At 47.6% G+C, this 143,704-nt stretch overlaps 2 protein-coding genes across 6 annotated transcripts; one reads left to right on the top strand and one right to left on the bottom strand.

Moving 5' to 3' along the window:
• Positions 1 to 34,880: 34,880 nt before the first annotated feature.
• Positions 34,881 to 95,577, top strand: FAM163B (family with sequence similarity 163 member B). 4 transcript variants are annotated; one of them, XM_029062070.2, is made up of 5 exons: positions 34,884 to 35,206; positions 61,395 to 61,513; positions 92,346 to 92,461; positions 92,905 to 93,256; positions 94,500 to 95,577. In XM_029062070.2, the coding sequence occupies exons 3-5, from the start codon at positions 92,369 to 92,371 to the stop codon at positions 94,667 to 94,669; spliced, it is 615 nt and encodes a 204-aa protein (XP_028917903.1). In that variant the 5' UTR covers positions 34,884 to 35,206; positions 61,395 to 61,513; positions 92,346 to 92,368; the 3' UTR covers positions 94,670 to 95,577. The 4 variants fall into 4 exon arrangements, with proteins under 4 accessions (XP_028917907.1, XP_028917905.1, XP_028917903.1 ...); XM_029062074.2 differs by having other exon boundaries at positions 34,881 to 35,206; positions 92,905 to 94,630; XM_029062072.2 differs by lacking the exon at positions 61,395 to 61,513 and having other exon boundaries at positions 34,883 to 35,206.
• Positions 95,578 to 99,581: 4,004 nt separating this feature from the next.
• On the bottom strand, positions 99,582 to 141,035 carry ADAMTSL2 (ADAMTS like 2). 2 transcript variants are annotated; one of them, XM_029064124.2, is made up of 18 exons: positions 140,834 to 141,035; positions 139,840 to 139,982; positions 138,945 to 139,020; positions 137,536 to 137,638; positions 135,591 to 135,736; positions 135,362 to 135,488; positions 132,963 to 133,043; positions 131,234 to 131,409; positions 127,930 to 128,278; positions 127,032 to 127,416; positions 119,705 to 119,802; positions 114,588 to 114,714; positions 108,544 to 108,757; positions 106,322 to 106,477; positions 105,343 to 105,513; positions 104,267 to 104,443; positions 101,021 to 101,165; positions 99,582 to 100,606 (listed from the first exon to the last, which is right to left on the bottom strand). In XM_029064124.2, the coding sequence occupies exons 1-18, from the start codon at positions 140,945 to 140,947 to the stop codon at positions 100,488 to 100,490; spliced, it is 2,907 nt and encodes a 968-aa protein (XP_028919957.1). In that variant the 5' UTR covers positions 140,948 to 141,035; the 3' UTR covers positions 99,582 to 100,487. The 2 variants fall into 2 exon arrangements, with proteins under 2 accessions (XP_028919957.1, XP_028919959.1); XM_029064126.2 differs by having other exon boundaries at positions 135,596 to 135,736; positions 140,834 to 140,944.
• Positions 141,036 to 143,704: the final 2,669 nt, after the last annotated feature.

Raw genomic sequence — 143,704 nt, 5'->3', positions numbered from 1 at the left:
AACGAAAATATATACAGTTGAGCGGACGAGTACAGTGCTGTGGGGATGGGAAGGGAGAGGTGGAGGAGCAGAGGGAAAAGGGGAAAATGAGGCTTTAGCTGCGGAGAGGTAAAGGGGGGATGGCAGAGGGAGTAGAGGGGGAAGAGGAGCTCAGTCTGGGAACGCCTCTTGGAGGAGGTGATTTTTAAGTAAGGTTTTGAAGAGGGAAAGAGAATCAGTTTGGCGGAGGTGAGGAGGGAGGGCGTTCCGGGACCGCGGGAGGACGTGACCCAGGGGTCGACGGCGGGATAGGCGAGACCGAGGCACGGTGAGGAGGTGGGCGGCAGAGGAGCGGAGCGTGCGGGGTGGGCGGTAGAAGAGTGCCAAGGCACTTTCTATCTGGCTACATTAGTTCCATCCCTGCTCATACGGTTGACTCTATCATTTTTTTATGGTATTTGTTAAACACTTACTATGTGCCAGGCATTGTTCTAAGCCCTAGGGTAAATACAAGGTAATCAGGTACCGCAGGGGCCTCTGAAGTGTGCGATTTGCACCCTTCAGCTCATCATTTCCTATGATAGCAGGTGAGCCAGACCTAAATGTTGACAAACCCGCAGTGGCCCCGAATTTGACTTTTAAGAGGAGAAGACAATGGAACTGTAATTAGTACATTAGGGCCTTTGTGAGGAAGAAGCTCGATGTAACAGTCAACAAGACGTAGTATAAAGGCTGTGGAGAAGAGTTTATCACTGCTGCTTGCTGTTATCCAAAAGGGCAACGGGAAGTAGCCCAGGCAGAGGGAACCTCCTGATGGGAATGTCCATGCTGGACTCAGCCCGTACTTAGCTGCCCTCTGTCCTCCGAAGGGAAGGCAAGGACAGTCCGGGCCTGAGGGACCTCTTGGCCAGGGGATGTCCCTTTAGGACCTGTTCATCCATCCTGCGTTAGGAATTTCTCATCGTCCCCGGGTTGAGGGTTTAACAGATGCAGGATCTGTTGTGTATGATGTTTTTCTATATATTAATAAATGTTTTCTTATTATGATACTGAATATCGTCATTTCTTCCTTCAGGAAAGCTGAGTTAGAAAATACCCCATCCCTATTTGACTCTGTTGGGACATAGGCTCTGGATCTTAATCCCCATTTTTACAGATGAGGTAAATGAGGCCCAGAGAAGTGAGGTGACTTGCCCAAGGTCATACAGCTGTCAAGGGGTGAAGGCAAATCCTTCTGACTCTGAGGTCCATGCTCTAGCCACTAGACCACACTGCTTCTCTAGGTTACAGTAGTGCTCCATTCTGTTCCCATGGAAGCATTTTATAGTTTCTCCTTTAAATATTTCAGTAGCAGGCACAAAAACGACCTGAAAGCCATGAACTGGAGAGTGCTTCCCCGAGTCAGATCAGCTCAGCCAGCACCTCTGCAGGACCCCCTAACACACTGAAACGCTTGCCCTGTCTTCCTCTCACGCTCTCTCATCAAAGCTGGAATGATGACTGCTGCATTTCCAGCCTGCACATGGCAGGACAAGAATGGATGAGGCTGGGTCTTAGAAGAACGTGAGCAGGAAAGTTTCTGCAGAGAGACACGCTTCAGGGATATGGGGCTGATTCCCTGGAGAGGAAAGGAATAACAATAATAATAATAGTAATAATGGTGTTTGTTAAGCACTTACTATGTTCCCAGGGCTGTTTGAAGTGCTGGGGTAGGTACAAGGTAATCAGGTTGTGCCACGTGGGGCTCACAGTCTTCATCCCCATTTTACAGCTGAGGTAACTGAAGCACAGAGAAGTGAAGTGACTTGTCCAGTGTCACAAGTGGTGGAGCCGGAATTAGAACCCACGTCCTAGACCATGCTGCTTCTCTAAGTGACTCAATTTCCAGGGAAACAGCAGCCAACGCTTCAGCAGTCCCCAGTCAAGGCCTAAACAGGCCACAAGATCCCCGGAGTGGAGGCTACTGGGTAAGGGTGATCCAAGTGGGCTTTGGTAGACGATTTCTTTACTTCTGCATTAGGCACTCGGTACTTTCGTAAGATGGTTCCCCCCGACCTAAGCCTTGACTCCAATTCCAAGATGTGCACGGCCCTGCGTCCCACAAGACCTTTTAGAATTTCTCAACGTGATGTGCCAGAAAGCTGAGCGGGCAGATCGAGGCAGTCTCTTCAGTTGCATCTGCTTTCTGAGATTTAGAGCCAAAAGTCCAAATTGAACCCACATCACAGAGAAGCAGCATTGTCTAGTGGACAGAGCATGGGTCTGGGAGTCAGAAGGACTAGGGTTCTCATCCTGGCTCTGCCATGTGTCTACTGTGTGACCTTGGGCAAGTCACTTCACTTCTCTGTGCCTCAGTTACCTCTTAATCCTTAAGAGGATTAAGCCTGTGAGCCCCGTGTGAGCAGGGACATGTCCAAAGTGAAATACGATTGAAAGAATGAGTGAATGAATTCGTATCTACCCCATTGCTTAAAACAGTGCCTGGCACAGAGTAAATGCTTACCAAATACCACAGTTATTATTACTGTCCAGGAAAGCCATGGCCCTGTGATCCTCCATCTTCTTATTTTCTCCTATCGAAGCCCAGTCCACAATTTACACTGCTCACTTCAGGTAATATTACTTCAAAGTCAAGGAATCCCCATCTTCTCTGGCTGCCTTAATATACATTGTTTCAGATGGTTCCCTCACTGGTCCCACGCCAAGATATATTTAGAGGTGACCTCATTCAGAATCCATTTTAATAAGATGATTCGGGGCTTTTCAGGCTTTTAGGTTTCTTTTCTTTCTCTCCTCTCCCCACCAGACCAGCTCAGCCTTTCTCGTGTACTGAACTTATTTTCCTGTCATTTAAATGCAAGATCCCTTTGGTGTCTACAGCGCTCATGAACTGGATCGCAGTCTCGACTGCTAGATAGGGCTCAGGGAGAACATGACATGGTACTCGCTGGGCAAAGAATGCTCGGTGGTTGTTGGAAGGGAATAACAGTATTACAGAAAGAGACACACACACCTGACAGTGGATGATGCCAGGGGAATTGTAAAGAACACGGCTGTCATTGCCTTTGCTGTCTCCCTGCCTCCCGGAGAGAGAGCAGGTTGGGGATTTTTTTTTTCATGCTTATTTGCAACACCGAGCTGCACTGATGCTATAAATCTCCTCTGTAATCCTCAGTCCAAGCCCATGTCTAATTACCAATTGAAGCCATCTAGCTTGTACTGTGACTGAGCAGACACCCATTCTAAGTCCAGAACTCAAATTTCTAATGGCCCCCATAGCTTTCCTTTCTGGGACCAGTAAAAGATGGATGGGTTTGAGAGGCAGTTGGAGGAAGGGAAAACAGAGAAGCTGGTGCTAAAGGGGCAGAGAGTCTTTGCAGAAAGGTAATTGGGGAATGGGGTAAGAATCACTGGGAAATCTATCCCTCCAGGGTTGTTCAGGTCAGGGAGCTAGGGAATCTTCGACAAGCCATGCAAGACTGAGATGCCATCAACGACTTAAATTTTGGATAGTTTGGTTCTTTTTAGACGCACTTATCCTGTCAGGTGGGGCTCTCTGTTGTATAAGTCGAGTGGAGAGGACCAAAATGTCATCATTTTCATTGTCATCATCATCATCATCATCAATGGGGAGTCAGAGGACCAGGATTCTAATCCTAGCTCCACCACTTGTCTGCTGTGTGACCTTGGGCTTATCTTATTATCTTTTGAATAATTATTGCTATATGTTATAGTTATGAATTAGCTTCTTATTATCACTTAGCTTATCTATGTCTCAGTTCCCTCAACTGCAGAATGGGGATTCAATATACTGTGAGCCCTTTGGGGGACCTGATTAACCTGTATCTACTCCAGCACTTAGCACAGTGCTTGGCAGAGAGTAAGCACTTAACAAATATTGCTATTATTATTATTGTTCTCATTATCATTATTATCACAATCCTCACATCAATCTTTCACAGTGCCTGTGACTCCGCAAGGTGAACCACTACTAGAATGGGCTGCAATCCAAGTTTACTAACCGGAAATTTGGGCTGGATCATCTTTACTGCAGGAGGAATCCAAAGTTATGAACTGGATATGATTGGAAACCAGGTCAGACAGTGCAGAGCTGCCAGTAAATCAAACAATCAGTCTGCCGTACCTACTGAGCGGCCACTGTGTTCAGAACACTCTGCTAAACACCTAGGGGAGTATATTAAGGTTAAAAGACTTGATCCCTGCCTGCCTCAAGGAGCCCCAGAGCTCATTTTTAAAAACTCCTGGGGAGGAAAGGGGTCCTGGACTGAAGCAGCCAAAAAGACGTTGAGATCGATGCTGGTTGCTGGGGAGAAAAAGGGAAAAAGAAACAAGTGAGGGCTCAACTAAGCACATTGTCTCCCCCTCTCTAGACTGTGACCCCATTCTGGGCATGAATTGTCTCTATCGCTGTATTGTACTTTCCACGAGCTTAGTACGGTGGTCTGCACACAGTAAGCATTCAATAAATATGATTAAATAAATGAAGGATTTCCAGACCACCAGGGTTTCTGCCCTAGAAAACTAAAACACAGATAATCAGTCAGCCTGAGAGCAACTTTGAGGGTTGCCTTCTGTGAATTGGAGCCTCATCAACTCTCCTTTCCAATACCTGCTCTGCTTCAACAAGTAACTGCCCTTCTCTGTCCCGTATTCCAATTTCCTTGGCCATACTCTGGGGGAGAAGAGTGACTCGCCTTCTTGACAAGGAGATTATGCAGTTTGAAAGATATTTATGGAAGATATTTTAAGGCACTCAAGACTGGTGCCGCTGGGGAGGACAATGCCTTCTTGCCAGGCACCCAGGCCTTACTAATAAAGACTGGAAAATAATAGCCCTGCTGAACAGCCTCATTAGCACTTGACAGAAGTGGAGAGAGGATGTGAGCCAAAGGAACAAGAAGTGGAACTTCTCCTAATAAAGGTGCTTTCTCGGGAAAACAAATGGTTCCATCCTCCACTTCTGAGATAAGGTTTTCCCTTTCCAGTGCTTCCAAACATCTACTCTTTAAGTGGATGAACAATCTTCTCCTCTAAGAAGCAAATAATTTAGCACTACAAACCCACGAGCTCGAATGTGGGTTTTTTTCTTCTTTTTTTCCTCTTTAAAACTTTTAAGATGTTCCAAACATTAGAGTCCATGTAGTAAGCACTTATTTCCTCCTTGGTCCCTCCTTCTTTCTTTCTTTTTAGGTGTTGGATAGAATACACAGGCATTGATTCAGACATGATCTTTATTTTTCTTTTTTTATGGTATTTCATTCATTCATTCAATCGTATTTATTGAGTGCTTACTGTGTGCAGAGCACTGTACTAAGCGCTTGGGAAGTACAATTCAGGAAAAAATAGAGGCAATCCCTTCCCACAGCGGGTATTTGATAAGCACTTACTATGTGCCAGGCACTGTTCTACGCACTGGGGTAGATAAAACACTAATCAGATTGGACACAGACAATGTCTCACTCAGGGCTCTCAGTCGTAGAAGTCCTTGGGCTACAGGGGACTCACAAATCTAAAATGAGAAAGCAAGAGAGGATAAATTAAGCAAATTAGAAATAACAGCAATAAAAGCAAATAATATCTCTTCACAGCTCTGGTCTGGGCCACCCTGTCCCAGTGGAAGCAACTAACCACCTTTTTTTTTTTAAATAGTATTTGTTAAGTGCTAACTATGTGCCAGGTACTGTATTAAGCACTGGGTTAGATAAAAGATAATCAGGTTGGACAAGGTCCGAGTCCCACATGGGCTCACTTTACAAATGAGGTCACTGAGGCACAGAGAAGTGAAGTGACTTAACCAAGATTGCATAGCAGGTAAGAGGTGGAGCTGGAAATAGAACCCAGGTCCTCTGACTCCCAGGCCCGTGCTCTTTCCACTAGGCTGCTCCTTCCCACATTTGAGTTATTCCATGGTTTTGGCCCACCCTCCACTCCTTAGCTGCAGTGGTAAAGATGTACTTCTCCACAGCCACCATCCCTTTTCAGATCTTGAGCTCTCTCTCCGTTCTTCTGTTTCTGTATACTGCAGCCATGAATAACCAAAGACCCTGGACCCCACTTCAGAAAAGTCTGGCTCACGATAAGTCCCTAATGAGAAATACACACATATAATTAATTGATCAATCATTCAATCATATTTATTGAACACTTACTGTGTGCAAAGCAACGTACTAAGCGATTGGGAGAGTAGAGCATAACAGAATTGGTAGAGACATTAATGTTCCCCCAAACGTGTATTTGACCTCAGTTTATCAGATATTTCATGTTAAGACGTTTTTGGCTTGGGATACCCAAGTAATCGAGGCCCATGTGCATTTTTAGGGTTCAGTTATTTGAATAACGGCACTTAGTACAGTGCCCGGCACATAGCAAGTGTTTACCAAATACCATAAAAAAAAAATAACCCATAGCTCTAGACCCATTTGTTAGCTTAAACACTATATTAAAAAGTGTTTGGGATGATGCCATGCCCTTGACAAAAACCCTGGATATTGGCAGAGACATAGAAAGGCAAGGATAGGAATCTTCGTCACTGAGTTCTGCAAGTTTGCAATGGAGCAGTCAGCTCAAAGGAGCGATGAATGTCTTCCTAATTAGAATTGAGGCTGTTGTTCAGGGTCTCTTTCTTGAGCTGTCATTGAATTACCTAGAACTTAGTTAAAGCTACTTAGTTTCTGCCTTTGTTTCCCCATCTGGATAATGGGGAAGCAGCCTGCTTTTTTAATCTCAGAGAGGAATGATAAGGTCCATAGAGGACACTGAGATTTTAAACCAAAATCAGAAGAGACCTGTGAGATTTACCAGTGTGTGAGACAGAGCACGAAAAAGAGACAGAAACAAAGAGTGAAAGACAAAGAGAGAAACAGACACGCAGAGGGAGCCTGGTATTTACTGTGGAAGCTCCCTAAATCACCGAATAATAATAATAATTATAATTTTAGAATTTGTTAAGTGCTTGCTATGTATTATTGGATAAAGCACAAGCCTGGGAGTTATTGGATAGAGCACAAGCCTGGGAGTCAGAAGGACCTGGCTTCCAACCTCAGCTCTGCTATGTCTTCTGTGAGTCCTTGGGCAAGTCATTTCACATTTCTGGAGTAGATACAATCAGGTCCCACATGAGGATCACATTCTATGTAGGAGTGAGAACAGGTATTGAATCTCCATTTTGCAGATGAGGGAACTGAGGAACAAAGAAGTTAAGTGACTTGCATAAGGTCCATCAGGTAAGTGGTGGAGCTGAGATTAGAACCTAAGTGTTCTGACTCCCAGGCTCGTCACTTTCCACTAGGCCATGCTGCTTAAATGGACCAGAATTCAGAAATTATGATCACAGTCCCTATGCATTGCCAAGATTCTTCCCCAACCGACGTGCAGTTCCAACTGAGAAGGCACAATTCAGTTGCAGTTTTAGAGTTGCTAAATATTTCATAGTCCCTGTCATATTTCAGACCTGTGGATTCACACCCCTTTTCCTCATCTCAAATTTTATGCACCCTGATTTCAGGAATTAACAGGAATGGTAATGGGTATCCCTGGGTACCGCCTGTGGGAAAATTACACTTCAACCTCCCAGAATCAACTGCCCTCCGTGATGGGTTTCAATCATTCTGCCTCTGGCCTGGAACTCCTTCCCCCTTCAAATCTGACGATCACTCCCCCCACTTTCAAAGCCTTATTGAAAGCACAGCTCCTCCAAGAGGCCTTTCCCGACTAAGCCTTCATTTTCTCCAATTTCTCTTCCTTCTGCATTACCCTTGCACTTAAATTTGCACCCTTTTGTCACCCCTCCCTCATCCCCACAGCACTTATGTTGTCGTACAAAATGTATTTATTTATATTAACGTCTGTCTCCCCTTCTAAACTGTAAGCTTGTTGGGGGTAAGGAATGTGTCTGCCAACTCTATTATATTGTACTCCTTCAAGTGCTTAGTACAGCGCTCTGCACAATGTATGCGCTCAATAAATACAATTGCTTGAAGGACCTCAGATACTAAGTGTTATTAGAAGCCTGGGAAGAGGACTGCTTTAGCCTATAATCTTGACATTTGTTTTCTATTTAAAGATGAGGAATTAATTTGTTTCTAATAGAAAATTTTCTTTCTTGGTCAGATTATTTTTCTGGTTGTTTATTGTTTTTAATGAGTTTCTCATCCCTACCCCTTTCAATTACACTGAATAGATTTTTGTTCCTCTGTGTAACATTAGCTAGGGAAGAGTTAATTACTCTGGAAAATGTCCATTTGGAAATGGCCCAACCTCTATTTTCTTTGGGCCCTAATTTAGAAGCCCATCCTTGAGGATGAGGGTCAAGAAGAGGACAAAAAACCCAGTGAAGTCTCTGTTGAAAGCTGGCACGGAACCGAAAAACTCTGTTAAGGACTGGGTGATTCATGTGGTGCGGTGAAGCTCTGGAAAAAGGTCCAAGAGAAATCCAGCCTCTTTCGGGTAGTTTCTCTGCCTGTATGACTAAACTGTGCCATGAAAACTGAACACTCCCTAACAAAATAGTGCCTATCAACCAAACATGGCAAGAACTATTCATGGTTCTTGGATCCAGGGATTTCTGCATCTTTCCTGTCTGTTCATCTTTCCATCTGCTCAGTCCCTCTTTGCCTGTATGCCTGCACGCCTTCACTGGGAGAGAAATGAATTGTCACCTGCAGTTGACATCCCTCTTGAGAAATGGTGCTCTCTCCCGATTTTATTCTCCCTCTTCCCCTTTCCCCCCACCACCTGCTTTGAATGAAATTGCACAAAGGTAACCCAATCTATCAATCAATCATTAATATTTATTGAGTGGTTACTGTTTGCAGAGCACTGTAGCATAGCTTAGTGGATAGAGCACAAGCCTGGAGTCAAAAGGACCCGGGTTCTAATCCCAGCTCTGCCATATGTCTGCTGTGGGTCCTTGGGCAAGTCACTACTCATTTCTGTGCCTCAGTTACCTCATCTGCAAAATAGGGATTAAGAGTGTGAGCTCCATATGAGACAGGGACTGTGTCCAGCCTGATTAACTTGTACCTACCCAGTGCTTAGAAAAGTGCTTGACACAGAGTAAGTGCTTAAGTGCTGTTATTATTATTCTTATTACTTTTGGGAGTGTACAATACAAAAGAGTTGGTAGGCACGTTCTTTGCCCACAGTGAGTTTACAGTCTTGAGGGACAGACCTACATTAATATAAATCAACTGTATCACCCTGACTTATTTCCTTTGTTGTTCCCCACCTCCCAAACCCACAGCCCTTATGTGCATATCTGCAGTTTGATTAATTTGTATTCATGTCTTTTCCCCCATCTCTAGACTATAAGCTCATTGTGGGAAGAGAATGTGTCTGTTTATTCTTGTATTGTACTCTCCCAAGCAATTAGTACAGTGCTCTGCACAAGGTAAGCACCCAATAAATGTGACTGAATAAATGAATGAAGTAAATTATGGATAAGTGCTGTAGGACTGAGGGAGGGGTGAATAAAAGGAGGGAATCCAAGTGATAGGGTGAAGTAAAATAATTACCTACAGATAAACACAGATCTGAGAGCCAGAGTAGCAGACTTCAGATAAATATCCTTAAGTACCCAACTCACCTGGACCCATCTAAGACTCAGCACTAAATCTTCTTTCAATTGGAGCCCCCAGATCCTCCAGTCAATCAATCAGTGAGTTTTTACTATGTGCAGAGCACTGTATTAAAGGCTCAGGAGGGCACGGTATGACAAAATTAGCAGGCATGTTCCCTGCCCATTATAAGCTTACAGTCTAGAGGAGTACTAGTGTTAGTAGGGAGTGGTAATTGATGAGCGGATTTCCTCTACTAATCAAAAGCAGCTCCATGTCTCAAGAACATCTCTGAGCTTTTTCCTCCACGATTTGAATTTGTCATTCCCCGATCCGATCCTGACAGGTCAACTGAAGAGCAGCTGCATTTTGCAGATGAAAGGTTTGGTTTTTGGTTTTTTAGGTTTGGGGTTTTTTTTGTAAGTGTGTGTGTGTTTTAATATAAGAAAAGTGCATAGATACAACAGGGCTCCTTCTTTTCCCTTCCACTTCATAAAATTTCATCTAAATCCAAGGAGGTAAGCATCAGCCCCTAATCATTTGGCAGATTTATCAAATGCCTGCAGTAATATGATTCTACAACCTCTCTCCTCTAATTCTGACACTGACACCTTTCTTCAGACTCGTATGTTTTAAATAGAACTCAAGAGACAGGGAAGGACTTGGGACTCACAAATTCAGCATGGCTCCCGCACCTGCTGTACCGTGGAAGGAATATCTGGGGCCAGGGGAGAAAATACGCAATAATCTGGAAAGCTGTAAATGAAAAAGATAAATGCAAAACTGCCACTTCCTATATTGCTCGGATCAGTGCTTTGAAATAGCTCTGCCCCTTGACATTTAAATCAGGGCCAGTGAAAGGAATGCTATTCTTACAAAAAGAAAACAGAGAGAGCTCTTATACACAGGCAGATGTGCACAAATCCTCATCATAATAAGGCAAGAAATATGATGAAATGAAGCGCTGAATGTGCTATTTAGAAGTTAGCTCTGGGTGAGTGTATTACTTTAATACTCGAATTGTGTTGGGGTATAGTGGTGTGTCCACACACCCCCTGCCCTCCTCCCTCCTCCCCCCGTCTGCCCCTCCCCCCCCCCGGCAAATGCGTACACATACATACACAAACACAGATTTATAAGGTTAACTATATTTCCACAGAAACGTTCTGGGCATGTCACTCTCCCCTTCAAAAATCTCCAGTGTTTACCTACAACCTCCAAATCAAGCAAAAACTCCTCACTCTTGTCTTCAAAGCTCTCCATCAACTTTCCCCTTCCTACCTCACCTCCCTTCTCTCCTTCTACATCCCAGCTCACACACTCTGCTCCTCTGGTGCTAACCTCATCACTGTGCCTCATTCTCTTCTATCCCGCCATCGACCCCTGACCCACGTCTTACCTCTGGTCTGAATGCCCTCCCTCCTCAAGTCCGCCAAATGATCACACTTCCCCCCTTCAAATCCCTCCTCCAAAAGGCCTTCCCAAACTAAGCCCCCCTCTTCCTCAGCTCCCTCTCCCCTCCCCATCGCTCCAACTCGCTCCCTTTGCTCTACCACCGCCCCAACCCCACAGCACTTGTGTATATATGTACATATCTATAATTCTATTTATTCATATTAATGTCTGTTTACTTGTTTTGAAGTGTATATATCTATAATTCTATTTATTTATATTGATGCTATTGATACCTGTTTACTTGTTTTGCTGTCTGTCTCCCCCCTTCTAAACTGTAAGTCCATTGTGGGCAGGGATTGTCCCCTCTTTATTGCTGAATTTTGCTTTCCAAGCTCTTAGTATGGTAGTCTGGACACAGTGAATGCTCAACAAATATGATTGAATGAATGAATAAATGAATGAATGAAAGACTTTAAGGGTGATCGGAAATATAATTGAGTCCAACTCAGTGTCAAGTAGGGGAAGATTTCATTTTATTCTTGTTCTCAATGAAAACCGTATTATGATTAGCTTTGGAAAAAATTGTGTAGGTAGGTTCTAGTGTAAGGGACTAGTCAGTGTGTGGGTACGCCTGCACGCCCACACCGACTGAGCTGTGAAGCACCTAAAAAATACAAATATATATATACATATATACACATATATACGTGCACACACATACACACACATGCTCACATACACACACACAGACTCATTTTGAGGTTTGGGTAGGAAGAAAGGGTTTGTAGCAGAGACAAGTTTGTAAAGATCAAGTATGGGGAAGGGATGAGGTTATCTTAAATGAGTATAAAGATGGCCAAATGACCTACTGCAGCATGATGCACAGTGGTAATGCTTTGGACAGGTAGTCTATACCTGAAAATAATCTGGATCATCAAGGCCCGCGCCCCCCGGATAGACCTTAACCTGACTGATCTATTTCAGCAGATAAGGGCGTTGGGTGGGTTGCGCGGGGGGTAGCCTGAAATAGCTAGAAAACTAAGGCTTTAATGACCCAAATAATTTGCATGTATGAACACCTATGCTCAAAATGGAAGAACGGTCCGAGTGGAGATGCCTCACTCTGATTTCCCTACATGCAAAACCATTCATGTTGCAGATGAAATTACAGGGTGTTTGGTAGCAGGGCTAAAATGTTACGCTGGTGATGACAAACTTACGCATGGACAGAATTAATCCGTTCTTTACTCTTGTGTTTAAGTTCCTCTTTAAGAAAGGAATTTCATTTGCAACACTTCTGCCAATAAAATAAAGTGCTGTTACCCCAAAGGTGCTACATAACTGTAGTACATTACTGCATTTCCAATCCTTTAGCATGAATTGCTTACTAGTAACTGCTTCGCCTCCTTCCGCTTCAAGTCTGTGTGTGTGTATATATAAGTGTGTGAGTGTGTGTGTATACGTGTGTGTGTGCGTGTGTGTATAAAACTCTGTGGTTAGACAAGGATCACCTCCCACCAGCTTGAGAGTCGGCATTATTTCTCAGGGTAATAGAGGAATATCTTTAGAAAGAGGCATAGACACATATGTTTATATAAATAATCTTCCAAACTATATCTTTTAGCTCAAGATACATATGCCACTAGTATTCTCAGAACGCATATAAGTCATGCACGGGAAGATACACATCACACAGATAAATATATAAACTTCTTCCTCTATCTTCAAATACGTAGGATTTTACAGCCTTATGTTTTATGACTGGATCTCAAGAAGCCTATTGATGCATGAAAATGGTATTTCAAATAGATATCCAGCTACTTTAGAATAACCTTTTTTAAAAAAGATTACATGAGCAGGGTGTGAAACACTTCAGTAAATTGAAATCCTAAGAGAAAAAGCAGAGTGTGAGGGGAGGGGAATGCAGTGGGAAGAGAGGAGAGAAATATGTTGCCTGCCGTATAGCCTTAGGCAAGTCACTTAACTTCTCTGTGCCTCAATTTCCTCATCTGGAAAATGGAGATTCAATGCCTGTACTCCTTCTTACTTAGATTGAGAACCCCAGGTGGGACACGAACTGTTTCCACTAATTCGTGTCTATCCCAGTGCTTAGACCAGTGCTTGACGTGGATTAAGTTCTTAGCAAGTATCATAATTATCATTAACATCATCATCATTATTTCCAGTATGAATGTCAAGTAAGTTCAATTTGTCTACCTAACGAAAAGCAGTACAGCCTAGTGGAAAAAGCACGGGCCTGGGAGTCAGAAGACCTGGGTTCTAATTTCGGCTCTGCCACTTGCCGATTGTGTGACCTTGGGCAAGACACTTAACTTCTCTGTTCCCTCATCTGCAAAATGGGGATTCAATGCCTGTTTTCCCTCCTACTTAGATTTTCAGCCCCATATGGGACCTGATTATCTTGTATCTATCCCAGTGTTTAGAATAGTGCTTGGAACATAGTGAGTGCTTAAAAATATTATCATCATCATTATTGTTGTGTAGGAGAGAAAAGGACTGAAATCCAAGGCTCCTGGGCCCTACAACCAACTCTATTCCTGTTGCCGAGGCCTTGTTTAACCATTACGGGGCACTTTGCTGGGCCCCGAACTTAAAAAATGGAAGGGATGCTTTTCTGCAAGGCAACATAGGGAAAACAAGATGCTATTGGCTCTGTAGTACCACCAGGGATCTGAGAAAACACAGTCAGCCTTCTATGGCCCAGCTTTCCTGCTCCCACCTTGAAATCAACCCTACCAGGAATCTGCCCCAAGGCCTCTGAATAACCAGAACCTTTGAGTTGGTCCGGCATCCGTGCCCACCAGAAGCAAAACTCATCAGCTGGAACAGAGAGTTTCTTACAGGTAAGTAGGTTTAAACACCACTGACGCCCTAAATTAGGTATTGGAGAAGGCAGCACTCCTCCCAGCTACAATCAAATGTATCACAAACGTAAAGGCAAATTTAATAAAACGGGAAGCTGACCATCTGCTTTCCAAAAGATGGGCCCTTGAAACAAGCAGGTCTCTGTGCCCCAGGGCCTCTGACATTCATAGCTGCCATTTGCTGCAAGATGGTGGACTGTGCTTGGACACTCTGATCCAATTAACCTTGCTGCTGATCCACTTATGTGGAGACTGAGTCAGATAACATATCAGGAAAAGGTGAATTAGGACTGCACAGAGAGATGATTGGGAGCACATTGAAGGAGGCTGGGGGTGGATAGGAGGGCAAATGTAAATGGATTGGGACCTCAAAGAGCAAAGGGGGCAACCTTTTGTGAACACATTAGACGTACATTCTGTGCCCTCGTATACACACACACTCACACACACATAGGCTGTGTACACTAGTGGGGTCATTATTGGAAAGTGACTCAAGGTGGACATTTTGTTTTATCCTAGCTATAAGGAAACAGTGACTCACTGCAGCAGCAGAAATCTGCTTCCAGGTCTCCCAGCACTTTATGATGGCTGAAATGTATGTGCTGTAACCATTCTTTCTCTTCGCCCATCTCTCTCGCAGTGTCTCTCCCTCTGTATCTCTTGTTTTTCTCTCTCTGGCTTTTTTTCTCCCCCATCTCTTCCCATCTCCACCTCTCAGCTGGACAATAAGGGGTCAGTGGGAATTCTGGGGTATAGGGTGGAGGGAGAGGTTTATTCCCTACATGGCAGGCCCTGTGGTTCAGTGTAAGAGGACTGGAAGACATTTTGATTTCAAAACTCCTGCCATGGCCTTATCATGCCATGGAACACTCTTTGGGAACAGGGGTACTTTTTAGGAACCTCACCGAAGAATCATTTGTCCTGAAGCACGACGATACTTTGACCTTGCAAGTTCTCTTTTTCTAAATCTGAAGGAAGATTATCTGATCACTGTCAGGTATAGTGGAGGTATGCTATCTTTCTACCCAACATATCCCACTTCCGCCATTTCTCTCCACTCAGTCTGTCACCCCCATGGTCCAAGCTAATGACTGGACTAGTGTATTAGTTTCCTCACTGATCACCCTTATTCCAGCTTCTCCCTGCTCCAATCTATACTGTCTGCTATTGCCTTGTGGAAATATCCCTCATCTCAAATCTCCCCTCTCCTCAAAGCCTATCCCTGCCTTCTTATTTTCCTCTGCACCAAGCAAAAGCTTCTCACGATCAGCTTAAAGCCGCTCCACCAACTCTCTCCATCTTAAGTATCAGCCCACTTCACTCACATTCCCCAGCTTACTTTTCTCTTTGTTCCCAAGCTAACCTTCTAACTGTACCTAGCTCTCACCTCTCCTATCCCTGCCCTCTCACTCACTGTTTCCCCAGTCTGAAACTCTCCCGACCATCTAATTATTATTATTAGTATTATTAATATTATTGCTATATGTGTTAGGTACTTATTGTGGATCAAACCCTGTTCTAAGATTTGGGATAGATACAAATTAATCAGATCAGTCTTAGTCCCTGTCCCATATGGGGCTTACAGTATAAGTAGGAGGGATATCAGGCTTTGAATCCCCATTCTACAGGTGAGGAAACTGAAGCTCCATAAAGTTAAGTGATTTGCCCAATGTCATACAATAGGCAACTGGAAGAGCTGAGATTAGAACCTAGGTCCGCTGACTTCCAGGCCTGATTTCTATCCACCAGACCATGCTCCTCCCCATGTGACAGACTACAGCTCTCACCAAATTCGAAGCCCTCCTAAAATCCCACTTCCTCTAACAAGCCTTCCTTGATTAACCCCTGTCACTTAAGTCACATCAACCCAACAGCCACCTCTAGAACTTTTATTTTTACTTATTCATATCTTGTGAATATATGTGTGAGAGAAGGTAGTCTGTTTAATCTGATTACCCTATTTTGATTCTTAATTTTACATCTGTCTCCTCCATTAAAACTTAAGGTCCTCGTAGGCAAGGAACATGTCCCAGATTTGTTTTGTATTTTCCCAAGTGCTTAGTACAGTGTATTGCCCCCAGTAGATGTTCAATAAGTTTCTTTACTACTACTTCATAGTAGACTGAACTGAGAATCCAGTGACTTAGACTTTTGGCAGGACTCTGTTACTGATGTGCTTCATAAGCCAGGGCAATTTCTTTGTCCAGTCTTAACCTCAGTTTTCAGTTTCCACATTTCTGAAATGGGAGTGGTAATAGATGGTCCCCACAGTACAGTAACAGAAGAGGGCTCCAGGTCCCAGAAAACCTGGGTCCCTTTCCAAATTCCACACCATTGGAGACTCCCTATCCCTGCCCATTTCCCCACCAAGAGCATTGTGTGGAGGCTCTAGACTGTAAACTTGTTTTGGGTAGGGAATGTTCTATTTGTTGTTATACTGAACTCTCCCCAAGGACTTAGTTCAGTGCTCTGCACACTGAAGTGTTCAGGAAATATGAATGAATGAATGAATGAATGAATGAATGGAAGGAGAGGGGAGGGAAAGCAAAAATGGAGAAAGAGCTGTTTCCAGTTACCCCAGGGGAATTCCAAGAATGGTGAAATCAGATTACCAAACCAAACCAGATTTTGCCTAATTTTGCTTGTCAATGGGAACTTTCTATCTGCTGTATCTTCAAGTCCACCTCAGTTCATATGCCGGATATTCAGATAATCAACCTCAAACTGGGTACCAAGCTGGCAGTGGTAAACACTTGGGCTGCTCTCCTGTTCCTTCTTCTTCTCCTCCTGAACAGAACGGGAGGTAAACTGCTTTCATCCGAGATCAGAGATTTTTTCTTGTCAGGAACTGTCACTATCACTGAGAAAGCTATTTATCAGGATAACCTGAAGAATTTTACAGGAAGATCCTTCCTGCAACAAAGTCCCTTTTATTTACTGAAGAGTACTTTGGTTCCCTGCAGGAGGCATCTGCTCACATTGTAAATTAATTCAAGAAGAAGTTCAGTTTCCATCCCTTTCACTTGCCCAAGCCTGCAGCCAATCAGCTGCAAGCATTCAGGAAGTCCCATCACATAAGAAGTCTAATGAGTAATGAGTCTTAACCATAGTCCCGGAAAATTAGGGGAAAACCACTAGACATGTTCAAAGAGGCCCATAACCAGGGCTGGGAAGGGGGGAAAAAAGTGCATTAAAACGTAGGGGCTGCTGATTTCTGAAGACCCTTGTTGCTCTGGCAGTCAAGATCGTTAAAAACTTTTGTCTCCAACGTATTTAGGGTGAGGATTCAGGATGCTGTAAGCTTATTGTGCCACCAACTTTGTTGTATTGTCCTGTCCCAAGGGCTTAGGGCAGTGTTCTGCAAATAGCAAGCGCTCAATAAATATAATTGATTGAGAGGGCTGGTCTTTCGTATTATTTTTTTTAGTTCGAGCACTGTTATAGGTCCTGGAATAGATACAAGTTTATCAGGTTGGACACATCCCTGTTCCACAAGGGGTCATTCATTTATTCATTCATTCAATCATATTTATTGAGCAATTACTGTGTGCAGAACACTGTACTAAAATCTTGAAAAATACAATACAGCAATAGCGGGAGTCAATCCTTGCCCTCAACGGACTCACAGTCTAAGTTGGATGGAAGAGAAAGTACTCTCCATTTTCCAGATGAAGTGATTGAGGCACAAAGAAGTTATGGGACTTGTCCAAGGTCATATATCAAGTAATTGGCAGAAGCTGGGATTAGAACCCATGTCCTCTGACTCCCAGGCCCATGCTCTTTCCACTAGGCCATGCTACTTCTATTATATTTCCCTGACTGAAGATTCCATGTGCATGGAAAGACCTAGAGGGGGCTGGGAAGGGATTCTTACTACAACCCAGACCTCACACTTGGCTCCTCTATCGCCAACCTACTCACTGTACTCGGATCTCATCTGTCTCACAGCCAACCACTCACCCAAGCCCTGCCTCTGGCCTGGAATGCCCTCCCTCTTCATATCCGACAGACTCTCACTCTCCCCATCTTCAAAGCTTTACTGGAGGCACATCTCCTCCAAGAGGCCATCCCTAAGTAGACCCTCATTTCCTCTTCTCCCGCTCCCTTCTGAATTGCCCTTGCATTTGGATTTGCACCCTTTAGTCACCCCCTCCCTCAGCCCCACAGCACTTATGTACATGTCTGCAATTTATTTATAGTGGTGTCTGTCTCCCCAACTATACTTTAAGTTCACTGTGGGCAGGGAACATGTCTCTCAACTCTGTTCTATTGTATTCTCCCAAGCACTTGTACAGTGCAGTGCTCTGCACACAGTAAGCACTCAGTAAATACCATTGATTGATTGATTAACCTTACTGGTCCCAGAGCAATCCTCTGAACCGAGGACTGAGCCAGGTCAGACTACTGGTTTACCACAGCTCTACTCGTCAGATCTCCTTTCTTCACAGAAAAATAGAAAATGTCTCTACCCAACTCCCGTACCACAGGGTAGCGCCTGGTCCTGGAAACGACCCAGGCCACCCTGAAGCTGCAGTGTCCTGTGGCATCAAATGAGCTGCAAGTGGGAGGACTGATTTTTTAAACTCCCTGTTTAAACTCTCTAGAGGCAGGATGTCATCCTCTCCTTGTTATGACTACAGACTCCACAGGTTAAAAAGCTCCTGCAACAAGCTTCCCATACCACAAGCTCTAGATCTAAATTTGACATTAATTCTGGTCTCTTAGGAACACTCTCTTTCACCTTAATCGCCCCATTATTTCTCTCGACTTCAGGTGTTTATGAAGATCTCTCCCGGTTACGTAACCAAGCCCTTTACCGTATGTTGCATCGAAGTCCTTTGCTTGCTCAAACATAGATCTGCAGAGAGTGGTAGGTTCCACTGGGAGGAGAAATAGGCTTTGGGGAGAATGTCTTCATGCTATACTGCCATGCAGAAAGGTTTGACTGAAAGATAATCTCTCTACAAGGCTAAATCCAAGACATCAATAGCACTTTGAACCAAACTGTGTCCAATTGATATCCATAGCTTCCTGCATGGATCTTGTCTCTGCTCTCATAAACAGCTTTATAGAGAAGCTGCCACAAAAATTAAAGAAGAAAATTTGGAGTCTGGGAAAATAGATAAAGGAAAAGAGCTGTCTTATGATACTGAGTTTATTTTTTTTTTAGTCTAGGCCTCAGATAAGCTACTAGCAGTTCACCATTCACTGAATCAAGGTCAGGGTAAAGGTGTTGTAATAATGCCCAGAGAGTCAAATTCCTCCTGATCATTATCAGGTTAAAACAGGGCTGGGCACAAATCCCTAGAATACTGTTTCTCAAGTTTCCTAAATGTCTAGACATTCTGGGGAGCAATTTTCCCCCATTATTTAGGGTCTGAACATATTGCTGGGATATATGAAAAGTTTTTGTCCCACACAACTCTGTAGTGTGGAATAAACAGGAGCTTCACAAGAATTTTATAGGATCCCTTTGAGCTCACTGAGACCCGAAGGTTTGATGACAGGTCATTTCTTCTAGATATTGTACATACACCCTAGCTGCCCTCACACCAATTTTCAGACATTAATCAATGGTATTTATTGAGCACAAACTATGTGCAGAGCACTGTACTTTGTACTTGGGAGAATACAACAGACATCTAGAGATTCCAGGGTCAAAGGACCTATAGGTCCCTGGATAACTCAAATAACTGAGGCCAGGGACCAGGTCTACCAATGCTATTTTGCTCCTCCCAAGTGCTTAGTACAGTGCAATATGAGAAGCAGTATGACCTAGTGGTAAGAGCACAGGCCTGGGAGTCAGAAGATCTGGGTTCTCATCTGGCTCTGTCACTCTTTGGCTGTGTGACCTCAAGTCGCTCACCTTCTCTGTGTCTCAGTTTTCTCATCCGTAAAAGGGGGCTCAAATACCTGTTCTCCCTCCCTCTTAGATTGTGAATCCCCTTGTGGGACATAGACTGTGCCCAACCTGATTATCTTATAACCACCTCTATGCTTAGTATAAGGCCTGACAGATAGTAAGCACTTAGTACTTTATTACTGCTCTGCACATAGTAAGCACTCATTGGTACAGTTGATCGATTGATTGATTCTCAACATGTTTTGGTCCATAGACCATTTTGGTTGGGCCAAAGACCCCATGGACAATCTCTGGGTGGTTGAGAAAGAGTTGAAGGGAGGGAGGGAAGAAAAGGATGTGTTCTTCTCCACACTCTGAGACTTTAAGCTACCTACCTCCTGGTCCAACTCCTCCACTCCACTGCAACCTATTCTTCCCCACCATCCCCTGCCCTTTTCACTCCATCGGCTTTTTCTCCCTACTCTTCATCTTTACCCTCTCCCATCCCTCTTTTCTCCTCCTCCTCTCGGGCCAGATATCTACTGATCCTCGCCTGGCTTGAACACCACATTGCGACAGTGGATGTTGCCACTGTCTCTTTAAGTACAGGCTGGCCTAGAGAAAGACACAGGCCTGGGAGTCAAAGGACCTGGGTTCTGATCCTGACTCTGCCACTTGTCCTCTGTGTGTGACATTGGGAAAGTCGCTTAACTTCTGTGCCTTGGTTACCTCATCTAGGAAATGGGGATCGAGACCGTGAGCCCCACGAGGGACAGAGACAATGTCCATCCTGATCTGCTTGTATCCACCCCTGCATTTAATACAGTGGCTGGCACCTAGTAAGCACTTAACCAATACCATAATTATTATTATCATTATCCTATTCCTCCTTGATTACCGTATCAGCCTCCTGGCTGATTTCCCTGTCTCCTGTCTCTCCTCAGGCCAGTCCATACTTCATTCTGTTGCCCGAATCATTTTTCTACAGAAATGTTCAGTCCATGTTTCCCCATTCCTCAAGAACCTCTAGTGGCTGCCCATCCACCTCTGCATCAAACAGAAACTCCTTACCTTTGGCTTTAAAGCACTCAGTCACCTTGCCCCCTCCTACCTCACCGCACTGTTCTCCTACTACAACCCAGACCTCACACTTCCCTCCTCTAATGTCAACCTTCTCACTGTACCTTGAGCTCATCTGTCTCACCGCCACCCTCTTACTCACGTGCTGTCTCTGGCCTGGAATGCTCTTTCTCTTCATATCCTACAGACAATTACTCTCCCCTGCTTCAAAGCCCTATCGAAGGCACATTTCTTCCATTAATTTATGGAATAATTTATTTATTTATATTAACGTCTGACTCCCCATCTAGACTGTAAGCTCACTGTGGGCAGGAAATGGGCCTGTTATATTTTTGCACTGAACTCTCCCAAGCACTTAGTACAAGAGCTCTGCTCACCGTAAGTGCTCAATAAATACGACTGATTGCTTGATTTGATTTTATTTCTAGTATATGTTCCCGAAGAGGTTAGTGCGCAGTAGGGGCCTAATAAATGTTAAGGATTTTGAAGATGATGATAATAGTCTTTTCCAGGCCAATACTCCCCCCATCACATATTTTAGTCAGCCCTGTGCTAAGGGAAGAGGCTCTTGTAAGACAGGCTTCATTTAGGATGTTGTTAACTTGCTAACTATTTATTTTTTAGGAAAGGCTGAGGGACTTGTTTGTGCACTGGGTGAACATTCTGTATTGTTAATTGTGAATGCACTGTGACTTTTTTTATTCAGATAAAAACGAATATGCAATTAGTATCACATTAGAATCTGAATAATAGGTGTGTCTGGCTCATCCTGTACTCATTATCTATTTATTTTCTTTTCCACTGCTTGATGAAAAAGCTGGAGTGTATTGTGGAAAGTCAAAAAAACCCTCAAAATTCCCATTTAGTGGGGGGGTAGGATGCTCTGTGTCAGAAGTGGATTTAGATATGCACATATTTGAGTAAATAGTGTGGGAGAACTAGAACCCCAACTTCCCACAAGATAGAAGTCCTAGTGGGCTTAATAACTTCTAAAAATCTATTTACTTAATACCAAATTCATTTTAAATTCTGGGTATTTTACCCTCAGATGATTGAAAGGTCATTATTAAATTGGAAGACAAAAAAGGAAATGTGTGAAACTATAACATAGTTGAAGATACAAAGGCAAAGCCGTAATAATGACATGAACTAAAATCGCCCTTCTCTCTAACTACGGAAGTTTTTGTGTGTTAATCCTGAGTCCTAACGAGCAACAGAACCACCATCATTAGTATTTATTGAGTGCTCACTGTGGTCAGGACACTGTACTAAGCACTTGGGAGAAATCAATGTAAGAAAGGTGGTAATCAAGTAATGCTTTGATTCTTTAGAGAACCTAGCTCTTTCTAAAAGTAGTAATATTATGTATTAAAGCGCTTACTGTGTGCGGAGTACTATACTAAGCCCTTGGACGAGTACACTAGAGTAAGCAGACATGATCCCAGTCCTTTCAAAGAATTTACAATCTAGTAAGGAGCTTCCAACTTGGCAAAAGCTAAGGTTTTCCTGCAGGTGAAAGAATTTTGACATCATCCCCATCAGCAGCAAATACTGAATGTTTACTGTGTGTAGGGACTGTACTAGGGACTTGGAAACAAGCAGTGAAGGGAAAAGACATGATTTCTGACTTCAAAGGGCTTATAATCTAATGAGGAAAACAGGCAGGTATGAATTCAGTGGCAAAAGCGTAAGATAGAATTGACAAAAACAAGAGGAACCAAGAAATGAGCCGATATTCATTAATGTGCTACAGTTCTGGGGAGAAAGGTTTGGTGGAGGAGGGAGTTCTAAGGAGGCTTGTTATTCCCTGAGATCTCCGGTTATCACGGGACCTTTATCCTCATTGCCGAGTGTAGACCTACATGGCAACTCGGCACTCAAGAGGGAGTGGCTCCCTTTGTAAAATCGTTCTGGGCAGGGAACATATCTGCTAATTTTGTTGTATAGTACTCTTTGAGTGCTTAATAACTATCATTGATTGACTGATTGATTTGAAGGGTTTTTTATGGTATTTAGTAAACACTATGTGCCAGGCACTATACTAAGCTCTGGGGTAGATAGAAGCTGATTAGGTTGGACTCAGTCTATGTCCCACATGGGGCTCACAGTCTAAATTCTCATTTTACTGATGAGAGCACTGAGTCATAAAGAAGTTAAGTGAGTGTCAAATGGACAAGTGCTAGTGCCAGAATTAGAACCCAGATCCGCTAACAGGCCTGTGCTCTTTCCATTAGGCCATGCTGCTTCAAAGGGTCTACCAACTTTGAGTGCCTACAGATTCTGTTGTACTGTACTCTCCTAATTACTTAGTACGTGGTCTGCGTGCAAAAATCACTCAATAAATAACATAGAGTGACTGATTTGAACAAAAGCTCCTTATTGAGAGACAATGAGGTAAAAGAGAAAACAGCACTGGGCTCTAGAAACATTACAACAACATAACCACGAACAACCTTTTTGTGTGCCCATTGTGGCCGAAAATGTCTATCCTACCTTAATCTTTTAAGCTATACAAACATGTCCTTGCAGATGAACTTCACTGTTACAGATGTCTTCTTCAAATACCAAGGTCAATTTATACATATAAACTGACATATATCTTGATGTGTCCTATACATATATATAGGGGATGTATGTATATACATATGTATATGTGTGTGTGTGTGTATTTTTGTGTGTGTGTGTATAGATATATACGTATATCCCTAATCAATCCCCAATCACTCTCTCTCTCTATGTGTGTATATATGCGTGTGTGTGTGTGTGTGTTTGTCTGTGCGTGCCTGTCCCCAGTCAATCACACAATCAATCGATCAATAGGATTAATCGAGTGCTTTCTGTGTGCAGAGCACTATACTAAGCACTTGGGAGAGTACAACAGGCACATTCTCTGCCCACAGTGAGTTCACATTCTAAATGGGGAGACAGACATTAAATAAATAAATAAATTATGGATATGGATATTAGTGCTGTGGGGCTTTGTTTGGGTTGAATATCTCAGTGAAAAGAGCTTGGGCTTGGGAGTCAGAGGTCATAGGTTTGAATCCCGGCTCTGCCACTTGTCAGCTGTGTGACTGTGGGCAAGTCACTTAACTTCTCTGTGCCTCGGTTACTTCATCTGTAGAATGGGGATTAACTGTGAACCTCATGGGGGAACAACCTGATTACCCTGTATCTGCCCCAGCACTTAGAACAGTGCGCTGCACAGAGTAAGCGCTTAATAAATGCATATGTATATATATATATATATATCAAGTGCTTAAGGGATACAGATTCAAGTGCATTGGTGATGCAGAGGGAAGAGAAAGTAGGAAAAAAATCACTTAATCCAGAAGGCGTCTTAGAGAATCCCCAATTTTTTAAGGTTGTGACAAGGAATCCATGATGGATAAGGCCTGCTTTCTAGATTTTTTAAAAACATGTCTTTTTGCCCCAAGACCTCAAGGTCCCCTAATGAAATGGCTAAAAAGAGCAGCACCCCAAGTTCTCAAATCTCCCATCACTTTCCCAAAGATGTCCTTATGGATCCTCACACCATCAAATCCCCAAAAGGTAAGAGTCGCGATTTAAGCAAGTGTGCGTAATAATTCATAGTTCCTCTAAGCATCCTGTTTCCCCTGTGAGAGGCAGAATCTGGGCTTGGATGGACCTCTGGTCTAATCCAAAAAATGAGCAAAGCCAATCTTAGAGGTAGCGATCTGTGGAAATGTTTGGACAATTAGAGGCACTTCCTAGGTGGGCAGACTCAAACCTCAGTGATATCAGCTGTGATATCAGCTGCCCCTGGTCCCACAAGGCTCAGAATCCAACAAAGCCTTATTTTCTCTCATTTCACATCACTTTGGATTCTAAAGAAGAAGCAGCATGGTGCAGTGGATAGAGCACAAGCCTGGGAGTCAGAAGGTCACGGGTGCTAATCTCAGCTCCGCCACTTGTCTGCTGTGTGACCTGGGGTAAGTCACTTCACTTCTCTGTGCCTCATTTACCTCATCTGTAAAAAGAGGATTGAAACTGTGAGCCCTACATGGGACAGGGACTGTGTCCGACTCGATTTGCTTGTATCCATCCCAGAATTTAGTACAGTGCCTGGCACATAGTAAGGGCTTAACAAATACCATTACGTAAATCGGTCTGCTTCCTAGCAAACCAGTTTCTTCACCATTTTCATGGTGTCCTTAACTTTGGGTTGTTTTTTCTCTCTCCTTTCTGTCCTTCTTCCCCTGATACTCCATGTAATATTAAGCAGACAATTAGCTTTGCTTCACTACCTAGCCTCTGGAGCACAACACATTCCAGCTGAAGTCAGATCTATTTGGAAAAAAACAACTGCATCAAAGAAAGATCTTCCCCCTTCCTCCCCTCCATTTCCAAACACCCTCCAGTGTAAAGAAAGCTTCCAGGGAGTAGTGTTTTCATTACCATTCCTAAAACCGAAAATGACAAAATGATCCAGGGTTTGGAGAGACTGAAACTCAAGGAATCAAAGTGTCATTCAATGAAGTGGAAGGGGATGTCTAAGAAGTTTCATAATTTTCAAGTAAGTTGCAAACATTTTTTTAACATCTCCATTTGATACATTGAGGATCAGTCGATCAATAAATGGTATTTATTGAGAGTTTACTTTGTGTTCTGCACTGTACTAAGCACTTGGAAGAGTAAAATACAATCAAGTTGGTAGACACAATCCCTGCCTTCAAGAAGCTTAGAGTCTTGTAGGAGAAACAGACATTGAAATAAATTATCGATAGGGGAAGAGACCGAATACGAGGATATGAGATGCTGCATGGCCTAGAGAATAGAACATGGGCCTGGGGGTCAGAAGCACCTGGATTCTAATCCCAGCTTCACCACTTGTCTGCTGAGTGACCTTGGATAAATATCTTTCCTTTTCTGTGCCTCAATACCCTCATCTGTAAAAAGGGGATTAAGACTGGGATCCTTATGTGGGACATGAACTGTGTCCAACCTGATTAGCTTGTATCTACCCCAGCATTTAATACAATGGCTGGCACCTAGTAAGAGTTTAATAAATACCATAAAAAAGACTGTGTACTTCAGTGTTGTAGAGTTGGGGGTGAGGTGAGTATCAAAATACCTCAGGGGTACTGACACAAGTGCCTAGGAGATGCAGAAGGGAAGATAAATAGCCTGGGGAATAATTCTCATGCTTTATTCTCTAATGCGAGTCACAGGAGCGACTCAAAGCAATCAATCAATGGCATTTATGGAGCACTTAATATGTGCAAAGACTTTTGCTAATCGCTTGGGAGAATACATCAAGTCCAGAGAGTCCACCAAACTGCTTTCTCTTCAACAGGAATAAAATATTTTCCTACCAAAATAAGCAATGAAATCTGCTTTCAAAATGGTTGTAGTGGGATGATTTTTAATCCCGGGGTATCTGGGGCTTTAAGATAAGGGAGATGAAGAATGTCACTAGCACTTCGACAAAGAAGGAACTGTAGCAATTGAATCATTTGTGGTTAAAGTCCACCCATGTTTCAAAGCACCATGTTCTCTGAGTTTCCTTTCCTCTTGAAGGAGCACACATTCCCTAAAAGACATAGCAATACGGTTAGAGCCCTAAAACATGGCACTAATTAATCCTGCAATCCTTGAGATTCCTCAGTTTGGCAATAATAAGAGGAATACCTGTTCCCTTTTTGTTTTCCTGAAAAGTTTCAGATCCTTAGAGTAGTTTTACTTTGATGTAATGAAGTTTTAAAGTGTTTAAGATGGAGTAAATTTTTTTTGTGAATGTATTATTAAAACAAACAATATTTAGCACTCTCAATAACTTGTTGGGCTCATACTAATATAAACAGACAGCCCTGCTACCATAGTAATTGTAGTTCTCGTTAATTCAGTAAGGCACCATTTTCATATTCAGTTTACAGATGGATAAATGGAGCCCCAGGAAGATCAAGTGCTCGGTCCAAGGTTACACAGATGTCAATATCAAAGCTGGGCAGTGGACCTTGTCTTAGGCAGGAAAGCACCACAGTGAAACCAAGGTGGGCGAGACCTCGCTTCTCTGTGAAAATTCAGAAAATATAAAAACTGTCTTGCACCTCTTCTCTCACTGAGAGCGTAAGCCCCTGAAAGAAAAGAAATAGCCTTTATATTTTCCCTGTTTTACTTATTTTGTTTTCCTTCTGGTAAATCCAAAAAGCAGAATTTTTCAAAATGAGCTGTAATTTATGTAAGAGTCCTTAGAGACCCTTGACTGATTCACCAGCCTATTATCCAATGTATTCTTCCACACATCTATCATCATCTATGATTTCTAAAGAATGAACATATCAAACTCCACTGTCACAACGTTTGAAAATGCTGAAGTAATTAAAAGCTCCCAGTGATTTCTAGACACATCAGCAAGACTGCCTATTCAACCTGAGGTTACCACACACTGGCAGATGCCATCAGCTATTTTGACACTTGGGTTTGGTCTCCGCCATTTCACTGGAAGGCCTCTATTAGACAGTGAAGTCTTTAGGAAGAAATACAGTTTACCAATGCCCTTCTGTCCAGAGCTCCAAGTTTTACTTTATGCTGAGGCCCAGGAAGCTAGATGAATTTCAAGATCCAAACCACATCATGGCACTTATGTATATTTTCTGTAAATCCCAGTCCTTAAGCACTAACTCGTGCAGTTCTTTCTGCTTTCCATCTGTAAATTGTTTCACTGTCGGTCTCTCTTGTGAGATGGTAAATTCCTTCAGGGCAGGAACAATGTCTACGAACTCTATTATGCCTTCCCAAGCAATCAGTACAGTGTTTTGCAAGGAGCATATGCTCAATAAATATCAGTGATAGACTGATTAATGGAAAGACACTCTTCTTTCAAGGTTTTTAGTTTAGATTTTTGGTTCATGAGATGCACCTGAGGAGATAACATCTTTACTCTCATTTGTGCTGGCTCCCAAATTTTTCCTTATAAAAGAAAAATTGAAGGTGCTCCCAAATGGCAGGTTATGATGCCATCTTGATCCCACACAAGGTCCTCTCTCTGAGTGTTTGCTTACATTTGATGTTAAAAACCTAGGAATCCTTTCACATAAACAGATTTCTTCAATTCTCCTCCTCCAAAATGGGTTTTATGTCATTTTATCTTTAAGAAAGAAAAATAAATGATCACACTCCTCAGATTGGAACAGTATCAAGCAACTTTTCAAAGTATCCTCAAGGGAGAAGATATTACCCATGAAATGAGCAAAAGTAATCTCAGTTTCTGAATGCCCCAATTGTTAAAGCCCATTGTCTTTCAACTCACACATTCAATCTCATCCCAAATCCATTCATTTATCCATCCTCAACCCTTGTGTCTATATGTGTTTATTCAAGTGTACATTTAATTACATAGTATTTTTTAAGCACTCACTGTGCATCAAGTACTGTAACAAACACTGGAGTAGGTACAAGATATTCAAATCAGAACTAGTCTCTTCCCACCTGGAGCTCACAGTCGAAGTAGAAGGTTCAAACAGGTAATTTTACAGATGAAGAAGCTGAGGTGCACTCTTTCTAAATATTTTTATACTATATTCCCCCCTGAACATGTAAGCTCTTTGTGGGCGGGTAATATGTCACTGTGTTTTTGTAGTTTCCCCTGTGCTTGGAAACTCAATAAATACTACTACAACTTCTGAAATTATTTGGTATTATTGCTACTATTGTTAATACTATTACTATTTCTAGTTGGCCTAGTGGGTAGAGCACGGGCCGGGGAGTCAGAAGGACCTGGGTTCTAATCCTGGCTCTGCCACTTGTCTGCTTTGTGACCTCAGGCCAGTCACTTAACTTCTCTGTGCCTCATTTCCTTATTCTGAAAACTGGGGATTCAGGCTATGAGGCCCATGTGGGACAGGAACCGTGTCCAACCTGATTAGCTCATACCTACCCAGCACTTAGTACAGTGCTTGAAACATAGTAAGCGCTTAAAATGTACCATTATTCTTATTACTACTATTATTACTATTATTACTGCTACTACAGCTGGGCACAATACAAATGCATCCCCCTAAAACAGATATGGCATGCTCACGTTTTAGGTTCCAGCAGTGGCTTGATCTTTCCACCGGGGAGTTTCCACCATGGATTTCCTACCCGAAGTGGGACAGACGGGTCTTGTTATGAATAGTCAGAGGGTCTCCCTCTTCCATTTTCAGAAAGAACACTAAGACCACCCAGAGAGGGACTTGAGAAAAAAGATCTTTTGTTGAATGAGTTGGGAATTCTCTTCTTCCATAAAGCGGAATCAGGGAAAAACATTGCCGATTTAAAAAATCCAGGACCACAGTGAAGCTGCTTCATTGCATTAAAAATAGAGCAAACAGAAGGGCTCATTCTGATGACCACGGCAAGATAGTTTCCCCTCTTCAAAGCCCTACTGAGAGATCTCCTCCTCCAGGAGGCCCTCTGTTCCTCCTCTCCTCCCCATTGCCCCTACTCCTTCCTTCTGCTCTTCCCCCTTCCCTTTCCCTCAGCACTGTGCTCATTTGTGTATATTATTTATTACCCTATTTATTTTGTTAATGAGGTGTACATCCCCTTGATTCTATTTATCTTGATGATGTTGTCTTGTTTTTGTTTTGTTCTGTTTTGCTCTGCTGTCTGTCTCCCCGGTTTAGACTCTGAGTCCGTCATTGGGCAGGGATCGTCTCTGTTGTCGAATTGTACATTCCAGACACTTAGTACAGTGATTTGCACATAGTAAGCAGTCAATAAATACTATTGAATGAATGAATATTGAAGCTATCACTCTACTATCAATCAGTCCATGTTATTTATTAGATACTGTGTATAGAGCCCTGTGCTAAGTGCTTGGGACAGTACGACAGAGTTGGTGGACACGTTCCCTGCCTATGACAAACTTACAGACAAGAGGGGGAGACAGACATTAATATAAATAAATAAATAAATAAAATAAATGTAAGTTCTGTAGATCATCTAGGCACCTGGATACCAAGTGACCAAAGGGTAGAAATCCAAGTGCATAGATGATGCAGAAGGGAGACGGAGCAAGGGAAAAGTGAGCTTAATTGGGGACGGCCTCTTGGAGAAGTGACCTTATTAAGGCTTCGAAGGTGGGGAATGGTGATTGGGTGTATATGGATGAGGAGGGAATTCCAGTCCAGAAGGAGGATGTGGGAAAGGGGTTGGCAGTGAGATCAACAGGAATGGAGCACAGTGAGCATGCTGGCTCTAGAGGAGCAAAGTGTGCAGACTGGGCTGTAGGAGATCAGCGAGGTAAGGTAGGAGTGGGAGAGCTGTTTGAGTGATTTAAAGCCAATGGTAAGGAGTTTCTGTTTGATGCAGAGGTGGATGGGCAACCCCTGGAGATTATTCAGGAAAGGGAAGAGGTGGACTGAACTTTTTTTTAAGAAAAATGATCTGGGCAGCAGAGTGAAGTTTGGACTCTAGACTGTAAGCTCGCTGTGGAGTACTTAGTACTTACTTGCTCTGCACACAGTAAGCTCTCAGTAAATGCAACTGAATGAACGAATGACTGAAGTGGGAAGATGCAGGAGGCCTGGAGGTCAGCGAGGAGACTGATGCAGTAGTCAAGGTGGGATAGGATAAGTGCTTGGACCAGTAGAATAGCAGTTTGGATGGAGCCACACTGTCATGCCCCTTTCATAAATAAGAGTGGGACACGACTCACCACCCATACACGGGATAAGATGATCCGTCAGTTCAGTTTAGACGATGTGATAGATACAAGACACCTAGATTCTATTCTTGATTCTGCCACTAGATTTGGAAAACCCCTAATCCACATTAACATGCTGTTTGCTTATCTCCACAGAGTTCAAGGGGACTGTGAGGCTGAGTTAATTAATACAGTGAAACCTGCCATGTTTCCTTCACTGTAGATCTACAAAGATTAATGTCCCGCTGGGGCTTTGCATGTCTCTGATTGTGCTATACAGTGCTACTCATACTTACATTTGTGACAGCACACTGTTTTTTCTTTCTATCATCTGAACCAAAAATTATGTTATGAAAAAAAATCAGTGTCTGGGATTTGAATGATCTTGACAGAGGGATCTTCTTTAGAGCATTTTCTGTAAGATGAATTCTTCCCATTAGCAACTTTCTATTTCACGAATTTTTAAGGATTTCCTGAAAATCCATCATTAATTAACATACCGTTTCATTCTGTGTGTTTCCTGACAAGATAGCTTTACTGCTCCACGTATCTGAAAGAAGTATTTTTCCTAGCAGATTTAACACCATGTGCTTACAGCACCTTGGATTTGTGAACTCAACATTAGACAAAGGCGGTAACTACACGAGCTAATTATCCCGATAATTCAAGCCTCAAAGTCCTCTTTGTTTAAATTATCTGACTGTTTCCCGAGCAAGTGTTTTAGGAGCTTGAGGGAGCAGGTGAGCAAATGAAAGCCATGTTTCCAAAAAACCAAAAGAAAATCACCGGTATTTTTTAAACTGAAAATTTGCAACTACTGATGATGATAATAATTATAATTGTAGTATTTGTTAAGCGCTTGCTCTATGGCAGGCACTGTACTAAGCACGAGCAAATCAGGCTGGACACAGACCCTGTCCCATATGGGCTCACAGTCTTCATTCTCATTTTACAAATGAGTGTACTGAGGCAGAGAGAAGTTTGGTGACTTGTCCAAGATCACACAGCAGACAAGTGGTGGAGTCAAGATTAGAACCCAGGTCCTTCTGACTCCCAGTCCTGAGCTCTATCCATTAGGCCATGACGAAAATTTGCCACTATAGAAGATGGCTATAGCATCTGGCCAAACAATGGTTGACCCGACCCTTTTAAAGCACCATTTGCCCAGGGCAACAAAATGAAATCTTTTCACTGTTGCATGTGTTTTAATTGATTTTTTTTTTTTAATTTAAGCTAAGTTGACCATCTGTTTGATGTGAATTGCAGAAAGATGTTGGGATGGGGGTTGGTCTCTTGTCTCCTTCTGAGCTGCCACATCACTGGAAAAGAAACTGTAGTTTCCACTGGGGTGATGAGTGCTTTCTCCCGCTCTCCCTACTTCAGTTCCCAGTTGAAAACTAAATGAGTTCTTAGAGTGATGGCCCTGGTTTAGACGATCACTCCAGGTGGGGTAGAGGTGCATGTCTCTTTTTCTCTTCATGGTTAGGGATCTTCAGTGACTCACTGGTGTATAATTCCATGCCCTTCCCCACCTCCCCACCTCGTCTCACCTTCAGACTCCTTAGAAATAGTGATTATACTTGGATTCAACCCCTTTAATCACTCCATCCTCACCCCACGGCATTTATGTCCATATCTGTAATTTATTTATTTACGTTAATGTCTGACTCCCCCACTAGACTGCAAGCTCTATTCTAGAGTACTTGTAGAGTACTTTCCCAAGCACTCAGTTCAGTGCTCTGCACACAGTAAGCACTCAATAAATACCATTGGTTGGATGATTGTCTTTTTTCACTGGACTCCAGTAAGAGATGAAGGCAGGTGTGACGTAAAACCATCCCTTCTCACCAACACCCAAGTTACTTCTTCCACTCGCTGCCCACTGGTAGGCTGAGAGAGTCAGACTGGTATGGGAGAGAGTCAAGGGTGGAGACTCGAGTTTACTGGCGGAAGGAGGCAGTGATATTTTTACCAAGAAAACTCTACCGATACACTACCGGAACGATCGCAGATGGAGTGCGGGGCGTTCTGGCATGGATGTGTCTGTGGTGTCGCTATGGGTCGGAAACGACTCGACGGCGTAAGGCAAGACAAGAGAGGAAATGCATTTTATGCAAGGAAGAAGAATACACTAGAGGACTTAGTGATGACTGGTCACTGGATACCTGGAAGATGAACTATTACTAGGCCCTAAAGGGCATTTGAACCAGGAAACAAAAGTCATGCTGCCAAAAGCAAATCTCTTGGAATTCTTCACCCACATTAAGCAGAATATTACGTGAGCAACCTCGAAATGGTCACAAGTCACTCGGTTGTCAAACTCGTGATTTTGATGGTCAGTGTTTATGAAAAGGTTTTCTGCACCGGTTGCCCTCACCTAAGTAGACTATTTACATATTGCTTTGATTTCTTTCACCTCGTGGCGAATATGAATGCCCACAGTTCTTCACACTATCCATTCTTCGAGTGTCAATCCGTATCTCCAATAAAGGCCATTTGTAGAATATTCAAATGACAAGTCCAGGAACACCTACGGAGAAGAGGTTAGTGAGGACTTAGCTCACTGAAGGATTAAGTCCACTGTATTCCTCTTCAGAAATGGGTTTTTTAAAATTATCTTGTCATAGAAGTACTGACAGAACCTAATAGTGATATAAGACCGGTTACGTCCTTTAGTCGAAAGAACAGAACGTGTCTCGCTGTGGGCAGGGAACGTATCTACCAACTCTGCTTTACTGCAGCGTGGCTCAGTGGAAAGAGCACAGGCTTTGGAGTCGGAGGTCACGAGTTGGAATCCCGGCTCCGCCACTTGTCAGCTGTGTGACTGTGGGCGAGTCACGTAACTTCTCTGTGCCTCATTACCTCATCTGTAAAATGGGGATTAAGACTGTGAGCCCCACGTGGGACAACCTGATTCCCTTGTGTCTTCCCCAGCGCTTAGAACAGTGCTCGGCACATAGTAAGCGCTTAACAAATACCAACATTATTATTACTCTCCCCAGCACTAAGGAAAATGCACTGCACATAGTAAGTGCTCAATGAATACCATTGATTTAAATAGTATCGGGCTTGATCGGGCTTAATTCGCCACAGAGAAATGTTCACTCCCCTATTCATAGTGACTTTCCTGAGCTCCGGAAAGCTTGGCTAAAGACCCGCTTCTTGGTGAGGGAAAGCCAGCCCCTACCCTGCAGCCTCAGGGTCTAGAGTTCTAGTCTCTGCTGCCGGGGGGCCTTGGACAAGGAATTTTTTTTAAAATGGCATTTGTTACGCGCTTGCTTTGTGCCAGTCACTGTACTAAGCACCGGGGCAGATACAAGCTAATCGGGTTGGACATAGTCCACGTCCTTCATGGGACTCACAGTCTCTAACACCCATTTTACGGATGAGAGAACTGAGGTGAAGAGAAGTGAAGTGACTTGCCCAAAGTCACACAGCAGACATGTGGTGGAGCTGGGATTAGAACCCAGATCCTTCTGACTCCCAAACCCATGCTTTAGCCACTCAGCCACGCTGCTTCCCTTGGCCTCGGTCTCCTCAGCGGGCAGAATGGGTACAGTAATACCACCGTCCCAGCCGGAAGGGTTGACCGGGGCTCTGAAAACGCAAGAATCCCTGGGAAAATACTCACGAGGGCATAAAAACCAGGTGCTCGGGAAGAGACATGGGACTCGGAAACAGCAGGGCCTTGGGAGTCAGAGGTCGTGAGTTCTAATCCCGGCTCCTCCACTTATCAGCTGTGTGACTTTGGGCAAGCCACTTCACTTCTCTGTGCCTCGGTTCCCTCATCTGTAAAATGGGGACGAAGACTGTGAGCCCCACGTGGGACAACCTGATTTCCTCGTCTCCCCCCCGGCGCTTAGACCGGTGCAGGGCACGTAGTAAACGCTTAACGAAGACCATCGCTCTCATGATCGTTATGATTTAACTTCAGCCCAAGAAAGGAGCCGTGGGTCTACCACATTTCTGGGGCCCTCTGACCTGGCGAGACCCACTTTGGAGGCAGCCCCGGGTTCTGGGTTCTAATCCCGGCTCCTCCGCCTGTCTCCGGAGGGACCCCGGGTCGCCCACCCCGGAGAGGAGGGGGAAAGCTCAGCGGCAAGAGCCCGGGCTTGGGAGTCAGAGGTCATGGGTTCGAATCCCGGCTCTGCCACTCGTCAGCTGGGGGACCGGGGGCAGGTCACTTCACTTCTCTGGGCCTCGGTGACCTCAACCGTCCGTCAACGGGGATGAAGACCGGGAGCCTCAAGTAGGACCACCTGACGACCCCGTCTCTCTCCCAGCGCTTGGAACAGTGCTCTGCGCAGAGTAAGCGCTTAACAACTATCGACGTTATTACAAGGGCAGGGCCTGGACGTTAAGAACCATGGACAGAGAGCGGGACCTGGCTGGGAGGGGGGCCGGAGGGGAGTCTCTCCCGCCGTCTCTCCCCGCCCCCCACACTGTGCCCGGCGCTGCGTGCGCGCCCCTTCCCCGCGCCTGGTGCCTGCAGCTCGCCAACCGGCCCTCGGCAGCGGCGGGAGGGGCAGGGGAAGGCTAAACCACCCCACCGGTGGGAGGACCTCTGTCCCCCGGGAGGGAGAGGGCGGGACCTTCGGAGCCACCATTCGCCCCCCAAAATGCCCCCCAGCCGTGACCCGGACCTGATGGGCGGGAGCCACCGCTAGCATCTTTGGGACCGCTGCTGCTCCTGTGCTGCAGCTGCTGCTGCTATTTGGTCTCCCCGTTGCTCTCCTTGCCGGCAGCTCGGACAGAGCTCCCGCTTCCCTGGGACCAAGGACAAATCCCGGGGTTCGAGGTAAGGTCTGGAGGACAGAAAAGCCCAGCCGCGGGGGGCAGAGGGGAAGGGGTGCGAGGGAGGGAGGGGAGGGACTCGGGAGTAGGGATCTGGGACTCTCAAAACCTCAGTCTTGCCAGTTTAGTCTCCAGACCCTCCCCCTCCTCATCCTCCTCCTTCTCCTCTTCTTCCACCCTTCCTCCCCTCCCCGTTATTTGAGGGGGGGGGGATGGTTTTTCCTGCAGTAAACCCCTTCCTGTCCTCGTTGCACCTGCCCACCTCACCCCCTTCTCTGTCTGCCGTCCTTGGGCGCGGGCAGAGCCAACTGGCAGCGAAGAGACGTAACCATCGTTTGACCGGAGCCGATACCGGTTTCTGGGATGATGGAGACTCTTCCCCTTCCCTTTGCGGGCAGGGGAGGGGGACGAACCTAAGAGGCTCGAGATGGCTACACTGCCTGGTACATCCCATTTCCATTAGGACCGAGAGGGAAGAAAACTTTCCCAGCCAGGTGATAGCGGGAGGAAAGTCTGGCCCCATTTCCTCTTCTCCTTTCCAGTACGACGATCTTCCTATGTTTCCCTTCTGGTTCTGCTCAGTCGGTGGGAACTAAATTCCGGATGGGAATTAAAACTATCCCCCGATCGTATGTTACATATTATTAATATCAATATCTGTCTCCCCCTCTAGACGGTAAGTTCCTTGTGGGCAGAGAATGTGTCTACCCACTCTTCTGTGGAGTATTCTCTCCAGGGCTTAGTAATAATAATTGTGGTATTCGTTAAGTGCTTGTTGTGGGCTGAGCACCGTACTGAACACCGGGATGGATACAAGCTCTGTACACAGGGCTCAATAAACACTGATGATGATGATGATGATGATGATGATGATGAGATGATGATGATGATGATTAATGCCCAAGCATTCACTGCCAAGGGTTTACTTTCTCCCTCTTCCCCTCCCCCTGCGTTTGCCTGTGTATGTTCATACAAGGTCATCTGACCTTACTTCAAGGAGGAAGCAGAAGAAAGGGTGAGAAGGAACTCCATCCTCACTCTAAAGGTTGTGTCATTTCAGCTCGCTGGCGGCTCAGGAAACAATTCCTCTTCCCGCTCAAAGAGACCCAATCAATCAAATGCTCGGTCAGTGGTATTTATCCAACACTTACTATGTGCAGAGAACCGTACTTAGAACTTGGGAGCGTACGATACAACAGGGTTGGTAGACGCGTTCCCTGGCCACGAGTCTACAGACTAGGAAAGCGTCAGAAACCCGCCAGAAAAACAATCAGAATCCATACTCTAACTCTCCCTCTGGGGTCTCAGATGCCCTCGGTCAGAGCACTACATTAAGCTCTTGGGAGAATCCGATATAACAGAGTTGGTAGTTGTGATACCTACCCACAAGAAGCTTACAGTCTCCTCATTCATCTATTCAATCGTATTTAATGAGCACTTGCTACGTGCAGAGCACTGTACTAAATACTCGGAAACTACAGTATAGCAACTCCTCAATTCCAGGCCCCTCTGCTCCTCCAGCAAGGCACACCCTCTCCCAGAAAATGTTTGAGCCCCAGACGAGGGAGAAGTCTCTCCCGTGGGACTTGGGATCGAGGTCCCACAGTGCTTCTGTTTGGCTCAATGAGGAAGGAGAGTGAAAACACTGGGATTCCAGCTGGATTAAGGTTGAATGAGAAGAGGTGCCAAGGAGGAAAAAGCAGTGTCACCAAGTCGATAGGGCGACATTGGCCTGGGAGTCAGAAAGACCTGGATTCTAATTCGGACTCCACTATCTGTCTTCTGTGTGACCTTGGGTGAGTCACTTCACTTCTTTGTGCCTCAGTTACTTCATCTGTAAAATGGCGATTAATATTGTGAGCATCATGTGAGACTTGGACTGTGCCCAACCTGATTACTTTTTATCTAACCCACTGCTTAGTACAGTACCTGGCCCATAGTAAGCACTTCATAAATATTCTTCTTATCATTATTATTATTAGCCATAAAAACGGATGAGCACAGTATAAGGTGGTGGGAAAACAAAGGGGAATGAGGGAGAAGTGGCTCTGCTAGTGAATAAGAGTCAGGATGAACAATGTCAGCGGGATGAACAGGCTGCTAGAACGCTGCCAGAGTTAGTCTTCTGCTGGCAGGAGAAGCCTACATGCAACAGGGAAGGAGGACTGGAAAATTGCTTCCAGGGAGGGAGGTAAGAATGTTCTGAAAGGGTTGTTGTTTTCAACTGGATACCCATATCTTCTCCTGCGTGGCTGGCAGATTGAGTTTAGATCAGGCTTGGAAGTGAGAATTGACCACTAAAGATAGTTTTGCAGACAAAGTGAATTAGCTCACGGGAAACTGAATTTCAAACTGTATTGTCCTGATTTCCAGGCTGATCTGGATGGTGAAACCAGGCTTTCTGAAAAGATTGCTCATGCTCTTCCTTAAATTAGAGAGCTAATCAATCGATCAATCCTATTTGCTGACCATTTACTGTGTGAAGAGCACTGTACTAAGCACTAGGGAGAGCACAATATAACAAAGTTGGTAGACGTGTTCACTGTCCACAATGACCTTAAAGTCTTGAGCGGGAAACGGACATTAATATAAATGAATAATTTACAGGTATGTGCATAAATACTGTGGAGGTTGGGCTTTCTGGATCACCGGGCCCAGTCCTCACTGCCTGGTGAGGTTAAGAGGAGGAAGAGGAAAAGGAGGAGGGAATTCTTTGAGGGAGCTGGATTGCATTGTTTTCTCACTTAGGTCCCATTTATTTGGGGGTGGGAGGTTAGGGAAAAAGATCCTAAGAACCTCCCAGCTTCCCATCATGCTTTCCTTCTTCGGTTCACTTTCCCAGGGTTGGGAAAGCAAGCTAGGGAGAACTCTTCAAGGTACTGAACTGAAAGGTAAGCTGAGCAGAAAGATCTGTCCGAGTTACCTAGCCAAGAGTTACGATGGGATTTCTGTAAAATAGTTCAGGTCTCTGCTGCTGTAATTAATGCTTTAAGCTAATGCACACTCAACTTCCTTCCAAAAACAATGGCAGCAAAAGTCTAGTGTGTGAATAATTGCAGTGTTCAGGAGAGGGGGGAAAGAGCCCAGTTATAGAATGGTTTATTGAGTCTCAGTAAATTACATCTGATTTTAAAATCCAGGGTCAAGAGAGAAACAGGAACAAACTCTGGACACTTGTCTCCTTTCTGGGACACTGTCTGTGAATGCAGTTTTCAAGATTGGATTATTTCCAAAAAATGGGTTTCTTACGCAAGCACCCAAGAACCCCGAAGAATGAGCAGGGATGCTGCAATCCCCCTGAGCCATTACTCAGCATGCCTCTATTATAGCAATCAGCCCTGGGGGCTTATTGATCCCTTCGATATTCACCTTAGAAGCCCATGGAGAGGGAGACTAGCACAGATGAAGCACAGAGAAAATGCACCCTTCCTCCCTGCAAAACTCTATTCTGGTTCTGACCCTGTTGGTCCTCGTACTTGAATTTGCATCCTTTGCTCACTCCACCCTCAGCCCCAGAGCACTGGTGTACATATCTGTAATTCATTTATTTACGTTAATGTCTGTCTCCCCATCTAGACTGTAAATGTGTCTGCCAACTCTGTTACAGTACACTCTCCCAAGCACTTAGTACAGTGCTCTGCACACAGTTAACTCTCGACAAATAGAGGAGCAGGAGAGACAGGAACATTTTCTCTCCAAGTTTGAATGCTCTATGGGACACTCCATGGATGCTTTTACATGAGTCAGAGGGAATATTCTGTCTCCAATTCCAGTCTTGTACCCTCTTGCTCCCTTTATTTTTGTTTTGGCTTGTTTTCTGGAGTATTGCATCAAAGGCAGGGGCTCGGCACATAGTAAACGCTTAACAAATACCAACATTATTTTAACCAACTTGGTGTGCTAAAGTGTAAACTATGTTTCTCCCCAGAAGGGACTGCATTTCAGTGCTAGCTGCAGGGTCTCCTGAATGACAACTGTAATTGTTTCAGTTTCTGAAGCCCTCGTAGTGTTAAAAAAAAGTCTGGGGGGGTTTTAATTTATGCAGTTTCTGTCATATAGATGATGACATAGGGAGGGGCATAAAGATGAAAGTGTTCGGCCTCTAAGTGTGTGGGGACTAATGGAACTAAATGGTTAAATATTCTCATTCATTCGATTCATTTATTCAGTAGTGTTTATTGAGGGCTTACTACGTGCAGAGCTCTGTACTAAGTGTTTGGAATGTACAATTCGACAACAGAGACAATCCCTGCCCACTAACGGGCTCACAGTTTAATCACAATTCTCCTCCTATAAACGTCCCCTTCTGCTCTGTGACCCAAGATAGCTGTCACCTCACCTTACTGTTCACCTATCCCTGGGCCACACTCTGATCTCTCTCGCCACCGACCCCTTGCTCACACCCTCCCTCCAACCTTTATTCATTCAATAGTATTTATTGAGCGCTTACTATGTGCAGAGCACTGTACTAAGCGCTTGGGATGAACAAGTCGGCAACAGATAGAGACAGTCCCTGCCGTTTGACGGGCTTACGGTCTAATCGGGGGAGACGGACAGACGAGAACGATGGCAGTAAACAGCGTCGAGGGGAAGAACATCTCGTAAAAACCGATGGCGACTAAATAGAATCGAGGCGATGTACAATTCATTAACAAAATAAATAGGGTAACGAAAATGTATACAGTTGAGCGGACGAGTACAGTGCTGTGGGGATGGGAAGGGAGAGGTGGAGGAGCAGAGGGAAAAGGGGAAAATGAGGCTTTAGCTGCGGAGAGGTAAAGGGGGGATGGCAGAGGGAGTAGAGGGGGAAGAGGAGCTCAGTCTGGGAAGGCCTCTTGGAGGAGGTGATTTTTAAGTAGGGTTTTGAAGAGGGAAAGAGAATCAGTTTGGCGGAGGTGAGGAGGGAGGGCGTTCCGGGACCGCGGGAGGACGTGACCCGGGGGTCGACGGCGGGATAGGCGAGACCGAGGGATGGTGAGGAGGTGGGCGGCGGAGGAGCGGAGCGTGCGGGGTGGGCGGTAGAAAGAGAGAAGGGAGGAGAGGTAGGAAGGGGCAAGGTGACGGAGAGCCTTGAAGCCTAGAGTGAGGAGTTTTTGTTTGGAGCGGAGGTCGATAGGCAACCACTGGAGTTGTTTAAGAAGGGAAGTGACATGCCCAGATCGTTTCTACAGGAAGATGAGCCGGGCAGCGGAGTGAAGAATAGACCGGAGCAGGGCGAGAGAGGAGGAAGGGAGGTCGGAGAGAAGGCCGACACAGTAGTCTAGCCGGGATATAACGAGAGCCCGTAACAGTAAGGTAGCCGTCTGGGTGGAGAGGAAAGGGCGGATCTTGGCGATATTGTAGAGGTGAAACCGGCAGGTCTCGGTAACGGATAGGATGTGTGGGGTGAACGAGAGGGACGAGTCAAGGATGACACCGAGATCGCGGGCCCGAGAGACGGGAAGGATGGTCGTGCCATCCACGGTGATAGAGAAGTCTGGGAGAGGAGAGGACTTTATATATGTCAGACTTTATATCTGACAGACCACCTTTCTCTCCATCATCAAAGCCCTATTCAAATCACATCTCCCCCAAGAAGCCTTTACTGACTAACCTCTCATCTCCTGTCCCTATTTTGCCTCCCTTCAGTGTCGCCTATGCATTTGAGACTCAACCCCCTATCACATGAGAAGCAGTGTGCCTCAGTGGAAAGAGCATGGGCTTGGGAGTCAGAGGTCTTGGGTTCTAATACCGGCTCCACCCGCTTGTCTGCTGAGTGACCTTGGGCAAGTCACTTAACTTCCCTGTGCCTCAGTTACCTCATCTGTAAAACGGGGATTAAGACTGTGAGCCCCACGTGGGACAACCTGATTACCTTATAACTACCCCAGCACTTGGAACAGTGCTTGGCACATAGTAAGCACTTCACAAATACCATCATCATTATTATTATAACTATTATCACTTTTTTAAAAATGGTATTTGTGAAGCCCTTACTACGCACCAGACATTGTACCAAGCACTGGGGTAGATACAAGAGTATCAGATTGGACACAGTCCCTGTCCCCCATAGGGCTCACAGTCTCAATTGCCATTATACAGATGAGGTACCTGGGGCACAGAAAAGTTAAGTAACTTGTTCAAGACCACAGAGCAAACAAGTGGCAGAACCCAGGCCCCCTGACTTCCAGGCCCATGCTCTATCCACTAGGCTACACCTCTTATATCCCTATCTTCTTACTTGGTTGCCTTACTGTCTCCCACACTAGAACATAAGATGCTTGATAGCAGGAATCATGCCTACTTGTTCAATTGTAAGTGCTCAATAAGGTCATAGCAAGACCAAATAGGAAGCAGAGTGATCCAAATTCCCAGCAGACTCTTTTCCTCAAAGAGCAGGTTTCTGTTGGCTTCACCTGAAATGAATCCGTGATTTAGCTTTCAGTTGACCTGTTTGCTTTCAGGTGGTTTTTAATGGGGCAAATTTTTAAGTCCTTCTGTAGGTCGATCTGTCTCTGAATGAGCCCTTGGGGATATCTTAGCTCCATGGAAGACCTCTTTTCCAGGATAATGCTCAGCATCGGTTCAACCATTCAGGGGAAATTTCTCCATCAAGAGGTAAAAGCTACTTGGGAAAGGATAGTGCAAGGGTCCTAGGAAAAGGGGATGCTCCTGGATTCCACGTGGAAGCCAACAGGGCAGCAAATCAATGATTGACATCTCCCCATGGCTGTCACTGCAAAGTCCTCCTATTACAATCTCGCTGTGATCGAATTGGATCCCCATCCAATTAGCTTGCCCCTGGAGCATTCTCAGAACCAGGCAGAGCAATGCACAGGTGGAATCTGGATTTACCATTCCTGAAATGAAGAATGCTCAGGGCATGGAATGGAATCCGTTGCTTGAATTAGACTGAAAGCAACTCCAACCCCATGTTGAGAAGCAGCGTGGCTTAGTGGAAAGAGCCCGGGCTTTGGAGTCAGAGATCATGAGTTTGAATCCCAACTCTGCTACTTTTCGGCTGGGTGACTGTGGGCAAGTCACTTAACTTCTCAGTGCTTCAGTTACCTCATCTGTAAAATGGGGATGAAGACTGTAAGCTTCATGTGGGACAACCTGATTACCCTGTATCTACCCCAGCGCTTAGAACAGTGCTCTGTACATAGTAAGCGCTTAACAAATACCAACATCATTATTATTATTATTATGTTCAGGCCAGCCCCCTTCCCCTCCCCCCACATCCAACCATGGGCCAACCACTGAGCTGGGATCTTCTGGAAAAGTCACGATTTCCATAACCTCCCATGGACAGAACTGATTCGGTGGGAGAAGATTGACATCAAAGTCCAGGAATCGGCAGCATCCTAAGCCTGAGGGGAACTGCTATGTTTTGCTCACATATTCCACTGCGTCATCTTGACCTTAGATTCTTGCACTGGGGCAGCTAGCAGCCCCATCTAACTCCACTGGGAAAACTCTGACTGAGCTCTGTGAGAAAATTGGAGGGGGTGGGGTTTGCCCAAGCCTGATGTCTTCAAGACACTCCCTACCCCCAGTCTCCCTTCAGGTTTTCAATGAATTAATCAGTCAATCAATCGTATTTAGTCAATCATATTTAATCAATCATATCATATATATTGAGTCCTTACTACATGCAGAGCACTGTAACAAGTGCTTGAAGAATACAGTATAACAATACTACAGAGTTGGCAGACATATTTTCTGCCCCCAACGAGTTTACAGTCTAGAGGGGCTGACAGACATTAATTTAAATAAATAAATTACAGATAGTCTGTAAGTGCTGTGGGGCTGACGGAGGGTGAATAAAGGGAGAAAGTCAGGGCAATGCAGAAGAGAGTGGGAGAAGAGGAAATGAGGACTTAGTCAGGGAAGGCCCCTTGGAGGAGATGTGGCTTCACTAAGGCTTTGAAGGTGGGGAGAGTAATTATCAGATATGACGAATGCCTTGGAATTCTTTGATCAGACTTTATTACAAGTAATCCTTTTGTGCCATTCGTTAAACGCTTACTCTGTGCCAAGCACTGTACTAAGCACTGTGGTAGATACAAGATAATCCGGTCAGATACAGTCTCTGTTCCATTTGGGGCATTCAGGTTAAGGAAGATGGAGAACAAGTTCATTCATTCTTTCATTCATTTGTATTTATGTGAGTGCTTACTGTGTGCAGAGCACTGTACTAAGAACTTGGGAAAGTACAATACAACAATAAACAGTGGCATTCCCTGCTCTCAACAATCTTACAGGCTAGAGGGGGGAGATAGACATCAATACAAATAAATAAAATTACAAATATGTACACAGTGTCGTATACAAGTGCTGTGGAAGACGGGGGAGGGAGCGGGGGGAGAACAAAAGGAACAAGGGGTGATGCAGAAGGGAATGGGAGATGAGGAAAAGTGGGACTTAGTCTGGGAAGTCCTCTTGGAGGAGATGTGCCTTCAGTAAGGCTTTGAAGTCGGGAGATAGTAATTGTCAGATTCAAAGGGCTATCCAGGCCAGAGGCAGGATGTGGACTAGGGGTTGGTGGCAAGACAGGTGAGATTAAGGTATAGTAAGAATGTTAGCACTAGAGGACCAAAGTGTATGGGCTGGGTTGTAGAAGGAGAGAAGCAAGGTGAGGTAAGCGGGGGCAAGGTGATGGATTGCTTTAAAGCCAATGGTGAGAAGTTTTTGATTGATTCAGTGGTGGATGGACAATCACTGGAGTTTTTTGCAGAGGGGAGTGACATGTTCTGAACCTTTTTGTAGAAAAATGATCCGGGCAGCAGAGTGAAATATGGACTGGAGTAGGGAGAGGCATTTTACAGATGAGGAAACTGAGACATGGAGAAGTCAAGTGACTTGCCGAAGATCACATAGCTGACCGTGCCTTGGAAAGGGTAGTTCATTGTTGCTGTTAGAGGACGCTGGCCAAGGACCCAGAACTGTCCCTGCTTTTGCCCCAGGAGGTCCCCACAAAGCTCCCCTCTGCTCAATAAATACGATTGAGTGAATGAATGAATGAACGTTCGGCCCCAGAAGTCTAGAAGAGACTGTAAGCTCATTGTGCATAGGGAATGTGTCTGTTTTTGTTGTACGGTACTCTCCCAAGTGCTTAGTACAGTGGTCCACACACAGTAAGTGCTCAATAAATATGATTGAATGAATGAAAGTCTCGGTTCCTTGGGTGCTACAGAAAAGCACCGAGATGAGCCAGTGGGAGTTTCCCCTCTTTAGTCCAGGACTTGGAAAGCCAACATGCTCATGGGTTTAAGCTCAAGTTTATTTCTGCACCCCTGAAGAGACAAACCTGGGCTCAGGGCGCAGCCCCTTATCTAGAATCGATTCCCCCATCTCTTCTTTGTTGCCTGCGTCCAGGCAGGTGAAGAATTTTCACGCCACCTGCCTGAACTAAGGCGAGAAGGATAAAAAAACAGGATACTGGTGGACTCTCTGGATACCGGCTTCACAGGAACATATCATCCTGTTGGTGTGACAGAGCCAAGTGAGCTTCGGGTCACATGAGCAGGTTGAATATAAAACCTTTTTTCTTCCTGCCCAGGACACCATTCTACTTAATAATAATAATAATAATGTTGGTATTTGTTAAGCGCTTACTATGTGCCGAGCACTGTTCTAAGCGCTGGGGTAGACATAGGGGAATCAGGTTGTCCCACGTGGGGCTCACAGTCTTCATCCCCATTTTACAGATGAGGGAACTGAGGCACAGAGAAGTTAAGTGACTTGCCCACAGTCACACAGCCGACAAGTGGCAGAGCTGGGATTCGAACTCATGAGCCCTGACTCCAAAGCCCACGCTCTTTCCACTGAGCCTCGCTGCTTCTCTACTTGTCATGGTGATGGTTGTCCACACAGTGTACACACTGACCTGGGTAATCTCACTTGGAACAAGGGCCCTAAGAGTGAAAGAAGATGAAGATGTTGAAAAGGGTTGCTCACACACTGGCTGATGAAACCAGCACAAGGCACAAGAGGAATCTAGGAAAAGTCTCCATGTCCCTCTAGTGTCAGTTTTTATTATTTTGCCAAAATTATATCAGGGAGAAACTGAAGGGTTTGGGGAGGAAAAAGAGAAATTACCCCAAAACTCCACCAAGAATAATAAAATCGAGTATAACCTACTGACTGTATTTGGTAATCATTACCAGCAGCATTTAACATTTGCTAAGGACCACACTTATCAGTTGTTTAAGTATCATGTTTATATCAAGTTTTCAAATGGCATTTGCTTGGTTATTTGCTGCTGTAAGTTTACAAATGTTTTATTAGTTTTAGTTTTATTAGCTACGACAGGAGGAGACTGAAAAATCATTTTCAGATAAAATAAACATAAGCATTTTTCAAATTTGGGCTCAGAAAATCCCTTGACACACTGGCTTCACAGTGGGCAAAGTAACAATGTAAACTGTTATCTGTGGGCACTGCAATGCAAAGTAAGAAAACATTTGATCCTGTAACATGCTTCGGGTTCTCTTGCTTTAACACACGTCCTAGAACTTGTGCCTATGTTTCCTTGGAAACTATGTTGTCCTTAAGCGTTTTAATACATAAATTCTCAACAACAGTGCCCTGCAGTGTGCCCTTCCAGTCCAGATCTAGAAGGGAATTATTTCTTTAAAATAAGATCTAGCCTGCACTTTTGGGGGTTTTTTGTATTTGTTAGGTGTGTACTATGTGCCAGGAACTGTCCTAAGCACTGAGGTAGAAAAAAAGGTTGGGTACAGTCCATGTCCATTAGAAGGCTCAAAGTCTTAATCCCTACTTTACAGAGGAGGTAACTGAGGTACAGAGGAAGTGAAGTGACTTGCCCAAGGTCACACAGCAGACAAGCAGCAGAGCCAGGATTAGAACTCAGGTCCTTCTGACTCCGAGGCCAGTGTTGTACCCGTATGGTCATACTGCTTCCCTACAAGCTACAACCGAACAAACAGCTTCCTTCCCAGCCTGTAGGGTACATTAGAAACTCCAAACCTTCTGTTATTTACCTGTGTTTGGAGTTTGTTTAGTTAAAAATCAATCATTATGTAAAGAGCTTATGCTTGCCGCGAGGCCATTTACATAAGAATAAAGCCAACTTTAATTTTACCTTTCTGGAATTTCCCTCATGAGATCTCCCACTAATTGCTAACAAATTTCAATTAAAAATAGGAGAACAACTCAGCCTCTTGAATGATCACTGTTGTTTTCATCTGTTTCTGAGGGAAGTGATATTGACTTTAATAGCATCTTTTCTCCCTGAAAGTCATAGGACATTAAATGAGAATTGCTAATTCATATTCAAAAATTGCTTTCTAGAAGAAGTACAGGAGATTATGTTGGAAGAAAGTTGGGGATTTTAGTAATGTCTGTCTCCCCCTCTAGATAGTAAGCTTCTTGAGGGCAGAGATCACGTCTACCGACCAAATTGTGTTGTTCTCTCCCAAGTGCTTAATACAGTGCTCGGCACCCGGTAAGTGCACAATAAAAGCTACTGATTGATTGTTTGGGATGGAAATAGGGGTTGGAGATGGTGGCATACATTGTGTATTAAGAGGCTGTGGTTAAGTATTTTGGGGTGTGGTGTGTATTGGATGTTGAGAGAGAGTTTGGATGGATTCATGTGTGCGGTCAGTCGATGATTGATTTATCAGTCAATCGTATTTATTGAGCACTTACGGCCTACAGAGCAGCGTTCTAAGCACAGAACAAAAGGCAGACACTTTCCCTGCCCACAGAGAGCTTACAGTCTAGAGGGAGAGACAGATGGTAATACAAATGAATAAATAAATCGGTGTATATGTGTTATAGTGTTATAGAAATTTGGATAACGTGTAGGGTGCGTGATGGGATGGTTGTGTGTATCTGTGGCGTATTTGAGTGGAGGGTGTTTTGCAGTTTGGATATCGGGTGTGTGTTTGAAGTTTTATATAGTCTGCGGTTTTTGTGTCTGCCCAGTGCATACCATGCATAGTTAAGCCTTGTGAGGAAACCTGTTTCTCATAGAAAACCTTGCCCCTTTCAGTGGAAGGGTGCTCACTCTGGAATAGAATGCTCTAATCATCTTACAGCGGCACTTCAGCCCTCCACAGCAGTCAAAAACCAGGAGACAAAGAAGAATTTAAACTATCAGATTGTTATGCCAGTGCTTAAATTCTCATCTGGTGTGTTCACAGGGTTAATACCACTTCTCACACCTCTGAATCTTTAATGGCTGCAAATCTGGGCGATTTTTTTTTATCTCATTTGCAAGATGGACTCTTAACTTGCCCTCATTCACTTATAAGTGGCTGGGCTCAATTTTTTTTCTGAAAGGGAAAATTGATCAAATAAAAATTGCTCCCAGCAGGAACTTGCCTCTCCGTCAATCCCCAGTGACTGCTCTGGGCACAAGAGTTGCAACGTTTGCAATAGAATGGCTGACTCAACCCCACAATAGTGACTTTTGGGAAGAGGGATGGGGCAGTGCCGTAGCCTTGAAAGCTATCAGGTCAGCTCAGGTGACAAGCCGTTGCGTACAGACCCCACACAGTCTTGGCTCGAGGATTATTTACTTCTTCAAGGAGTCATTCATTCATTTAGTTGCATTTATTGAGGGCTTACTGTACTAAACGCTTGGAAAGAACAATTCGGCAACAAATAGAGACTATCCTTACCCAGCAATGGGCTCCCAGTCTAGAAGAGGGGAGGCAGACAACAAAACAAAACAAGTAGACAGGCATCAATAGCATCAATATAAATAGAATTGTATTCTATTATAATTATATGCCAGGCCCACATGGTATAAACTGTCATTTCCATAACATCTGGGGGAAAAAATTTCCTTCTGAGTTCACTTCCATTACCACAAACTGGGATTCTCTTCTGTATACTGAAGAAAAGCAGTGTAGCCTGGTAGAAAGAGCTCTGCTTTGAAAAATCAGAAGATTTGGGTTCTCGTTCTGGCTAGTCTGCCAGTTGCCTGCTGTACGATCTTGGGTACATCACTTTATTTCTTTGCGCTTCAGCTTTCTCATCTGTAAAATGGGGGATTCAATACATCTTCTCCCTGTTACCAAAATTTTAACCCCACTGAGGGACAAGGCCTGAATGTGACCAACCTAATAATGTTGGTATTTGTTAAGCGCTTACTATGTGCCGAGAACTGTTCTAAGCGCTAGGGTAGACACAGGGGAATCAGGTTGTCCCACGTGGGGCTCACAGTCTTCATCCCCATTTTACAGATGAGGTAACTGAGGCACCGAGAAGTTAAGTGACTTGCCCAAAGTCACACAGCTGACAAATGGCCGAACCGGGATTTGAACCCATGACCTCTGCCTCCAAAGCCCGTGCTCTTTCCACTGAGCCACGCTGCTTCTCTGATTATCTTGGATCTACCTCAGCATTTAGCACAATGCTTGGCATCTAATAAGCACTTAACAAACACTACAATTGTTATTATTAACATTATTAATCAATAGATGGTATTTCTGAGTGCTTACTGTGGGTAAAATACAGTACTAAGCTTGGGGGAGCACTATATAATAGAATTAGCAGACGTTCCCTGCACATAATGGATTTACAGCCTAGAGGGATAGATTATTGCATTTGTTTATTACTCCATATGTACCAAGCATTATACTAAGAGTTGGGTACATGCAAGATATGCAGGTCCCACATGAGACTCACAGTCTAAGTAGGAGGGAGCACAGGCACTGAATCTCTGTTTTGCAGATGAGGAATCTGAGACACAGAGAATTTAGGCGAATTGCCCATGATCATACAGCAGGCAAGTGGCAGAGCCTGAATTAGAACCCAGATCCTCTCACTCCCAGGCCTGAGCTCTTTCCACTAGGCCACAATTAGTAATGCATTCTCTGGATTTACCAGGCAGTGTACCCATCAAAATGTATCCTCTCCCCTCCTTAAAGCTGAGATCCTTTCCCTGAGGCTCCTTTAAAATGAGTCCACCTGGCCCCTGAAGCTCTGAACCTTGAAATGTAGTCCCTCCAAAAACTGGGAGCAAAGGGTGAAACAGCAGGCAGCCTTAATGCTTTTCACCTGTAGAAGCTATTAACTCATTTTTCTTGCTGGTGGTGGAATCAGATCAAACATCAGGACCCTGAATTAGGAATGCCCAGGACTCCAGCTGGATCCTTTATATTGATGATTGTCTCCCCCTCTAGACTATCAACTCATTGTGGGCAAGGAATGTGTCCACCAACTCTGTTATATTGTACTCTCCCAAGCTCTTAGTACAGTGCTCCGCACACAGTAAGCGCTCAAAAAATACAATTGATTGACTGGACCGTCATGTGACACCCCCCCCCCACCATCATAAGGGGGTCTGCCATCTCTGAGTCCCCAATTTGGCCACAGAGGGGAATAAATCAAAATGACAGCCCTTCTCGACCTCCCCAATTGAGCTCCCAAGAAGGTGCTTGAAGGTGCTGAGGGAAATGAGCTCACTTTCCTGTGACTTTCCGGCTTCTCTTTTTCAATCATTCATTCATTCAATCATATTTATTGAGCGCTTACTGTGTGCAGAGCACTGTACTAAGCACTTTATTGTGTATCAGTGGTATTTATTGAGCACTGCCTGAGCTTAATACAGAAGAGTAGGTACTCATGATCCCTGCCTGTGAGGAGCTTATTTTCTCTAAACTAAATGCTTTCACTATTGAATAATCTACCTGTGGCTTTCCAAAGGGAACCACATGATTAATACCAGGTTCATGCCTCTTTCCTTGGGGAAGATTTGATGTTCCTCCTTCTGGGCAAACATATTCTGTTGACCTCTTCTGTTATATTCAGTTCTCGATGACCCCTCTGCCTCCTGTCTCTCCCCTCTTCAATCCATATTTCACTCTGTTGCCCAGATCATTTTTCTAAAAACTGCTCAGTCCATACTTCTCCATTCCTCAAAAATCTCCAGTGGTTGCCCATCCACCTCCCCATCCAACTACAACCCAGCCTGTCCACTTCACTCCTCTAATGATAATCTTCTTACTGTCCCTTGATCTCATCTATCTCACTGCCAACCCCTTGCCCATGTTCTGCCTCTGGTTGGAACACTATCCCTCTATAAATCTGACAGACAATTAGTCTTCCCCCATTCAAAGCCTTAATGAAAGCACATCTCCTTGAAGAGGCCTTCCTTGACTAAGCCCCCCTTTCCTCTTCTCCCACTCCTTTCTGCGTCTCTGTGACTTGCTCCTTTTGCCCTTCCCCCCTCCCAGCCCCATAGAACTTATGTACATATCTGTCATTTATTTATATTAATGCCTGTCTTCCCCTATCCTACACTGAAAGCTCACTGTGAGCAGGGAATGTGTCCGTTTATTGTTCTATTGTACTATCCCAAGCACTTAATACAGTGCTCTGGACATGGTAAGTGTTCAATAAATTAGGCTGAATGAATGACCAAATTAATGAATGAAAGGCCAGTCAACTACTTGATGACATTGCTGGGGGAGTCCCCAAGAAAGCAACTAGATGAGGTCCAGTAGGAGGGGGTCCAGCGGGCAATTCCCCTGACCTGAATCTTCACTCTCTACCTTTCTCTGCAGGCAGGGTTCTGGGCTCCAGAGGGGAAATAAAGAAATGAGGCAAACCAGTTGGTATTAGCCAGGGCTGAACCTGCATCTCGGCGAGAATAACTTCAAACCGTAGCTATGGAAACTCCCCGCAGCTTTGGGTTTTGGGGGCTTTTTGTTTTTCTTTCAACAGACTGGAATTTCTATCTTGCACAAAATATCTCAGGGTTATTCTTAACCCTCCAGTATTAAAATGATTATTCAGGAAGAGCTTAGTGCAACTCTTCCCTATGCTTTTATTGAGGGGGTGGATGTGCCTGTGGTTTTCTGTTCTTTGCTACAAGAGCCTAGAGACAGGTTGGCTTAGCACTAAAAGGTTTGGCAGAGGGATGGGAGTTATTAATGACCCTGTCTCCTTTCCAAACTCATCAAGCTTAATTAATGAAACTGGCCTGAGCCTCTGGTTTCTCCGCGCTTTCTCGCCCACAGAGGACAGCAATCCTGGGTCCGGATGTGACTGAACTCTCTTTAAGGGGAAGGGGGAGAGCCTGAACTCTGGATCTGGCCCTCGCTGAAAGCTTAGAATAAGATGCCTGTTAATTGGCATCTCCGGCTGGGTAGCTGCCAAGACTACCAATGAACAGCAGAATTCAAAGGGAGAAAGGCCTAGTGGAAACAGCACGAGAATCAGGTGACCCGAACCCTAATCACTGCTCTCGGTGCTCAAATCTTGTCTCTCCTGAGACCTACCTCAAGCCCTCATTCATTCACTCAACCATATTTATCGAGTGCTTGCTACAGTAGTAGTCAGATAAGGTAGGAGGAGGCGTGGTGATTAAGTGCCTTAAAGCCAACAGTAAGGAGTTTTTGTTTGACGTGAAGGTGGATGGGCAACCACTGGAGTTTCTTGAGGAGTGGGGCAACATGGTCTGAACATTTTTGAAGGAAAACAATTTGGGCAGCAGAATGGAGTATGGACTGGAGTGGGGAGAGACAGGAGTCAGGGAGGTCAGCAAGGTGGCTGATACAATAATCAAGGCGGGTTAGGATAAGTGCTTGCATTAATGTAGTAGCAGTTAGGACCGAGAGGAAGGGCGGAATGTAGCGATGTTGTGAAGGTGGAAGTGACAGGATTTAGTGATGGCCTGACTACGTGGGTGGAACGAGAGGGAGGAGTCAAGGATAATGCCAAGGTTACAGGCTTGTGAAACAGGAAGGGTGGTGGTGGCATCAACAGTGATGGGAAAGTGAGCGGGAGGACATGGTATGGGTGGGAAGATAAGAAGTTCAGTTTTAGCCATATTAAGTTTGAGGTGACGAGCGGACCTCCAAGTAGAGATGTTTTGAAGGCAGGAGGAAACGTGAGACCGCAGAGAGGGAGAGAGATCAGGACTGGAGATGTGGATTTCACTGACACTCTCCCCTCCTGGTTCTCCTCCTATCTCTCTGGTCACTAATGCTCAGTCTCTTTCATGGGCTCCTCCGCTACCTCCCATCCCCTAACTGTGGGTGTCCCTCAAGGTTCAGTTCTGGGTCCCCTTCCTTTCTCCATCTTCACCCACTCCTTTGGAAAATTCATTTGCTCACACGGCTTCAACTATCACCTCTATGCTGATGACACCCAAATCTACATTTAGATCTACATCTACATATCCATATCCTTTCCCATCTGCTGATATTACCTCTCCTCCAAAAGCCCTTCCCTAATTTTTATTTTATATGTGTTCTTATGGCATTTGTTACGTGTTTGTTTTACGGTAATTATTGGGCACTTACTATGTGTCAAACACTGTTCTTGGCGTTAGGGTAGGTATAATTTAATTAGGTTGGACACGGTCCCTGTCCCAAATGAGGGCTCACAGTCCTAAGTAGGAGGGAGAAGAGATATTGAATCCCCAATTTACAGTTGAGGAAACTGAGGCACAGAGAAGTTAAAAGACTTGCCCAAGTTCACACAGCAGTCAATCGGCAGAGCAACTGGAAGAGCCGGGATTAGAACACAGGCCTGTGACCTTTCCACTAAGCCATGCTGTTATGTGCCAGGCAGGGTACTAAGCGCTAGGGTAGATCCAAGCTAATCAGGTTGGACACAGTTCATGTCCCACATGGGGCTCCCAATCTTGACCCCCATTTTGCCGATGAGGTAATTGAAGCACATAGAAGTGAAGTGGTTTGCCCAGGGTCATACAACAGACAAGTGGCATAGCCGGAATTAGAACCCCCGCCCTTCTGACTTCCAGGCCTGTGCTCTATACACTAGGCCACACCTAATTAATCTCTCTTTGCTGTGTGACCTTAGGCAAGTCTCTCTGCCTCCATTTCCTCATCTGTAACATGGAGATCCCTGCTCTCCATCCTTCTTAGACCGTGGAGAAGGGGTGGTGTCTAATCAAGTAATTAATAGTATCCACTATGAGTGCCTGCTGTGTGCAGAGACATTTGGACAAGTACAGTAGAGTGAGGAGGCACGGTTTCGGCCTTCACAGAGCTTGACCAGATTATTTTGCATCTACCGCAATGCTTAGCCTCTAAAAAAGTGCTTCATAAATACTGAAGATGTGAGAGAGGAGCAGAACTAAGAATTGGACCTTGAAGTCCCCTCCCCAGCTTCGTGTATGGATGCCATGTCCCATTCTCTCCGACTGCAGCCCTCTTGTATGGGCCCGTTTCACAGCATGGCTTAGTGTAAAGAGCAGGGGCTTGGGAGTCAGAGGTCGTGGGTTCTAATCCTGGCTTTGTCACTTGTCACCTGTGTGACTTTAGGCAAGTCGCTTCACTTCTCTGTGCCTCAATTCCCTCATCTGTAAAATGGGGATTAAGATTGTGAGCCCCATCTGGAACAGCCTGATTACCTTGCATTGGGGAAGCAGCATGGCTCAGTGGAAAGAGCCTGGGCTTCGGAGTCAGAGGTCATGGGTTCGATTCCCGGCTCTGCCACTTGTCAGCTGTGTGACTGTGGGCAAGTCACTTCACTTCTCTGTGCCTCAATTACCTCATCTGTAAAATGGGGATTAACTGTGAGCCTCACATGGGACAACCTGATTACCCTGTATCTACCCCAGCGCTTAGAACAGTGCTCTGCACATAGTAAAGGCTTAACAAATACCAACATTACCCCAGCATTTAGAACAGTGTTTGACACACAGTAAGCACTTTAGAAATACCATCATTACTATTATTATTATTATTGTTTGTTCCCCCTTTGGAAGGACAGGGAAGATGGCTTTGGGTTCTCGGGTAAGAATTCTCCCCCTAGGAATAAAAATGAGTGACCTAAGTGATCCCAGGGAAGCAGAAGACAGTGCTTTTCAGCCATATGGGGCCATTTGGCCAAAGAGCAGAGAAAGAACTTCAGGCAGATCCTGGCCCGGGAGTTCACAGACACATCTCTCTCAGGCAGCCCAGAGATTCATCTGAATAGTGAATTCAATAGACACAGCAGACAGGGAAGCAGGGCTAGAGAAGCAAGGATAGGGGAGCAGGAGTGACCCTTGACCTATGCCCAGTTTCTGGGATCACCAGCTGGGGCCCTCGTAGGGTTTTTATGCACCTTTAAGCCCTTGTGGAATCCACCAGGAGCCGTTTGATCCCCAAACCCCAAACCGAGGCTGCTCATGATGTTCAGGCGGAGGAGGGTTTGAACAGTGAGCAAGTTCTGGTCCAGTACCTGACCTTGAAGTGCTAAACTAGAAGTGCCCATTCCCCCTTATCTTTTCCCTGACCTCCCTCGGGCATCACCCAGTGATTCAGGGGATCGCCAGTGAGACAAAGAGAGTGAAGAATGACTGGCAAGATGAAGGTCTCTTTATGCACTGAAGCATGCCCTTCCTTTAAAAAACAATAATCATAATATTTATTAAACATTTACCGTGTACCAAGCACTGTACTAAACACTGGGGCAAGATACAAGCCAATTCATTCAGTCGTCCTTATTGAACGCTTATTGTGTGCAGAGATAATCAGGTCAGACACAGTCTCTGACCCACATCTAAGTAGGAAACTAAGTAGGAATGAGAATAGGGATTGAACCCCCAATTTACAGATGAGGAAATGGAAGCCCAGAGAAGTTAAGTGACTTGGTCAAGGAGAAGTAGCAAGCAAATGGCAGAGCTAAATATTCCCAAAATGTTGTGGGTGTAAGTGATGACACAATGCAATCAGAATAGTCTTTCCCCTGGGGATATATTCCATAGCTCATTCTCACCGAGATGACTAGAGGGAAGCTGGTCTCCAAGGATCCACCCCGTGTCCTCCTCAGAGACCTGCTGCCGCAAACTCTGGGATTCTCTAGAAAGGAGGACAGAATTGCAGAAGAGGAGGTTCAGTCTTAAGTCTCCTTCAGGCTGGTCTGTTTAAGAACTGCTCAATAGCTGATGAGAATCAACGTGATCTAGAGGCTCCAATGGCCCTCGTTCAATTCTTGTGATCTGCTACTCTCTCTGTGTGACCTCCGGAAAGTTGTGGAGCATTTCTGGATCTCCGTATAATTATCAGTAAAGTAAAAATGATGGTTTTGGCCCTCTCTACCCCAAGAGGATGTTGGGAGATGCCTGAGGCTACTCAGAAGAAGATGCCCCAGAAATCTAAAGTGCTATTTTTTCCAACAAATGTCTTAGCATGCCTGGGGCCCAGTTTTTGTTTTGTTTTGTTTGTTTATTTAACGGTATTTGTTAAATGCTTATGATGCACTAGTTATTATACTAAGCACTGGGGTAGATAAAGCTAACCAGGTTGGACATAGTCCATGTCCTACATTCATTCATTCATTCATTCATTCAGTTGAATTTATTGAGCACTTACTGAGTGCAGAGCACTGTACTAAGCACTTGGAAAGTACCAAATGGGGCTCACAATCATAATCTCCATTTTACAGGTGAGATAACTGAGGCACAGAGAAGTTAAGTGACTTGCCCAAAGTCACACAGCAGACAAGATACAATATCGCCAAGATCCGCCCTTTCCTCTCCACCCAAATGGCTACCTTACTGCTACAGGCTCTCGTTATATCCCGGCTAGACTACTGTGTCAGCCTTCTCTCTGATCTCCCTTTCTCCTCTCTCGCCCCGCTCCACTCTGTTCTTCACTCCGCTGCCCGGCTCATCTTCCTGCAAAAAAGCTCTGGGCATGTAACTCCCCTTCTTAAACACCTCCAGTGGTTGCCTATCAACCTCCACCTCAAACAAAAACTCCTCACTCTAGACTTCGAGGCTCTACATCACCTTGCCCCTTCCTACCTCTCCTCCCTTCTCTCTTTCCACCGCCCACCCCGCACGCTCCGCTCCTCCGCCGCCCACCTCCTCGCCGTCCCTCGGTCTCGCCCGTCCCGCCGTCGACCCCCGGGCCGCGTCCTCCCGCGGTCCCGGAACGCCCTCCCTCCTCACCTCCGCCAAACTGATTCTCTTCCCCTCTTCGAAACCCTACTTAAAACTCACCTCCTCCGAGAGGCCTTCCCAGACCGAGCTCCCCTTCTCCCTCTACTCCCTCTACCGCCCCCCTTCACCTCTCCGCAGCTTAACCCTCTTTTCCCCCCATCTCCCTCTGCTCCTCCCCCTCTCCCTTCCCCTCCCCTTGGCACTGTACTCGTCTGCTCAACTGTATATATTTTCATTACCCTATTTATTTTGTTAATGAGATGTTCATCGCCTTGATTCTATTTAGTCGCCATTGTTTTTACGAGATGTTCTTCCCCTCGACTCTATTTATCGCCATCGTTCTCGTCCGTCCGTCTCCCCCGATTAGACCGTAAGCCCGTCCAACGGCAGGGACTGTATCTGTTGCCGACTTGTTCATTCCAAGCTCTTAGTACAGTGCTCTGCACATAGTAAGCGCTCAATAAATAGTATTGAATGAATGAATGAATGACAAGTGACAGCTGACATTAGAACTCAGGTCCTTCTGACTCTCAGGCCCGTGCTCTATCCACTAAGCCATATTGCTTCTCCCAGGGGTGTCTCTGCTCCATACTCAGTGTTAAGGTTTGTGTCATTTCCATATTGGGAATGCAGCTCGAGGTGCTCGAAATGAGAAAGGAACCTCTAGACTGTGAGCAGGGAAGAAGTCTACCAAGTCTGTTATATTGTACCCTCCAAAGTGCTTAGTATAGTGTTCTGTGTGTAGTAAGCACTCAGTAAATACCATGGATAGATTGATTGATTGATTTCACAGAGGCTTTATATTGGTTTCCAACCAGGCTCCAAATCCCCCTTAGGAGGACTGTTGATCATACTGCTCTTGAGGACCTCGACCAGGGAATCAGACTGGAGTGGAACCATCAATGTTTTGGGCAGGGACGATCCAATCAACCAACTGATCAGTGGTATTTATTTAGTGCTTACTCTGTACAGAGCCCTGTACTAAGAGTTTGGGAGCTTAAAACAGAATTAAAAGACACTTTCCCTGCCCATAACAAGCTTACAGTCTAGAGAGGGAGACAGATATTAATATGAACAAATAAGTAATTTATAATATATAATTTAACGATATGTACAAAGGTGCTGTAGGTTTAGGGGTGGGGTGAATATCAAATGTCCAAAGATCACAGAACCAAGTGCATAGACAATGCAGAAGGGAAAGCGAGGCGGGGAAAAAAGGGCTTAATCTGGGGCTTAATCTTGGAGTAGATGTGACCGTAATAAGACTTTGAATTTGGAGAGAGTAGTACTCTGGAATATCTGGAGGGGGAGGGAGTTCCAGGCTATGGGGAGGAGGTGAGAAAGCGGTCGGCAGAGAGAAAGATGAGATAGGGACACAGTGAGTACTTTGGTGCTAGAGGAGCGGAGTGTGAGGGCTGAGCCGTAGCAGGAGATCAGCGGAAGGTTCAGCAGCAGGACAAAAAGAGGAAAATGGACCCTGGGTGTGGATGGGTTCTAATCCTTGAATTAGATACCAGGCCTGAGAGTAATCCAAGCCATCAAATGGATGTGCTCATCTGATGCTGGTCACTCATTCTGGGGTCCTGCAGAAGTTTTAGACAAGGAAATGTTCTCACCATTCTGAGACTGAGGAATGGAATATTTGCTCCTCATCCTGAGCCCAGGAAAAGAATCTATTTCTTTTTTATCATTACAACGGATGGTATTTGTTAAGCAATGTGTCAGACAATGTTCTTAGTGCTGAGGTACAAGCTAATCAGGTTGGACACTGTTCATGTCCCACATGGGGCTCTCAGTTTTAGTCTCCATTTTATAGATGAGGTAACTGAGGCATAGAGAAGTTAAGTGACTAGTCCAAGATCAAATAGCAAACAAGGAGTAGAGTCAAGATTAGAATCCAGGTTCTTCTGACTCCCAGACCTTGTTCTATCCAGCATGGTATAGTGGATAGAGCACAGTCCTGGGAGTCAGAAGGTCATGGGTTCTAATCCCAGCTCTGCCACTTGCCTGCTGTGTGGCCTTGGGCAGTTTACTTAACTCCTCTGTGCCTCGGTTACCTCATCTGTGAAATGGAGACTGAGACTATGAGCCCCATGTGGGATGGGGACTGTGTCCAACTTGATTTGCTGTATCCAGCCCAGCGCTTAGTATAGTGCCTGGTACATAGTAAGCACTTAACAAATACCATTGTTATTATTATTATTATCCACTAGGCAACACTGCTTTTTCTCTAAATTTCATCCCTAAAAGACCTGACAAACTAATGTTAGGTCACTGAATAGATGGAGGAGAGCAGAGAGCCTCTGTGGAATTTGACTTTTAAAAAACGGCGAAGGCAACTTCCTCATCAAATAGATCTTTCATTATTAAGAACGTGAGCAGTGCGGTGACTAAATCAGAACAGTGGTCCATCGACTCCAATCAATCAATCAGTGGTATTTATTGAGCACTTCCTGTGTGCAAACCACTGAACTAATCAATCAGTCCTATTTATTGAGAGTTTACCGTGTGCAGGGCACTGTACTAAGCTTTTGAGAGAGTGTGCTATAACAGAAACCCGAATTCTATCTCCAACTTAGTTCCAAACAGGATAAGGCAGTACAACTGTAAGTGTTGCCCTCCTGGACCTGCCAACATCAGGGGCCTTTTAAAAACCCCTAACTGCTCTCTCAGATAAACCTCCCTAGACCTTTCACTCATGACTGTATTCATGGGTCCGAGATGTTAGCTAGTACATCTAGGCTAACATTTCGGCTAGCAAATAGAACAGGAACCACCTTTGCCCTTCAGGGGTTTACTGTCTAAAACAAACCATGAACAGAGAATTGTATAACAAACAGAAAGATACCATAATGACAAGTCCCAGGTTCAGAGTTAAATAAACATTTTCACCATCTCTTGCGAACAGATATCTCCATGCCTTCGCAATGAGTCCCATAACTATAGCCCTTTATTGGCATTAGCTGATTTATCTAATCCATTGGCTCCCAGGAGGGTTTTGGACTAATGAACAAGCTTGATCTCTTGGGGGCTCCTGCTGTTAATTACACAGCATTTGGTGCTGACAGGACTCTGCCAAATCTCACAACTCACTCTGGTGGCTTTGTTCAATCACCCCGTTTATCTCCCCGCATCCTCCCTGCAGAGGAGATTAAATGATTCCATTCTCACAGAGGCGAGGGATATGGTCCTCCAGATTGGAAGGAGAAAAACTCAGCTCTTCTATGACTGCCGAGCCAAGAAAGATGGCTCAAAGAGAGTCCAGCCAGACTTTGTTACTATAATTTGACCACTCATTTCCTGGCAGTCCAGAAGGGTGGCCAGAGCTACAGTCTTCTAAGCAACCTGTCTCAAAGAGGAGAACTTGAAAAATAGTCTGCAATCTGAATTTAGGAAGCCAGGTTTGGATCCTGGAAGGCACCAGCCTCTCCGGCTGCTCCCCAGGGAAAGCAGATTCACAAGGAGAGCAACAGCACCAGCAGTGACAGCTAATTAGTTCACCAGGATTGTGTACTGAGACTAAGGCATGGGAGCCACAGATACCTAGAGCTCGCAGTCCAAGACTGTGGTGGTTATCTAAAAGTCTGGTCACTTCCGGTCATTCCTGTCTAAACTGTCTTGGTTCGACTTCCTTGACAAGAACCTCATCCCTTCATTCATTCATTCAATCATATTTATCGAGTGCTGACTGTGTTCCGAGCATCATACTAAGCTCTTGGGAGAGTAAAATAGAACAGTAAAAAAACGCAATCCATTGCCACCATTAAATTCCTGTTCCCTGTATCAGAAGAATACCAATCAATGCCATATATCTTCCAGTTTCCACGGAGTCCTCCTTGACCTACCACCAACTCTCAATTATTCTCTATAATAGAGGGGAGACGTGGTAAAGAGATCACAGGGCAGTGGATAATACAAAGCAGACAAGGCAGTTATGCAGCTGGGTATCTGTCTGGGGATTGAGAGAAAGTGATCCTTGGTCAATGGAGCCAGTAAAGAGCCTCTCTCGTGGACTGTAGAATGGTAAAAGTAGAAGGAAAGGCAGGTAAACGGCCAGTGAGCGCTTAGATTCAGCCACTGATAGTCCACAAGATGGATAATCAAGGGTTGGTTGTACTGTAGGAGTATTTTCAGAGCAGGGAAATCAGCGGTGGGTTTCCAACTTTCTCTGTCCTTTTGCTGCCTTTTGCTCTACTCCTTGATTTCTAGTGTTCTCATTCTTCTATCCCTGTCACTGCTAAGCTGAGTTCCAATCTTCCCTGAAGCCCCAGAGAGAAAAAAAAAAAACATGTCCTGTTGATTCTCTGTTGGGGACCTGAGTTAGAGAGCCTTCCCCCACCCAAGCCTCCAACTCCAGAGTCATTAAGGGGGACCAGCAGAAAGAGCAACATTTGCCACTCTTCCAGGAAAACTCTTCCTCCCTGGGATGGTCCGTGTTGCTCCTCCCTGGAGTTTGGCAGAGGTCTGAGGGAAAGGATTTCACCTGGGACATGTAATAATAATAATAGTATTTTGTAAGTGCTTATTGTGTGTTAGGCACTGTATTAAGCACTGGAGTAGAGGCAAGAGTAGATGCAAGCAAATCGGGTTGGACACCATCCCTGTCCCAATGAGGCTCACTGTCTCAATCCCCATTTTTCAGATGAGGTAACTGAGGGTCGGAGAAGTGAAGTGACTTGCCCAACATCACACAGCAGACAGGTGGCAGAGTTGGGATTAGAACCCGGGTCCTCTGACTCCCAGCCCCCTGCTCTATCCACTACGCAATGCTGCTTCTCGTGCAATTTCTACACCTAGTCTCCCCAACCAAGAACGTTCCCTCCACCAAGTGAATGGGGCCGCTCTGACAGGTAGCCATGACGTGATTCTTTTTTCCTGCCTCCTGAATTCATTCCCCACTTCAGGAATCGAGCAGCGGTTTATCTGTGATGGGCGAGAGCCGGTGCCAAGCAGCTCCCATCCCTCCCTCCCATGCCAGCATGTCAGGCTGTCATCCTTGCCAGTTGAGCTGCGCTGCATGCCAAATGGAGTAGGCACATCTCCTTTCACCTAGGGCTTTGGGCTTCAAGGATGTGCTTGGAGCATTTGCCCGTGGTGCCAGAACCTTTCTCCAGAGCTCATGCCATCTGACTGAGACGGCAGAATTGATAGGAGCTGCGACACTGGAGGAAAAAGGGACATTTTTCCGGCCCCACACTGAAATCCGGCTGCTGGGAACCTGGGGTGGCTGACTAGACTTTCTTCCCCTCCATCCCAAGACCCAGGAGGCACGACCCTGGGTCTGCAGGGTGATGAAGATGCCCCAGACGAGCTGGTGATCTCTTTCCAGGTCCAGTTTCAGCAAAGTCGGTCCTGCTCTCCCGCTTTCCGGAAAGCCGTGTCCCTGGGACCCTCTGTGGCTTGGGAAGCTTCAGGCCCGGGAAGGGCAGTGGAGCGAATCTTCCTGAGGTAAGTGCAGCTTTGGTTGGGAGCTCAGAGTCCCTGGGCCAAACCCAGAAAAGGGATGGGCTGGAACGCTGCCTCATCGCTTCCCATCTGCCTCCACTCTCTATCCGCACGAATGTTTCTGCTCTACTGATGTGAGGTCTCTTCCACAGGCATCATCATTAATTAATTCATTCGTTGGATCATATTTACTGAGCGCTTACTGTGTGCAAAGTACTGAACTAGGCACTTGAGAGAGTACAATATAGAAGCAGAATGGCTTAATGGAAAGAGCCAGGGTTTGGGAGTCAGAGGTCGTGGATTCTAATCCCGGCTCCACCACTTATCAGCTGTGTGACTTTGGGCAAGTCACTTAACTTATCTGTGTCTCAGTTACCTCATCTGTAAAATGGGGATTAAGACTGTGAGTCACACGTGGGACAACCTGATCACTTTGTATCTACCCCAGTGATTAGAACAGTGCTTGGCACATAGTAGGTGCTTAACAAATGTCATCATTATTAGTACAATATAACAACAGACACATTCTCCGGCCAACATCAGCTTACAGTGGGCGTTCACAGAGCACTAGAGGCTTGGAAACATGCAAAAATATTTAAAGTGAGATCCCTTTCCATGAAGTGCTTGCTGTCCAATAGGGAAGGCAATAGACATAAATTTCAAGATAGACCATACTTAGGAATACGAGACAGCGTATAATCAATCAGTCAATCAGTGGCATTTATTGATTTCTTACTGTTTTCAGAGCACTGTACTAAGCGCTTGGGAGAGTACAACAGAGGTGCTAGGCATGTGGCCTGCCCACAACAAGTTTTCAATCTAGAGGAAGAGACTGACATTAACATAAATAATTTTTAGGTATGTACACAGGTGTCGTGGGGGTTGAGGGTAGGGTAAATGCCAAATGCCCAAAGGGCACAGATCTAAGTGCATGGGCGATATAGAAGGGAGAGGGAACCAGGGAAAGGAGGGCTTAAGAGGGGAAGGCCTCTTGGAGGAGAAGTGACCTTATCCAGAAAATAACAGATAAATACATAAGTACTGAGGTGAGAAGTGGGATAATGAGCACAGGAAAGCAGAGAGATTAATCAAGGAAAGTCCCCCAGAGGAGAAGGTATCTTTTGGTCCAGGTTTTACAGAAAGGGGAGTTTAGCAAATCTGAGAAGGGAGAGCGTTCCAGGCAGCGGGAAAGGAGTGAGTGATGGAGGCAGAGGCAGGAGACAAGACAACGAGAGAGTGGAAGGCCAGGGGCAGTTCCCAGGCCCCTCTAGGGGCTCTGTCTCCCTGAAGAGGTCATCAGCCTTCCAACAGGTTTCCGACTAAAGACGGATGCATCTCCCGCACTTCCGGACTTACTCTCCCAAGCACCCAGTAAGTACTCAATAAAAATGGTTGATCGATTAGACTGTTCTTCCCTGCCCGCCTCCACCCATGGCTGGAGACTCTGGAGATCTTTAGAAAGAGCTGTAAAGCTTTTTCCTATGGACAGGGGTCTTCTGAACGTTTTTTAATGGTATATGTTAAGTGCTTTTTACGTGCCAGGTACTGTACTAAGCAATGGGGTGAATATCAGCTAATCAGGTTGGAGACAGTTCCTGTACCATATGAGACTTAAGATCTTAATCCCCATTTTACAGAAGAGGAAACTGAAATACAGAAAAGTGAAGTGATTTGCCCAAGGTCACACAGAAGACAAGTGGCAGAGCCAGAATTAGGACCCAGATCCTTCTGACTCTCTGGCCCATGTTCTATCCGCTAGGCCACGCTGCTTCTCAGACTGCTGGACTTGTGACCTCTGCTGAGGTACCGGTTGTGGGAAGGATTGTAGCTTACACCATGAAGCATAAACTCTGTCTCACCTCTGCTTCAAATCTAGCCAAAGGTCTTCCAGGCTCCTCCAAGACACCCACTGAAAGGACATGAGGAGCAACAGCTGCCATCTTTGGGAAGCCAGAGATAACATTATTGTTAATGAGACAACCTTGAAGGACTCCCACAGTTAGGGGGTGGGAGGCAGAGGAGGAGCCCGCGAAGGAGGCTGAGAATGAGCAGCCAGAGAGATAGGAAGAGAACCGGGAGAAGACACTGTCGGTGTCCCAGACCAATATGTGGCTGGTATAGCCTAATATTCATAATCATAATAATTGTAGTATTTGTTAAGTGCTTGCTAACTGCTGAGGTAGATACAAGATACCAGGTCCTAATCAATCAATCCAACACATTCGCTGTGTGCAAAACATTCCACGGAGCACTTGGGAGAGTACAGCGTAATAGAGCTGATAAACACATTCCCTCTCTACAACAAGTGTAGAGGGGGAGACCGACATTAATATAAATAAATTATAGTTATGTACATAAGTGCTGTGAGGCCGAGGGAGAGGGGAATAAAAGGTCCAGGTGCGAGAGTGACACAGAAGGTAGTGGGAGAAGAGGAAACGAAGGCCTAGTTGAGAAAGGCCTCTTGAAGGACATGTGCCTTTGCAAGGTTTTCAAGGTGGGGAGAGCGATCGCCTGTCAGATATGAGGAGGGAGCGCATTCCAGGCCAGAGGCAGGACATGGGCAAGAGGTCAGCAGAGAGATAAACAAGATTGAGGTACAGTGAGAAGGTTAACAGTGGAGGAGCAAAGTGTGTGGGCTGGTTTGAAGTAGAATAGCAAGGTGAGGTAGGAGGGGGCAAGGTGATTTAGTGCCTTAAAGCCAAGGGTAAGGAGTTTCTGTTTGATGAGAAGGAGTATGGACAACCACCGGATGTTCTTGATGAGTGGGGAAACATAGGCTGGATGTTTTTACAGTAAAATGAAATGGCCAGTAAAGTGAAATATGAACTGGATTCGAAGAAGGTCAGCAAGGAAGCTAATGCAGTGATCAAGGTGGGATAGGATAAGTGCTCGGATTAATGTAGTAGCAATAATAATAATAATAATGTTGGTATTTGTTAAGCGCTTACTATGTGCAGAGCACTGTTCTAAGCGCTGGGGTAGACACAGGGTCATCAGGTTGTCCCACAGTCTTAATCCCCATTTTACAGATGAGGTCACTGAGGCACAGGGAAGTGAAGTGACTTGCCCACAGTCACACAGCTGACAAGTGGCAGAGCTGGGATTCGGACTCATGACCTCTGACTCCAAAGCCCGGGCTCTTTCCACTGCGCCACGCTGCTTCTCAGAGAGGGCAGATTTTAGTGATGTTGTCAAGGTTGAACCAACAGGATTTAACAACAGATTGAATAAGTGGGTTGAAAGAAAGGGGGTTCAAGGATAATGTCAAGATCACAGGCTTGTGAGACAGGAAGGATAGTGATGCTGTCTACAGTGATGGGAAAGGCAGGTGTAGGTAGGAAGAGAAGGAGCTTTGTTTCGGACATGTTAAGTTTGAGGTGTTAGCGGGACATCAAAGTAGAGATGTTCTGAAGCCAGGAGGAAACGCCAATCTGCAGAGGAGAGAGATCAGGGCTGGAGATACAGATTTGGGGATCATCCACATAGAGATAGAAGTTGAAGTCATGGGTGTGAATGAGTTATCCAAGGGAGTGGGTGTAGATGGAGAATAGAAGCGGGCCAAGAACTGAACCTTGAGGGACTCCCACAGTTAGTGGGTGAGAGGCAGAGGAGGAGCCTGAGAAAGAGACAGAGAATGAGCGGCCAGAAAGAGGAGGAGAACCAGGAGAGAACAGTGTCAGTGAAGCCAAGGTTAGATAATGTTTCCAGGAAAAGATGGGTGGTCACCTTGCCGAAGGCAGCTGGGAGGTCCAGGAGGATTAGGACAGAGTAGAGGCCATTGGATTTGGCAAGAAGGAGATCATTTGTGACCTTTGAGAGGGCAGTTTCTGTGAAGTGAAGGAATCAGAAGCCATATTACTGGGAGTCAAGGAGAGAGATGGAGGAGAGGAATGGGAGACAGCGAGTGTAGACAACTTGCTCAAAGGGTTTGGAGAGAAATGGTAGTAGGAAGATGGGACTATACCTGGAGGGTACGGTGGGATCGAGGGAGGGGTTTTTTAGAATAGGGGAAACATGAGCATGTTTGAAAGCAGTGGGGAAAAACCCGTTGGAGAGCGAACAGTTGAAATGGCCGTGAGGGGGCTGACATACCTTCCACATCACGGGTGTGGAAAGATGGTCCCTTGCCAAACTGTGGTATTTGTTAGCCATGAAGCCTGGTTGCATCTCTCCTCTTGGAGGCTCAATCTTCCCACAGTCTCTGCTCCAAAACCTTTTCTGATTGCTGTACACCAGGTTAATCTGTCATCTGCTTAGAGAAGCAGCGTGGCTCAGTGGAAAGAGCCCAGGCTCGGGAGTCAGAGGTCATGGGTTCGACTCCCGGCTCTGCCACTTGTCAGCTGTGTGACTGTGGGCAAGTCACTTCACTTCTCTGTGCCTCAGTGACCTCATCTGTAAAATGGGGATTAACTGTGAGCCTCACGTGGGACAACCTGATGACTCTGTAATAATAATAATAATAATGTTGGTATTTGTTAAGCGCTTACTATGTGCAGAGCACTGTTCTAAGCGCTGGGGTAAACCCAGGGGAATCAGGTCGTCCCACGTGGGGCTCACAGTCTTAATCCCCATTTTCCAGATGAGGGAACTGAGGCACAGAGAAGTGAAGTGGCTTGCCCACAGTCACACAGCTGACAAGTGGCAGAGCTGGGATTCGAACTCATGAGCCCTGACTCCAAAGCCCGTGCTCTTTCCACTGCGCCACGCTGCTTCTCATAAGCACGCTGCTGTATCTTCCCCAGCGCTTAGAACAGTGCTCTGCACATAGTAAGCGCTTAACAAATACCAACATCTGCTCTTGTCTCCCAACCATCTGTCCCTAGGACACATCATCTGAGGTTTTGCCTCTTTGTATCTTTAAAGTATTCCTTCTTTCCACCCCGTGGATGATTCACTCACCCCCCAAATCACTACAGAGCTGTTGTTTGGGTATCCCGTTGATGGCTATTCCCCTTCCACGTGAGATATGGCGTGACGAGCATCGCTTTGAGGCTGGCAATCTGACTGCGTCCCAGTACCGCCAGGTGGTGATTCTGCCTTCCTACCCGATGTTAAATATTGCACATTTGTGGAACTTCTCTAGAAGCCAAATTCACATCTTTGGTAAGAACAGGTCTTAAAACCATAAAGACAGCTGAATGCCTTAATGGCACTTTATTCCTATGGCCTGAATTCTGGGGCCACGTTGGTTTGGTTTCTTCTGTCAGCCTCCCAAAAGTCATACTGATAATAATGTTGGTATTTGTTAAGCGCTTACTACGTGCAGAGCACTGTTCTAAGCGCTGGGGTAGACACAGGGGAATCAGGTCGTCCCACGTGGGGCTCACAGTCTTCATCCCCATTTTACAGATGAGGGAACTGAGGCCCAGAGAAGTGAAGTGACTCGCCCACAGTCACACAGCTGACAAGCGGCAGAGCCGGGATTCGAACTCATGACCTCTGACTCCAAAGCCCGTGCTCTTTCCACTGAGCCACGCTGCTTCTTCTAGCACGTGGCCTTAATATTATGCGAGAAAATAAGGTAGTATTAGAAGCACAAAGCCATGCTGAGCTCACTAGCGTGGCTTGAGATTAGATGGCACACTTGTACTGCTCTGACTCAAAGGAATTATGGATAATGAATGCACATTTTAGTAAAATAGATGACATCGCATAGTGTTATTACTCCCATTTTAAGATTCCTGGTTTGTCACCCACTGCATGACTCACACACACTGACTGGAGTCTTCTGATGAAGGAAAGCTTCTCCCCGCCATCCACCCCATCAGCCCGAAGAAAGAATTAAATCAGCTTTCTTGTCTGTCAGAGTTGTAAATCAATGAGTTAAGCTCACAGAGGAGCCAGTGTGTTCTCCATCCCTAGGTTGAGCTTTCAAAAAAAGAGTTTTAGCACCTGTGGTCCAGGTGGCTAATAAGAAACTCCAGATTTTTCCTGGTTCCCAACCTGTGGCTGGGGATTGTATGAGTGCCTGCCCCTTTGGGATGGGCTGAGTTCGAGCTCCCCTCCAGGCAGTTGGAGTCCATCTTTTTTTTTTTTGAAGCAGCGTGGCTCAGTGGAAAGAGCCCGGGCTTGGGAGTCCGAGGTCATGAGTTCGAATCCCTGCTCTGCCACTTGTCAGCTGTGTGACTGTGGGCAAGTCACTTCACTTCTCTGTGCCTCAGTTACCTCATCTGTAAAATGGGGATTAACTGTGAGCCTCACGTGGGACGACCTGATTCCCCTGTATCTCCCCCAGAGCTTAGAACAGTGCTCGGCACATAGTAAGCGCTTAACAAATACCAACATTATTAATTCTGGTTCCACCACATGACTGCTGCGTGACCTTGAGCAAGTCACTTAACTTCTCTCCCCTCAGTTACGTCATCCATAAAGTGGAGATTAAGAGTGTGAGCCCCATATGGAACAAGGATTTTGTCCAACCTGATTAATTTGTATCTACCTCAGAACCTAGAACAGTGTTTGGCACATAGTAAACACTAAACAAGTACCATAATTATTATTATTATTACCCCTCTGTGAGTCTGAAGCCAGCAGGGTTCTGAGAGTCTTGAGGGCAGTAGCTTCAGTAGCTTCATTCAGTAGCTTCTGGGACTCAGCAAGGAGTCTAGAGGCAGCCTTGATACACGAAACACTGTTCTGTAAGACACGCACACATTCAATCAATCAAACAATCAGTCATTTTTCTGGAGTGCTTTCTGTGTGCAGAGCACTGTACTAAGTGCTTGGGAGAGTACAATTTAACAGAGTTGGTATGAGAAGCAGCATGGCCTAGTGGCAAGAACATGAGTTTGGGAGTCAGAGGACGTGGGTTAAGCGCTTACTTAGGTGCAGAGCACTGTTCTAAGCTCTGGGGTAGAAACAGGGTAATCAGATTGTCCCACGTGGGGCTCACGTTTCTTAATCCCCATTTGACAGATGAGGGAACTGAGGCCCAGAGAAGTGAAGTGACTTGCCCACAGTCACACAGCTGACAAGTGGCAGAGCGGAATTCGAACCCATGACCTCTGACTCCCAAGCCCGGGGTCTTTCCACCGAGCCACGCTGAGGCCGAGGGTGGGGTGAATACAAAGTAGAAAATCTCCCCCGATTAGACTGTAAGCCCGTCAATGGGCAGGGACCGTCTCTATCTGTTGCCGATTTGTCCATTCCAAGCACCTAGTACGATGCTCTGCACATAGCAAGCGCTCAATAAATACTATTGAATGAATGAATTGCCATTCACCAAACATTGCCGTACACCACAATGAAGTCGTCAAATCTCCCACCCTCCTACACTTTTCTACCCAGAAAAATCCCTTTGAGCCCCACAAGTGCCTGCTTACCCCTCAGTGCAAGCATGGGGCAGAATTTCAGGGAAAATCACAATGAAAAGCAAAGTGAGCATGCAGAAAGTTCCTTTCCCCTTTGACTAACCCATTCCATGGCCCAGTTGACGCAGCAGAAGGAGTTTCCTCCTTGAAAGTATGGCAGAGTCAGAGTGAACTGGCGGCGTCTAAATTTACCTCCTATTGGCAGCAAAGCACTGGGTCTGCCCCCGCCCTTCATCCTCATACACGCTTTCTTCCAGCTTTGAAAGTCTTGAAATTCTTGGAAGAGGAGAGAGGAAATACAACGCTAAAGGCGAGTGACCCAGAGGAATTTACAAAGGCAGTCGGGCCCACTGGACACCCAAATAGCAGGGCTTTCTACCTCACTAGCTGCGACTTCACTTAGGTTTTCAAGTCCCTTCTCTGTAGTAATCACCATAGTAACAGCAGCAGCAGCAGTAGTAGCAGCAGCTGAATTTACGGAGGTGTAACGCACTGTGCTAAACACTTAGGAAGTTCAACCGGCACTGTGACCTAGCCCCTGTCAGGGCCGATCTATAAATAGGTTTTTAGAGATGAGTGGTGCGTTTCTGTATCAGGGCTCTCTGAAGCCTTGTCTTCCCCGCTCCGGTCTCCTGACGCGAATATCGACGGTTCAGAACCGGTCTTGGGAACAGACACCTCTATGGCGGGAGGAAGGCCCAGAAACATCATTTCCCTAGTCATCTTCCATGTGGGATGGCTTGATTGTTTCTCTTTTTATAAAGGAATCGCAGCCTATTTGCTCTTTTAATTCCTCGCCCGGAGATGCCAATATTATTCCTCTGCTTTGCTGAATAATTTATCACCTAAATGCATATAAATTGCCTTTTAAAAACTAGCAGGCAAACCCTATCCGTAAGAGGAGACTAACAGATTGTTTGCTTTGGGGGAGTAAATTAACCCTTTCAGCTCACTAGAATGTCATTTGGAACAAGAATAGGTAGACACTGTCCCTGCCCTAACAGTGGAGAGAAGAGAGACACAGGTGAGATGAGCATCAATATATGGGCTCATAGTAACGATGACGAATCGAAGAGGGAGGCTTGGGTTACGGATTGTGCTGGTGAATTGGAGGAAGGGAAAGGGGTTAATTCGGGAAGACTCCCTGGAGGAGGAGGAGGGGGGAAAAGAGGAGGAAAAGGAAGAGGAGGAGGAGTTGGTAGCTTTTCCACTGGGACATATGTCCATATGAACAAGCCCAATTGTTCATTTCTGAAGCAGACAGTGGGTGGAGGACTCAAAACAAATCTGCAATCCATAAGGTGAAGATAACATGACTAGGGAAAGAGTTATTTGGGCAGGATGGGGGTGGAGGCCTACTTGAAGGAATAAACCAAGTTTTCTTTCAATATGACCACAAGGTCACCAGTGTCTTTTGTCTGTAATAATGTGACGGGCAAGGTGAACCGACATCAATCAATCCACGGTATTCTTTGAGTGCTTACCATGTGCAGAGCACTGTTTTAAGTGCTTAGGAGAATACTCTTTTGTGCAGATTTTTCGTGGGGAGAACCATGTTCTCTGGCAAGTGCCCTGTAGACCATCAACTGGTTGAAAGCTTCTACACTGTCATACCACTCTGCAAACCCAGCAGTTCAGCAGTTAGTCACCAACCAGGTAATAATAATAATGATTATTATTATTATTGTTATGCGCTTACAATGTGCCAGGCACCGGACTAAGCACTGAGGTGGATACGAGCAAATTGGGTTAGATACAGTCCCTGTTCCACCTGGGGCTCACAGTCTCAATCCCCATTTTACAGTTGAGGTCACTGAGGCACAGAGAAGTAAAGTGGCTTGCCCAGGGTCACACAGCAGACAAGTGAGCAGCAGCGTGGCTCCGTGGAAAGAACCTGGGCTTGGGAGTCAGAGGTCATGGGTTCTAATCCAGTATCCACCGCTTGTCAGCAGTGTGACCTTGGGCAAGTCAATTAACTTCTCTGTGCCTCAGCTACCTCATCCGTAAAATGGGGATGAAGACGATGAGCCCTACGCGGGACAACCTGATTACGTTGTATCTACCTCAGAGCTTAGAACAGTGCTTGGCACATAGTAAGCGCCTAACAAATACAAACATTATTATTATTAAGTGGCAGAGTGAGAATTAGAACCCACGACATTCTGATTCCCAGGCCGGCACTCTATACACAATGCCACACTATGTCAATATCTAGAAATATTATAGTATAAACTGTTTACTTATATTAATGTCTGTCTTCCTTCTAGACCCTAAGCTCGCTGGGGGCAGGGAAAGTGTCTCCCAACTCTGTTATACTGTTCGCTCCCTAGCTCTTATTCCAGTGATCTGCACCCAGTAAGCACTCAAGAAATACTATCGATTGTTTGAATCCTCTTCCTGAGGCCCTTACAACCTGGACCAGTCACCCGTGAGGACTGCGGCAGGGGATGGGACATGATCGACTCCCAGAAGGCTGTGTTGGGAAATCACCCTCCCCCACTTTCAGGGAAGGCATTGAGTTCAGAATACCCGAAGAAGTGCTGGAGGGTTTCTTTCTCCAACCCTCAGGGGTGGCCTAGCTTGAGAAAATTCCCTCGGTTTTATTTTGGGAGGCGGGTATCTCTGGAGTTGACCTTTGCATGGAGCAGTTTTTAAATAGCGCTACAAGCCGGCAGATTGTGGCACTGAAAGCCGTCTCCCCTCCCCAGCTGGCCCTGAGCCTTGAGCACCTCAATGGTGGCTTTCACACTCCCCTTTCTCGTTAGCCCGGCAATCCCCAGCAGCAGTAGGGGAGGGAGGGCTGCAATCCTGGCACAAAGCCAAGCATGATCTTGAGAGACTTCCCCCCTTTTTTCCTCCCCCTTAGTCTTTCCAAGATGATACAGTCAGTCTGGGCAGCCAGCAGAGATCTGGAGGAGTGCTAGTTTGTTGGGGCAGATTGGGAGAAAGTGTACCCCACCTGCGCGATGACACTGTCAGATGGTTAATTCCGTGCTAGCGAGCTCCTGCCGCGATGAAGCAGGGGACTGGGGTCTCAGGGGTTCTAAGTTCTAGTCCTGGATAACTCTGATAACTCTGATAGCCCCGGGAAACGCAAGGGCTCCCTCTCAGTGGCTCTGTTTCTACCCTGGTTAGACGGAGGGGGTCTCACCTGCCTACCTTGGAGAAGCTCAACAGACTCCATTAACAGACCTGAATAATGAGCCCAGGGGCCGGGGAAGCGGTATGGCCTAGTGGAAAGAGCATGGGACCGGGAGGAGTAAGAGGACCTGGGTTCTAATTGCGACCCTCTAAATTGCTTGCTGTGTGACTTTGAGTAAGTCACTTGACTTCTCTGTGCCTCAGTTCCTCAAATTTGGAGATTCAATACATGTTCTCCCTCCTACTTAGACTGTGAGCCCCAGGCGGCACAGGAACTATGTCCGACCTAATTAACCTGTAGCTACCCCAGCATTTAGAACGGTGTTTAACACACTTAACAGATATCATTTTAAAAACAATATGTTGCGGCCAGACCAGTGCCACCGGCGGGGGCAATGTTGGAGATGATGCCAGCATTGTGCTCTAACCTAATACCGGATCAGCCCTTGTCATTCGTGCTGTCTTGAACCCAGAACTGTCTGGGATTTTCCTCTGTCCTCCCCGTGAATGCCTGCAGTCTGGGATGGTTTTCTGGAAACACGTGCCAGTGTGGGACCCAGTCGCCCCATCAGTTTCGACGCCACTGTTCAGCTCAGTTTTCACTCTCCAATGGAAAGTGGCTCGCTAATGTTTTTTGGAGTTGGAGAGGTCTTGCTCGGGGGAGGAGTGAACATCAAGAATCTTATACACCGCTTGAGGTCAGGGTCTGTGTTATTTGGTTCTGTTGAACTCTCCCACGCGCTTGTACCGTACTCTACAGACTGCAGGTGCTCAATAAATACTACTGACTGATTGATTCAACTATCACCTAGGTTCTGGCAGTGGAAATAAGGGGTTCAGGAGAGGATGCTCTTATCCCAGGCTGAAGGGGGCGGCAATTCTTGCGGTTGGTTCGTTCCTCCTATTCCCTTGCAAAAAGTCCTTCTTTGTGACAGAGAAATCAGACAAGAGAAAGAGATGTCCTTCCTCAACTTTCTTCCCTCCTAACTTTCCCATTTCTATCAGGAATACCATGAGAAGCAGCGTGGCCTAATGGATAGAGCTCGGGACCTGAGACTCAGAAGGACCTGGGTTCTAATTCCTTCTCTGCCACTTGTCTGCCTAATTTCTATTTGCCACAAGTTCCCTCATCTGTAAAATGGGGATAAAGACTGTGAGCCTTGTGTGGGCCATGGACTATGTCCAAATTAATTAGCTCGTATCCATCCCAGAGCTTAGAACAGTGCCTGACACCTAGTAAATGCCTAACAAATACCATTAAAAAAAGGAACACCAGCATCTTCCCTACCCCCAAAAGTTGATCTTCGCTTTCCTCTGTAACTTCTCTCTGTCATTTATCTCCCACATTCAGTGTGGCTCTAAATTTTCCCGATTCTTCCCTAGAATGTAAGCTCCTTGAGGACAGGAAACATGTCTACCAAATCCTTTGGATTATGCTCTCCCAAGTTCATGATACAATGCTCTGCACACAGTAAATGTTCAATTCATTCAGTCATGTTTACTGAGCACTTACTGTGTGCAGAGCACTGTACTAAGTGCTTGGAAAGTACAATTTGGCAACAAGTAGAGAGAATTCCTGCTCAATCAATACCATTGACTGATTGATTGATTTTCTGATCTCCCTGCTAGTCCTCCCTGTCTCCAGCCTCTTTAGAGAACTACGTGTTCATCTTCTTAAACTGCCATTCAATACCCTTCACTCCACTCCTCAAAAACCTCCAAAGACTCCCCATTTTGTCTCACATGAAAAAAGCTTTCCAACCTTTTACCTCAAAGATCTCCACTATCTCCCTTTGACTTATCCACTCCCTTCTGCCGCTTCAATTCAGTTCACACTCTTTTGCTCCAGACAAGCAGACCTTCTAACTGAGCCCTATTCACAACTCTCCAATTCTCACCCATGGTCACACCTTTCCCTCTGCATGGAATTCCCTCCTCTGCAAAGCTGACAAACCACAACCCTCCCCCCCCCACTTCAAAGCCCTTCTAGAAAGGCTAAATCACACCTTCCGGAGCTTGCTTCCCTATCAGCCACTTTGGCACACATGCATATAACTATTTATTCGTTACTAATGCACTGAATTATTCATTAGATTACCAGATTTGGTTTTCTCATTTGCAGCTTTGCTCATACTCTCATACCTATTGTGTTTTGGCAATTCTGTGTCAGTTTGTCTTTTTCGCCAGATTTTCCTTGAGGAAGGAAATCTCATCATTCACCTCTATTGTATGTTCTGAAGCTCCCCATATACAGTAAGAACTCAATACATGCCGTGGACCGTGACAATAATGAAAAGATGACTTCTCAAGTGCTTAGTACAATGCTCTGCACATACTACATCCCTTGACTCTATTTACTGCCATTGTTCTCGTCCGTCCGTCACCCCCGATTAGACTGAAAGCCCTCAAACGGCAGGGACCGTCTCTATCCGTTGCCGACTTGTTCATTCCAAGCGCTTAGTACAGTGCTCTGCACATAGTAAGCGCTCAATAAATACTATTGAGTTGAACGAATGAATGAAAAAATACCACTGATTGATTCTCAGCTAGGGAAGAGTTGTAAACAAAGTCCCCTATGAAAATTTCAGAGTACGATTCTACACTGGGTGGCTGGATCTGAAAAGTACAACACAAAACACACACACACACTTACCCTCCCCACTTCCAGGTCCCTTCTCTTCTATCACCTCTGATCACCTAAGCACCTTGGTCAGGAAACACTGATTCTTAGGTAACTTCTGAGACTGTCTTTGTAATAATAATGGATTTATTAAGCACTTACTATATGAGCTAAACACAGTACTAAGCAATGGGGTAGATAAAGGATAATCAAATATGATACAGACCCTGTCCCACATAGGGTTTGCAGTCTAAAGCTGGGGGGTGAACAGGCACTGAATCCCCATTTTACAGATGGGGAACTGAAGCACAGAGAAGTGAAGGGACTTTCCCAAGGTCACATAACAGACAAGTGACAGAGCTAGGATTAGAGCCCATGGCTTCTGACTTCCAGGCCTGTGCTCTTTCCACTAGACCCCGCTGCTTCTCTCTGTAAGGAAAGGAGGTTGTTTCAGATCCTGATCGGGTACCCACACTTCCTTCTCCCAACACTTTGACCCCGTTTCCAGGGTGGACTTCCAGGGCAAGATTGATAGACTTGCCCAGTGGCTTCAGGATCCCAGCTCAAGGGCACTGAGGAAGGCCCAGAGGAAGGGGGCCAGGGGACAGCTGCACCTCAGAGTGTATCCAGGCCTCGACTAGCTAAGAGGCCATGGGAATGGGGTATCCTGTGGGGCCAGGGACCCAGTGGGGCATATCTGTGGTTCAAATACAGGAGAGACACCCGGAGGGCAACCTAAACTAGGCAGTGAGCATCTCCTTTGCAGTAGTGAAAGCTGGAACCTAAATAACCATCCACCCAAATCCCAATCCCATCCCCACTGTGAGCTGATTCTCTTATCCTAGTTAGCAGCAGCAACAACAGGACAGAACCCCCTTGGTGTCATTCGCTTGGGTTCTCCTGCCTCCCCCTCTCTGCCCACGCCCTCCTGGCCGCACCGTCCGGCTTGCGGGCAGTTCTTCCGCCTCTTCCCTGCCTGATCACCGGGCTCCAGCCTTCCTCCCCCACAACAGGCGCCTTCCCGGCTCCTCAGCCGCCTCCGCGCAGGACTGGGGTGCTGCACCTGCATAACTGGTGCCTAAAAATAACCCCGGGCCCAGCCGAAAAGCCTGAAGGAAAACACAGTGATTAAGACATAAACAGAGAGGCAGAAGCACCCAGGTCCGGTAAAAGGCTTTCATTATCCACTGTCAGGATGGGCGGGAAGCTCCCACCTCCCCCTAACTGGACATCACATCACAGGACCCTCAGGAGGAGTGATCCAGTGGTACAAGAAACATTCGGCAAGTAGAGCTTTTCCCCCCTACTTCTGTCATCACCCTCTGGACTACTGGGGAAATTCCTTCTTTTGAGGGAGGAAGAAGTGGCCTTCTCTCAACTGACCCCTGCCGACCCGTCCCCAACAGGTCGACTGGTGAGGGGGCAGAAGTCTACCCAGAGACCCCGGCTTAATTATAATAATAATAATATTGATACTTGTGATATCTGTTAAGTGCTTACTCCACGCCAAACACTATGTTTGGGATAGATACCAGACAATCAGCTCAGACAGTCCCAGGCTCAACTGGGGCTCACAGTCTAAGTGCGAGGAAGAACAGGTATTGAATCCCCATTTTACAGAAGAGGAAACTGAGGCACAGAGAAATGGTGTGACTCGCCCAAGGTCACCCAGCAGGCAAGTGGTGGTCAGTTGCAGCAGCTTCAGGGGCCCATCCCGATACCCCAAAGTTTCTCTCTTCTCACCCTCCTAATGGTTCCAAATGTGAGAAGTTCTATCCCAGATGACAGAGGTCCCTGAGGAAGTGAACGTTGGTCCTCAGCCCCACAGCTCTTATGTATATATCATTATACTCTACTATTTCTCCTATCTGTAATTTACTGTAATGCTTATCTCTTCCTATATACTGGAAGCTCCTTGTGGGCAGGGTTCATGTCTATCAAACTTTATTTATTGCCCATTTTTTAGTATTTGTTAAGCGCTTATTATGTGCCTGGCACTGTACTAAGCACTGAGATAAATACAAGCCAATCGGGTTGGACACAGCCCTTGTCCTACTTAGGGCTCACAGTCTTTATCATCAATTTGCAGAGAAGTGAAGTGATTTGCCCAAGGTCACAGCAGAGAAGTAGAGGAGGCAGGATTAGAACACAGGTCCTCTGACTTCCAGGCCTTTGCTCTATCCGTCTGAACCATGCCATACTTCCCCAAGTGCTTAATACAGCAGGAGAATTTGGAACAGGTGGTGACAAGAATTGGGTGAAGGGGGAGGAGACATGAAACACATTTCCCAGCTGAGTAGAATTTTTCCATCCCAGTGAATTTAGAAAAGATTTTCAAGGCTGCTTGGGACACTGCTCCTCTTTCCTTTCCAGCAGAAGGAGGCTCTAGAATAGATATATATTATTTCATCAAACCCCACAGATAACTAAACTAAATGCCCACGGTCAAGTCCTCGGCAGTTCCCGGTCTACAGTCAGCATTCAAAAAGGTCAGTGGAATGGGCTTTTTGGTTAGGGAAGAGGGTCTTTCCCAACACTCAGCTCTGAGCCCAGGAGGGGCAAGAAAGCATGTTTTTGATGTCCCTACACGGTGAGAGACCTGTAAGAATCCTTTGGAGATTTGCTGGAACTAAGCCATTGTCCTGGTGGCTACAGAGAAAGAGTAAGTGAGCTGGTTCCATGAAGGTGGTGGTAAATTAGCCCAGAAGGCAGCCTAGAAGCTTAGCAAGCTGCAGTAGCTTGGGGTTTGTAGGGAAGCAGCCTGGACTAGTGAAAAATAATACAGGCTTGGGAGACAGAGGACCTGGGTTCTAATTCTGGCTCCGGCGCACGTCGGCTTTGTGACTTTGGGCCAGTCACTTGACTTCTCTGTGTTTCCTCGTTTGCGTAATGGACGGTCAGTAGCGGCTCAGTAGAAAGAGCCCGGGCTTGGGAGTCAGAGGTCGTGGGTTTGAATCCCGGATCTGCCACTTGTCAGCTGTGTGACTGTGGGCAAGTCACTTAACTTCTCTGTGCCTCAGTTACCTCATCTGTAAAGTGGGGATTAACTGTGAGCCTCACATGAGACGACCTGATTACCCTGCATCTACCCCAGTGCTTAGAACGGTGCTCTGCACATAGTAAACGCTTAAATACCAACATTTATTATTATTCGTACCTGTACCAGTACCTGTTCTTCCTCTTAGACTATGGGCCCTATGTAGGACCTGACGACCTCGTACCTACCCCAGAGCTTAGTACGTGCTCGACACGTAGTAAGCACTTAACCGATACCAACATTATTATTATTCAGTACCTGTTCTTCCTCTTAGACTATGGGCCCTATGCAGGACCTGACGACCTCGTATCTACCCCAGAGCTTAGTACGTGCTCGACACGTAGTAAGCACTTAACCGATACCAACATTATTATTATTCAGTACCTGTTCTTCCTCTTAGACTATGGGCCCTATGTAGGACCTGACGACCTCGTATCTACCCCAGAGCTCAGTACGTGCTCGACACGTAGTAAGCACTTAACCGATACCAACATTATTATTATTCAGTACCTGTTCTTCCTCTTAGACTATGGGCCCTATGTAGGGCCTGACGATCTCGTACCTACCCCAGAGCTCAGTATGTGCTCGCCACGTAGTAAGCACTTAACAAATACCAATCAGTACCTGTTCTTCCTCTTAGACTATGGGCCCTAGGTAGGACCTGACGACCTCGTATCTACCCCAGAGCTTAGTACGTGCTCGCCACGTAGTAAGCACTAAACCGATACCACTGTTATTACTATTAGTAGAAGTAGTACTAATATTCGTTATTATTTTCACACTTGTCATGTACCCGAGTGAAAGTGGAGTGGAAATGGGGTCACAGCTGGACGAGGCAGCTCGTTGCTGGGAGAAATGGCCAGCAGAGGGAGAGTATGAGCCCAGTTTGGGGACCTTGGTGGATACTGGTGGAGCTGTCCCTAAACACCCGAAAAAACCGTCACAAGGACTAAGGCAGAGTTGCCAACCACTCCCCTTTAGGGGATGAGGACGGAGTGGAGAGCTGTCGGTTGCTTTTAAGCTCACTGATTTTCAAAGGGTGTGGGAACAGCACTGGGCAAACATCTTTCAATCATAATGAAGAGAAGCAGCGTGGCGCAGTGGAAAGAGCCCGGGCTTTGGAGTCAGGGCTCATGAGTTCGAATCCCAGCTCTGCCACTTGTCGGCTGGGTGACTGTGGGCGAGTCACTTCACTTCTCTGTGCCTCGGTGACCTCATCTGTAAAATGGGGATGAAGACTGTGAGCCCCACGTGGGACGACCTGATTCCCCTGTCTACCCCAGCGCTTAGAACAGTGCTCTGCACATAGTAAGCGCTTAACAAATACCAACATTATTATTATTATAATGAGCGCTTACTATGTGCAAAGCACTTGAGAGGAAACAATATAACAATAAACGGACGCATTCCCTGCCCACAATAAGCTTACAGTCTACAGGGGGAGGCAAATGATAAATTATACACACGGACATCTGCAGTGACAGCAGAGAAGTGTTTAGAATGGAAAGGTGGAGTGGCTTGGAGGCAGGAGGATGGACCAGATGACCCCAAAGGTCCGGTGTCTGTGACTTCTGGGAGACTCGTTCTCTCCGATGGGAGTATTGAGGCTGCCCAATGGTAGCTCAGATTCAGGATGAAGGAAGTCTACCCCTAAATGTCAGCAGGGGTGCATTCGGGGAGGCTGCCTTCTCACCTTCCAAGCTGCTTCAGGCTGGCCCGGAAGCAGCGCTATATCTGTGTCCTTCCTACCCGAGCTCGTTGTGAGCAGGGAACGCATCTGTTTGTTGTTATACTCTCCCAAGAGCTCAGTACAGAGCTCTGCACACAGTAAGCGCTCAATAAATACAACCGAATGGTCGAATAAATCAGCTTCACGAGTCCCGAAAGAGCAGGGGACTCGGGAAAGCTTGACTTTCCATTTCCCCAGCTGAATTTTCAGGGTAGCTGTTCATGGAGTCGGAGAGGCGTGCATGGACTTGACCGATTGCCATGACCTGTGAGCTTTGCCACCCGATCTGTCCCAGCTTTGGGCTGTCCACTTCCTTCGGGCTTCTCAGGTTGAGAGCTGCTGAGGGTCAGCACAAAGCCAGGAGGGCTGTTGCCCCTCCTTGGAAATCTGTAGGCAGCAGTCAGTTCCCATCCAGCACAGCAGTCGGTGAAACTTGGGCAGCTTCCCTCGATCTATATTTGCTTTTCAATTTAGCAAAACTCTTCCCCCGGGACACTTCCTCTTCCTCACGGCTCCCGTGGGAAGGCCTGCCTTCTGCCTGGGCTTGTCCGGAAGCAGGGGACTCAATAGGCATGCAGGTTTGGACCGGTCCCAGAATGGGTGATTTGGAGACCCAGTTCTGTGAATGATCACCACCCCTGCCCTGGCAATCCTCCTCTGGCCGCCCACTGCCTGGCAGGTGCCCTCTGTTTGGTTTGGTTGGGAAGCAATGTGGCCTGGTGAAAAGAGCATGGTCTTGGGAGTCAGAGGATGTGAGTTCTAATGCCGGATTCACCACGTGTCTGCTGTATGACCTTGGGCAAGTCACTTCAAATCTCTGTGCCTCAGTTCCCTCCTCTATAAAATGGGGATTAAGACCGTGAGCCGCAAGTGGGCCAGGGACTGTGTCCAATCCGATTAAATGTATCTACCTCGGCACTTCTTAAAAGAGTGCTTGGCACAAAATAAGCTCTTTACAAATACCAAAGTCGTCATTATTATTATTATTATTGTTGTTCTGCACCACTTTCAGGTCTGATCCCCACCTCTTCACTCCTTAAGGCTGCTGGGTCTGTACTGACCCCACCAGACCTCTTCTCAGGCCTGCACGCAACTAGATAATGAACCAGTGGCAAGCTGGTCACTCTCAAGAGGCTGAGGTCTTCCCCGGGGGCCAGGGCAGCCAGAGAACATGAAGCTTTCTCTTAGCCCTGTGGTCTTAGGAGGTCCAGAATGTAGCCTGGGTGGGCAGCACCCCTGGGTTCCCTCCCAGGGTGGGTGCAGACTTTGTTGGTGTAACTCTGTTTATTTTGTTAATGAGGTGTACGTCCCCTTGACTCTATTTATTACGATTTAGTTGTCTTGTTTTTGTCCGTCTCCCCTGATTAGATTGTAAGCCCGTCAATGGGCAGGGATTGTCTCTCTCTGTTGCTGAATTGTACAATCGGAGGGCTTAGTACAGTCCTCTGCACATAGTAAGTGCTCAATAAATACTACTGAATGAACGAACTCTGGGCACCAATGCCGATACTGGGGATGATGAGGTCATCGCCCCCTGTATTTCTCACTGTGGAAGTAAAGTCACAGTTTCCCCTCATATCCTTTTGGGTGGGACTCCCAGCTCTGCTCATTACTCATCCCAGCTCTCTGTCAAACCTGAGAGCTTCCATCGCTGAGTTTCTGAGCAGGACTGAAAAAACCCCAATTCCAGGCTTTCTCACCCTTCAGCTCTTCAAAGCCCCTCTGCCATTCCAGACCCAATGCTGACTGCTCCTCCTTGAAAGCTCTCCCCTTACCCCTTCTCACCACACTTCAAATGAAAAGTAGGTTTTACTCTCTGGGGGTTGAGGAGGGTCATCACCGTATTATTATTATGCGTGGTGTACGTATGTGGTGATCACGCAGATTGCAATATTTGATTTTATGGGGACACTCCCACAACTTCAGAATCGCAGCCAGGGGCCGGTGCAAAAAGTCTCCCTTCTCCGTGCCGCTTCCTGGCTCTGTAGGCAGCCGAAAGGGCAGAGAACTCCCATGCAGAGACAAGCAGGATGCATGCAGACGAGCTCCATGCAAGCTCTAATCGTTGTAAAACGGGGATAGTCCCTCACAAGGAAGCAGCGTGGCCTAGTGGAAAGAGCACGGGCCAGGGAGTCAGAGTGCTAATCCTGGCTCCTCCACGTGTCTGCTGTGTGACTTTGGACAAGTCATTTAACTTCTCTGTGCCTCAGCTACCAAATCTGAAAAACAGGGATTAGGACCGTGAGCCTCAAGTGGGAGACGGAACGTGTCCGGCCTGATCGCTTATGTCTACTCCAGTACTTAGTACAGTGCCTGGCCCCAGTAAGTGCTTTACAGATGAAATAAAAATAAATAGATTGACAGTCCATATTAAATGAACATTCACTCCTATCCAACCCTGGGGCTGGCCGGGCTCGGTTGCCCTTCAGGGTTCCCGAGTTGGTAAAACGAGGGGAACGAACATAACCCGTCTCACCGGAACCCAGGGAAACATCTGGGTAACACAATCCGATCGTTGGCATGTGAAGCATAATTGGTTTCGGCGCAAATCCGAGCAGGGACCGCCTTCCCTCACAGAGTCAAGAAGGCTTTGGGCCATAAATGGTGGAAAAGATGCTTTTCCAGATTAAAAAAAATTTAAATGGAGAGTAGGGAGAGTGGGGAGGTGGGGGTGGGAGAAGGGGAAACCACGCAGGGCTCGGAGTGGCTAGCCAGCTTCACGCATTTCTCCTGGGCCTCTGCTGCCAAACCAACTCCCCCTTCAGGACTCTGCCCTTCCCCTCCCCCCAGCACCTGCTGGCTAGCTAGCTCCCTGTTTTCCATCAGTGATATTTATTGGGCATTTATTTTATGCGGAACACTGAGCTAAGCACTTAATTCACCTCCTGGGGGGTTTTTTGTTGTTGCTTGTTTTTTTTTTATGGTATTTGTTAAGCTCTTCCTACATGCCAGGTAGTGTACTAAGCACTGGGGTGGGTATCTGCCACTTGTCAGCTGTGTGACTGTGGGCAAGTCACTTAACTTCTCTGTGCCTCAGTTACCTCATCTGTAAAATGGGGGTTAACTATGAGCCCCACGGGGGACAACCCGATTACCCGGTATCTACGCCAGCGCTTGGAACAGTGCTCTGCACATAGTAAGCGCTTGACAAATACCAACATTATTATTATTATTGTTAGATACAACCTAATTAAATTGGACACAGTCTATATCCCATCTGAGGCTCTCAGTATTATGCCCCGTTTTTCAGATGAGATCACTGAGGCACAGAGAAGTTAAGTGTGGAGTTTACAGTACGCAGTGGTTTACCCAATGGCGAAAGCAGTTCTGGCCCCAGGCACTGAATCCGTGGCCAGTTTCCTCTCAGGTGAGGTCAGAGAGGCCCGGGAAAGTGAATAAGCAGAGTGGGAGCAGGAGAGGGATAGAGAGACCAGAGGGTCCGTCTAAATGGCCTTCAGTCGCCATAGGAGCTTTGGGTCTTCAAGAGGCTGAAGGGCAGAAGGGGACAGAGAAAGGTGCAGAGGGAGTTACACGGGGTTGCATTGTGAGTGTGTGTGTATTTGCTTGTGTATGTGTGCGTGTGTGTGAAACCTCCACCCTGCCTCCCAGTCCCCCCCTTCCAAGGTTCTGGATAATTTCTCCAAGCCCACAGTCTTGCTGCAAAGCCCTTCCCCATGTATTTATTACCAAATATATGAATCTGGGAGCCTGTGGAGCGTGAAATTAGGAACAAATGTAAAGGCGGTCTAGACAGGAACTGTTCTGCTCGCGGCCTCCACACGCTGGGCTTTTTGGCTCACTGGAGACTTTAAAGCTTCCAGGTAGGGAGAGAGGCTTTTAATAAAACAAACATGTTTCTTTTAAAAGGCTGAAGCCAGAGGTAGGGGAAAGTTTCCAAGAAGGGGGGCTGTGGGGGCTTTTGGGTCCTGGGTGGGGAGGTGCGTGTGTGAGGACATGTGTGCCTCAGTTGACCCCCAGAGTCCTGGGCCTTCAAGCCTTTTCCCCTGCAGCCAGACAGATGAGGAAAAGACCTGGTAGGGAGAATGCCAAGACAGGGCATACGGGAGTCACCCTGCACCGTCTATTTAGTTGCCATTGTTTTTACGAGATGTTCTTCCCCTCGACTCTATTTATCGCCATCGTTCTCGTCTGTCCGTCTCCCCCGATTAGACCGTAAGCCCGTCGAACGGCAGGGACCGTCTCTATCTGTTGCCGACTTGTTCATTCCAAGCGCTTAGTACAGTGCTCTGCACGTAGTAAGCGCTCAATAAATACTATTGAATGAATGAATAGGAGCTTCCATTCCTACAGTTGAAACCCCGTGAATTCCGACTACAGGTGGAGGATGGCCAGATTCATGAAAAGTGCAAATTGGGAAAACTTTCCCCTTCCACCATCCCTGAGTTCTCCTGCTGGTCACACGGCCCCTTGAAGAGGCCTGTGTTTAGTGTTATATTGTTCTCTCCCAAGAGTTTAGTACAGTGCTTTGTACACAGTGAGTGCTCAATAAATGCAACTGAATAAATGAATGCGTGCCCAGCTCTGCATGGTCCCACCGAGAAGAGCGCTCACCCTCCCTGCACATGGGATTCTGCCTGACCTATTGGGAAGAGCAGTGGCCCTTCCCTGGAGTCTCTATGCGGGACCATGGAGCAGCTGGAACTGAAGAGCCACTGGTAGAGTCAGATGGTGAGCCAGTTGGAGAGTTCATCTCTGTCCCCTTGGGTCATCCATCAGTCAATCAATCATATTTACTGAGCACTTACTATGTGCAGAGCACTGTACTAAGTGCGTGGAAGAGCACAATACGGCAGAATTAACAGACACGTTCCCTGCTCGTCATGACCTCTCCCAACCACCCTAAAGCTCCATCATCCTGGAGATCCCAGCAAGACAGGTCTCCTTATTGGTTTTGAGATAGGTCTGATTGCCAGGATATAGGCAAGCATCTGCATGATGAAGAGAAGCAGCATGGCTTAGTGGAAATAGTGTTGGTATTTGTTGGTATTTGTTAAGCGCTTACTATGTGCCGAGCACCGTTCTAAGCGCTGGGGTAGACACAGGGGAATCGGGTTGTCCCACGTGGGGCTCACGGTCTTCATCCCCATTTTACAGGTGAGGTAACTGAGGCACAGAGAATTGAAGTGACTTGCCCACAGTCACCCAGCTGACAAGTGGCCGATCCGGGATTCGAACCCACGACCTCTGACTCCAAAGCCCGTGCTCTTTCTACTGAGCCACGCTGCTCCTCACGTGCTGGAAAGAGCACGGGCTTGGGAATCAGAGATAGTGGGTTCTAATCCCGGCTCCGCCACTTCTCGGCTGTGTGGCTTCGGGCAAGTCACTTAACATCTCTGGAGCTCCAATCGGTGCCAGTTAGTCATTGCCTAGTAAATAGAGCATGGGCCTGGGAATCAAAAGGACCTGCTGTGTGACCTTGGGCGAATGACTTCACTTCTCTGTGCCTGCTACCTCATCTGTAAAATGGGGATTAAGACTCTGAGACCCACATGGGACAACCTGATTACCTTGTATCTACCCCAGTGCTAGGCACATAGTAAGCACTTAACAGATACCATTATTATTATTATGATTAGTTGGGGACCCTTCCTTCCAGTAGCCTGGTGGTCCCAGTGAGGTGGGTGCCGGCTGGTCTGGATTCTTCATTCATCCTTTCTTCGGGACCTTGAAGATCTTCCCCTTCTCTCTAGGGGAGGCAGGAAGCTACTGGAGGGCCTTGGGTCCAGGGCTTACAGGAAGCAGAGGAGAGAAGCCAACCAACCCTTTCTGAGCCACGTTGGCTCCTTTCAGATGCTGTGGATTGAATCTGGGGCGCTGTTTATGACTCCCGCCGGACTGGGAACTGTGTGCGGAAGTGGAGCCTTAATTTGGATTTGGGAAAATGATGAAAGAGGGAAAATGCTGGTCTGAGCCCCTTACAAGCGAACATTTATAAAGAGGGGCTGGGGAGGAGGGGGGAGATGACAGCATTTAAGCTGTCTGTGGTTCAGAGGGCATGGATTTCAGCTCGGTTGGATTGACCCCCCCACATAATTTTGGCCCGTGCAGGAGATCCTTTAGAACAAGAAATGAGAGAAAGAGAGGGAAAAGAAAATAGAGAGGGAGAGGGAATGGGGAATTAGAAGGTGGGAAAGGAATCAGAGAGAATGGAAAAATGGGGAAAGGGAACACATGCATGAAGATTATCATTGGATTTTGAGGAACAGAACTGATTTCCCTCTGACAGTTCCGGGACATGTCCTACCTGGACCCCTGACTGGGCCCTGAGCTTCAGCTGATTGCTGCTGTGGCCCTGGGCTTTGTCCCCTGGGCTTCTCAAGCTGAGAATTGGGGGCTCCCCAAACAGGAACTGATAGGAGGGATCAACTTGGCTAGACATTTTCGGAACTAGAAAATATTACTTTCTCTCTCTCTTTCTTTTTGGATGGCTGATATTTTGAGAGAGCAGGAAAACCACGGGGCTGGGAAAGTTCCATTTTCCTCTCAACTGTCCTTGCATATGTTATCAATCAATCAGTGGCAATAAATACTATAGATTGAGCATTTACTGTGGGCTGAGCTCTTTACTAGGTACTTTGGAGAGTTCAGTACAATAGATCGGAAATACACGATCAGTGCCTACAAGGAGCTTACAGTCTAGAGGGGGAGACAGACATGTGAATAAATTGCAAACAGAAGGAATGGATATGTACAAAAATGCTGTAGGGCAGTGTGGGGCATGAAGCTCGAGTACTTTAGGGGTACAGATGCAAATGCGGAGGCAAATGGTGAGATGAGGGTTTAATCAGTGAAGGCCTTTGGGAGGACGTATGATTTCAATAGGGTTTTGTAGAAGAGGAGAGAGACGATCTGTCAGATTTGAAGGGGAAGAGAGCAGGATGTGAGCAAGGGGTTGGAATTGATCCTGATGCTGATACTTATTACAGGAGTCACATTCTAAGCTGAGCTAATGGATGCACATGCATCCATTCATATCTGTCTGCCCCTCGAGACTTAAGCTCTTTGTGGGCAGGGAACTCGTCTACCTGCACTGATGTATTGCATTCTCCCATGAACTTAGAAGTGGTCTGCACAAAATAAGTGCTAAATTAATACCACAGTTGTTTTTTATGGTATTTGTTAAGAACTTACTATGAGCCAAGCACCATACTAAGCACTGGGGTAGATACACCTAATCAAGATGAACCCAAACCATGTCCCACATGGGGTTAACAGTCTTAATCCCCATTTTACAGATAAGATAACTAAGTCACAGAGATGTGAAGTGACTTGCCCAAGGTCACTCAGCAGGTCCTTTTGATTCCCAGGCCCATGCTCTATTTACTAGGCAATGACTAATTGGCACTGATTGGAGCTCCGGCTTCCACTTTGGCCCCTGGTGCCTGCATTTCCTTTCCCTCAGGCTCTCTAGGAGGACCCCGTAAAACTCAACCCACTGAGAGCCACAACTGGCTAACAGCTAGAAATCAGGAGATAGCTGTGGCCAGTGATGAGAACTGAGCTATCAATCTAAGTGCTTGGAAGAGTACAATACAAAAATTTAATAGATGCATTTCCTACCCACAATGAGCTTACAGTTTAGAGGGGGAGTCAAACATTAATATAAAGAAGTAGATTACAGATAAGTACATAAGTATTGTGAGATTGGCTGGGGGGGGGGGGGTGAAAAAAAGAAGCAAATCAGGGGATGCAAAGGGGAGTGGGAGAAGAGGAAAGGAGGACTTAATCAGGGAAGGCTTCTTGGAGGAGATGTGTCTTCAATAAGACTTTGAATGGGGGAGAGGAATTGTCGGATATGAAAAGGAAGGATGTTCCTGGACAGAGGTAGGATGTGGGTGACATAAAAGAGATTGAGGTACAATGAATATATTGAGTACAGAGAACTAGGTACCTTGGGCTGTCCAGGGCAGAAAGCCGGACAACATTTCCCCATGCACCACCAGTTTGTTGTCTCTTTCTTGAGCTGAGGACAGCCTGCTTTTGGAGGACTCAGTGACCATGAACCAGATCGGGGTGGGTAGTCTGCCTCCAGACTCCAAGAGGAAATGGCTGAGAGTACATAACACCACCATGAGAGAGAGAACGGAAACAGATAAAACTTCCAGGAGCTAATTCATTCATATATATTAAGCACTTACTGTGTGCAGAGCCCTGTACTAAGCACTTGGGAAAGAACAATAGAACAATAAATGGGGACTGTAAACTCATTGCAGGCAGGGAACGCGTCGGACTCTGTTACGTTCCACCCTCCCAAGCGCTTAGTACGGTGCTCTGCACGTAGTAAGCACTCAAATACGATCGATTCATTGATGGATTTATTAAGGAAAGCAGGGTACAGGATGGGAGAGAAGCAACATACACCTCACCTGTGTCAGTGGTTGATGTTGCTGGAGCCCTGGTGGGGGCTGGGGATAGATTTTAACTAAGGAATGAGGAATGTTGAAGGCCTTCCCCAAAGTGAACCAATACCTCAGATGAGGAAGGGAAAGAAAGGGAGGCATTGTAAAGCCAGCCAGGATACGGGACATCTGTAAACAAGCTGGAAATATGCCCAGCGAAGGAGACTTCTGGTCCTGTTCAGCTGGAGTGGTCCCCCCAAAGGAGTGACATCAACTACATCAAAGAGAGAAGGCAAGTTTCATAATAGTGGTGCCTTTGAACGGCTTTAAAAAATCAGGTGCTTCTCCGTTGGTATGCGAAATGTTGCGGTAAGGAAGGTATCTGCTAATTAAAAAGAAGGTACTGGTATAACAGGTATCTTCATGAACAGCATTTGTTGAGCACCTGCTGGGTGTGGAGCACTGTACCAGTCACTTGCAGAACATAGAGAAACCTGAAATACTATTCCTGACATCAAGGACCTTACAATTAAATGGGGAAGACAAGTTAACAACAATTTATGAATATACATTGGTGAAGAACATGAGCAAAAATAAATAATAAACCCAGGTCATTCAGAGAATCAATCACAAATACATAGGTCCATGCCCAAGAATGGCAAAGTGGTTGAGGAGAAGGGGGGGGGGGGTTTAATTGGGAATGCCCCCCCGGAGGCATTGTAGAAAGGTTGGAAAGGGAGGGATTAGATACATGGTTTGGCAAAGTGGTCTGGTGAAGATGAGAGTGATGCAAGATGTGTCAGATTCTTAGTTTTTGTCTTTTTTTTTTTAAGTGATTTTTTTCAATCCTTTAAGCATGGGCCACCAAGGGGTGGGAGGTGGGAGAGGGCTCTCCTGATACCTCAAGAAGACTTTCAAAGGGAAGGAACCAAGACAGGGAGACTGAGTGGAGATTATTCCAAACTGAGAGGAAGGCAGAGCAGGATGGACAGAGGAGGAAACAGAGAGCCAGGAAGGTTTGAATATTTCCCAGGGGAAAGGAAGAAGGAAGCGGATGAAATGGGAACACAGTTGAGGAACCTTAAATTGATTAAGTAATAATTATGGTATTTAAGTGCCTACTATGTTCTAAGCGCTGGTGTAGATACAGGGTCATCTGGTTGTCCCACGTGGGGCTCACATTTTTTAATCCCCATTTTTACAGATGAGGTAACTGAGGCACAGAGAAGTTAAGTAACTTGCCTAAGGTCACACAGCAGACAAGTGGTGGAGTCGGGATTCGAACCCCTGACCTCTGACTCCCAAGCCCGGGCTCTTTCCCCTGAGCCACGCTGCTTCTCCGATGATGTGGGTCCCTTGCCCCCTCAAAGTATCATTTTGCCTAATTGCTTGGATCTCCCCCATCTGTTACCTAACTTCATCCTCCAGGTAGCTCTGCAGGGGTAAGGCACCATCAACCCTTTCTCTAGATGAGGAAACAGTCACTGAGAGGTGAGCAAGTCTGGGAAGACTCCTGGAAAGTCTATTATACACTCCCAAGCACTTAGAACACAGCTCAGCAAAGTAACTGCTCAAGAAATATGATTGATTGATTGATGGATCCAGAGTTCTGGAAGGGTCAAATGTAGCCTGGCTGCTCAGGAGGCGGCTCTTGGAGCCCCGGAATGTTCCCTACTTCTGGGAGAAGTTCGCCATGGTCCCATTTGTGTCCAGGAAGGATAGTTAGGGGCAGACTGGAGGTTGAGTCGTTCACCACGCTCTAAGCTCAGTAGCAGGTGCAGGCTGAGGCCCATCTCAGCAGGCCTGACCGCTCTAGTCCCCTCAAGAACAGCCATCCCTGGACCAGAGGAGCACAGAACACACCGGATGCAAACCTCAGTCCCACGGCCCCAGCTCCTGGCTTCCACTCAGCACGGTGCGGGCTCCGTGCTCTGCTTTCGCTGGTGTGGAGTAAGCGGGTCCCAGCCCCTGCCAGCTGGCTCGGTGCACTCAGCTGGAGGCTCTCACAGCCTGCCTTCCAGGACACCACTGCTTGCCCAGGTTTCTAAAGCTGGTATGTTTCTTCCCCGTCCTCTGCTCCCCTGTTCTGTCCCTCCCTAGTCTCATCTCGGGGGAGTAAAGTGGACCGTGAGCTGGTGACTGTGGAGTAGGAAAAACGGGCTGGGTCAGTTTATCTGCAGTCTGCCCCAGATGGGGCAGAAATCCCTGAGCTCAGAGCCAAAGGTGGGGAGGTGGGGCATCCTGGACTCAGGCGAGGCTCATTTCCAGGGCAGTCTGGCCCTGGCTTCCTCTGGGGGGTTCAGGCCAGTGTTAGTGAAAATCCAGGGAGAGCTCAAGATACTTTGAGAGAGCCATCAGCTGCCTTTTGGAGTCCTGACCGTAGCAGAGAGCCCATCCTTCCAAGACAGGCCTAGCGCCCAGCCCTCTCCTCTGTTCCAGCTCCCCTAAGACCATGTCTGGGAAGGCCAAGCTGCTGGGAGCTTGGAACTCAAAATTGGCCTGAGCCCACATCAGGCCCATTGAACACAGGAGTCCCTTATTCTCTCCATGTGTGTTTCTGGTCTACTTTTGAAGGCTAAAGTTCTCTGGAGATTCAATTGGAGAAGCAGCAGTATAAAATGGAGATGAAATATCTGTTCTTTCCTAGACCGTGGGCCCCATGGGGGACAAGGACTATGTCTGGCCAGATTATTTTGTATCTACACCACTTGTTAGTACAGTGCTTGGCACATAGTAAGCGCACAACAAATATCGCAATTACTATTACTGGGTGAAGAATCCAACTCCTGGGAAAATGATCCCACTAATGCTTCAAAGCCTGAAATTGAATTCTCCCATCTCTGCCCAGAGACACTCTCTTCCCAAAAGTCAGTGAGCTTTTCAGTCACTCAGTGGTATTTGTTGTTTGCTTTATGGTACTTCTTAAGCGCTTTACTAAGTGTCCAAGCGGTGGGGTAGGTACAAATCAATTAGGTCACAATCTGTGTCCCTCGCGGGGCTCACAGTCTGAAGTAGGAGGGAGAACCGGTATTGAAACCCCATTTTACAGTTGAGGATACTGAGGCACAGAGAGGTTAAGTGACTTGCCCGAGGCCACACATCAAGCACCTGGCAGAGAAATTGGCAAAGCCGGGATTAGAACCCAGGTTCTCTAACTCCCAGGCCCATGCTCTTTCCATGAGTTCTTACTGTGTGCAGACCACTGTACTAGGTGCTTAGAGTACAGTATAACAGAGTTGGTAGACATGTTCCCTGCTCCCAAAGAGTTTTCACACCCACTGGTTCCTTTCTACCAATCAGGATGGGCAGGAGAATTATCCTCCCCATTTCACCAGTGAGGAATCAAGTCCGTACAGACTTGTCCAGGGTCACTTAGTGAGTCAGGCAGGGCTGGGCTAATTTCCTGGGAAGTCCCTGACTCCCAGTCCAGTGTTTTTCCAACCAGACCAAGTGGCCTGGGCTATTAGCCAGAAACTAGCCTTGCCTTAAGCAATGCTGGCCACCCCCCCGAGAGGTGGACATGGGACCTGACCTTTTAGCTCTGGGTCAGGCTGTTCCGAGTCTTGAACCGGTGATGCTAGCCTCAGCCCTCAGGGTCGGACTGGCTGCGAAGACACATAATCCCACCATGAGCGCATAAGAGCATGGTGGCGGGCGGGGAGACGAAGGTGATGATATTGAGAAGCAGAAGCCTTTTTGTTTCCACCCACCTCTTTTCACTGGCTCTGGGAAGCTCCTAATTTGGCTCCAAACTCCAGGACTTAAGGAGCCACCCGGAGCCAGATGCAGCCCAGAGCGGCCCAGGCAGGCCCACGTGGGCGGTGGCCCACTCAGATTTTTCCCAGCATCCTGGTGGGCCGATGTGACCTGCCAAAGCCCCAGCATTGCTCTCTCCACCCACTGAGCTCAATGAAGAAATCCAACCTTGGCTGCTGTGGCTTTGTAAACAGATCCTCCTCATCCGGATGTTTCCTCCTGCTAAATCACCTGTGAAGGAGAGCCAGCGATTGTGTCCAATGCCCCCGCTTGCCTCAATCACAGGGGATCGCAGGACCTGGCCCGGCTGACCTATAGAACCCATTCATGGCTCCTCTCTGGTAGCCCAGTTGGCTCTATGACAGCCCCATGAGGGAGGTGCAGGGTGGCTCCTCTGCCTGCTGGGAAGGAGATGGAAAGAACAGATGATCTCCTAGGGGTTGGCCACCACAGACCAGCCCCTCCATCCCTTCTTCCTCCCCTTCCTCCTCCTTTTCCTCCTCTTCTTCCTCTTCCTCAACCTCCTCCTCTTCATCCTCCTCTATATCCTCACCCCCCTCCCTTCTCTTCTTTTCCTCCTTGTCTCATCCTCCTCCCCACCATTTCCCTTCTCTGCCGATGAGAAAGCAGAAAGAGTAATGGATTAGACCACACCCACTCCCTCTGGAGCCCCCATCAACTGCTTGGATCGACTCAGTCACTTGGGGTGTGCCTGGCCCTGGAGGAAGTCAGAAGCAGAATTATTCTTTTGTTTTATGCAAGTGTTAAGCACTTGCTATGTATCCAAGTGCCATTCTAAACCCTAGGTACAAGTCAATTAGGTTGGAATGTTACCCAGTGGAAACTCATTTTCCACATTTCTAAATACTTTGTGTCTTCCAGGCTGTTAATGGAGAAGAGGGCGAATGACAGCCGGTACCGTGGTCATCACAGGTGGAATATTAGCAACTGTTATTTTGCTTTGCATCATCGCGGTCCTCTGCTACTGTAGGCTTCAGGTACTGTGAGGGATGGGTGGTCATTAGGGCTATTTCTCCATGGCAGCCAAGTCTCCCCTGGAGATTGCCACTGGAGGAGGTGTGGGAGGTCGGGGGGGGGGGGACGTGGAAGGCCTGTTGGGGAGAAAATTGGGGGAAGAGTAGACGGAGATGGAAGGGTTGCATCGGAGACGTGGACGCAAGTATTGCGGTGGAGGAGTTGGTGAGAGACTGAACTGGACGTATACTGTGGGATGCGATGGGGATCCGGTGGTGAGAATGGTGTGTAGTGACGATGCCATGGGTGGTGCTGTGGGGAGGTTTGGAGAGAATGGTGGAAAGGCTCCTTGAAGAAGAGGCCATTAGGGTGGGGATTTGGGGTGCTGGGCACCAGGTCGGGGGAGGTTTCCGGGATCTTTCCGTGGCATTTTCTACAGCTGCTGCCTCCACCCCTCCACCTCTAGTATTACTGCTGCAAGAAGGACGAGTCCGAAGAGGATGAGGAGGAGCCAGACTTCGCCGTGCACTCCCACCTGCCTCCGCTCCACTCCAACCGCGCCGTGGTGCTGACCAACGGGCCCTCCCTCTACGGCCCCTCCTTCAGCCCCTCCTTCAGCCCAAAGCCCTCCCGGAGCCACCAGGTCTGCCCCAGCTGCTCCCACTACGAGCCTCCCACCTTCTTCCTGCAGGAGCCAGAGGAGGCCCATAACGGCGGAGACCGCGTCACCTACAAGAACATCAGCCAGGAAGATGTGGAGCTGCCCTTGAACCTCAACAACCTGCAGCCCCTCAACCCGAACCGGCTCTCCGCCATGCGTGAGGCCTTCTCCCGCAGCCGGAGCATCAGTACTGATGTCTGAGCCTTGAGGTCCACCCTGTCTCCCCCTGTCCCGGGGAGGCTGCTGAGGGCTTTATGGACAGGTTTCAGAGCAACAGATGCATTCTGTCAGGATCGGGGCCCAGAAATCAAGAGAGCCAGTGGCTATTTAAAGGTTTCTCCTCAAAAAATCAAAAAATAAAAACAGGTTCCTCGCACCCAAGGTACTCCAGACGTAGGAAAGATTTCCTAGATTTGCCCTCTAGACTGTAAGTTCACTGTGGGTAGGGATTGTGTTTGTTGTTTTATTGTATTCTCCCAAGTGCTTAGTAGAGTGCTCTGCACACAGAGCACTGATTGATTCTAGATGAGCAGGTTTGAGATTGGACAGTCTATTGTGAGCCTCTCTAGGCCTTAGCAACTCCCCCAAAGAGACTGGCGCTAGGTCGGTCATTCTCCATCCAGGCTACACGTATGGTCTTTAAGCCCAAACTGGACAAAGGGGTGGAGTGTTTTTGGTTTTGGCAGCTAGAAACCCCTGACCCCTCTGACCCCTCTGGCCAGGGATGGCTCAGTCAAGTAGCTGAGAGAGTCTCCCCTGACCACAGCGGCTCTGAGGCTCGCCTCACTCCTGGCACCTCCCCATCCCCATTCCCCATTTTGTGGGAGAAGCTACCGGGTCACACATGAGGCCTCCCGGGGCACAGGGTGGAAACACCCAAAGGATGTAGTCCTGACAGGTTTGTGGTGATAGTTTGTCTACGGGAAAGGTGGCAGGATTCCTCTGTCCAGGAAGATGAGTGAGGACGAGACCCATGGGGTATTTCCCCTCCAAAATGTCACCAAAGGCAATCGCCTGGTAAAAAGCAGTCCCCTCAGAGTCAGCGGGGAGGCCAGGTCCTGGAAAACTGCCAAATAGCTGTAGTCTGAGATGCAGAATGGCCCCTCCCAGGTGAGGCCCAAGGTCAGTCTCCCCTGAACACTGACCACTGACCGATGGCTGCCTGGCAGCGTGGCTTCTCCCAGGAAAGAACAGACTTGCAGGTCTTCCCTCCCACTCCGTCCCTGATGGTTTGCACAATATTCGCTAGGAAATAACTCTCCTGAGAGTTCAGCTCACCCCACCACAGACCCAAGTTTCCATCCCAGCATGATTTCTTCCTACCCCCTTGTCCAACCCCCAGCCGTGACAGGGTCCAGATATGGCCAGATGTGGGATCATCTCAAATGGTTCTTCTCCAGGTTCGATCAACAGAAGGCAACTGTGGAGCAACTTTCCCGAGGGAATTCTAGCCTTCAGCAGGCCCATCTTAACCCGATTCAAGAGAAGAAATGGCCTGTCTTTCCAAGGCTGGCTGAAGCACTCTGAAGAAAACTCATCAACACCTCTCCAGGGGCCCAGCCATCAGTAGGACAGCCCTCATTCCTCTTCAGATCCAAGGCGATCTTCAGTAGGTACTACCCAAAATGTCTTTTCAAGAAGGGCTGAGAGAAGAGAGGGAAGGGAGGAAAAGGAGGAAGGAAGGGAGGGGGAGACTGGATCTGAAATCCCTGTCAGTTCTGCTTCTGTTCTGGCACGTACCCTTGTCTCGGGAACGGCTTCTTCGTCCTAAGTCGGTTGTACATTATTCAGGATGAAAGCATGCTCTGCCTGATTGTTCTTGTAAAAAGAGGCCAAGGCCAGCAACCCAGAGATAGTAGTAGCCTCAGCCTGATCCCTCCACTGAAGCCCCCTTTGCCCTCTCAGGGGAGAGTTTGGTGGGAGGGGGGCGTGGAGGGGAGGCTTCATAGCCACAGCTTTCTAAAGCACACTATGGGCCTCCCGGTGAGGTGGATTCCTTTTGGCCTTGAGGGCTTTTAATTTCATGAGGGATGTTTTACGGTGTAAGTACTTTCAGATAACTGTCTTCTGCATTCTTGATTTTATCCTCTTCTTCGGTCATGGTTCGTAACAAGTGAAATATGCTGAGTTCTTTCATTCCTGAGCTGCGTGGTTGACCAGCTGTGGTGTAAATGTGTTTTCTGGGAATGGTGTTTCTAAGTGGTTTGGTGTAAATGCAGCTGCTTCTACTGACCTGTTAATTTGTGCAATTTTGAACTGTTTGTTTCGTAGTGAACTTGGGGTTCTTTGGCATTTCCAGTAGATGTCCTTCCCTTCCCCCTTTCCTTGGTTCTTTTCTAGTTTGTAGATAAATATAGAGCTTTGAAATAAACTGCAGTTTCATCAGATTCACTCAGCATCAAACAGTGAGCTGTTGTACAGGACTGCCGGGCCCACTGAGAAAGCAAAAACTAAATAAAACTTATCTTTGACACTATAGCCGAGATCCAGCTCTTTCCTCTGCATGGCTTCCCCGAGTGCTCCTTACTGTGGTTGGGGGAAGTGAGGAGTTGGGGCAAGGGGGGACATGGGTGTGATTGGACTTTGTTCTAAAGCCTTCTGACAAGTAGCCTAAATGTGTAATGGACAGGGAGGAGGAGGAGGAAGAGGAAGAGGAGAAAAAGAAAAAGGAGGTGGAGGAAGAAGGAGGAGGAGGAAAAGAAAGAGGAAGAAGAAAAGGGGGAGGAAGAGAAGAAAGAGAAGGGGAAGGAGGAGAAAGGAGAAGGATGTTAAAAATGAAAGGCCGAACACTACACTGACTAGTTTCATTGTGCATCTGTGGACTTGGAGCTGTCATCCCAGGGCCAGAGAGGTTTCTGCAGCAGAGCTGGATCAAGCCTCCAGGTTAGAGAGGGCAGTGATAATAATAAATAGTAATTGTGGGATTTGTTGGGTGCTTACTATGGCCAAGCATGGTACTAACTAAGCACGGCAATTGGTACAAGATAACCAGATGAGACACAATCTCACAGTCTAAGTAGGAGGGAGAGCAGATTTTGGATTCACATTTACAGATTAGGAAACTCAGGCCCAGAGAAGTTACATGTCTTGCCCAAGATCACACAGCAGACAAGCATGCGTGTGTGTGTCGGGGGGGTGGGGAGGAGATGCAGAATTAGAACTCAGGTGCTCTGATTCCCTGGCCGCTGTTCTTTCCACCACCTGAGCATCTACATTCTTGTCTCTTCATCTAGTGTGCAATTTTTCACCTGGCAGTACTGATATCATGGCCCATAAGGCTATACTAGGCCTGAGTCCCTTAGAGAACCCCTGGAAGTGTTTGCTAAAGGAGAATGAGAGGTGATCTGTTTGAGGAGCTTTCTTTGAAAGGTGCTCTCTGTTAGCGTGCTTGATATTTTAAGTGTTGTTTGCCATTCTGGGTCCCTCAGTGGTTCATCATACTCACCAGAGGGCCCCTTGTGATAAAGGAGGAGCGCCAGCTATCGCCTAAGTGGAAAAGAGTGAAGAGCCCCGGCTTCAATCAGTCAATCGATCAATGGTATTTATTGAGGGCTTACTATATGCAGAGCACTGTACTAAGAGCTTGGGAGAGCACAATAGAACAGAGTTGCTAGACCCAGTCCTTAGATTTCATTAGCATGGCCTAGTGTGAGCCGTAAAGGCCTGGCAGTCAGGGGACCCGAGCTCCAATCTCAGCTCTGCCGAATGCTGTGACACCTTGGACAACTTACTTAACTTCTCTGTGCCCCAGCTCTCCTGTTTTCCTTCATACTTAGACTCTGAGCCTTATGAAGGGACAGGGAATACGTCCAACCTAATTAGCTTGTAACTACCCCAGTTCTTAGAACGGTGCTCGTTACGTAGTACGTACTTAACATACCATAAAAAAATGAGCCTCGGAAGAGTCCCCGAAGTTGCTCGGCTGATCACTCTATCCCCGCTCCTGCGCACAGGGTCCCACTTGGTAACTTGGGAGAATTTAGGGAGATACGTTCGTGTCGGTCTACTTTTCCCTCGACTCTTCCCATCCACTGCCGCTGCAAGTAGGAAGGAGCATGTACCTTGCAGGTTATAATTAAGAAAGGAAATTCTCTCTAGACGAGGGAGTTTGAAAGAGTGGTTCTCCCTCCCTCTCGCCTCTCCCTCGAATCCCCAGTACCCTGCTAAAGGTAGTTCAAGTGACCATTTATGTTAGCCAGCAAGGATCATCTAAGTCAGATAAGAAGAAGAAGAAAATCGTGATATCTCTTAAGTGTTTACTATGTGTCAAGCACTGTACTTAGTTCTGGGGTAGATACAAAGTATTCAGGTTGGACACAGAGGCTGTCCTACTTGGGCTCACCGTCTAAACAGGAGGAAGGATAAGTATTGAATCCCCTTTAGGAAGATGAGGGAACTATGGCACTGAGAAGTTGTGACTTGACCAAAGCCCAGCAGGCAAATGGCTGAGCCGGGAGTAGAACCCAGGTCCTCTGACTACCAGACCCATCCTCTTTCCACTAGGCTACACAATTTCATTCTGTCTGGATTCGGGACATGTATTCTAGAGGCCTCTACCTTTGGGGAAGGAGAAAAGGATGAAATTAGAAACATAGGACAGTCCTACAGGATCTTTTCTGTGGAAGGGTAGGGGATGGGTTTCTCAAACCAGGATCATGGAGTCAGAATTCACAACCCAGCTGTGGTTCCAGTGTCCCACACCATCAGTCTGTTGTCCATGCAGCCCAGCATTGTCTTCTGCAGGGGAAATGTGATACTTGGATGAATCATGTGAAGTTGCCCTCCTCAGATCCATCCCTCAGGGCCAGAATGGACCATCCAACATCCTAAACTTTTCACCCTTTACGTCTCTCAACTCCCTCCTAGTATCTCAAAGGACTGGTGAGAAGCATCGTGGCTTAGTGGTTAGGGCACGGACCTGGGAGTCAAAATGACCTGGGTTCTAATCCCAGATCTGCCCCTTGTCTACTATGTGACACTGGGCAAGTCACTTAACTTATGTGGGCCTCAGTTACTTCATCTGTAAAATAGGGATTAAGACTGTGAGGCCTAAATGGGTTACAGAGTCTTCCCATCCTGATTACCTTATATCTACGCCAGTGCTTAGTACAGTGCTTGGTACATAGTGAGTGCTTATACCATAAAAAGCTTCTGGAGGCCGTTTACCTTTCCTTTTCAGGAGACAGACAACTGCTTGCTGCCCAAAGATCCAAAGTCGTTCATACACGGGTGCAGAATGGTGCTGGGAAGCGTAGTTCTCCCTCCATGGGCTGCTAGTCTCCCTGTGAGATGCTGGGTGCAACTGTGGACAGGGAATGTGTCTACCAACTCTGTTATATAATTACATTGTACTCTCCCAAGTGTTTAGTACAGTACTCTGCATACAGCAAGCGCTCAGTAAGTACCACTGATTAAAAATACAATTGATCCAGGAGCCCCCTCACCCAGAAGCAAACCTTCCCTCACAATCCCCTGGGTGGTTTTGAAGAGGCTGAGGGATGGTCTTTGAAACCTGGGCAGACTTTTAGTCATGCTAGATGACTCAGGTGTTCACAGACCTAGGGAAGATGAAGTTGGGCCAGGTCACTCCTTGAGCTCCCACTCAGCTCTATTAACCAATCGGTGGTATTTACTGAGTGCTTACTGTGCGCAGAACACTGTACTAAGCACTTGGGAGAGTACAATGGAACAGAGTTGATAGACATGTTCCCTGCCCACAAGGAGCTTACCTGTCTAGGATATTCTGATCCTTTGATTTCTAGAGATGGCTCCCAACCAGCTGCAGGGCTTGCAAAGTCTCCAATGGGAAATCTGTGGATCATCAGGGAAGCAGTGTGGTCTAGTGGGTAGAGCACCGGCCTGGGAGACAGAAGGACCTGGGTTCTAATCCCAGTTCCGCCGCTAATCTCTGTGTGAACTTGGGTAAGTCACTTAACTTCTCTGTGCTTTAGTTCTCCTGTTAGCCCTCATATAGACTGGACCCCATGCAGGACGGGAACTGTGCCCAACACCCCATCATCTTGTATCTACCCCAGCACTTGACAGTTACCACACTTATCAACAGAACCAATGTGAGGGCCTGGAAGCTTGAGTGACCCCTGGGCAACTCTGGCTTCCAGTTGAAGTCATTCCAGAAGGGGAAACACGGAGAGAACACACCCACCAGAGGCTGAGGAGTCAGAGAAATGTACCCAGCCCAACTTCCGCAGTGAGTTCACGGGGTTCCTTCCCTCCCTTGCCTTTCTACCTCTGCGGACTCCGCAGCTGAGGTTCTCCTAGGCTCGGCCCTGCCCCGGGACAAGGATCCTTCCGGCCCGTCGGGCCCATCCCAAGCACGTTCACCCACCTTGCCACTCTTCAGCCCCGGGAGGCAATCCTCCACCAGCTCCGACATGAACCGGGAGATGCTGGGCCACAGTCCCCTCTGCCCACCTTCTCCCCGCCCCCACCAGACGTGCAAGCAAATGAAACAAGATACCAGCCACCATAAATATGACCATTTTATTAAAATATACAGAGTACTGATTCATGATTATATGGATAAAATTCCCGGTTTGTAAACAAATATATTAAAAAAGAGCACATCTTTTTGTGATATAAAGTGCAGTTATGTTTCATTATTATATACATTATGTCAGCATTATGATCTCTTATAAGGACTATGAAACTGGAGTTTGGTTATAAGATAAAAATAGTATACACCTTCACGTGACAAAGGACTCCAGTGGAATTTCTTCGTCGCCTCCCCTACATTTCCACCACCCCTCAGCTCCAGGAGACATCTGGAACCCAGACTACACTTTCCAGGGTAAGTTCGGCTCTCACCGAGGGCCTCCTCCACTTCTTCGGGGAGGCCTCCGAGAGAAAGCGTCTTCCCGGCTCCCGACTCCCAAGCGAGGACTTAACGGAGAGGACGGTGGGACGCAAAGCCCTTTAGTCCAAGGGGAGATGTAGGATGCAAATGAATCAAATATACAAGATCCTATGTACAGACATCTGCCGCCGAGTGCTACTGATAAGCACGAGTGACAGAGCTCTGCTTCTGGCTTCCAGGCGGCAGAATGGAAACCCGGTGAGGGAGCTGACTCTCCACCCGGGTGAGTGAGGGGAAACGGGAAGAGTGTTTTTGTGTTGTGGAGAAAAAAAAAGAATCACTTTGCTCACAAGCTTAGGGTAAATGGGAGGCTCTCCGCAACCGGGGTGTGCTTGGACAGGAGGACGGGGTTGAGTTAAAGCAGAGTTGGAAAGAACCGGTCTGAGTCCTGGCCAGGGCCAGATGCTGTCCCTTGTAGCCCAGCATCCCCCAGGCCACCCTCCCCCCCATCGTTTGGCCTACCCTCCCTTGGCCCATCAGTCTCTGAGGTCGTGGGGCCGATTCCTCGGCAGGACTAGGAATGGGTCGGCCGGCACGACCTGCAACAGGCCTTGCTGTAATACCAGTGGCTGCAGAGATTCACTTTGATGGCCAGAGCGCAGTTGGTCCCCGGCTGGTCCTGGCAGCTGTCATCTGCATGAGACAAGCGGAGTAGGGAGGGCGGTGGTCAAACAAGGGGAAAGGCGGACGCGGCAACGCCACGGCTTCCTGGGTCAGCCTGGTGGCTATTAGCCCTTGCTGGCCTCCGTGGGGACTTCCTCGTGCCAGAGCCACCTCGGCTGAAAAGGGTTGGAGGACCCCTTCAGAAGGTAAACTGCCCTCCAGTTTAGGGCAGATGCTGGAGAAAGATAACCATATTGGGGGATAACAATTCGTGCCTGCTGGGCAGGGGGTCAGTCCCTTCCCCGAGGGAAATGAGGGGAGGGGGAAGAGGGGCTGAGATCATTTAGGTAACAGGCTCCATCACGGAACCCCTCGCCCCCTCCCTCCAGAGATATCCCCCTCCCCCGTCGGCCGAGAAGGGGCAAGCCCCTCTCCTCCCCTCACCTGGGGGCTCGGTGGGGCAGGGCAGAAGGTCACAGGTCTGCTTTCCGACAGGCTTCACCAGTGGGTCGCATCCCCGAACTAGGTCCATCCCCTGATAGCACTTCACGTCGCGCATCCTCACGCCGGCCCCACAGGTCTTGGTACACTGGAGGGACGGAAAGATCGCGAAGGCCCGAGGCTACAGGCATCAGTCTGCACGGGGAAAGTGGAACACCCCTCTCTCCACCCTGATCGCCTCTCCACCTGCCCTCTTCCTGCCTGCAGGTAATCAATCAATCAGTGGTATTTACTGAGCTCTTACTGTGTGCAGAGCACAGTACTTAGAAAATATAGTACAACAAGAGTCGATTGATGCGATCCCTGCCCAAAAGGGACTTACAGTCTACAAAGGAAAAACATCCTTTCCCTGCACTCTAATGGGATCTGCCAGGTTAGACATGGAAAGCCTCCCAGACTCCACTCTGGTGTCTACTGTGTCCAGACCAAAGCTCTCAGGGAGAGTGTATTGGTCCCCCGGGACAGAGAGTGGTTTGGAAGGAGCCTTTAGAGGAGGTGGGTCAGGAATTTCAACCAGGCAGCTGAGCAAGGAGTATAAATCCCAGCTTCGGAGGTTTGCGGGTGCAGGGTTGCGAGTCTCGGGCTCTAACAGACGCAGCTCGTTTTCAATTACCCATGCTAATGTGGGACAAGGAAAGCCTGGGTAATGAAATCGCTAAGGAAAATCCCACAAACCTCATGTTCTCCTTATTCGGGCCATAGAGGTCTTAAAAAAAAATTCCTCTATGGTCTGAATGGTTGAAACAGTCACCTGTCTGAAGGCAGGAGAATGGACTGGGTGACTATTGCGGTCCCTTATGGCTCTAGGTAGAGTGACCACTGATAGCATTTGACAACAGACACCCTTTTTGCCTGCATCCCCCACACCACATACATGCATGCATTTACACACACACACACGCACGCACGTACCCCCCCCCCCCAGACAGGGGACAGACTGGTTGCAAAGCAGACGCCCAGAGTAAAACTGGATGAATGGCTAAGCCAAACTCTATAATGTTTGCAGTTTCTCAGCTGGTCTATCCCCACATGACTTAATGCCTTGTGAGGGAAAGAAGGATGACGAAAGAGTCTCCTGTGGAGAACGATGGATGAGCCTCGGTATTTTCATTTTAAACAGCCAGCTTTCCTTGGCTCCGGCTCCTGCCGCCAAGTCCCGCGGGGCAGAAGCAGCACCCTGTCAGAGGACCTGGGAGGGGAATTTACTGGCTCCAGAGAAAAGGAGGTGGCCAGAGGCACTTCTTGCACAACTCCCTCTAGGTTCTGCCAGCTGTCTCTCTTCAATTTTCCCTCCCCCTCCTCCACCCCTCTCTTCCCTCCCTGCCTGCTGCAACGTCCCTTCTTCCATGACAGGTCCCTTTCCCGGAGCCTCCTTCCCAACCGGGGTCCCCCTCTCCTACCCTCAGGGGCCATGGACTGGACCCACCTTCCAAACGCAAGTGGAGGTGCAGGGGGCAAGAGGAGAGGGGAAGGGCTCGGTCCCGGGGACCCTCTTCCAGACCAGGCTGGCCCGAGGACAGTGGCTGCCTCCGCGAAAGCCTGGGTGTTTTGGTAGCTGGGGTTGTTCCAGTAAAATCCTTGTTTATCCAATTAAAACACACACACTCACACACACGTACACATTCACATGCGCTCACACACACCCTACACCATCCCTGCCCCTGCCTTCAGCATCTCCCAGTGCCAGATGTTAGCGTTGGAAGGCAGGCTGAGCTCAGAGAGCGTAAGGATGTCTGCTGACCCCGATTCCTCCCAGCTCCGATCCCTGCCAAGATTCTGCAGACAGCGGGTCCCTCCCCCTCCCTCCACCCCCTCTCCCCTTCCTTCCCTCCGTCCCTCCCCGGCCCCGCTCCCCTCTCGGCCCCCCTCGCAGACGACCCCCGTTGTCTCATTACACAGACGTCGCGCTCTCTGTCTTGAGCGGCCAAGTCTGAGTCCGACGAGCTCACCGTCTATCACTAGAAAAGGCCCCAAACGCTCACTTGCCTCTCTCTTCTCCAAAAGCACAGCGCGTCCTGATTACAACTTGGCGCGGAGCAGGTCCCGCCCCGAGCAGAGAGGCGGCGAGAGGCCTGGCACAAACAGTCGTGGCCTAATCAGCCCCTGGCAATCGCCCCACCGCGTCCCGGATGGGTCTGGGCCGTGCGAGGCCGAGCAGGAACACGCAGCTTCGTTCCCCGCGCTAGCCTGAGGGTCAGCGGGGAGGGACAGACTGGGGGACGGGCACTGGTGTCGGGGGGACCACCCGCTGGTTGAGTGCTGCTGGGATGACTGGCACCGAGGGGCTACCTGGAGGCGGGACTTCTTGTCGCGAGCCACCGGGCTGAATGTCAGCAGCAGAACCTGAGGCACGCCGGGCCCTGATGCTTCCCAGACCTTGGCATGCTCTGGAGGGGCAACTGCATCTGGGAGCCAGGACTCTTGGGTGTTCTCCCAGAGAGGCTGACCTGGACCCATCCTAGGCTAAAGACAATTATGGTAGCTGTCTAGTGCTTACAATGTGCCAAGCACCGGGCTAAACCCTGGAGTCGATACAAGATAATAATAATAACAGTGTTGGCATTTGTTAAGCGCTTACTATGTGCAGAGCACTGTTCTAAGCGCTGAGAGATACGGGGTAATCAGGTCGTCCCATGTGAGGCTCACAGTTAATCCCCAGTTTACAGATGAGGTAACTGAGGCACAGAGAAGTGAAGTGACTTGTCCACAGTCACACAGCAGCTGACAAGTGGAAGAACCGGGATTAGAACCCATGATCTCTGAAGATAATGAGTTTGGACAGAGTCCCAGTCCCAGGTGGGGCTCTCAGTCTTAGCAGGAGGGAGACCAGATATCGAATCCCTGTTTTACAGATGAGGGGACTGAGGTACAGAGAAGTGAAGTGACTTGTCCAAAGCCACAGAGCAGGTAAGTGGAGGAGCCGGGATTAGAACCCAGGTCCTCTAAATCTAAGGCCCGTACTCTCCCCTGGGACACACTGCTTCTCTGACATCCAGATATGTCTGCGCCTTGGTTTACCCACCTGCACAATGGGAACTAGGTCCCCCACCCTTGTAGGTCACAGGGAGTTGGGGCGGGGGGGAGAGAGGGGGAGGACACCCCTCCTTCCACAGAGCTCGACCTGGCTCTCCTGCGAGAGGCTGATTGGAGAACAGTTGGCAGCCCACCTCCCCCTTCCTCCTCCCTCACCTCTGACCAGGGGGTTGTGTACCACTTGAAGCAAGGCCTCTCAAAACAGGTACTCTCCTCACTGGGCTTCTTGGCCAGGTCGCAGTCCGGGGGGCTCCGGGTTTTCAGTTTCCCATTGATGAGCTCCAGGCACAGCACGATCCTCTTCTTCACCCCCCGGCCACAGGTGGTGTTGCACTGAGAGGACAGACAGATGGACAGGCGGGTAGTCAGTGGAAACCTCACACAGTGGGACACCTGCCATCAATCTCTAAGCCCTCGCCAAACTAGCCCTAAGCCGGGAGGGAGGCAGAAACCCAGGAATCAGCATTCGCATGCAAAAGCGGGTACACTGAGGCATAAAAAGAACAAGGATTTTCTCACTCTCCCCATCTGAAATCACATCTCCCCCAGGAAGCCTTCTCTGACTAATCGCTCATCTCCCCATGCTATTTCCCAACCTAGTACCCCTCTGTCACTTCTGCTTCACCTTAGTCGATTCCTCCTCCCTCCATAGAACTTCTGTTCATATCTTTAGACTCTATTGCTTCTCCCTACTTCTGTTATGCAGATTGCAACTGGAAACTGGGTTGGAGAGTCACTACTGTCCAGCAATATCTCCTCAAGAAGACGGGGACTTTCTCCCGAGCTGACCTCTCCTCTTCAAAGAGGGGAGAGTGGGTTTGAGGAAAGGGGAAGAGGGAGAAGGGGGGGGGGGGAGGAGGGAGGAGAAACAGGGGGAAGGAGGAGATAAAAAGGAAGAAGTAAGGAGAGAGAAGAGGGAGCAAGCGAGAGGTTATAGGAGGGTGTGAGTGAGGAAAATGTGAGAGGAGGGAAAGAGTGAGAGAGGTGAGAGAAAAAAGTGCGGGTGTGAAAGAAAGATTGGGGAGGGGAGAGAGAGAGTGAGGGAGAGAAAAAGGGAGACAGAAAGGGAAGAGGAGAGGGAGAGACAGACAACACACAAGGGTGGCTTCTGTGCTAAACGTGGAGGGAAGTGCTGGCGGGAAACCCTTAAGCCGGGGGAGGTACTGAAAACACCTGGAAGAGGCTGGATCTAGCTGTCTTCCTCCCACTCCCTGGTCCCCGCCGCCTCTCACCCGTTCCCAGTCTTGAGCCAGCCAGTGGGCGGGGCAATTTTTGTCTCCACAGGGGTGAATGGCCAGGGGCTTGGCCTCCAGGCTGCACTGGGCCTCCGGCACCACACGCCCGTCGCTGGTCTTGCAGTACACGTGTCGAATCATCCGTCCCTGCCCACAGCTTCCACTACACTAAAACAGAGAGAGGGAACCAAATCCCAGAGGTGAATGAGGGGAGGAGGCCGGGCACCCCAGCCGGGGCCCTGGGAGCCGAAGACAGAAGCTCCCCCGTCTTCGTCGCCCCAACTCCCCCTGCTGCCACTCTGGGGAAAGGTGCCGGGTCTCCGGAGATGGCGGTTGCCATGGTGACCGCTTATTGGGTGAATCTTGGCCAATGAAAATGGAGGTAAAAATAACCCAAACATGCCACCTCAGTTGGAAGCCTCTGTGGGAATTTGAGAGTTTTCTTTCCAATGACCTCTAGAAGGACTGAGGGGGAGTCCTGGCTCTCCAGCTCCCAGCCCTCCAGACCCCCAGCTCACCGGGGCAGGCCTGGCCCAGATAGAGGGAAAGTCAGTTTATGGAGGCCATTAGGGACAGGTTTCTGGGGAGAGAGCCATCTCCAGGAGAAAGAAACGGCAGAGAGAGAGATTGGGAGCAAATGAGCTGGGCTCCTGCAAGACGATTATCACCCTTTGACCGAGAAGCCAGTTAGGGTGAGGTTGGGTGGCACTGGGATGGGGAAAGGGAAAAAAAAGACAGAAGAGGGACTGAGACCAGCACCCTTCAGGAACCAGGGGTCTTACAGGATCTCTTCCTCCCCCAGGGGAGAAGACTGAAAGTCAATCCCTGTCCCTCCCCTTTCCCCGACCCCACTTCCGATCCCAAAGGGAAAGATCTGAGACCCCAAGAGATTACACAGTCCACTTCCCGGCCAGAAACCTCCCCCTGCTGCGGCCCCAGCTCCCCACTGCCTCCCCTTCTCCCGCCGGTCACTCACCGGGCCCCAGTCGGATACCGTCCACTGCCGGTCACAGGGAGGGCCCGTGCAATTCTTCTCTGCCAAGGGTCTGGTGTTGGCATCGCATAGCTTCTCATCCTCTGAGCAGCGGATGTCCCGGGTCACAACACTCTGTTCCCCACACCTGGCAGGGCACTGCGGCCAGGAGGCAGAGAGGAAACTGACCCGTCAACATGGCACCCCATGCCTCTTCCCCCTTTGCCACCCTAGGGCAGCCGTTGCAGCCACTGCCTTCCTTGAGGGGCAGAGTCCCTTTTTGTCCAACCTGGCAAACATCCTTACAAAGAAATCCCTGTGGGTCAAACAAACCGGAGAGGCACTTCCCGTTGGAAAGATCAAGGGCCGCAAGCTTAGGAACACCACGAGGAGAGTAAAGTGCTGGTTCCCACAACATCCACACGGGTCTGGAGTGAACCTCCGCATTGGAGGCCACTGGGAAATCTGAGTTGTTCGGCCAGATAAGTCATCCTTCAGAAATGTGCTGGAACCACCAGAATCACGGGGACACAGTTCCTCCACTTGTCAAAGGAAATGGGCCCCGGGTTGGGCCACAATGGAGTAATCACAATCATGTTACAGTAACACCAGTCCTCACTCTGCAGCTGGCCTTGTATCCAAGCTACTTGGCCCGGAAGTTCAGCTAGAATCGACCTCAGGCTCGAACTGTTCCGGGCCCTAGGCGGTGAAGGGCAGCTGTTTGTCCGGATTGGGGTGGGGAGGTGTGACAGGCTCTACCCCTAAATGGGAGAATAAAATCTCCTCCTTCCCCGTTTCTGACACCCCTCCTGATCATTCAAAAGTATTTTACAGTTCCACAAAAATAACAATGATGGTATTTGTTAAATGATTACTATGTGCAATGCACTCTACTTGAATTATTAGAATAATTAGAATATTTCCCTCCAGACTGTAAACTCTCGGAGGGCAAGTTTTGCGCCTCAACTCTTTTGAACCTTCCCAATGCTTAGTGCAATGTTCTGTGCACAGAAGGCATTCAGTAACCCTATTGATTGCGTGGTTGCTTGATCTTGATCCAGTAGACTCACAGAAAGACTAGATTCGCTTGTTCATATGAAAATTTTCTTATACTGAAATTGATTTTCTTTCATTTAAGAGCCCACCCAAATCCATCTTTTCAGATACAAGGTAATGGGGTCAGAAACAGTCCCTGCCCCTCACTGGGTCCCTACTCTAAATAGGAGCAAGAACAGGTATTTAATTTCTTAGCTTACAGAAGAGGAAACCGAGGCCCTACTCTAAATAGGAGCAAGAACAGGTATTTAATCTCTTAGTTTACAGAAAAGGAAAGTGAGGCCCAGAGAACTGATTTGACCAAGGTCACACAGCAGGCAATGGCAGAGCTAGAATTTGAACCAGGTCCTCTGATTCCCAGGCCCAGGTTTTCCTCTGATTCCCAGGACCAGGTTTTTTTCCATTAGGCCACACTTTTTCCATCAACTCGAGAAGCAGAGTGGCTTAGTGGAAAGAGCTCGGGCTTGGGAGTCAGAGGTCATGGGTTCTAATCCCGGCTCTGCCACCGGTCAGCTGTGTGACTTTGGGCAAGTCACTTAACTTCTCCGTGTCTCAGTTCCCTCATCTGTAAAATGGGGATTAAAACTGTGAGCCCCAAGTGGGACAACCTGATTACCTTGTATGAATCCCAGTGCTTAGAACATCGTAAGCGCTTAACAAATACCATAATTATTATTATCATATTGATTTTTACACAGTTACCACACTCAACCCTGCCTGCCTCCACCCACCATTCTGACCATCCCTGGCCTGCACATCTTCACACAGCCACACCAGGCCACAAGTGCCCACATCCAGGCTCCACCACATGTCTGCTCTGTGACCTTGGACAAGTCACTTCACTGGGCCTCAATTAGCTCATACGTAAAATGGTGATTGAGACCGAGCCTCACAAGTGACAGGGACTATGTCCACCTCAATTTGCTTGTATCCATCCCAGGGCTTAGTACAGTGCCTGGCATATAGTAAACGCTTAACAAATCCCATTACCAATGACCACACACACAACCATTTGGCCACACTGCTTCCCTCCTATTGGTTTTCACACAGTCACCACACACAACCCTAACTCCCTCCAACCCACCATTCTGACCATCTCCGGCCCATAAATCCTCACATACCCACAGTGTGCCCACCAACGATCAGACACGCACCCATTTGACTCTTACCTCCGACCACTCGGACATCTCCCACTGAGGCCCGCAGGCTGGGTTCTTGCAGATCTTGCGCTCATCCGGCCGGGTGATCTCCGCCGACTCACACAGGTCACTGTAGACGGAGCTGTCAAAGCCGGGCGAGATCATCTTCCAGCAGCGGACGATGCGGAACTGGTAGCCTTCTCCACACGTGCGGGAGCACTCGCTCCAGCTGCTGGTCTCCCACCTAGAGCAGAGAGATCCCAATCAATCTATTACTCAATACAGTCAATTTATTGAGTGCTTACTGTGTGCAGAGCACTGTATTAAATGCTTGGGAAAGTACAATACGATCCGAGCACCAGCTTACAGTCTAGAGGGGAAGACAGACGTTATTATAAATAAATACATCACGGATATGTACATAAGTGCGTGACTCCGTGGAAAGAGGCCGGGCTTGGGAGTCAGAGATCATGGGTTCTAATCCCAGCTCCAATACTTGTCTGCTGTGTGACCTGGGGTGAGTCACTTAACTTCTCTGTGCCTCAGTTACCTCTTCTGTAAAATGGGGATTAAGACTGTAAGCTCTAGGTGGGACAACCTGATTACCTTGTATCTACCCCAGTGCTTAGAACGTGCCTGGCACATAGTAAGGGCTTAACAAATACCAACATTATTGTTATTATTGTTAAGTGATGTGGGGCTGAGGAAAAGGTGAATAAGTGTAAGGGTGATGCAGGAGGGAGTGCGAGTGGGAAAAGAGGAAATAAGGGCCTAGTCAGGGAAAGCCTCTTGGAGGAGATGTGCCTTCATAGAGGCTTTGAAAGTAGGGCAGAGTGATTATTTGTTGCATATGAAGGAGGAGGGATTTCCAGGCCAGAAATAGGACATGGGTGAAAGGTCAGGTCACAGTGAGACAGGAGACCAAACCACTGACCCATCCTATGCGGGAGAGATGGAGGTCAGTCAGAGGATCCAGCTGCAAGCCGTTAGAAAATTTTGGAGAAGGACAGTGCGGAGTCACTGGACCAGAGAACCAAGATGCCTCTGAAATGAGCTTGCATTGTGACTTTGGGTTGTTCCTCATACTTGCCCAGAGGGGAGCAGGAGAGTTGTCTATTTCATTTTTTAAAATGCCCCAAAACACTACTTTCTATCCTGGAGAATATTGAAAAAGATGGTTTGGGTAGGCTTCTAAAGGAAACAAAATCAATTTCAGTGTAACAAATTTTCAGATGAATGAACCCGAATCTAAAGTCTCTCAGTGAGTCTTTTGGACCAAGAGTAATCCAACACACAGTCAACAGCATTTATTGAGAAGGACTACTATGCATAGAGCACCTACGTTATTACCCCCTTCTGGAAACATTAACTACCCTTGTTTTTTTTATGGTATTTGTTAAGCATTTACTATATGTTAACTTCTGTTTTAAACACTGGGTGGGCACAAATTAATTAGGTTGGAAAGCCCCTGTCCTGCATGGGGCTCACGGTCTAAGTAGGGAAAACTAAGGCACAGGGAAGTTCAGTGACTTGCCCAAGGTCACAAAGCAAGTCAGAGATGGGATTAGAACCCAGGTCCTCTTACTGCCAGGGCCGTGATCATTCCACTAAGCCACGCTGCTTCTTAGAGAAACTGTTCTCTCCTGGTTCTCCTCCTTTCTCTGATATATCCTTCTCAGTCTCTCTAGGAGGCTCCCCCTCTGCTATTCTCTAACTGTGGGAGTCCTTCAAGGCTCAATTTTGGGTCCCCTTCTATTCCCCATCTAAACCCACTCCCTTGGAGAATTCATTGATTCCCATGCCTTCAACTACCATCTCTATGGAGACGATTCTCAAATCTACCTCTCTCTCCTTCTTTATAGTCTCGCATTTCCACGTTCCTCCACGACAACTCTACTTGAATGCCATGCCGACTCCTCAAACTTAACATGTCCAAACCCTTCATCTTTCCACCCAAACCCTGTCCTCCCCTTGACTTTCTTATCATTATAGACAGCACTACCATCCTCCCTTGCTCACAAGCCTGTAACCTTAGCATTATTTTCAACTCATCTCTCATTCGACCCACACATTCGGGCTGTCATGATAACCTGTGGGTTCTATCTTCACAGTATTTTTTAAATCCTCCTTTCCTCTCTATTCAAACTGCCACCATCCTGGTCCAAACATTCATTATTTCCCACCTTGATTACTGCATCAGCCTCCTCTCTGAACTCCTTGCATTCCATCTTTCCCCTCTCCAGTCCATGTTTCACTCTGTTGCCCAGATCATTTTTTCTGAAAAACCATTCAGTCTATATCTCCTACTCAAAAACATCCAGTGGTTGTGCTTCCAGCTCCAAATTGAACAGAAACTCCTCACCATTGGCTTTAAGGCACTCAATCTGCTCTCTTCCTCCTACCTAATTAATCTCCCTAATTTCTCACTACAACTCAATCCATGTATGCTGCTCCTCTAAGGCCAACCTACTCTCATCTTATCTACCCGGCCACCAACCCCTTGCCCATATCCTCCTGCTGGCCTGGAACTACCTCCCCCTTCATATCCAATAGTCCACCCCTTCCCCCACTTTAAAACCCTCCCAAAATCACATCTCCTCTAAAAGGCCACCAGAAACTTAGCTCTTTATTTCCACCATCTGCCCTCCCGTCTGCGTTGACTCTGAAGTTGGCTGGGTACCCCTTCAGCACTATGTAAATATTCTTATATTCTATTATTTCCCTTATTATCAATCTAGTTTAATGTTTGAATCCCCCTGTCGTTTGTAAACTCTTTGTGGAAAGGGAACACAATTACCAAATCAGTTGTATTGTACTCTCCCTTGTGCTTACTATAGTGCTCTGGACAGTGCAAGTGCTCAGAAACTATCATGGATTGATTGAGAAGGTTCAAAAGGTTTGGAAGACACCGTCTCTACCCTTCAAAATTTGCAGTCCAGCGGGAATTATTCTGAGCTCTTGGGAAGAAAATGACTCTTCAAATGCAAAGTGTTGTTATATATTGAATTTTCAGATTAATCAAATTTCAGCCCAATACTACAACATGGGTGTCTGGAAATATCCTTTGTCAAAGTCTGTCTCCTTGAGGGCAGGGATCTGTCTACCAACTCTATTGCATTGCGACAGTTCTCTGCACTGTGTAAGAGCTCAGTAAACGCCATGGATTGATTAATATATTGCAAGCTCCTTGAGACCCAGAGCCATGCCTTCTACTTTTCCATGCAATACCCAGGGATCAGAAGTTTCCGACTTGGGACAAGGAGGCAGGGGTAGGAAGTAGAACCACTAACCCCTCTCCTCTTTGGCCCTCCGCTTCCACAGGCTTAAGAGCTCCGAGCCAAAGTCTAAACCACTGTGAGTAGAAAAGATGCTGTGTAAAATCTGTGAGGCGAACACTTGGCAATACACTGCAGTTCTCTAGAGAAGCAGCATGGCCTAGTGGTTGGAGCAAGGGCCCGAAGGCATAAGGTCATGGGTTCTAATCCCAGCTCCATCACTTGTCTGCTGTGTGATCTTGGGCAAGTCACTTCACTTCTCTGTGCCTCAGCGACCTCATCTGCAAAATGGGGACTGAGGCTGTGAGCCTGACGTGGAAAAGGGACTGTGTCTAACCTGATTTACTTTTATCCACCCCAGAGCTTAGTACAGTGTCTGGCACATAGTAAATGCTTAATAAACACCACATTATTGTTATTAGAAGTATTTCCCGTTCCCATTTAATAACCAAAGATATTTATCGAGTGCTTACTGTAATGGAGCAGTGTACTGAGCACTTGGGATAGTACAAGATAACAGAGTTGGTAGACATAGTCCCCACCTAAAATGAGATTTCAGTCTAGAGGGGGAGACAGACACTAATGTAAATAAATAATGATAGGTATGATAAGTGCTGTGGAGCTGAGGGTGGGGTGAATATCAAGTGCCCAAAGGGTACATTTCCAACTGTGGTGACGACACAGATGGGAGAGAGAGTTGGAGAAAAGAGGCTGGGAAGTTGGAAAGGTCTCTTAGTAGAAATTGGATTTTAATAAGGCTTTAAAGGGGAGAAGAGGAGTGGTCCAGCATACATAATAATAATAATGTTGGTATTTGTTAAGCACTTACTGTGTGCAGAGCACTGTTCTAAGCGCTGGGGGAGATACAGGGTCATCAGGTTGTCCCACGTGAGGCTCACAGTTAATCCCCATTTTACAGATGAGGGAACTGAGGCCCCGAGAAGTGAAGTGACTTGCCCAGTCGCACAGCTGACAAGCAGCAGAGGCAGGATTCGAACTCATGACCTCTGATCCCCAAGCCCGGGCTCTTTCCACTGACCCACGCTGCTTCTCAAATGATGGCATCTGTTAAGCGCTTATTATGTGCAAAGCACTGTTCTAAGCACTGGGAAGGACACAGGGTGATCAGGTTGTCCCTCGTGGGGCTCACAGTCTTAATCCCCGATTTACAGATGGTATAACGGAGGCCCAGAGAAGTGAAGTGACTTGCCCCAAGTCACATAGCTGACAAGTGGCTGAGCTGGGATTTGAACCCATGACCTCTGACTCGCAAACCTGGGCTCTTTCCACTGAGCCATGGAAGCCAGAATGAGGATGTGGGAAAAGCGTCAGTGGTGAGGTGGACGAGATCAGGGTGCAGCAAGCCGATAATGATGATGTTGGTATCTGTTAAGCGCTTACTAGGTGCCGAGCACTGTTCTAAGCGCTGGGGGAGATACAGGGGAATCAGATTGTCCCACGTGGGGCTCACACACTTTTAATCCCCGTTTTACAGATGAGGTCACTGAGGCCCAGAGAAGTGAAGTGACTTGCCCACAGTCACACAGCTGCCAAGTGGCAGAGCCGGGAGTCGAACTCATGACCTCTGACTCCCAAGCCCGGGCTCCTTCCACTGAGCCACGCTGCTTCCCAAATGACGGCATCTGTTAAGCGCTTATTATGTGCCAAGCACTCGATAAGCAAGTGGGCCGTTCCCCCCATGTGTTTCTAGCAAAATCGCAGCACCGCACTTTTAATTTAGGACTTGTAAGGGCAGCAGCATTCTTTATATCAGCAAAGCTCTGAGGAGAGGATGATAATTAAGCGACAATCTCTCTGGAGAGAAAAAAACTCAAAGGTGTGAGGGGAGGGAGAAGGCGGGAGAATGTTTCAGGCTTTAATGTGCTGTGGCTATTATTGGAGAGGAAAAGACAAAGCGCATTTCACAAGGAATTTTTAGAAACACGTGTGAGTGTGCTAGCGTGCGTCTGCACAGCGTGTGTCTGCACGTGCGCGCAGACACACACGTACACACACACGACATATATTTAGGCTCTCTGGTGCCACCCCCTGGTGTGTGCCTTGCCGAGGCTTTGAAGAGCAGTAGCATCGACCGACGGTTCAATTCAGATTTAACTCCGGGGTGTTCGTTTGGGAGTAATCCCCAGTCCCCAGTCAATCAATCAAAGGTATTTATTGAGTGCTTACTACGTGCAGAACACTGTACTAAGTGCTTGGAAGAGTACAGTGCAACAGGATTAGCAGACACATTCCCCGTCCCTAACGAGCCCATTCCACACGTGGAGTGGATTAAACTTCCTGCCAGCCTTCCCTGTCAAATTAAAAATAATTTAACCCCGGTTTCTCTCCCTGGCAATAGCTTCTTAACAATCTGAACCCTGAGCCCAGCCTTTGGGTTCACTTCCTTCCCCAGAATTCCCTACCCGCTCCCCCTCTCTTCCCTGGAGACCTATCTCCACCCCCAGGGAAAGAAGAACCACGCAGAATGCTCCTGGATAATCCAGTGTCTCTCACGAAATCAGGTCCGGTCCCCAACGATTGTAGAGGCCAGGACAAGAGGGCTGCAGTCCCAGAAACCCTCCTTCAGAACCTGGGCAGAATCCAGAAGCCGATGCCCAGCAATGGGTGCTGACAGGTGCCAGATACAGAGACAGGCAGCACAGCAGGTGACACTAGGGTGTCTTCAGTACCCTCTTTCCCTTGGTGCCCAGACAGGACCTGCTTCCCTCTCCCTGGGAGCAGCATGATGAGAAGCGAGGTGCCCTGGCCTCGCTGGGGGGGCAGCGCCGCAGGTTGTACCTTGGTTGGCATTCTCTCCCGGCACAGAATTCATGGACCGGCTCAGGCCGGGTCAGAGCATCGCAGTAAGTGTCGTCTACTTCAATCCCATCATAACGAACACACATGGCGTAGGTGGACATGACTCCTGGGGGAAATCAATCAGTCAATCAATCGGTAGTATTTATTCGGGGCTTACTGTGTGCAGAGCACTGTACTAAGCACTTGGGAGAGTACAATAAAACAGAAGTAGCAGACACCTTCCCTGCCAGTCAATCAATCGGTAGTATTTTTTCGGGGCTTACTGTGTGCAGAGCACTGTACTAAGCGCTTGGGAGAGTACAATAAAACAGAAGTAGCAGACACCTTCCCTGCCAATAATGCCACTTGTCAGCCGTGTGACTGTGGGCAAGTCACTTAACTTCTCTGTGCCTCTGTTACCTCATCTGTAAAATGGGGATTAAGACTGTGAGCCCCACGTGGGACAACCTGATTCCCCTGTGTCTACCCCAGTGCTTAAAACAGTGCTTGGCACATAGTAAGCGCTTAACAAATGCCATCATCATTATTACTATTAATGCGATTTCAGTCTACAGGGGAGACAGACATTGATATAAGCAATGTGTACGCACTGGGGGTTTTCACCACCTTTTCCAGGGGGAAGCTCCCGGGTCTCTAGGCAAGCTCATGCAAGCAACCTGAAAGGAGAAATCCAATTCCAAGGAAGCATAGCATGGAACTACCCACTGGGAGAAGTCACTGAACCACCAGGCAGACTGCAGGCCTGCCCCAGCCCGTTGGTGTGAAGGCCCAGAACTCCGAACATCCAGATTCTATTGCAGCTCCAGAAAACACAAAGCAAGGTGCTTCCATCCAGGTTTCTAAAACGCAAAAACCAACAGCCTACCGTCTCTGCCTGGAGCGGTTCTCCCTTGGTTGTACTGTAACTACCCTAGCACTGAGCACAGTGCTTGGCACATAGAAAGCACATGCCACGATAATCACTAATTCATCAAACCCTATCCCTTGCCTCCTTCAAATCTGCTCTTAGAACACTAGTCCAGGAGACACTTTCTGATGAAATCTCCTCCACTTTGCTTAGTCTCTTTTCTAACCGGGTAGATTTGAGATTCTCACTGTCGGTACAGGACTCTCAATTCTGTCTTGCAAATGGCTATAGTCCCTCCCAGTCTATTTTCCAGAAGAACAAGGAATATAAGAGTCTTGCTATGATGGAAAAACTTGAAAGTCCTCACAAATTCTTTTTAGAAAAGATTCCCTCTGGAGTTGTTGCCACTCAGAGCTGCAAAAACAAGTCATTTACACATCACCTTCGGAGATCGTGGAATTGAGCACAGAAATAGGAGTCAGAAAACCTGAGCTCCAATTCATTCTTAACTGACTGTGTGCCTCCATGAAAGTAACTCCATCTCTCGGGACCTATTTTTTTTTTTTTTTCTTAATGGCATCCGTTAATTACTTAGTATGTGCCAGGCACTGTACTAAGCCCTAATGTAAATCCAAGATAATCAGGTTGGACAGAGTCTCTATCCCAAATGGGACTTCACTGTCTCAATCCCCATTATACAGCTGAGGTAACTGAGACCCAGAGAAGTGAAGTGACTTGCCCAAGGTCACAGCAGACAAGAGGCAAAGCTGGGATTAGAACCCAGATCCTCTGATTTCCAGGCCTGGGCTCCTTCTATTAGCCCACACTGCTTCTTTTGCAATCCATGTGCAAAAGTTCTGGGACAATAGCACTTCCCGGGGACATTGCGGCACTTCTGTTGGAGATCTGCCGAAGAAACGTGGCAAATCACTTCAAGGAATTATTATCACTGGGGGAGAAGTCATTTAATTTGAAAATTATAGATGTGTCTGTTCAGCAGATGAACCCAGTGGGACAAACTACTCTAAGGATACTAGTTCCAGCTAAGAAGTCATCACAAATCAAGGACCCAAACAAAGTTCTTAACAAAAATGCTTCCCCCGACAGGAGCAGGAACTGCCCGAGTCCCCCAGCCTTCCCCTTGTGCTCCCCCAAGCCACCCCAATAACAAGAAAAAAAGGACCAACCAAAAAAACCACCAGCAGCATTCAGGATAGAACTGCCTCAAGAGAGGAACAGGAGGGGTGTGCTCAGCTCCAAAACTAGCACTGTGTATTTGCTGCCAACGCACTGTTGGATCAGCTTCAAAATGCTGCTCCTGGGGGAGGGGGAAAAGGAGGTTGGGGTGGAGGAGAGGCAAGGGAAGGCTGAGAAGCCTTTCTAAATATTTTAAGACTTGGAAAAAAAAAAATGGTCTGGCAAAGTCATTTATCAGTATTCCACAGGCACAGCGACTCCGACTCAGAGAGTCAGGGAGCTGGGATGAGTTCAGATTTTGCAACCCTGTGGGCCTCAGAGGTCCTGGGGAGAAGATCTTGGCTGGCAGGGACTCTGTCAGGAGCGGTGAGAGCCCCATAGTTGAGATCAGATTCATTTTCTACGGGGAGGCTGCTGACAGGGGGCTTGGTGTAATTTGGCAAAATATGTGAAGTCCAATCTCTTACCGCAGCACTCGATGTGAGATCAGGTGGAGCAGTGGGGAGAGGGAGGAGAACCCACAAACAAGAGGAACATCTTTTTTTTATGGCATTTAAGCACTTGCTATGTGTCAGTCACTGTACTATGCTCTGAGATAGATACATGATAATCAGGTTGGACACAGTCCATAACCCACATGGGGCTAAGAGTCTTAATTCCCATTTTACAGATAAGGGAACTGGGACACGGAGAAGTGAAGTAGCTTGCCCAAAGTCCCACAGCAAATAATGGAGGGGAGCTGGCATTATTAATAATAATAATAATGTTGGTATTTAAGCGCTTACTACGTGCAGAGCACTGTTCTAAGCGCTAGAGGAGATTCAGGGTAATCAAGTTGCCCCACATGAGGATCACAGTCTTAATCCCCCTTTTACAGATGAGGCCCAGAGAAATTAATGGACTTGCCCACAGTCACACAGCTGCCAAGTGGCAGAGCTGGAATTCGAACCCACGACCTCTGACTCCCAAGCCCGTGTTCTTTCCACTGAGCTACGCTGCCCCTGTGGGTCTGTGCTCTACCCACTAAGGCACACTGCTTCTCTAGTGTCTATTGGCATTGCTACCAACATGGAGCTACTTCCCTGAAGTCTAGATTTCACGGTGGGGCTTTTACCAGGTAATGGTCTCGCTTTGAGTCTCTCGCTTGCTGAATGACCTCCCCTGTCTTTGCTCTGTCAGACAGCAGAGGGGGGGCCGGCATTGATGGGAGACCTGCCTCACCAAGAGGACCACATTGCACTGAAAAGCAGCATAACCTAGTAGGTAGAGTGTGGGCCTGGGAGTCAGAAAGACCTGGGTTCTAATCCCAGCTCTGGCACTCGTCTGCTGTGTGACCTTGGGTAAAACACCTAATTTCTCTGTGCCTCAGTTACCTCATCAGTAAATGGGCTTTAAGACTGTCAGTCCATGTGGGACAGGGATTGTGTCCAACGCAATTTGCTTTTACCCACCCCAGAGCTTAGTTCAGTGCCTAGCACATAATAAGCATTTAACAAATCATAATCGATATTAGTATTATGAGGAAATATGAAGGGGGCTCCAACTGGTCTCAGCTTCTGAATAGGGGCCGGCAAGCTCTTAGTACAGTGCTTTGCACACAATAAGCGCTCAATAAATATAATTGAATTAATGAAACCCAGCCCCTGCCCCCACCAGAGGGAAGTGAAAGGGTGGGATCCTCTTTAACTCCCAAAACCTACACTCCCAATAGCCTTGTTTCTCAATTTGTCCCGTATCCATTTACACTGGGTTTGACATGGGCTAGATCCCACTCTCGGCCCCTGGAATCACCCCTGAGCTTAGAGTCTGCTCTGGAAGGAGGTGTTTAAGGAGAATAGTACTGGGAAAATATGACCCTCTTCCAGTAGCTCAGGCACAGCTGAACTCCAAGAGCGTCAAAATGATTCTAGCCTTGGAAGATAGGTCTTCCGAGGAAAGGGGGAAAGACCAGAGCCTATTCAACCTGGAGACCGGAAGTCTGAAAGGTCATCTAAAATTGTCTGCAAGTCTTTGAAGGGCTCTGCTGACTGGTTCTCTTGGGCCACCTGGGATCAAGCAAGAGGAAGTGGGCCCTTCATTCAAACAGATGATGATATTTTGGCTGGAAGTAAGGCAGAATGTACTGACAGTCAAGATGAGACACTGGATTGGGCTGCTACTAAGAAAAGAACAGGCACGCATTTGTCCTGCATGGCTTAGTCATTCTTACTTTGAGGCGGAGGACTGGATCAGATGGTCTCTCCAGGTCCCTCCTAGCTCTAGGATTCCAGGACCCTCATTGAATGGAGGCGAGGGAGGGCACTAAATCTGTCTCATTCTAATGATAATAATAATAATTTTGGTATTTGTTAAGCACTTACTCTGTGCCAAGAACTATACTAAGCACTGGGGTGGATACAAGTAAATCAAGTTGGACCCAGTCCCTGCCCCACTTGGGGCTCACCGTCTTAATCTCCATTTGACAGATGAGGTAACAGGCACAGAGAAGTGAAGTGACTTGCCCACACAAGCAGGCAAGTGGCGGAACCAGGATTAGAACTCATGATCTTCTGACTCCCAAGCCCGTGCTCTATCCACTACACCACTTGGCATCCATCCCTGTGGAGTGACTAGAGTAGGACTCTAGCCCGATGGTGTTTCGCAACACACTTGGTGGTACCAAGCCCATTGGAAAATCACCGTTGGGTTTGTTTTCCTAAGGGAGGATGGAGGGAACCAGCTTATTTACTGGTTTGCTTGAGAAAATGGTTGGGTCTCTTCACTGTGGAAAGAACTATCTATGGTTAAAGTTTGTTCTGCCCTTATAAGTGTTTTTTAAGTTCCCTGCTCTGAATTCTTCTGTTGCTCCCTTCTCCCACCCAAGGTCCTTCCGCGGTGTGGGAAGGTGGGGGTTCAACGACTCTGGGCATGGAATTCTCCCCCATCAGAAAAACCACTGACCATACCCTGTCCCAATGCTGTCAGATCTAGCAGAAAGTGAAAAATCCCTCCTGGGCTAAGGGGATTAGAGGAAGGAGGATCTGGGCCCATGGTGATTACATGGAATCAATACCTGTGGTGCAGGTGGAGCTGCACGGCTCGTGGGATGAAAGTTTCCATCTGTACATGTCTGCGGGACTCAAACCTTGCTTCCTGGGCTTGGGTCTGGTTCTATAAGCCAAAAAAAAAAAAAAAAAAAAAGTACAAGTAAAACTCAGGTCCAGCCTCTAAAACTCTCAAAACTTATTCTGGGGTTTGGTTTTTATTTGGGAGTAGGGGAAGGGTTAGTGGGGGTTTTTTCTTCACAACATACCTGTCCTGATCCCCAAGTAGAATCCCCAGCCTGGTAAGAGGCAGAGCTTCCACTGTCTAGAAATAGAGAGAATGGGATAAAAACACCCACAAGGAGAAACATTTCAGAACTGAACAAAAGTCTGTGTACTTCAGCTCAAGGCTTGCCCTATGTATCCAGGGAATTAAAGGTGCAGTATCTCCTTCCAGACGATGTTGGCAGAGAGAAATAGAGGGAAGAAAGAGAAATAGAAGCTCCCGCCATCTGAATTTTTCTGCCCAAATATGGGGAAGCAAAAAATCCCCTAATAAATGCTGACAAATTGACTGTAAGCTTTGTGAAGCTTATATAGTCGCCTCTTCAAAATTACTCTGGCATTGTGAAGAGAAGACCCGTTTGTGTTCTTGAAAAGCACTCGTAGGCTTTTGAGACACTGGGAACTTGTTTTCCTCCCTCTCTTGTTTCTAAGGATTGGGGGGGTGGTGTTTTTTTTAAATCAAATAATTGATGCTGCTCAATTCTTGCTCAGAGCCTGGGTTAAATTCAGCCAACTCTGCAATAACAGACCCAATAAATGACGGCCAATTTCAGACCCCTCCGGCTGAAGCTCTGGAAGCCCAACAGACTCTGAGCAGGGGTCCCACCTCCGGCAGACTGCCATCTCATTTGAAATGATTGGCTAGCTCCACCCTGAAGAGGCTGGGAATTCGAATACAGTGTCCAACCAATGAAAGGGAGCTTAGAAATTGGTATCTTTGTGAGCAATTCGGCCCAGTTCACCTTGAAAATACTAGGCTGGGCTCAAGGGGAGACAAAACAGCAATTCCACGATGCATGCCTTCTCTTATGTGCCTAACGATTGGCCCGGCTATCCCCTGATTAACAGATGATGCTTGAGGGGGTACTGTTGATCCAGTTCTCCTCCCACTCCCCAACAATTTGCCTGGACTCTGGGGTCTGCCTTGCAGTTCTCCAAGGTAATATCAAAGAAGTTAGAGGGGAATAAAGGCCTGAGAAGCAACACGTCAGTCAAGGTGACATAATGCTGTCCAGGTTCCTGAACGTGGACTGGGAGGTAAGAGCGTTGGTGTGTATTTCCCAACTGGCTAATTCTCCCAGCTGAAAAGTCTGGGCATGAGACTGACCCTGGGGGCCGGGTTTGCCCTGTCTAAAAACCCAGCCAAACCCAAAATTTCCACTGGGATAAATAATCAGTCCTAGCCAGGCCAATATGGTCTGACGGAGGAGGAAAAGCTGTCTGCAGGCCAGGTGTGGATTTTGGAGGGGGGGTGGGTGGGTGCAGCAGGCCTGAGGAAAATTTCTGCTGGCCCCCTTCTGGCTTTAGCCAGGTCCCACTACATTTTGTGAAGGAAGGCTGAGGCTACACTAACTTCTTCTCTAGAATATTCCAGTCAGTGAATGTTCTGAGGTCTGATTTACCATGTAATTTACTAGTAGAGGCCTAGCCAAAGGGCTGCAAGGAGGTGCTAATGTTTTAAGTGGATACATACCAAGCGTTTCAAAACCCTTGGGCTTTCTTAGTAGTAAAAATAATTTGGGAGACTGCTTTCATTCACTTCAAAAGGAGCTTCCCCCCCCCCCATCCATTAAAAAGAAATGAGGGGAATCGGTACCGAAACATTCCACTGTCCTATCTGCTCAAAATGAAACATTTCCTGCAGCCAGAATGCTTGCAGCTGTTTGAAATTTAAAGATATTTACTGGGAACCCAAACATTTTCTTTGAGCAACAAATGTTTAGGCTGTTAAGACAGTACCTAAAGAAAATATTTTCTGAGTAAAATGAGCGTTTATTTTGAAAATGTTTGACCGCATAGACTGGGCCCTAGCACCCTCATTTTCAAAGCCTTGAATTCGGGCTAAAACGAAATGAACCAAAAGGAGCTGGAGATCATCTCACCCTTCTTGAGAAAGGAGATACGGCTCGACTTTTCCCAATTAAACATCTCTTGTAGTTCTCTGAACCCTGATCAGCCCGGGTGACTAATGCTTGCCTTTAGAAAGCGAACAAAATAGTCTCTTCTTTTTGTTGTTGTTTTTAAATACAAGATATTTTTGGAATCACTGCCTACACACCACTCTCATTTCATGTCAGATACAGTGAACACTTTTTTGGAAAACACTGCACGTATTTGCATAGCAATGCAACCTCTAACAGGTTTAGTTCTTGGAAACAGCTAATATAAGCACCAGCACCCAGGAAATGACTCTCTTAACAGTCAATTTATTGCACAGATATTTGAGGTCTCAATAGGCCGTATCAGAGAATACTGCACCTTTACAGTCATAAAATCTTAACGGCTAAGCTAACTATTTTCAAAGACCTGCAGCTTAAAGGCAATTTTTAACTCTCATGCCCTGATACAGCCTATTGTCCAGTTGCCTCTAGCCTAGCAAGATATGCAGCTTATACAATTTCTAGGCAGGAGAAGCTCTGAAATTACCGTATTTAAGCATCCACCAAAAAAAGTTCATTTCCATTTGTTACTTAGAAAAACTTATAAAAAGGACACTGTCAAGTATTCCTTCGCCAATTGTTTGACTCAAAAGTCCCCCTCCCTCTATTGTTTGTAACAATCTCTTAAAAGAAGGAAAATCCCATTTCTCTTTTTTTTTTTTTTCTCCCCCTCTGATTTTTACCTTTCAGTCTGGCAGACATGATTTCCTGTGTTGGAAACTGAGCTTAAGCACGGCTATTTTTGTTGAACAACTTCTCCACCTACTATACATAGCCCTTTATCTTGCCAAAACATCTTTGCGTGGGGCCTGGCATCAGGCCCCGCTAAGCCACACCGATTTCTTGGAACTCCGCAAAGGGATCGGAGGGGTCCAGCCCACTCAGCCTGCCTTTTCCACTCTTCCCCACTCATTTGTGTCATTACTTTATCCATAAGCACCTCATCGTGCTTCTGGAAACAACCAAGTACAGTCAGTACAAGGACAACGGATATGGCTTGCCCGTGTCTGCTGTGTCCCTCCTCTCAGACTGCAGGCTCCTTGACAGCAAGGCCTGAGACAGTTTTCTTGAATACAGACCCTAAGCGCCCGGGAAAACCTCCGTGGCTGGTGGCAGGAAGGACCTGGTGGCCTTAGTGGCAGTGGCCGCCACAGGGTAGGAGGGAGGCAGAGGCTGGAGGAGAGGACGTTCCACCTCCTCCTTTCCAGGTGAAGGAGTCATCGCTACCTCTTTGGAGGCTGCTGCTATTGCCATGGTGCTGCTCCTGTTGCCTCCACTGAGTCACGGCTAGCCTCGTCCAATGTGGGGGGTGCTGACACAGCCACACCAGAGACTTCCCACCCTGGACTGGCCTGCCATTGCTTGGTCCCAGGGAGTAGTGGTAGGGACATAGGAGGAGGAAGACCACTCTCTCCTCTGCCTCCCCCACTCCTCTCTGTCCTCTTCTCCCTCATTTTCTTTTTTATGGTATCCGTTTAGCACTTATCATGTGCCAGGCACTGTACTAAATGCTGGGGTAAATACAAGCTAATCAGGTTGGACACAGGTCCTGTCCCACATGGGGCTGACAGTCTTAATCCCCATTTTACAGATGATGTCACTGAGGAACAGCGAAGTTAAGTGACTTGCCCAAGGTCACACAGCAGACAAGTGGAGGAACTAGGATCAGAAGCCAGATCTTCTGACTACAACGGCTCGTGCTCTATCCACTAGGCAACAATGCTTCTCTTTCTTTCCCTTCCTCTCCCCGTCCGCTCCCTTTCCACTCCTCAATGCCCAACCCCTGGCAGCCCCACCCCCCAACTTCTGGGTAACCAGAAATATGGTTCCATGAAATAGAAGTTATTGGAGCATTCGACCCACCACTTAATTGCGACACCCACCTCAATAGAAGTGAAGTCTCAAAGAATCACAGAACTCCACCGGCTGTAGGAAAATGGCCAAATTCCACTAGTTCAACCCCTTGCTTCTGAACAAGATCTGTACCTCACCCGAGCCAGAAAGCTGGAGGCCACTCTTCCTACCTTACATAGCTCAAGGGAAGGGAGTGCCATGGCCCCCCTCGAGAACCCATCCTTAAGCCTGTCCCCTGACTATTGGGGACCTCCTCAGGAGTGGGAGACAGTGAGCACATCCCTCTCCAACAGTCTACCCACAGAGGAGAATCATTCAAGGCCGGGCTTCCATCCCAACACGTTTTTAGTTAACTGAGGAGTTGCTTCCCCGCTAGTACATCGTGACTTAGAAGTAACTTCCTTCACTATCCCCTCGTCTGGAAGTTATTAGCTTTCCTACCATTTGAAGAACAGGCACAGCTATTTATTTGGCTTTTCATCGAAGTACAAACAGCAGTGAGTTGTTATAAACTCTCCGGTGTGTGTGTATGTATGTGTACGTGCATGTATGTGGTTTTACGTATGTGCGTTTCGATAGGTTACTTAAGGTCAAGGATCTTTTTTTCCCACCCACTGACAGGGTGTTTCTTTTTTTGTTCTTATTTCGGAGGCCAACAAGAAGCACACCCCCTATTCTCTGGAAGGCTGGGCACACCCATCATGTTTTTTTCTTGAAACCCTTTGCTGGGACCAGGCAAAACACACCTTTCTTCCTGATAACCTGCTTTTAACAAATGTAGTATTCGTTAAGCACTTACTATGTGCCAAGCACTGTGGTAGATATAAGACCATCAGGTTGGACACAATCCCTCCCTAACAGACTATGGGGAAGGGAGGACAGATGGTATACAATCCCCCATTTTACAGATAAGGAAATCAAGGCACAGAGAGGTTAAGTGACGTACCCAAGGTCACACAGCAAGTAAATGGTGTAGCCAGGATTAGAATTCGGGACTCCTGAACCCATGCTCATTCCATCTAGGCCACACCGCTTCCCTTCTAGCCTTGGATCTAAGTCCTGGGGTCAGAATGAGCCCTGTGTCCCTTTGCAGGGAAGGAGTCATTCTAAAAGCTATAAGGAGAGAGAGACAACACACACCAGGTCCTGAGCGTGTGACTGCCCATTAGCCAGGATGGCTTCGGCATTTGCTCATCCAGCGGTAGGGGTTAGACGGGATAACCACCCTTCCAGCTCTAGAACGGCGTTGTCAATGCCTCCAGAGAGAAATATTCCTCCTTAGCAATTGCTCCACCGAACTGTGGAGGCTTGGTTTTGAACAAGTGGGAGGAGGCTGGTTTTCCAGGAGAATCACGGACCTTATAGATGAACTCCAGAGGCACCATTTGGAAGCTGTGCGGCCTAGTGGAAAGAGCACGGGTCTGGGAGTCAGAGGACCTAATCCTAGCTCTACCGCTTGTCTGCTGTGTGACCAAGTCATTTCACTTCCCTGTGCCCCAGGTACGTAATCCGTAAAATGGGGTTAAGACCGTGAGCCTATATGGGACATGAACTGTGTCCAACCTGATTATCTTGTGTCTACCTGTGGTTAGTACAGTGCCTGGCACATAGTAAGCCCTTAACATATATCATTAAGAAAAAAAAAAATCCTGGCTCCAATTTGAGCTCAGGCCCTTAAGATTGCAAGCTCCTTCAGGGTACAGATCCTTTTCATCTTACTGTATTCCCTTAAGCTCTTAGTTCTGTGCTCAGTACATGGTTGGGGGTCGATCAATACTGTCAAATGATTTAAAAAGAAAGAGGACAGATATGATTGATCAGTCAACAGTGCTTATTGAGCACATGCTGTGTTCAGACCATTGTACTCAGCACTCGGGAGAGTTCGACGGAATTAGTAGACACGAGCCCTTCCCCCAAGTTTACAAACTAGCTTTTAAGGGGAAGCAGAGTGACCTAGTGGAAAAAACACAGGCCTGGGAGTCAGAGGACCTTGATTCTAATCCCAGCTCTGCCACTTCCCTGCTGCCTGACCTGGGGCAAGTCACTTTACTTCCCTGGACCTCAGTTTCCTCAACCGTAAAGTGGGGATTCGATGCCTGTTCTCCCTGCTTAGACTGTAAGGCTCTTGTGGGACAGGGGCTGTGTCCAACCCAATTACCTGATATCCACCCTAAAGCTTAGAACAATGCTTGACGATAATAAGCATTTAAATACAAATACCATAAAAATCAACTAGGAGATCTAGCCCCGGCTGCGCTTCTGCGGCATATTGGAGCTGGAAGAGGGCGCTGAGGAAAGGAGCTCTCCTGAGTTACTTCTAGCTGCCCATCCTCCGCTTGATGGTAAACCCAGCACAGGAAGGCAGAACCGCCGAGCCTGCTGACATCAGATCCTTCCCTCAAAACAACCCTTCGGAACAAACCCTGTTCTGTCTGAAGCCTTGAGCTGCCCCTTATGTCATGAAGACGGTTGAATCACCAGGGCGAGAGCAAGACTCAGATCCACAGCTGAAGTCAAATGGAACAGGGTGGGAAGGAGGAAGGGCATGGGGACAGTATCCCTCATCCTGGATGAGTTCAGTCCACCTGCACCGGATCAAAGCAGATGGGATTTAGGTAGGGTCTCCCCAGAACTGGAGGGGGCAGCCCCTTTTAGCCTGTTAGCTTCACCGCTCACCACCGGCATGGGCCCAACTCTTCTCATGCCAATCAGGGCGCCAACAGGCCTAGGGGACTGGAGAGTCAGAAGGCACTGGGAGTTCAGCTTCAAAGAGTGCTTTAGCACTGAAATGTTCGATAAATCCCACCTATTGATTGGGTGATTGATCAACGGGTCCTGAATAGGCTCCCCTGACCCAAGTGCCTAGTTAGCAGGAGGGAAGGAGTGATGGGTAAGCTTGGAAAAAGGAGGCTTTCTGTCAGAAAAACACAGCTGAGTGAGCTTCAATAGGGGTGGGTGCCCAGCCGCAAACCAGAGGGGAATCAGCAGAAACTCACCCCAGTAAGAGACATACTTGCCAGTGTCCTTTTAAGAAGTATGAACTTTCCCCATCCTCAACAGGCCCACAGGATCTCTTGCCTCTACAGAGACCTGTTAGAATTTTCCTGCCTGCCAGCTCCTCGCCTAATCGGCACCTTCCCTGGGCTTGCCCCACTTACCGTCCAGGACCATCCCCCTCCCAGATTCCCTCTCCTGAATCACACAGTGCCCCGGGGCAGGGGGCGGGGGGAAAAGGGGACAGGGATCTAGGCAAAAAGACAGCAGAAAATCTCCCTACCTTGCTTTGTGGGTTCGGTTTCCTGGTGGGCTGGGTAGGGCCACGCTCACATTGGGGGACGCCGGGGTCTCGGCCGAAGCGTTGCCGACTCGGTCTCCGGTCAGCTCCCAGTAGGTGCCGTTGAAGGCGAAGCTCCCAGTCGCATCGCCCTCCTCGTAGTCGGCGTAAAGGCTGTCGGCGGAGGGTACGGCGGGGCTCCGTGGGGCCCCCGGGGCGAAGATGCTGTTCACCGTCAGGTTCAACTCCGGCTCTTTCGAGTCCGAGCTCTGGCCCAGCAGTTTGTCAGTGATGGCATTCTCCGAAAGGAATTCCCGCGAAGGAGGCTGGCTGTCGGGCTCTCGGTCATCCTTGTCCCCCGGGTAAGATGTCCTGGTCACATTGGGGTCTGGAGCAAAAGTGAAAGGGGGGAGGGGACGCAGAAGGCTGCACGTCAAATGTCCCTCACCACTGGACCTCCTTTAGCTGGGATTTTGAGGGAAGAACGACATGTCATCTCTAGGGACCCACTAGGAGTAAAGGCAAGAAAGGTGGAGCCACGTGGATTCCAAGTGCCAAAAGGAACTGGCCTCTCTCTCCATCTTCCTTCCTTCCTCTCTCTCCCTCCCCTAAATCCCCTCCCTTCTCTCCATCCTCCTCTCCTTTCCCTCTCTTCCTTCCCTCCCCTCTCTCCCCCCCTTCCCTCTTTACCCTCCCTCTCTCCCTCCCTCTATCACTCCCACTCTCAGCAGGAACATTGAGGAGAGGGGGTCAGGACCCTGGAGCAGCAGCAGTGGATTCTCCTGAACAGTGGCCCCAGGCCACCAAACAAGCCCCACCCTCTCCTACCATCCCCAAAGCCCCTCTCAGAGGGACACATCAGTCAGGCTGCCGGCAGGCAGGCTTCAGCCTCAGCCATTACCTCTAAAAGCCTTTCCCCTCCGCAGCGGCTCACAGTCCCCTGCCCTGGATCTCTCATACACCTCGTTGGTCTCCTGCCCCTTGCTCAAGGTGGGATCTTCGGAGGCATCCAGCCCTCCAAACACCTGGTTCTCCAGGACGAGCCTGCCCTTGGAGACTTTTTCATAGTAGCTGCCATTGTGCTGAAGGAAGCCCACCGGCCCTTCACTCCCAAACTCTCGACTTTCTTCGCTCTCCGAGGAGGATTCTGAGAAGGTGTAGTATATGGGCTGGATGTTTGGGGAATGAGGCTTCCTCAAGATCGTGTATTCAAAGGTAATTGATGGATTCTTGCCATTTTGGTTCCAAACCTAGAGAGAGAGAGAGCGAGTATCTTTGAGTTTCTCTTCTCAGAGCCTTTCCCCAGATCAATCCATCAGTGGTATTTAGAGTGCTTACTGTGTGCAGAACACTGCACCAAGTGCTTGGAAGTGTACAGTATAACAGAGCTGGTAGACACATTCCCTGCACACAACAAATTTGCAGTCTAAAGGGGGAGACAGACATTCACATAAATGGTCCTTTATCTTTCCTCAGTGCCTCCCCCTGAAGAAAGAAGAGGGCAGTTATCACATCAAAATGCCCATTTTACAGAGAGAAAAAACTTAGCCTCTGCTAACTCTATTCCCTTCTCAACAGCACAGAGATCCTGGGTTTTCCAGGGGATTCTCCACCAGGTATCTCCAGCTTTCCTATTCACTCTCTTCTCTTTTTCTAAACCCCAGCTCACACTCTCCGTTCCTCCAAAGCTTATCCTTTCATTATGCCTCATTCTCAAGTCTCCTAGCTCCAACTTCTGGATCAAGCCTTCCTCCTGCCTGGGAGCCCCTCGCGCTATATATTCCCCACACAGCACTCCTCATGTTCAAAACCCTTCTGAAATCAATCATATTTAATGAATGATTACTCTGTGCAGAGAACTTGGGAGAGTACAATATAAAAGACTTGGTGGACACGTTCCCTGCCCACAATGAGTTTATAACCTAGAGCAATCCCATCCATTCCAGGAGACTTTTCCAGATCGATTTTTCTTCTACCCAGGCATCCTCCCTACCGCCACTGAGGCACCTAGATTCCTCTTCAGCACTTTTGCTCTCATTGTTTATCATCATTGAATTATTGCACAGTATGTTGTTTTATCTACTCTACTAGTTGAGCATTTTCTCCTATTTTAAAAGCATTTTATATCTGTCTCCTCTCCTACTCTCCTCTCCTTTCAAAACTCCTTAAGTGAGTTGTCCACAACTATCACCTCCACTTCCTCTCCTCCAATTCTCTCCTTGTCCGTCTCCAATCTGGTTTCCACCTCTTTCATCCCGTGGAAACTGTCATCTCAAAAGTCACCCATGTCTCCTTCTTGCCAAATCTAATGACCTCTACTCCGTTCAATGGTGTTGACCCACCCCCTTTACCTGGAAACATTATCCAAACTTGGCTTGACACTTCCCTCTCCTGCTTCTCCTATCTCACTGGCTGCTTCTTCTCATTCTCTCTTTTATGGACTCCTCCTCTGCCTCGCATCTCTAAATGAGCCCCTCGAGGCTCAGTTTTAGGACCCCTTTTATTCTCCATCTACACCCACTCCCTTGGAGAACTCCTTTGCTCTCCTCGATCCAACTACCATGTCTAGGTAGATGAGTCCCAAATCTATCTCTCCAGCCCTGATCGCTGAGACCTCTAGAGTCTTGCCTTCTGCCTGAGGTCCTCCGGCCTTCAGGACACCTCTACTTGGATGTCCCACTGACACTTCAAACCTAATATGTCCAAAACAGACCTCTTCTTCCCACCCGGACCCTGTCCTCCCCATGACTTTCTCATCACTGTAGATAGTACTGCTATCCTCCATCTCACAAGCCCATAACCTTGGCTTTATCATCAACTCATTCAATTCACACATTCAATCTTTCACCAAATCCTCTCAGTTTTACCTACACAGCACTGCTAAAATCTGCCCTTTCCTATCCAGCCAAACTGCTCCACACACTTATACATACTATCCCACCTTGACCACGACATCAGCCTCTTCTCTGACCTCCCTGTCTAGCAACCTCACTTCACTCTTCTGATACCAACCTACATGGTCTAGTGGAAAGAGCAGGGGTCTGGGAGTCAGAGGACCTGGGTTTTAATCCCGGCTCTGTCATTTGTCAGCTGTGTGACCTTGGGCAAGTAAGTTACTTAACTTCTCTGAGCCTCAGTTACTTCATCTGTAAATTGGGGATTAAGACTAAGAGGAACAGGGACTATGTCCAACCCGATTTTCTTCTATCTACCCAGCAGTTAGTACAGTGCCTGGTACAAAGAAAGTGTTTAGCAAATACCATAAAAATAAACACAAAACAAAAAACCTATTCACTTTGCCTAATGCTATTCTAGCTCACCACTGCCAAGCTCTCTTCCCCTCTTCAAAGCCCTACTGAGAGCTCACCTCTTCTAGGAGGCCTTCCCAGACTGAGCCTCCCCTCTCTCTGCTCTTTCCTCTTCCCCTCCCCTCAGCACTGTGCTCATTTGTATATATTTATTATCCTATTTATTTTGTTAATAAGGTGTATATCTCCTTGATTCTATTTATCTTGATGATGTTGTCTTGTTTTTGTTTTGCTCTGTTTTGCTTTGCTGTCTCCCCCGTTTAGACTGTGAGCCCATTATTGGGCAAGGATTGTCTCTATCTGTTGCCGAATTGTACATTCCAAGCGCTTGTGCTCTGCACATAGTAAGCGCTCAATAAATGCTACTGAATGAATGAACCCCTTGGCCACATCCTAACTCTGGCCGGGAGCTCCCTCCCCATACATCTCCAATTGGCCATCACTCTCTCTGCCTTGAAAGCCTTATTAAAATCCTACCGCCTCCAAGAGGCACTTCCCCAATTAAGTCCTCATTTCTCCTACTCCCTTTCCCTTCTGCATCACCCTTGCACTTGGATTTGTACCCTTTATTCACCCGACCTTCAGCTCCACAGCGTTTATGTATCCATTCACCCCACTCTCAGCTCCACAGCACTCATGTATGCATCCATAATTTATTTTATTATCTGTCCCCCCCTTTAGACTGAAATCTCCTTGTAGGCAGGGAAGATATCTACCAACTCTGTTGTATTGATCTCTTCCAAGCATTTAGTACAGTGCTCTGCACAGTAAGCGCTCAAATAAGATCGATTGATTGTCTTCTGCAATGGGATTGCTACAATCCTTCCTGGAGGCAGGAGGATGACCTCTTGAGTTCCTAGGACCCAGTGACCCCACAAAGAAAAACCGGCACCTTACCATCACATTGAGACCCTGATTTGTCGGTCCTTGAGCAACAATGTATTCAATGCCAGTCTCGTATACATCCGTAGGTCTCCGGTACTTGAAGACTGTACCAGCAATGTTGAAGTTCTTTGGGCTGTCCACTTTGTAATTCCCATTGAAAAAGTAGTAACCGGCTTCATCTGCGAGAGCTGAAAGGACAGATCACATCCTCTTCACCTGGAGCCCGAAAGAGCAGTTCACTTTCTATACAGGGTCAAATGTGTCTCTTTGGGAGGGAATAAGTTTCATTGCATTTGCAGAGAAGAGCAAGCCTTGCTTCCATCTTTACTCAACCCTATTTTCTTAGGACTACTGTATACTGTATTGAGGGATATATGGGAAAGGTGATCAATATACTTAACTTTATCTTCCCATTGGATCAGAGTATCAGATATTCACAAAGCTTAAAGAAACCTATTTAGACTTTTCAAATGGATTTTAATATGTGTGTGAGGACTTCAAGAACCAGAGAGACCCCAGTTTCAGTATTTTCTGGCATTTTTTAATGGCCTAAATAAACAGCCCAGTTTTGTGACTCCAGAATTTTCTTGCCATCTCAGAAGTTATGCCCATTATGACTCGGAGCCCATGGGGAGTCTAGGTGTGGTGCTGGGGAGGGTGGAGAGAGGGAAAGAATAGTTACTATGGTACAGTTTGTTTTCCAAGTGTGTCCCTGGAACATTTATTCCAGGAACTGAAATTACACAGTGTAGAATGGGAGTTTTTCCCCTCAAGCATGATGCAATTTTGTTAGAGGAATCACAGTACCTGAGGCAAGTCATTTACAATCAGATGGACTCAATGGGCAGTGACGTCTGCTTAAAAAAAGTCCGAAATTCAAGATAGATGAGGAAGCAAGTCGAGCAAGACTAAAACTCACCCAGGAACATACATCCACATTTTGGGAACTGCTTTTGCTGAAAAGGGTTAAGATTTCCTCCGGAATCAAAACCATGTCTCCTGACAATAATGACCTTCCTTCCTGTGGGTTCTCTAATATTTGAGACTTAACCCAGTGTTCCCACACTTCTGTTTCCAGGAGAAGAACTCAATCACAGCCCTGAGCCCAGCACATAGGAAACTGGCCTTCTCAGGTCTCTCTCCACCCAGGTGGCATGGCCAGGTTTCCTAGAGACTCCTTTTAGCTCTCACTTCCCCTCAATCCCGAGGTGGGTTTTGGTGTCGAACATCAGAGGCTGCATCTGGTTGGCCAAACATTTCCAAATGAACCCTGGGAAGCATCTGCCCAAGGTCCCTACTGTGGCTCTACTGTTCAGCATGGCAGGGCTCCCCTGAGGTGACTGCCTCCTTTGTCGATCTCCCCACCTCCCACAGACCCCGCGGCCAGCCCACCCCTGCCACTCTCGCCCTCCGCTCTGGCCTCCAGAAGAAAAGGATCCTTCTGTAAGAATCGGAAAAAAAGATCGGAAACCTCCCTCGGGTTAGAACCCAGACCATGCTCCACTGACTTGTCAGCAGAGGGAATCACGGCATCTTTCCAACAACCAAGCCAAAGATTCCAGGGAATAAAAGAAACAACAAAACTCGAGGCGAGTTCTTGAAGGACCCGCCTGTCTCTTTCTGAAGCATACCTCTGGTCTTAAATGGAGAATGAAATTCTGGTCACTTTTAAAACCCTGAACTTGACGTCTTAGGGGTAGAAAAAGCAAACCCCTCCAGAACCAGCAGAAGTCATACGCACCCAGGACATCTGCAGATTTCTTCCGCTCAACAATCTGGATATCTCTTGCTCCCGCTGGTATGTGTGTTACCAGAGAGTAGCCTACAAAAAACTATACATTAATGAAAAGACAAGCTTGTAGCCAATAAAATGCCTAGAAGAAAAGAAGTCAACACGGGTCAGTCAGGTAAAATCAGGAAACTGGAAGGTGTCAAAACCCAGCCCCAGAAGTGATCAGCACTCAAATCGCTCCTTGCCTTTCTCCAAAAAGTAAATTTTCCACCTGGCCCCTGTTCCTGGGCAGCCACCAGCTCCTTCCAATTTCAAGAATCTGTTTCTGTCTGCTAACCATGGACTTGAAACCCTAGGGCTCAAAGGCTACCCTGAAAACTCAGAACCCAGAAACGACTTGATTTGCCCAGAAAGGACCTTTCGCAATCAGATGATCTGCCTTATCATGGTCCCAGCAGATCCTTGGAAAGATGGCAAAAAAAACTTCCTTGAAAAGTAGCGGAGGAAAGGTGGGTCTGTATGGTTCCCCTCCCCACCAAACCCAGCTTGGGCTTCACTCTTGCAGCTGCCTGGAGAAATGCTCAACTCCCTTCTCTCCTACATCCCAGCCCTCACACTCCGCTCCCCTGGTGCTAACCTTCTCGCTATGCCTCCTGTCTTGCCACCAACCCCAGCCCAAGTCCTACTCCTGGACTGCAACGCCAGCCCTCCTCAAATCTGCCAATCACTCTTCTCCTCTTCAAAGCCCTACTGAAGTCTCACTTCTTCCAAGAGGCCTTCCCAGGCTAAGCCCCCTCTTCCTCAGCTCACCCTCCCTTCCACATCACCTCATTCCTTCATTCAATTGTATTTATTGAGTGCTACTCACTCCCTTTGTTCTTCCCCCACTCTCCCTGCCCCACAGCACTTATGTATATACCTATAATTCTATTTACTTATATTGATGCCTGTTTACTTGTTTTGATGACTGTCTCCTCCCCTAGACTGTAAGCCCATTGTGGGCAGGGATTGCCTCTCTTTATTCCTGTATTGTACTTTCCAAGCACTTAGTCCAGTGTTCCGCACTCAGTAAAGCACTCAGTAAAGACGATTGAAGGAATGAATGGACGTGTCCATTGAAGGAATGAATGGGCGTGTCCGGAAGTAGAGTCCTGGGTCCTTGTTGTAAATTAGTTGTCGGGTGCCCAAGGACTAATCTTGGGGCAGAATGATCCGCAGTAAATGAAACCTCTAGGGGCAACCCTCTCTTGCTAAGGCCCAAAACACTGAATATGAGCTGAAAGAGTAGAAGTAAAATCAAAAGCCTTATTAATTAGCTTTTTGGTCTTGCCTGGTCTTTTGCCTCGTTCCTGGAAGCCTATCTTTCAGCAACTCTTACATCCCTGTTCAAAGTCTCACCGCTGGCAACGTCACTAGCAAATAGGAAGGACCACTTTTTCTCCTTTCCCTCTCTGACTAGCTCAGAATTTATACATAGTTAAAATTTAAACACACCCACAAACACGCACACATGCTACACACGCATCTATATAGCACCTCTAGAGAGAGATGTTATACAGATTTGGTCCTCTTGTCTCTCCTTCTCTCTCTGTATATTTCTGCATCTATCTAAATAATCTAGCACCAGAACAATAATTGGTATTATCTTAGGAGTCACATAATTTCATCCTGGAGCTTGATGCTAAGCCATGTATTACTTAGGCCTGCCCCTGAGTTAAGGAACAGCCAGCCTCCTGAGATGGAAAAGAATTCTTTTCCATTCACATGGCACCTGCAACCATATGAGATAGATGCTGTTACTGAAGAGGCAGACCCTATTTTCACTGCAAATGAAAGCTTCACTTTTCTTCCCTTGGCCTCATGCAAGGTGTGTACCCTCCTTGCTAAGTCCAGATTGTGACTTGGGCTTCATCTTGTAAACAGGCTTGGCTTTCTGGCCCCTTTCCTCAGAAACTCTTAATGGTTCTCCCATCCCTGCTGGACGAGTGGATTACCAAGTTTGACTGGGTGGAAACAGCGCAGCTCTAACTTACTGTGGCTGTTCAATGGCACGCACACACGCATACACACACACAGAGTTCGCTAAGTGCTTCCCCAGACACTTTTGGCAAGGATGGCCTCAGACATCGCTGGGGGATATTTTCACTGTAATTCAAAAGGAATACCATACAAATTCTGCCATTATACCCTTATCTGGGAAGAGAACGGACTTCCCCTCTGTTGAAAGGCATAAATCAGAGCAGGCTGTCGCTAAGGACAGAGCACACTGCTGCCAAGCTGGTCGGGAAGGCTTTCGTTGAAGACAGCCATAGCTTCGAGGCCTCCCTCCCTTCCCATCCCCTCGCAGCCCCCCAAACTCCGGAGGCAGGAGTAATAGGGGCCCATAGGCAGAGCGGCAAGGGTCTTACCGAGGTGGTGAGCGTTGCCCCTCCTGTAATTCCCGGTCACATGGGTGCAGCTGCTTCCATCGCCCTGGCAAACCCCACACTTATCCAGGGTGTGGGTGGAGAACAGGATCCCATCACAACCAATTGGCTAGAAAAATTGTAAAGAGAGCATTGAGGGCTGGGCCCAAGGGGAGTTGGGGATAATTTTCTGAAAGCTACTGACAATATTTTTGCTATAATGTTTAACAACCTCACATTTTCCAGACACGCAAACACCTCGGAAATCGATGAATTTGCATGACGTCCCATCCCGGGCCTGAACCATGAGCTGCCTCTGACCATCCACAGTCGTACAGTGCAGGTCACAGGGTTTGCTAGAAATATGGACGTAGTCATCTGTGGGGAAAGGAAACTCCGTCATTCAGGGAGGCCGCTCTCAGTAACGGCAGCGATGTAAGGGGTGGATGCCTCTTCAGTCATTCATTCAATCGTATTTATTGAGCTCTTACTGTGAGCAGAGCTCTGTACTAGGCGCTTGAGAGAGTACAGTATGACAAACACACATAGTCCCTGCCCACACTGCTTCCAGGAGCTCTGTGGTCCAAGGAACTGGGTCAGGGCAAGCGAGGAATCGCTGGCCAGGGGATCCCTTATCCAGGCTAGTATCTGGAGATGTTTGTTTCCACCCTGCTCAAGTGTGACCCTGACTAATCTAATCAATCAATGCTATTTATTGAGTGCTGACTGTGTGAAGAGCACTGAACTAAGCATTTGGAAAGGACAGTAGAGATGGAAGACATGATCCCTGCTCCCACAGAGCAGTCTCTCTAGGGAGGGAGCCAGACATTAAAAGGAATTACGGCTAAGGGAAGCCACTGAGTAAGAGGACATGTATCTAAATGCCGTAAGCCTGGGACTAAGCGGAGAGGCAGTATGGAGGGAAAACAGGGAGGGAGGATGACAGCTTAATCTGGGAAGGTTTCCTGGAGGAGGTATGACTTAAGTAGGGCTTCGAAGATGAGGAGCAGGCTAGTCTGTAGGTTACACTGGGTTGGGCAGGAGGAGATCCAGGCAAAAGGGAGCCTGTGAACAACAGGAGAAACAAGACTCTATTGCCATTGTTCTCGTCTGTCCGTCTCCCCCGATTAGACCGTGCGCCCGTCCAACGGCAGGGACCGTCTCTATCTGTTGCCGACTTGTTCATTCCAAGCGCTTAGTACAGTGCTCTGCACATAGTAAGCGCTCAATAAATACTATTGAATAAATGAATGAATGAAGAGTGAGGGACAGCAAGTAGGTTGATTTTAGAGGATTTGGGCAACACACAATTATCCAGAAGCAAAGAAGCAGTGTGACCTAGTGGAAAGAGCATGGACCTGGGAGTCACAAAACCTGAGCTATTGTCCTAAACCCCCAAATCTGCCACTGAACAGGTCTGTCATCTCAGGCAAAATCCCTTAACCTCTCTGGACCTTAGCAGGCTCATCTGTAAAATGGGGAAAATATACCCTCTCCCCCTACTTCTTAGATTATGACCTCTGTGTGGAACAGGACAGGTAGCTGTTCTGGATTTTTGACCCCGTAGTGGTTAATATTGTTTTTATTTGGATTAGTTAACCTCTTGGTGGATTATCTGGAAGAGTTTTTATTTTTACTTTCCAGAGCTCCCCAGCTGTTATCTGGCATTCTCTGCTCCACGACCTAGAAAACTAGGGAGTGTTTCTCTGCCTTCTGAGTTGGGGCCCAAGCCACCTCCCCCATTCGGTATAATCAGCTTTATATTCCTTGTTCCCTCCCAGGCACTTAGTATAGCGCTTTGCACACAGTAAGCACCCTATATGATTCAATAAATGAATGGATAATTGGAGGCTGAGTGTGCACCCACATAATATCTAACTGGCCATAATCTGCCTGACAGGGAAGATTCATGGCAAAACTTTTACAGAACAGCCAACAGCTCCTTCTGGCTAGTTCAGTGGTTCCATGCTCAACAATGTCCCCCAAAGTGTTCTTACTATTGGAATCATCCCATGCACAAGTAATTCATTTGCTACATGTCTCAAGCCAGCTACAGTGGGAGGGTGTGCCTGCAGTCCATTTTAAACCCTCCAAAGGAGAAACCCTCCTGAAGAGTGCAGCACAGGAAGTACCAAAACACTGGGGACCACATTGTAAGACAAAGAACCTCTTGTTACCGGGGTATAAAGGTTTCCATTGATAGGTCCTTCCATTATACACATGGGAGTTAAAGGACGAGCACTGCTCCTCTCGAAAGCTGCGGCTGTTGGAGGGACACTCCTGAAACGAGACGCATTAATAAAACCCTGGTGAAAAAGAAAAACAAAAACCAAACTCAACAAAGGGTTTTCTGTCGTGTCTTAGTAGGGGACTCCTAACTCTGGCTGACATGTGGTCTTCTCTGCCACCACCTCCTCTCCCTAATGACCTGGCACTCTGAAAAGTCCTCACATCCCGGGCTGGTCCACGCCATCCTGAAGCCAGGACTCGAGAGAGCCCACGGGGGCCTGCTTTTCTGGGAAATTGGGAGAGGACCAATGACTCAAGGTGATGTCACTGCCACACTTAACATCAGAGGGCTGTATCTGTGTAGTGTTCCCTGAGGGCTGCCACGATCCACAGGCCCCATCCCAGGCCTCCTCCTCAAATCTTAGTCCCCAAAGGATGGACCCTGGAGGGGGCTCTGGGGAGCACTCTGATCCAGGAGCAAGAGCAAGGGCCTGGGAATCAAAGGACCAGGATTCGAATTCTGATCCACCACTGTGTGACCTTAGGCAAGTCACTTCTCTGTAGTTCCGTTTCCTCATCCGTAAAATGGGGATTCATTCACTAGTCTCTCTCCTACTTAGACTATGTGGGACAGGGATTGTGTCTGACCTGATTATCTTGAAGCTACCTCAGCTCTCAGTACAAGCCCTTACCAAATAACACAATTATTATTATTCACATCTATTCTTTCGTCTAATCTGAAGACACTAGCAGGGGACTAGGTATCCTGCCAGGCATTACCTAATGGTGGACCACGGGCAGGATGATAGCTAGTTTGAAGCAACAATTTGCATTTTAAAAGTTCTCATCTTCCCTTCAGATAATTTTCAGAAATGTCACTTAAGGCACAGTTACTCTGGCAAAATTAGCCATGGAGTATGCACCATGTGCTCTTTCAGACACACAGGCACCCTCGGGAACATTTTCACCACTATCAGTGATGTCTTCTTCCAGAATGAGACAAGATCACATATTCAACTACTTTATCATTTCCCCTAATCATTAACTATTTGAAGGTCTGCCTCCCCCTGTAGAATGTAAACTCCTTGTGGGCAGTGATCTCATCGACCAACTTTGTTGCATTAGACTTTCCCATGGTCTTAGTACAGTGCTCTGCACACAGTAAACACTCAATACTATTGACTGATTGATTGACCCATGCCAGCCAATTCTGTGTCACCCTCCAGGCCTGTCTTTTTGTCTCCATCTAGATGATGGCTCTTTTCTATGTGAGGCCTCCTACAATGGGCAGAGAAGGAGCGGACAGGTTACCCAGAAGCCCGGGGCCCCAGGAAAGGAACACCAAGAGTTTCCTTACTTGCACCTTGCAGAGCTGGTGTCTTTTGGATGTCCCAGTACAGGTCTTATTGCCCAGCCCCACGGCAGACTTCCTTCTGCATAAAGAAATTAAGGCTGTGATGAATGGGCTTTCCCTGCCAGGGGCTCAGCGGGGAGCCTGGACTCAGCGACTACTGGTCTGGGGGCGGGGGGAACCTGGGCTCAGACCCTACTGGCCTGGGTGGGGAGCCTAAACTCAGACTCTACTGGTCTGGGTGGGGAGTCTGGGCTCAGCTGCTAATGGTCTGGGTGGGGAGTATGAGCTAAGCCACTACTGGTCTGGGTGGGGAGTCTGGGCTCAGCCACTGATGGTCTCATTGGGGAGCCCGGGCTCAGACCCTACTGGTCTGGGTGGGGAGTATGGGCTCAGCCACTCGGCAGGGAGTCTGGGCTCAGCAGCTACTGGCCTGCTTCAATTCCACTTCACTGAAAGGAACTCCCCTGTGACTAGTAAAGGTCTAGGATCATTATACCGGATGCAAGGGCAGCAAACTGACTGGCCACTCCAAAACAGTTCTCTCCCCCTCCCACCCACCACTCCCAAATTGATAAGATGGTGCATAGCAGCAACAGAAGAGCTTGGCCACAGTCGGTTAGGACCAGTGGCTATGGGGCATCTATGAGCCAAGAGAGAAAAGAGTGATTCAAATGACTGCTCTCAAGGGTTCACCCTCCCCTCCGCTGACCCTCCGCTCGCTTTCGTCTTGCCACTCTCGACCGTCGGAAGATGATCTTAAGCAGACCGAGATTGGCATGCTTTGTGAGCAATAGACGCAGCAGAGAAGAAAGGGGATGAGGAAACAACTTTTCTAGACAACCCCACCTCCTCCCTCCCACAGCTCCGGATGTCCTGTCAGGAGCTGGTGGAACAGTACCTCTGCCTGAGACAGTGTCTCTCTTGGGACTTGACTCCTCCACCACAGGTCCTGGTACAAGCCGTCCACTTGGTCCACTCCCCCCACCAGTAGGCAGTGACATCTGACCCTTCCTCCAGGCTGTTGGAGGTCTGCACGGTGTCCTAGGGGGGAGGCCACACACAGACACATTCAGCGGGAGACACTGTCGCTACTTGTCCTCAGCAGATATCAGGTCCCACATCCCACCAGCAAGTATTCTGCAACTACCCTGGCCTCTCTTTCCAGTGGATAGGTTGCCATCTGTTGGAAATCCAGGCCTGGGGACTAAAACTCAGCACCGTCCCCTCTTTTTTTAAGCGGGGAGGGATTCCTCCCCCACATCTCTGGGGGCTTCCTGCAGTGCTGGGCATTAAGAGCACCTTTCCCCCTGTGAATCTACTGAGGCTGGATCACGCATGCCTTCCATGTGAATTGGACAGGCCAAGACTGGGGAGAGTTTGCTCTACGCAGGAAGATGCCCCCCATGCTCTCCAGACAGCACTAGCACCCCTGACTTGCCTCCTGCAAAGGGCCCTTGCCCATCCTGGGGGAAGACTTCCCCCTAAAAGGCAGGAAAGAACCGGACCGTATCCCAAAAGGCAGCAATCTCTGCTTGAGAACATCAGCAGCCGGGAAGCAGCCCAGAGAATGAGCGCGTAGTTGGCCATCTATGTGGGGAAATCTCTATTATAAGCCCCTCTCGCCCCTAGTGGGTCTCCAGAGAGCATAAATGTCTCAGGCCGGCTGCCCCGTTGATGGACACGTGTTGCTCACAGGCGGCCAAGAAAATCGGGTGAATGGACAGGTACCCGGGAACTATCCTTTCAGAACCATCCAGCCACACCTGCAGAACCTCAGAACCCCCCTGGCCGGCTGGGTCCTCCGGGGCGGTCCGGATAGCGGGAGCAGCTGGAAGACAGCGACTTTTACAGTCCCTCCCAGCCTCCTGATCAGAGCGAGTGTCCAAGCTTACCTGGGAGAGGGCCAACGCAACATTCCCCACGAGCACAAGCCCCACGGCAAGCAGGCCTTTCAGCAGGGCTCTGTTCCAGGCCTTTCCCGGCTGGTCCCGAAGGACGGGGTCCATCCTAGAAAGCAGGGTGAAACGGGAATGCTGGTTGGGAGGGCAACTGAGGGCACAGATCCAGATTCTGGGCTACCCAATGTTGCAGGGGAAGGGAGGGGGAAGGAGAGTGGTCCAGGATCAGGGCAGGTGTCCTGGACCGGCCCAGGAGTTGAAGGCTTGTAGCCTCCGGGCCCTGCCTAGGGAGGCCACCTGCTGCACTCAGACGGGGGCCTTGGCCAAGGCAGCTCTTTCCCCTTTGCAATATAAAATGATGACAGCCAAGCGTGGGAGCGGCCTCCGGCTCCTGGGTGAGGGATGGGGGGGCGGGGACCAGAGGGTCGGGCTGGTGCTTAGTGCACACAGCCCCTATCGCCCTGGGGAGACCTGCCCAAAGGAAGCTGATTTTGCCCAGGTGAGTGAGCTGGGGGAGGCGAGGAGGGGAAGGGATGGAGAGGGAGGCGGGGGCATCCCCCCAATGAATGCATGAATGAAAGGCGGATGGGCCCAGCACACAAAAGGCTGAGCCCAGGGGGGCTGGACCGCCCCTTCCCTTCTCTCCGGCTCAGGCCTCCAGGCTCTTTCCGGCCCAGCAGGGGGGAGAGGCCGATTTCCGCGCCACAGGAAATCATCCAGTGGTGAAAAGCCCCCGCCGGGCCTTTTCATCTCCTGTCACCGAAGCATCTTTAGGAAGAAAGGAGAGGGGCAGGCCCCAAGCCACCCCGGGGCTCCCGTTTGAAGGCCCATCAATGCGGTGGGAATGATGAGAGCATTTTCCGCAGCAGGCCCCTCCCGCCCCCACCCCTAGGGACCGGAGCCAGGGCACTTGCAACACAAGGAGCATCAACAAAGAGAACGATTTCCCAGCTCATCGCTAATCTCCCCAACAAAAGCTCCCCTCCCCCCCCGCCCCCGCGGCCCGGGGGTTTCCGGGCAGCATCCTGCCTGGGGGTGTGGACGCGCCCCCCCCCCCCCCCTCCATTCAGGTGGCGAGGAAGGCCAGCGGATTTTCGGAAGGAGAAAGGACAGGATCTGGGCATCCTCCCCCACTCTGATCCCCAGCCTACCTGCCTGTCAACTGCCATCTGGGTTCAATCTTACTATTCCACTAACAGCAAAGGCTAAACCCTGCCCCCAACCAGACAGACAGACAGACAGTCACAGACAGACACACACACACACACACCAGCACTGCTTTCCAGAAGGCACAGCTCATGGATTAATTAGAGCCTGGCGCTTGATTGGCCTTCCCGGAGACAGGTGCCGGAGAACAGTACGCACACTTGGTTTTCATTAAACCCCCCAGACACCGCTTTCTCCCAGCCAGGGAACGGCTCATTCTGGATCCATCCCCCATAGGGTCCAGAAATCCACCATCAGGCTTTAAAATAATAATAAAAAAAGCAACGAATACAGAGATCTGGGTCAGAACCTGGACAGACCATCCACCCCCCGACCCCCACCCCCCCGAGGTTGGCCCGACGTCCCTTCCAACTTCAAATCCTCGCCTTTCTCCAGCAGTTCTATAACTGTCTCCTGACATACACCATGGGAACGAGAAGCTGCGATGTCTCCAGGGATGAGTGGAGAGGACACATTCCCCGGCGCCCTTCTCCATCTCCTCCTCCTCCCCCTCTTCCCCCACCCTACCTCACCATCTCTCCACTGAAGGAGCGTTCTTGGCTGTTTTCTTAGACGTTTTCAGAGGGATTGGGAGGACGAAGTGGAGGGAGAGGTTGCATCCTCGGCAAGAGAAGGAGAGAAATGTGCACTGGCATTGAAAAGAGAGGAGAGGATGAAGAGGGAGGGTGAAAAATCAGAAATAAACCATACCTGGCACAATTGCAAAGATCAGCAGGGAGGCGGGGCGGGGGGGGGGGGCAAAAAGGAGGCGATGCTGCCAGACTCAGGTACGAGCCTGGATGTGTGGGGGGGAGAGATGACTGGAAGAGCAGTAGGAGTCAATTTCTCTCTCTCTTCCTCCCTCCCTCTCTTTCTCCCTCGCTCTGTCCCTCCCTCCCTCCCTCCCTCCCGTTGCTCAGACTTCAAAGGGCAGCCAAGAGAGCCGGGGCTTCCAGCAAAGAGGAGCTCCCCCAGTGGCTTTCCCCAGCTGCTTTTTGCTGCTTTTATAGCTGTCGGACAGACGGGGAGGATCTCACACTCCTCACACCCTACCAGGCCTCCCCCCTCCCCCGACCCCCCTCTTCCCCTGCCTGGCTCAGTCATTAACCCACTCCACTCCTGCAGGAGTTTGGCCGGTCGTTGCCCAAGGCCTTTCCCGCGTGCCGATCTAGGGCAGAACAGGAGAGGAGCCGGGGGGGGGGGGGGGGGGGGGGGGGGGGGAGGATGGAGGGGTCTCCAAACCTCTCTGCCTCCCCTCCTCCCACTCCAGTCAAAAGGGTTCTGGAAGCCGAGGGACACAGGTGCCCGAGCTGGGCTCTTGGCAGACACCTCTGCCTCCCTCCAGCCCTCTGGCTGAGGGATTCCGAGGGAAGATCGGTTTGGATGCTGTGCTGGTGGAATTGGGGGAGGGGGAGGCCAAAGGAGATGCGACGGAGGCTGGAGGGGGGAATTGTGCATGGGAAGGGACCGTAGTGAGAGTGTGTGTGTGTGTGGAGTGGGGGGGGGGGCACCAACTGGGAGTGTGCCAACGAAGGCAGCGTGTTAGACTGGCTCAGGCAGTGCGTTTACACACATGTGAATGGAGCTGGGGCCAAGCCTGGTGGGTGTCACTGGGGACTTCAAAGACTTAACAGAACGAGGTTGTGTCCGAGGGGACCA

This window comes from Ornithorhynchus anatinus, chromosome 4 (assembly GCF_004115215.2).
Source record: "Ornithorhynchus anatinus isolate Pmale09 chromosome 4, mOrnAna1.pri.v4, whole genome shotgun sequence".
NCBI lineage: Eukaryota > Metazoa > Chordata > Mammalia > Monotremata > Ornithorhynchidae > Ornithorhynchus > Ornithorhynchus anatinus.
The sequence above is the reverse complement of the archived record's forward strand: the minus strand, read 5'-3'. Positions and strand labels throughout refer to the sequence as shown.

Coding starts and splice junctions, on each gene's coding strand:
- FAM163B (XM_029062072.2), top strand. CDS start 92,369: ATGACAGCCGGTACCGTGGTCATCACAGGTGGAATATTAGCAACTGTT. Junction 92,462..92,904: donor TCTGCTACTGTAGGCTTCAG/GTACTGTGAGGG, acceptor CTCCACCTCTAG/TATTACTGCTGCAAGAAGGA. Junction 93,257..94,499: donor GAACCGGCTCTCCGCCATGC/GTGAGGCCTTCT, acceptor GTTCTTCTCCAG/GTTCGATCAACAGAAGGCAA.
- ADAMTSL2 (XM_029064124.2), bottom strand. CDS start 140,947: ATGGACCCCGTCCTTCGGGACCAGCCGGGAAAGGCCTGGAACAGAGCC. Junction 131,410..132,962: donor GAAATCTGCAGATGTCCTGG/GTGCGTATGACT, acceptor CTGTCCTTTCAG/CTCTCGCAGATGAAGCCGGT. Junction 104,444..105,342: donor TGGCTCAAGACTGGGAACGG/GTGAGAGGCGGC, acceptor CTGTCCTCTCAG/TGCAACACCACCTGTGGCCG.